This window comes from Amborella trichopoda, chromosome 7 (genome assembly GCF_054954075.1).
Source record: "Amborella trichopoda isolate Santa Cruz 75 chromosome 7, AtrichopodaSantaCruz75HAP2 v2.0, whole genome shotgun sequence".
NCBI classification, from domain to species: Eukaryota; Viridiplantae; Streptophyta; class Magnoliopsida; order Amborellales; family Amborellaceae; genus Amborella; species Amborella trichopoda.
Window position 1 is genome coordinate 42,833,729 of NC_142342.1, and position 134,765 is coordinate 42,968,493.

Below are 134,765 nucleotides of genomic sequence, written 5' to 3' on the forward strand. Positions count from 1 at the left end.
TCTCTTAAATTTCAAATTGAGCGCATTTATTAAATTCACTCAAAACAACTTCCCTCTAGAGCCCATTTGAACTCTCTTTATGCCATACATACCACTGTGAATGATGGATAACAGGGTTAAACATAATTCTTGGTATTTGTGACAATATAATTGAGGGTCCTTTGTATTTGTGACAATATAATTGAGGGTGTTGTTTGTATGGGATTGTCTACAAAGAGATTATTTATATTTGGGTGTGGTTTCTATAAGGTTGCAACCTTAAACAATCCAAATAAGGCGTACGTCCAAATTTTGTCATAACTTGTAATTTTGTTGTAAAAAAATCTTAAGATTATCTTAAAATCCATTTTCATATCTAATTAGAAAATTTTAAACTCCAAAAATCGTTAAAATCAAGTAGATCTATAAACATATGAAAGTCTTGAAAATGGACAATCTAGATAATGTGTTGCCAGATGCACTATTTTGGGACTCAAAAGCTTCTTTTTTTTTCCATATTTATATATCTCGATGTCGAAATGATCAATTAGAGGGTTTTTCAACATTAAAACAACCTTTCCGATGGATTTTTAAGGTGGTTGCGACCTTATATAAACTTTTGCCTTTATCTTTTGTACATTGAGGTCACAATTATTCTCACTCATTAGATGTCAAATTTGATAGCTTGGGGTGAGTCATGAAGTCCGAGAATTTTTTTTTTGGAACTGTGTGTGTGTTCAATGATACTCTTGCAACCACCCATTTTGAAACTTAAGGGACAAGAATTGTTGTAATCTCCATATACAAAAGATAAATGGTCTCTTTGTAAGGAATCCCGGTTTATATAAGGGGTCAAGATTAAACAATTAAAGTAGGATCCAATTTTGAACCTTGTTGAAAGATGCAATTTCAATATAGGAAACCGCTATAATGATTTGAAAATCTATTTCAACTCTTAATTATAAAAATTTAAAGATAAAAAATGTACATTGAGTGGATTTATAAATACTTAAAAATCTTGAAAATAGACGGCCCATATAATAGGTTACAAGATGCATTTCTTTTAGGACTTTAACTCTTTTTTTATCCATATCCATGCATCTCAAGATTGAAATGGTCAATTAGAGGATCTCCTAACAATGAAAGAACCTTTTCTCGTCAGGTTTCGAGGTGTTCTTGCTTTTACGACATAAGGTTAACACTTTATATAAATTTTTTTCTATACTTGATATTCACTCTCCATTTGCACGAGTGAGTTGTGGCTGAATGTGGTATATTTTTACACAGATTGTCTACTAGGATATTATATACTTTTGGTAGGGCATGGTCACAATCACTCGTAGCGGTCAAATGTTAAATATGTCAGCTTGAATACTTTATGCAGCCCGAGAAATTCTGTAAATAATTTAGCCCATTTAATTGTACATTTCCAGTTATACAATTGCAAAACATTGCACATCTCCATCCATTTGATTTACATCTACTAGCCGAAACTGGTTATGATCTCCTTATACTACAGATAAATTATGTCATTATATACCTTCCCCCCAAAAAAACATCTTCTTTAGTCAACCATGCTTGATCCATATAATACTGATTATTTTTATGGAAATATATACAATGAGACCATTTACTTTTGATATAAGGAGGTCACAATTATCATCGACTGTTACATTTGAGATCGGGCTGTTAAGTGTGTGTTATTGTTTGGGCACAAAGTCCGAAACAAAATCTCTTGAATGTTATCATACAATTTCATCTATTGGATTTCACATTCAATGGTCAAAAGTAATTGTGACCTCCTTGTACTAAAAATAAATGGTCTCGTAGTAACAATATTTATTTTTATTTCTACCATAGCTTTCTGGAAAGGATAGGTAATATAAGTAACATGGAGTAGCCAACACATGCAAGTACGTGCTTATAGTACTAGATTAAGCACAAATCAATCCCTTAAAATATAACTTTCACTGAGGTCCTTTTCGATTCCCATGAAGATTGGATGTCATATTTTCACCTATATACAGTCACTAAAGTTGAATCACTAAATATCAATCAGTTCTCCAAAATCCTATTAAAAATCCAAAAAACAAGTAAATCAATCCAGATAAAAAGACATGCAACTCAAAATTGTAAGAACTATAACTTGATGACATTAAATTAAACCAATATTTACAAGGCAGTTTACTAAGAACAAAATTTTACAACTGCCAATCAAACATAAACCTGGTGATTGATCCACCACACTTGGTCCTGGTCTAGATCCACCTCTATGCAACATATAATAGGAAACCCAAAATGGCTTCTCTCTGAACTTTGCAGACATGATACAACTTAGCAACATATTTTAACAAGAATTTCATAAGGAACAAAAACGTATCCAATGAACCCCTTTTTGCTCATGTCCTTATTTTCCACTTCATTCTTGGCTACATATTGTTGTCCTTCAGTTGATGACCATGATTCCTATCACTATCTCTTTGCCACAATTGTCACATATGGGCGATCCTTACAAATCTAACAGTGTCCTAGGATTATGCAGATAGTCGAGAATCATCATAGAAGAATGCTTTGCATGGCGTAGCGTATCAAACTGAAAATGGTTTTTTGCGCAAAAGGCAAAGAAGGCCTGTCGTGTATGAAAAATTTCATTGTCTATCTCTTCATCATCCTTAATTTCTGAAGGAACGTTCATCTTGACCTGTAAGGAGTTAATCTATAGTAAAAAATCATGCTGGCTGAAATGCTAAGTGATGAAGCAGAAAAAAATATTTTGGAAGCATACCTATAACTCAGTAGAAGGGAAAGTACAATATAACATATTTTGGAGAAACCATTTTCCATTTGATCATCACCATCCAATGTTATAATGGACATTGATGGATAGATGGGGTTTCCATGTCATGTTCAAGTGCATTTTACATTCTCTCCATCACTGCCCATCTTTTATATGGTCCACAATAACCCAATGGACTATGAATTTATACTTTCACATTTAAGAAACCTATAAATATTAGCAGTTGAAATGCATAGAAGACGGTCCATGCATGCTGAAATCAAATGAGATAGGCTGTGTATAATTGTTCTACTTACAGGAGTTACGTCACATGTTTCCATTTTGTTATTGGCATGCCAATCCTTGTCATGAAGTTTTTGTTCTTCGTCGTAGCAACTACAAGAGCAACATCAAATTAGCCAACATTTTCATCATTCAAAAGTTAGAAATAGTTTTGCTGGAAGTACATAATGCATCAATGTCATAATAATTGAATTTATAAGTAAAGTTATTGTAACTTCTTGAACATGACAGGTTAGGTTCAGTTTTGCGCTATCTGGAGTACAATATTAATTTCTATATAAATGCTAAAGAAATGAGGCAGAAGAAGGATTAATCCTACTTAATTATTGGCAATACTCCAACTCCCAATTACAAAAAATCTCCGTGTGACATGGGATGATAAAATTTCAATTTTTGCTGCATCCATATTTTGCTTGGTGCTTTGCTGCCACTTCCCCTTCAAAACTGGTTTTTAAATTCTAGTCATCTCGGAACCAACAATGTCTTAATAATCATTTCTAGAGAATACTAATAATCACCTTCTTCATTTTTGGTTCAAATTAAACTCCTGTGACACCATTCAGTTTAGGCCTCTACAGATGCTTTTCTTCCCACTGTAAACAAAATCATACATGATACTATTTTCAAGGATCACAAGTGTTCATCTTGATATTAACACTTGGAAGTATTGGTCAAAACATTCACTTAAATTGATAATTGTGAAAATACATTAATTAAATGAAGATCAGATGGAAATAAGCACTTACTTCTCACAAAGACAAAAATTTTCATCTGGCTTGCAATCCCGGGTCTTCCCAGTTAGTACAAACTGACCACAGTGGGTGCATGCATACTGCATGTGGAGCATGATGAACTCTTTTTTCTTTTCACTAATGGAATCTGCAAGCTGAAAAAAGTAAAAAAATGTAAATTAACACAAATATAATAAGATGAAAAAACAAAAAATGAATGAATTACATAAAATTATCAGCTCATAAAAAGACAGAAAAAAATGTTAAAAAATCCCCAAAAATCTGAAGCACAAGTAACTCATGATGATATGATATCTGTGTAGAAAACTGGCATCTAAGATCAATTTTTGGTAAGTTGTTCAACCATGTTTATGGTATAACAGTTCGATTGGAAAAAATGTTGAATTTAAAACATTATAGGTAGAAAAGAAAAAACAGTTCGTACTTTCTGCATCAATACTACTTCCTTTGAAGCATCATTTGCAACTACAACTCGGGTTGGATTTTCTCGAGCCACTTTAGAAGCTGGTCTTTGTCCACTTTTCCACCTTTTTTTGCCTTCTTCTATATGAATATTGGCAATAATATACTCTGCCTCTCTAGGAAAGTAGTCTCCATCAAAATATGGCACCCGACTGATGGTAATCTTCGCATTCTTTTCACATGAACGCATAAAGAGCTGCTCATACATATCCATCTGCTCCACTACAATATCTTCATTTTTGGCCTTCTCTATCATTTTAAGATACCTATGAAACAAATAAATACTTATTATACTCTGGTTCATTCTGTGCTCCATTACAAGACAACACTTTAATCTCTAGATACTGGCATTTCTAGATTGCAATCTAGCATTCATTGGAACGATTGAGAGAGAGAGAAAGCTAACCACTGACGTAGCATACCCAACTTTGGTGACTTTTGTGAATTTGGATGGCAATAGAAGATATAATCATCACCTTTCAAAGGAGGGCAGACCCATATATAGAAGCTTACAAAACCTCTTTTTTTGCAATACTCGAGATATCCAACCTGAGAAACAAAAATAATCATTTCCATTGATCACTCAAATAATTGCTCATTACAGAAGCATAACTATCTTAACTGAAATATTATAGCAAAGCCACAATATTCATCAAAGATTAAGAATATCAACCAGGAAGTAGAATTATATATAATTTTACATGTGGTGTAATGGTGATATTTTGAAAATATCTGATATAACTGAACCAATGACAAATAGCATCAGTGTGCTACAGCACTTCCTTAAATATTCACTGAAAAGATAACATATAAACATAGCAGCTATTTGGGCAATATTTTCTAAAAATATTGGATATAAAGGGATTTATACTGGACATGATGCAAATTTTTAAAGAGATTGAAACACAATACATTGGCCTTTACACTGATATAAATCAGCCGATACATTAAATAAAAATAAGCAATATATGATCATTTGCCTAGTGTTGACAAAATTGTCCCATATCTTGACAGGCATGGTCTAGAGTAGATATATCATCTGCTATATATGATTTGTTAATTTTTTAAAACTTTGAGATACAAGCACAATTCTCAATTGGAAAACATCATATTAGTAGCTCCTAAACTTATGCAGTATAGATACAGAGCATGACAATATGAAGAACGGAAATGGAATTAAAAGAAAAGCATGAAGAACTATGAGATTCTCACCAAAATTTCATGATACACAAAAGTACGAAGAGCCTCCCCCGTTGCAGCAACAATCGCAGGCTGGAAATACTTGACAGAATCAAGGTATGAAAGATATACACAGCGATTATTTGGATAGGGACAATCTGAACCATACTCTTGGACATGCATGCAAAAAAGGCAAACATCTACACCTTCAATTTTTTGGAACAACAATATGACCTGCCAAAAAAAATAAAAAATCAAGAAAGCCAAGTCAGGAATGTAATCCAGCTACTACCAAATTCAAGACATTTTTCAACATCAATGCTTCAAAATTGACAGCATGAACATCATAATGGGCTTGCTAATTTTTATTTTCTAAATTCATTACCTTTGACTTGTATGAGAACTCTGTTGGGTAATCTTTAACAATATCCAAAAAGTGTTGGTTCACTTGCAATTTCTTGCCAACAGAGGAGACAACTCTGATGACAAGATCTTCTGCTCCTGGCACCTGGAACCAATGTGGTTATCACTATATTTAGTATGCTTTACAAGTTGAACCCACCATTCATTGATGAAAAGAAGAGTCAACAATAGTATATTATGCCAAGCATTTAACAGTGCATGCACATGTTACCATTTACATCAACCCGACAATGGAAACACCATCAGTAAGAAACTAAGACTCATTAGAAGCAATGGGGTGATTCCAAAGAGGAAGAGAAATTGAACAACATGGTCTGCAAGGCTCAAACCCAGTCTCTAGCGCTCATCACTCGAATAGGAATTTTCATGCATACTATTGCTACTATAATTCTGAGCAGGGGAACCTCTTTAACTCTTTTCTATTCTCTGTACTCTTTGTTTTCATGTTAATGTATGTATCTCAGATCAGGACACGGAGTTGAGTCCGTGATGTGAAATATGATATGCAAGGTTTTAAAGAGAGTTAAAACACATCATGCATGTGTTCATTAAACTAAATGAAGATTATTTAAGATAAGCTAACATTCATTGAACTCATCCATTTATAAAGAAATTTCAGGCATTCTATTTTCTTCATATGGGGATACTATGCGAAAAGAGAAAAAAAGAGGGAAAAAATGTTCATATTGTAAAACTAAAATCAAGTACAAAATAACCCTTTGTTTCCTTGAAAACACAAAACCATTCAATGTGAAAAAAAAAAAAATCAAATAGCCCTAGTTTATTCAAAATTTTCCAGTACACACACATGCATGATTGCAAGAAGAAAAGCATATCTGAGTAGACTCGTTACCTCATTGACATTCTTCCCTGATCGTCTTGCTCTTTCTCCTCTCTCCTGCTTAAGCCCCTCAAACAACCTATGCTCCAAGTGATCACTAAGGAATGTTGTTGGCAAGTCTTTTGCACTGCGAAGAGCACTTTGAGGTAAGGGCTTTCGTTCTCCTCCTTCAACCCCCTTTAAGTAACACTTAGGACATATATATTCCGCTTCCTCGGAATAATTTTTTCGCTTATTGAAAAGAGAACATATCTGATGATTCCAAGATTGGCATCCATCGCATTGAACCCACTGCAAAAAAGCATCACACAACGACTAGGATAAAACATCCACAAAGATGAGAATTATGTCATATCTAGCTTACACGAGATTAGGACCCACCTCTTCATCAAGTGTACCAACATGCTTTTTCTCATCAAAACTAGACTTGAGAATCTTAGACCTCTCAACTTCAATTCTCTTGCATGATCCATGGAAGCATTTACGACAAAAATAATATTGTTTCTCCCTAGTGCTTGTGGTATAATATGTAGCATCTCTCTTGACAAGAAGACCACATTGATTACAATACACATCAGGTGGTGCAAAAGAGAGCTTCTCCATACCACACATCTGGCAAGAGCTTTGATTCACAGAACTCTCCATTGCTTGGCAATGTTCTGCCTTTGAATTAGTCTTGATGGACTGGAAACATGAAAAAGTTAGTGAATCTGAAACTTATCACTTGCACTAGGACATTTCAAGAAGTAACTACCATCTGGAAGAAAAAGGTAACATGTTTACACTTGAATATCAGAATGACTACAATGTTATGGAATGACAAACACCAAATAATTAATGGAGTAAGCTCTCCAACTATAAAAACATGATTATAAAGCCCGATATATAAATTCCTAGAAAAATGCCCATTTATCCCAGGACACCGTCATCTGCCTAAAGAACTGTCAACCTTGTGGCCTGGCATAATAAACACAATCATATCTTCCTCAGACCTTAATACCAAAACATGGCCGTCAATTACCTAGGCGTCTATGAAGGAAGAGTTCAAGGCCAACAGATCAAATAATACATTCCCCATTAAGTGTATTTTTATCAGTAAAGAAATATGCATGTTCTTCTACATGCGATGCAACATCACATGTAAATTATACACAGATAAGTGAAATTAAGTTACCAATAAAAAGAAGAGTACAATTATATCCTACATTGTAAAATATTAATGTGCTCATTTTGCCGAAATCTACTAAGAATTCTGCAAAAGACATCTCAATCTGACAAAAAAAACGAGGGCTAGTTGGCATAATTTTAACCAGGAGACTACTCACAGTTCCTTTGATCGCTTAATGGACTGGATCCATCTCAGGAATTGCGCAAATGAGATTATTGCCATAATTAGAAACCCATGTGCATTATCTACATGCATTTTTTCATGACACGTACATAACCACATCGAAGTCAGGCTTATGAAAAGAGAAACTGGTTTGGCACATGACCAAATTACATAGTGATCATAGCAATCCAAATGGTCTTGTGCAACCAAAACACAGCGCATTCTAGAAACTCAACGACTGCATATTAGAAGTCATAAGGAAGCCACAACACAGCTGGCCCTTATGACATCTTCGAAGAGAGGAATCAAACTACTTCCTCGAAAGGAAATCTGTAAAGTGGAGAATCATACTTTGACCCCATTCTAGAAACTCAATGGCTGCATATTAGCATCCCAAAGATGCATGTGTCCGATATCGAGCATGTTGATGAATGCAATTTAGACAATAGTATCGTATGGCTCTCATGAGGAATATGTATAATTAAACATGCTATTCAAACTTCAGAGAACTCACAGGAAGACCTCTGTATGGTGGAAAATTGGGGCCACAAGAGGATCCGACAATAATTTTATATACTGTGTTCAAATTGAATAATCCTAAATAGTGTATATTGCTTTGTAAAAGAAGAAGTACGATATCCTGGAATATTGATAATCAATTATCTTTAGATACTAAACTGAAAAGCCCCACAAATATCTAACTACCTTGAGAGTCTTATCTACTTATGCACCATAAAAACGTGGTAGAATACCTCATTCACAGATAAAAGAAAGTAGACTACTGGTGGCAAAATCTTTAGGACAAGGCAATAAACCTATCAAATTTTGCAATTCAAGAGAGAAACATGTAAAGCTTGCTTTGGCAATCAACCTAAACTATGACAATCTCATTTATTTACTCTTAAGGTTGAGATAGTTCAGAATGGCAGTCCTCAAAGAAACACAATGCATGGATTCCCTTCCATATCAATAATGTCAAGAAGCATGAAAAGTAGGTCACTATCCCTTGAGAAAGAATACTAACCAGACCAACGCACTGCCTGAGGGAGTTTATATGATCAGTAATTTGCTCTGGGGTGAAAAATTCAAGCAAAGAAGCACCTTGTATCTTTTGCTTCCCATGCATGGTTCCTGCTTCACAATCAACCCATAAGATAGCAGGCTCCTGGTTCATTTCCATCTTGCACATGTTGAGTTCAGTGCGATTTTCACTGGTGATTTGTGATGATAATTCACTTGAGGATATTAAAGGAATACCTTCTTTCACCTCAGTAGTGTGCTCCATACCATTGTCCATTTTGTTCCCTGGAATCTCATGACCAAAGGTTAGGGAACTTCCCATCTTTGTTGCTGTATCCTTAACTAAGACAAAACCAGGCGTAGTGTGCTCCATACCAATGTCCATTTTGGTCCCTGGAATCTCATGACAAAAGTTTGGGGAACTTCCCATCTTCATTGTTGTATCCTTAATTACGACAAAACCAGGCTCTTCGATGTCAGCAATTGCTTTTACTGGCACTTGATCACAAAACTGTGATGTTTGCGATAAAGGTTCTGGTGAAATACATTTTGTCGGTAAGTGCTCAAACTTCATTCTTTTTAATGGAGGCTGCAGATCTTCAGAAAGCACAGTGCTCAGAATCTTGGGACTGCAACATTTAGGCTCTTTCCTATTTTGCATTTTTGTCCCTGGATTTCCATGAGCAGATGTCAAGGAACAATAAAACAACCTTGGAGTATCTCTAATTTCAACAACAGCAGGACCTTCATTTTGAAAGCTCTCTTCTACTTGCTCAGGATCAGAAACCTCTGGTATTGAGGCCACAGGTTCTGGCAAGAATTGGATTGGTGAAGAATGTTCGGCCCTCATTCTTTTTGGTGGATATTGCACATCTCCCAAAGGCGCAGAGCTCAGAGCTTCTTTACTGTTCCTTGTCAAATCTACCTTCCAAAAATCCGACGGCTGGTGAAAAGATATCAATATGCAAACACAACTACAAACAAGACAATCTTGGTCGCTACAATTGCAATAGAGCCCCCACAATTTCCTCAGTTGACGACAATAAAGAAATGGGCACTGAATTTGTTCACAAATAGAAATGTGCATCCAAATCCTTTGGGCATATGCACATAGATAAAACGAGCACTGGCCTGCTGGAGCTGAACATGTGCTGCCATGGTCCAAAAAAACGAGCCATTCAACGCATTTCGAAGCTTCACTAGCGGGATTTTCAAGCATTCGGTTTTGAGGAGAGGAAGCCTTTGACAGGGGGCATTTCATTGAACCAGTAGATTGTGCATTCAAATCTTCTCCATGTGAAGGAACAGATTTTCTAAGAACTTCTTCACTGCCATGCTGCTTCATCAATGGAGAATGTGAATGGTAGGAGCCAGTGCATATACTGTCCAAATGCATATCCAATAGTCCCTGCTTTGGTTCTTCTCTCTGGAATCCAGAAGTTGAGTCACTGAGGTGATTTCTTGATTGGAATCTTCTTTTTTTCTGTGACAACATTGTTTTTTGAGGCATAAATCGGTGACCCACTATGTGACATTCATTCGTGGGATCATTCCCCCAATGATTTTGTTGATAGCTAGATGGGCTCTGATAAATCAAATGTTCCTGATGTTGATCTTGTTGACCAATATGTGGCTTGGCTTCTGATAAGCTGAAATACTGAAGAGCATTCAAATCACCATCGGGAATCCCACTGCTGTTTGCTGTCAATGAGTTGGGTTCTTGATTGATCTCTGATACAGTATGGGATCCTCCATAAAAGCCCCCTCCATTGAGAGCCTTCACAACATCGAGATCATCCAGCTGAAGCAGTTGTGTAAAAGTCATGTTTTCCAGTCCATTAAAGACTCCTCCATCGAAGGCCTCCCCATTATCAAGTGACCCTGCAATGAAGGTCCCTTAATTATATCAGACCGAAGCATACATTTGTGCCGTAATCATACACACCATCAATTCACCAACATAGCAGAGTTTTTAGAAGCCAAAAGTGTAAAACCGAAAGGAATGATGGAAAAGAGGAACTTACCATCCAATTGTTCTTGATCTTGTTGATGAATTGGTCGCTTCGCTTCCAATGAACTGACATACTGAGAAGCATTCAAATGCCCACAAGGAATCGCACAGCTGTTTTCTGTCAATGAGTTGCATTCTTGATTCATCTCCGATACAGTAGTAGCCCCTCCATTAAAGACTCCTCTATTGAAGGCCTCCACATTATCAACTGACCCTGCAGTGAAGGGTTTTGTAATTATCTCAGGTGGAAACAAATTCAAGAAAATAAAAAGAACCAACAGAACCATCCAAGAAAAACATCTGAAGCATGCTAATTTCGAGTAACTCTGCTACCAAGGGCACCTCAAAACACTCAGATGAAAGAAAATTGAAGAAAATGAAAAGACTCAAGGGAGACATCAAATAAATGTTTCTAAAAGATACTTCCAGATACTGCAATGAATGTTTATTTAGATCCATCAGATAAAAGCAAATTTAAAAGAAGATGCAAAGAAACAAGGGAGCTATACAAGAATTCAAAGAAATTTTGCCTCAGGGATTCCTTAAAAGACTCATGTTAAAGCAAATTATAGAAAATGAAAGAAACCAAGGAAACCATCTAATAATGTTTGCAAGTTACTCTGCAGTGAGGAATTATTTAAAAATATCACGTAAAAGTAAATTCGTAGAAACTGGGAATCAAGGGAGGAACCATCCACCGAAATATTTCTAAAAGCACAAGCAACTTTACAATGAGTGTTTTTTTAAGTCTTTGATAAAAGTAAATTTGAGAAAAATAAAATAACCAAAGTAACCAGGAACCGTGCTCAGGTTTGAGTTGTTTGTTGTTGATGATTGGAGCACTACATTCTAAGTTCGATTTCTATTACTGAACTCCCAAAAGAGAAAAATTAATAATAATAACCAAGTAACCATACGAGAAGTATTGCATCCACATGCTCATTCAAGCACCTGCGCAACAGAATGATCTCTAAATTCATCAGATAAAAGGAAATTCCAGAGTTAAAAGAACGAAGAGAACCATCCATGAATTATCTCTGATATGTGTTAAATTCAACTAACCATGCAATGGATGGTTCTTTGATAAGCTAGGTGGAACCTAATTCGAGAAAAAGAACTGAGGGAGCAATCCATGAAGTATTACAGAGACATGCAAATTTTAAGTAAACCCATAAATATATCAGCTCAAACAAGTAAATCCATTTATTATCTTCAAAGCATGTTAAATTCAACTAAAACTTGCAACAAATGCTTTTCTTTAAATAAGCTCAAATAAAACCAAATCCAAGAAACATTCAAGAGTATTCCTAAAATAATTAGAAATAAAAGCAAATTCAAGAATCAACAGAATAATTCATCTCTAATAAAAATATATAACCATCCATGACACCTTCTAGTTTGAAAAACTCATCTGATTTTACACACTAAGAATTCACCAATTTTCTTTCGGAGAATTCTCTCAATCTCTCTCTCTCTCTCTCTAGGTTTTCAAATACCCCAAAACTTCGTAACTTTCTAGGATATGTTCTCTGTAAATTTCTCTCCTCTCTAATTGCCCCAGCTTGATTTCAAATTTTCTCCTGGGAAAAACAGCGGGAGATGTATGTGATCCCTCAAGAGCAGCTGTACAGTTACACCCTCAGATACAAGACCTATGTTCGTTCTAAAAATTTTGGATATATTTGAATTTTTAGTTTTTAGTCACTATTACCTAATCATCAATATATTGTCCGGAGGCACATCCTAGCCATCCATTCTGGACACTAGACGGTCTATAGGGATGTTTCTATTTATGCAAAACATGAACAGGTCGTATGGTAACCCTAAAAAAGTGTAAATAAAAGAATGGGGCGGGAATAAGTATCCGTGAGTTTGATGTAGTGGCCAAGGACTTAGGAGAGAGAGAGCACCCAATAGTTGGGCAGAGAATAGGTACGATCGGGTCGGGATCCACTAGATCCAGGTTTGGATCTGAAAAGGATACATCGGATCTTGATTCGATTCTAATCGGATCTAGAATATTTGAATTCGAATTTTAAATCCAAAAAGTATACATGAGATTTAGATCTAGACCCGATCGGAACCAATAAAATTTTATATCTATAAAATAATATATAAAAAAATATTATATAAAAAAATATTATATAAAATAATATATAGTACTTTAATAAAAAAGTCGGATCCAGATCGAATCCACATGTACTACTATTCATGTATGAATTTTGGATCCGGATCTGACCCTTCAAATCCAAATCTTTGATCCACAATTGGATATAGATAAAGACCGAAATTTGAGTTTCGAATCCAAACAGGGTAAATTCTCAACCAATAGAGAGAAGCCTGTGTATATGGAGAAAGAGAACATCCACTAAAGATAGTAGAGCAGGCAACTGGCCGGCTAAGCCAAACCTGACCCTAGCCCCATAGGGCAGCACACCCTTATCGGCCCAAAGAGGCAAAAGAGGGGAGGACTAGGTTGGGCCGATCCGAACGGAACCGGCGCGGCCAAAAAAAAAAAGAGACCACTCAAGACATAGAGTTGATGATCACCTATAGCCGACGTACGATCGTTCCCCCTCCTCAACTTCAATCTCATTCCCACTCGCTTCTCCCCCGTTTCTTCTTTCTTCACTGCTTTTTGTCTCTCTTCCTGAACCACCACCTTTTCTCTCTCTTCAACTCCTTTTCCCTATCTTTCTCTCTCTTCTATCGCATCAAGTTTCAGACCAATTGTAACTTGGGTCTTGATGTATGAAAAACAAAGGAATTTGTGTTAAGGAAAAGAATTATAAAGAATGAAAAGAAGAAGTAATGAAACAAATTTGAAAAGATAAAGTTTCAAGAAGCACACACCCAACTCTTAAGAATTGTTGAAATCTGATAGGAATAGCAAGTCTACATTATCTTTGTTTAAATGTGAAGTTAGTTAGATATACAGATCTTATCTCAGTAGGATCTAGGATCGTACAATCACTATCTATTTAAATATTTGAGCCTTAGTCTCTCTCTTATCTCTTATCTCTCTCTCTCTCCCTCCCCCCAATCTAAAACGATATTTCTTGTCCTAATCCCCACATTTTTATATTAAATTACGGTATGTTTTAGCCCATAATATTAGGATATCTAATTTAGTCAAATATCATCTTAATATTTGTTTAAAAAGCTATAGTTATATACATACGGTAAAATTTCCTAATTATTATTATTGTTTAAGGAAAATATAATAAAATGGTTAACGATTTAAAACAAAGTATTTCACTTATTTGTAATATCTTAAGTGACAATTCTTTAGACAAAAATTCATTTTTATATTAAGCAAATATGTTGTAAGTAATTTTAATTTGCATTGACTCCCATATTATAATTTAAATCATAAATATTTAATATATAAAATATTTTCACTTTATGGGTAATTTTGAAAGATCAAAACTTAAAATCTTAATTAATAAACAAAATAAATTTAGATGCATAACAATATAACGAATTGGGGGTGCTCGGGCATGGTTCGTTGCTTATTGTTTATTTGAAAATACAAGAAGTCTTTATCATTTTGAAAAAAAAAATCTTTTTCCTACTTATAATTTTTTTAATTGAATTTCTCTAAAATAAATGGAGGTTTTATAATAAATTTCAATCCATACTAAGTAAATTATAATTTTTAATTAATTTTAAATATTTATTTTTGAAACTATAAATTTCATATAAAAATGATTTCAAATTTAATTAATACATAATTTAAAGTTATAAATATAAATTAAATTTCATAATTGGGCAATTGTTATATTTAATAAATAAAATTAAATTTAAATAATTATTATTCACAAATAAATTTATTTTTTATAAAAAATATAGTACAATCACCATTTTTTTTTATGAATTCAAACAATGTGCAAAAGATCACTCATTTTCTTTTATTTACTTTTTTTTGTGTCTTAATCTTATATTTTCTTTGTTCTAATGTGAAGTTCCTTATATATATAAATATCATATCTCCCTAGGATCTGGGATCGTACTGTCACTTTATTTTAAAATTTGAACCATAGTTTCTCTTGTATCTCATAGCCTTACTACAACTGATAAAGAAAGAAGATTAGATTTATCAAGAAAACAAAAGATATCAAAGAAGATAAGATTTATCATATTGCCTTACTACAACTGATAAAGAAAGAAGATTAGATTTATCAAGAAAACAAAAGATATCAAAGAAGATAAGATTTATCATATTGCCTTACTACAACTGATAAAGAAAGAAGATTAGATTTATCAAGAAAACAAAAGATATCAAAGATGATAATATTTGTCATATTGCCTTACTCAAGAAAATTAGATTTATCAAGAAAACAAAAGATATCAAAGAAGATAAGATTTATCAAGAAAAAGAAAAGGCATCAAAGAAGATCAGATTTATCCAGAAAACCAAAAGACACTTGTTAATGTTTGTTGATGGAGCATTAATGTAAGCAGAATATATTAAATTTTTATCCAAAATTTCTTACGCAGTTACTATAAGGCAAGGAAACTAGTACGTAAAATAAAAAGATAAAAATATGAATTGGGCCAATTTTCGGTGAAAATTATGCCGAAGGCCAGTCAACCATGTTTTTAATTTTTCAAAAATTACCATTTGGTGCATAACAATCCTCATACTACTTTTAAATTTTTTGATCTTTTTTGTTAGTAGGGCAGTGCCCTAGTGTTTTTTGTTCGAAAAAACTTAAAAAAAATAAAAAATAAAATGTGGGCCAAGGATCATCCTTGGACGAAGGGGAATTTTGAAAAAAATAAAACACCTCATGTTGACCGACCTTCTACATAATTTTAACCCAAAGTTAACTCATTTCAGATTTTAGGATTTGTGTCCATAAGTAATTTACTAAAAAAAAAAAGAAATAATAAAAAATAATAATAAAACACACAAACCAAAACTCAACATATTTTCACTTTCATCTATATCCAAGAATCAAATTACACAAAGAATTACACATACAACAAATATAGTTGTTGACATAATGGTGCAAAAACCAGTTTAAGGCAAACCAATAGCCAAAAAAACAAATTACACAACGAATCCAAGATTCGTGACTATGAAATAAATAATAAAAAGGCAGAAATACATGATACAAAGCAACAATAACAAAGAAGTAAACAAACATCTAGGATGAATTCAAGAAAAGGTATACAAAGAAACCGCTTTCAAACAAAAACAGGAGCAAACAGAATAACAAACATGATGGTGCAGCTAGGATTTAGATAAAGAGAGCACCAACTTAACCCACACAAACTTAAATGAAAATACGCCAAATTAAAATTGAGATTTATAAAATTGAGATTTATAAAACCTTTTTTTTTTTGGGGAAGAATTCTGTGATAAGAAATTCTTTTTAATCAAGAAACCAAACAACCCATACAAGAAAACAAAGAAAGAAATAATTCATAAAGAACACAAAAGAAATACACAAAAATAAATAAATAATCCAAAACAATGCAAAAGTTATTTTTAAACATGCAAAATTTCAATTAAAGAGGAATAAGTTATTCCTTCAAAAAAAAAAACTGAATGAAGTTTTCCTAGATGAACGTACCTTACAGAGAGGATCAGAGTAACGGAGATGGTCCTCGTCTCTCTAAGTATTGGATTTTCTTTCTCTAACCTGATGAGGATAGAGAGAAAATCAGGACAGTAATACATGGAGCTAAATTTCAATGGCCACTCTTTCTTCGTATTTTATACTCTCTCTCTAGAATCTCTCTATAAATATAAAGAATCTCTCTCTATCAAGAATATCTCTCTCTCTACCAATATACCGAGAATCACTCTTTCACGTTTTATACTTTCCCTAAATTTAATCATATTGAATTTAAGATTTGACCTGAGATAAAATCGGATTAGATTTTTAAATCGTACTAAATTCCTATCCCAAAATTAAGGAAGAATTAGAATCTTATTAGGAATAGTTAGGAAGAATCCAAATATAAATAGGATCAATATACTCCCACTTCTTTCTCTCTAAAAAACAGCAGTTATCAGGTTCTCTCTCCTCAAAACGCCTTCTTGGTTCTCGGGTTCTATTCAAAGGCAGGTAATCTTTATGAGCCAAGAACTATGTTATAATAATTTTAATTTCTTGTTATTTTATAAGTATTTTTAATTATAAATCGACTTCATCTTACTCCAAGCCTAACTGAGTATGAAACCTTCATCAAGTCCGTTTTCTTTTTGTTATTTTATTAGTGACTTTAATTTTGTCCTTGTATCATGACATTCCTAACAAGCAGAACATGTATATGACCTTGTAAAACACTGAATTACAGGTGGCAGTGGGTAGGGTCAGGCTGGACCATTGCCACCCCTATACCGAATGAATTCGATGTATCAAGACAAGACGATTCATTGGATAAAATTTGGAATTATAATGTAATGAACATGGAAAATATAAAATAATTTTAAGACTATCTACTCTAAATAAGCATCAATAGAAACCCATTGGAGGGAAAGTGCTAAAGCTTCTTGACCAATGCGTAGTTGCAAAATGATTAATCATCTATAGAAACCCATTGGAGGGAAAGTGCTAAAGCTTCTTGACCAATGCGTAGATGCAAAATGATGATATATCATGAGATAATATAATACTTCTTCCCAAAAAATAAAAAAATGAGAAATAACATGCACAAATTTTTTGTCAAAAAATATTATAACGCATTAGTATGAATTCTTTTTCTATGTCTAAATAATTCAAAAAATAAATGTTAAAAAGAAAAAATAAAAATAATGAGAAAATTATGTTAATATCCATTTTATTTAATGCTGCTTAAAACTATTGGTAAAATTATTGGTAATTTACTGTTAATGCATCTATTCCAAGATTTTTTGGTGGTTATGAAATATCCTTATTTCGGGTCTTCAATATCTGAAATCAATAAAAAAATTCGAGGCGATCTTTTATTTTCTTTTCTTTTTCCCTAAATAAAAATTTAGATTTTCAATATACAAATCTAAGAAAAAGTACATGATCCACCAAGAAAATGTAATTTTTGGATGCCGAAAATCTGAAAATCATACGTTAAAGTAAATTTCAGATTTTTGAAATCCGAATATGTTCAGTGATACTATCATATACTTTTCATATTTTGAAAATCTAAAAATTTAATTTAAAAATATATTTAAGATTTATATAAGAATAGGTTTACATGAGTCCTCCAGTAAACCATCTTAAACATGGATTTTAACAACGTTTTGAATTCTTTTACACTCACGGGATTTGAATTTAAGATTATATATATATATATATATAACCATCTTAAAAATGAATTTGAAAGGGAGTTAAATAGTTGTTAATAAGTTTTCTTTACACCTACAATCCCATCGTTATTCTTTCACTTCATTCTAAGGTTCTTGAATGTATTCTCTTTTAAATCCTCTTTTAACAAAATTTCGACCCCTCTTTTTTTATCTACAGTGTGCAGATTTTTAAACTCTTGCAATGGGATCCTACAACAACATCGGTCACGGACTTTCAATTAATGGGCGTTCTGTTCCATCTGTGCAATGCCACCGGAATGTGGATATCAAATTTTTTGACAGAAAGACGATGACATTCATGAACATTACGACGACTAGAGATGTCAATTTCCCGGATTCAGTTGATTTCTTTGCCAATCAGATGGCAACGTCCATCACCTTAGACCTGCGCATACCTCTACATTTTTCATGCATTGGAGGACTGCATACCTTCACAAATCGTCCATGGCCTCAGTTGGGAAATCGCCTGTCGTGCCCGTGTCGAGGCAATCTCCCGCAACGAGCCCAACATGTAAATGCAATTACGTTTCTTTAAAGATGTCAAACAAGAGAGAGAAATTGTAGAAGGTGAGCAACCTGAACCTAAAACCGAATTTGAGGCCCTCCAACAAGAGGATGAAATTCTTGAAGAGGAGATCGACGAAACAGCAACAGAGCTCGAGCTTCGCCACTTCATGGAATTCTCTTCGCAAAAGAGATACATTTTCAGAGGCGATTACCAACAAATGGAAACCAACGATCTAGAGCTTCTTAGAGGCGTCGAGGCATCCTCACAGATGGAATGTCCTCCGAGACCAGCTGCAAGATCAGCCGTCGAGTCCTTAGCAAAGGCGGATATCAGGGTGGAAGAAGAGGTTATTTGCACTGTGTGCCTCTGCAACATCAATGCTTCCGATGGGGACAGGAGGGTACTCCCGTGAGGATTACATCTTGCAGTGGTTGAAGTCGAGAAATTCATGTCCAATGTGCCGATTCGAGCTCCTTGCTAACCTGTCCTAGAATGCGTATCTTTAAAACGCTGTATTTACTGAAAATATTAATCTAATTTAAAGAATTTTTTTTTTCTTTTTTCTTTTTTTTTATCTCCCTTTTTCCTTTTTTTAGCTTTTTGTGCTCAAGTCTTCTAGTTTCTTTTAACTTTTTAATGCTACTTTTTGTGGTTGTCACCAATGTTAGAGAGAAAAGGAGCACCGCCATTTCAATGCAATTATATCCGGTATCTAAACTTGTTTTAAATAGAAAGAAAAATATAACTTGAAAACCAGATATGCATATCACCTTCTCAGGCATGAGAATATTAATAGAAAAAAATATACCCTAATCAAGGGTAGGATATTAAGAGTACAGGCAGCATTTGAGACCCGCTAGATAGAGAGAGAGAGAGTGTGTGCTTTTTCAAGGCATGAGCAGGGGCGGCAATGTACCAGACTTGATCCAGGACTTGTCTGTGAATAGGTCCAAGAATTGGACCCGGTGGGTTGGGTCTGGGTTCAAATAATGGACCTGAACACTATTCGGGCCTAGGTCCAAATCCATGTGGACCCGATCCAAACTCAACCCGAATACTGTTATTATATAAATAATATTTAGTATATAATATTGAGTTTAATAAAAGTGTGGTTCCTATAAGGTTGCACCTTTAAACAATTCAATTAAAAAACACCTCCAAATTTCACGATAGTAGCTGGAACATATGTGGTGCTACCACCAAAATCCCACCCCCATGCTCTAGACGTATTACGTCAGCAATAAACATTTCACATTTCTCTATGAATTCATTCTCTGATTTGCAAAACGCCAACTAGCTCGCTGCGAGCGCAAGTGCGAAATCAAATGCGGCCCCAGTTAGTATCTTGACTGATCTCTCTCTCTACAAAACTAGGGTTATTTTGTTACTTGTGCTTTGTATGTGCAGGTGCTCGTGGTTGATGAAGGCCTTTCAGATATCAATAATAATAACAATAATCATAAAAAAAAATTCATTTTTTTTCTTTGTATTTCAACTTTCTTTGGATGTGGAAATCGGTCTTGATTGCTAGTTAGGGTTTGTGTGTGTATGGAGTGTTGAAATTTTGGGGGAAGAGATGGACCCCTCTCCCAGGATTACTGGCAGTGTCGCAAGACTTGGGAATTGCAAAGATCAGGCCCTTTCCCAGAACAATGAGAACTCAAAATTGACTCCATGATCATGAAACCCTTCTTAAAGAGGGATGGAAGGAGGCCGTTCTCTAACGTTCGGCTTTCTTCCTGAAAAAATTGAGAAAGGTGCCCTTGTAATCTTAAGAGGTGGGTAGTTATTTTTTACTCGTTAGATAATGCACTATCTCTCTATAAGAAGCATCTATATTTTAGTGCTAAACATAAATTTTAAGCGACAGAAAGATGATACGTTTAAAGGCCCCAAGGCCACACACACGTACCAACATGAAAAAAGAATCACCTGTAAGAATAGATTTTGGTTATTTGTGTTAGTCGGAATTAGGACGTGTTTAAAGGATATTTTGAAATAACCAATAAGTGGTTAAAGGATGAGACTTTTCCTAACTATTTGAAATCCGCTAATAAGTTCAAAAATATTTTGACGAGATAGAAACTAGTACGTAGAATAAAAAGATAAAAATTACCATTTGGTGCGAGGATTTAGATAATGAAAGCACTAACTTAACCCACATAAACCTAAATTAAATTACGCCAATTAAAACACCGAATTAGGGGTGATAAAGAGTTGGGTCCGGCTGGACCCGGACCCGAATACGGACCCATCAAGTCCCAGGTCTACCCATCGAGTTTTGGGTATGGTAAGATCCATTGCCAACCTATGACGATGAGCTCTTTTTTTTTACCTGCTTTTTTTACATCATTTACCCAAAGATTATGAGCATTTTTTTGCCAACTTATACCCTATGACTACGGATATGGATCGGGAGAGGCTAGAACCCCAATAAAATTCGGGTCCAAAATTTGGGCTCGGATCCGTGGTCGGGTATACCCGTTGGATCCCAGGTCTAGTCAGGTCCATTGGCACCCCTAGACCAAATAAATTCGATGCATCAAGATAAGAAGAGTCATTCGGTAAAATTTGTAGTTAGAATGCACGGAACATGAAAAATATATAATAATTTTAAGACAAGCTACTCTAAATAATCATTAGTAGAAACCAATTAGAGGCAAAGAACATTTCTTTTTGACAAAGATTCAAAGATTTTATTGCTAAGTAGGGAGAGATATTACATCATTTGAAACAACAAGAGAAGATAAAAGAACCCCACCTTTCGCCAAAGAATCTGCCAGGGCATTAGCTTCCCTAAAAACATGGACAAATGAAACAAAGATTGTTTCAACTACATCCATGACTTGCAGCCAAAGGCCACAAACTTCCCAGGCTAAGCGTTGTTCCTTTTTACACCATTTAACAACATTTAAGGTGTCCCGTTCACAGATACAAGAACAACCTAGAAATTTATCAACTAATACTTTAACCCCACACAGCAAGGCACTAAGCTCAGCATAGTTGGCTATTCTAACTCCAATCGGGCCAACGAAGGAAAAAATAATATTGGCAGCAGAGTCATGCACCACCACACCAATACCTGCAACACCTGGATTCCCCAATAAATTCCGTAGAAATTTCACTTTAGGCAATCATCAGGAGCCGCCATCCAAGGCTTCTTAACCTTGTACATGGTCTCCCCAGCAGGAAAAGGCTACCAAGATTAGCCATTACATCTACCATGCAGATATTCTTTCCTTCCTTGTGTATAGAAATTGAATTCTAAATAGAGAGTTTGCTATTGTTTAATAAAATAGAAAAAGGCAAAGGATTCCTCTCAAAAGTCCGCCTATTTCTCTCTTTCCAAACTTCCCAAAGGATGTTTCACTTCACGATCTGCCAAATAATTTTCCCCAGCTTTGGCAGATGAGGAATGGAAAGTTGAGAAACAACGCCAGCCATAGGCGAAAGGAGTACCAATGACTAAGTTAAAGAGCCAAAACCAAATTCTCACTGTGAATGAGCAATGAATAAAGATATGAGCACCGGTTTTCTCATCCGCTTTACAGATGAGACAAACATTACGTAAAATTTTTCCCCTTTTGATGAGATTGTCAGTAGTGAGAACTTTATTCAAAACTGCCAACCAAGACCTGAACTTTATGAGAAACTGGCCACTTCCAGACTTTAGCAAGCGAGGGGCAGGAGGCTCTCCATCGGTCATGAAAGAGAAGTTTGTACCAGACATAATTGGTCTACAATTATACACAACCTTCCACATATGCGAGGCCTGAGAACCTCTACCACCCCCAATCCACATATTTTCTCTCTCAACCCCATATTTTGAAGCAAGCACTCTATACCACAGTTGGTCTTTAAAAATAAGGCTACGCCACCACCACTTACACAGCAGTGCCTTATTCACCAATTTTATTTTTCTTATGCCCAAACCATCTTCCGTCTTTGGAGAACAAATTCTATCCCACTTTAATAAATGAAACTTCATATTCACATCAGTTGATCACCACAGGAAATCCCGCATCATTTTTTCCAATCTTTTAGCAACAGAAGCAGGCATGTGGATTGGAGACATTTGGTACACCGGGGGGTTAGCAAGGCAAGATCTCAATAAGGTAACCCTATTGCTTAAAGACAAATACTTGCTCCTCCAGAGTGCCAATCTACCTTGTACTCTTTCAAGCACAATATCCCACACAGCAATGGTAAGTCTCAAGTCAGAAATAGGGAGGCCCAAATATAAAATAGAGAAGGTGCCAACCTTACATCCAAACAAAGTAGCCAAATCACCACCCACCCCTTCCAAACAGTTAATCGTAACCAGTGATGATTTTTTAAAGTTAACTTTCAGACCCAAAGTCACTTCACAAATCTCCAAAATTTGAGCAATATTAGAAACCTGAGCTGCCTCTGCATCACAAAATATCAAAGTACCATCCGCTTACTGAAAGTGGGAAATAACTATGTCAAAATTAGGAATCAAAAACCCCAAATAATACCTCAAATTTTCCATCCTGTTTAGTATAAGACTAAAGCACTTAGCATAAATTGTAAACGAAAAAGAGGACAAAGGATCACCCTTCTCAATCATCTAGAAGCACTAAAAAAACCTATCGGGCTTCCTTTAAATAACACTGAGAAGTACGCCGAGGACAAACAACCCTTGATCCATAATCGCCACTTATCACTAACGCCCATCACTCTCATGATTTCAAGTAAAATACCCCATGCGACCCTATCGTATGCTTTCTCCATATCTAGTTTTAATAGAATACCCGGCTTCTTGCTGAGAACTCTAGAGTAAATATATTCATGCGCGACCAACACATTTTCTGTGATTTGTCGATCTTGAATAAAGGCAGACAGAGTACATGAAATAAGAGAAGGGAGAACAACCTTTAGTCTTTCAGCCAAGACTTTTGCAATAAGTTTATAAAGACTAGTTAAAAGACTGATCGGTCTAATATCAGAGAGACCTGGAACTGTAGCCTTTTTTGGGATCAAGGCCAAAAAAGTGGAGTTTATCCTTTTAAAAATTTTTCCAGTTGCCATAAATTTTTTCACGAAAACCAATAAGTCTTTCTTAATAACTTTCCAAAAGCGGTGGAAAAAACAAAGGGAAAAACCATCAGGGCCAGGGGCCTTGTCTGCAAAAACAACCTTATGCAACTCTTCCATGGTCCATTTCCAACTGTAATTTTCCATCCACATAAAGAACTTTGAAGGGAACTCTATTCAACGAAGGTGTCACCTTAACCTCTTAATAAAAGGCCTTTCTGAAATTACCAATCACTGCCTCTTCCAATGCATTATAATTTTCAGAATCCACCACCGGAATGGAGAGGCCAGAAAGGTCATTCTATCTTCTACGAGCAGTGGCAATAGCAGGGAAATACTTTGCATTCAAATCACCCTCTTTAAGCTATTTAGATCTAGATCTTTGCCTCCAGTAGATCTCTTCCACCCTACGAAGCTCCCCTAACTCATTTTCGAAGTACGATCACTGATAACTTGTCGGGAAATACAACCACTCTCCTGAATAGAGCAATCAATCGCTTGTAAATCTCCCAAAACCTTATCAATTTTGGCCTTAACATCTGATTCTCATAATTTCCAGCACCTCATTTTCCTCCCACCACCAAGATCAAGGCATAATTATAATACTTCTTATCAAAAGGTAAAAAAAGGAGAAAATATCATGCAGAAATGTTTTGTCAAAAATATTGTAATGCATTACTAAGAACTCTTTCTATTTGTCTAAATAATTCAAAAAATAAAAATTAAAAAATAATAATTAGAAAAGTATGTTAATATCCATTTTATTTAATGCTACTTAAAATTTGTTATTGCATCTATTCCCAGATTTTTTGGTGGTTATAAAATAATACTTATTTCGGGTCTTCATTATCAAAAATCAATAAAAAAAATTGAGAGGATCTTTTCTTTTTTTATTTTTTCCTTCAAAAAAAATTTAGATTTCAATATAAAAATTTAAGAAAAAGTACATGATCCAGTGGGAAAATGTAATTTTTGGTTGCCGAAAATCTGAAAATTTAACTTTAAAGTAAATTTCAGATTTTTGAAATCCGAAAATATTTAGTGATGTTAATATACAATTTTAAAATTTTGAAAATCTAAAAAATTAATTTTAAAATAAATTTAAGATTTACATAAGGATGGGTTTATATGAGTCCCCAGTGAACATCTTAAACATGGATTTTAATAATATTTTGAATTATTTTATACTTATGGGATTTGAACTTAAGATATATACAGATAGATGCCTATAACCATCTTCAAAATGAATCTAAAATGGAGAAAATTAGTTTTTAACAAGATTTTTTTTCACCTATGGCCCCATTAAACCATCTTTATCCAAACCCCGTACGGACAAGCACTACTAGAGTTTGGTATAAGAGATGGACCTTTCTCACAACCGGTACCTCCACCAGCCAAAAAAGAAACTCTCTCAAAAAAAAAGAAATAGACCTTTCTCTCTCTTCGTTTTACCGTTCTTCAACATTTTCTCTCTCTTCATTCTGAAGTTCTTAATATATTCTCTCCCCCTTATGCATGCCTTTTAAATCCTCTTTCAACAAAATTTCGACTGAGCTCTTTTTTTCTCTGCATTCTGTTAAATCCTCTTTCAACAAAATTTCGACCGAGCTCTTTTTTTCTCTGCATTCTGTTAAATCCTCCGTCAACAAAATTTCAGCAGAAACTTTTGCAATGGGATCCTATAACAACATGGGTTGCAGACTTTCAATCCTTGCACGTTCAGGTCCATGTGTGCAATGCGACCGGAATGTGGGTATCAAATTTTTTGTCAGAAAGACGGTGACATTTACGAACGTTTAGACTACTAGAGATGTCCATTCCTCGGATTCAATTGAGTTTTTTGCCAATGAGATGGCAACCTCCATTAACCTAGACCTGCAAACTCAAGAAAGCGCATACCTCTACATTTTTCGTGAGTTGGAGTACTTCATACCCTCACAGATCGTCCATGGCCTCAGTTGGGAAATTGCCCATCATGCCCGTGTCGAAGCGATCTCCCGCCACGAGCCCAACATGCAAGTGCAATTGCGTTTCTTTATAGATATCAAATACGTCAGAGAAATTGTAGATGGTGAGCACCCCGAACCCGAAACCGAAGCCCTCCAACAAGAGGAGGAAATTATTGCAGATGAAATTCTGGAAGATGAGATTGAGGAAACGGCAACAGAGTTCGAGTTTCGCCAATTCATCGAACTCTCTTCGCAAGAGGGATACATTTTCGAAGGTGAATACCGACCAATGGAAACCGACAATCTCCAGCTACTTAGAGCCATTGAAGCATCCGCACAGGTGGATTTTCCTCTAAGACCGGCTGCAAGATCAGCAGTACAGTCCTTAGCCAGGCCTGATATCGAAGCGCAAGAAGAGGTTGTTTGCACTGTGTGCATGTGCAACATAAGTGCTGGGGATGGGAGGGTACTCCCGTGCTCTCACATCTATCATGCGGATTGCATCTTCAGGTGGTTGGAATTGAGAAATTCATGTCCAATATGCCGATTCCAGCTCCCTGTCCAAGAGTGACCATCTGTAAAACCCTATATTTACTTGAAAATTACAACTTTTGTGTTCGACATCTGATATCTTTTAAGTTTTGAATGCTATTTCTATGGTTGATGCCAATGTTAGAGGGATTCAATGCAATTATATCCGGTATATCTAAACTTGTTTTAAATAGAAAGGAAAATATAGCATGAAAACGAGATATGCGTATCCCCTCGTGAGGGATGAGAATATTAATAGAAAAGGAGATGCCCTACTCAGAGTAAGATATTACGAGTACAGGCGGCATTTGAGAGCCGCTAAAGAAAGAGTGTGTCCTTTTTCAAGGCATGAGCAGGGGCGGTAATGTACCCGGACCTGATCCAGGACCCGATAGGGCCGAGAATGAGTCCATGAATTGGACCCAGTGAGTTGGGTCTGGTTCCAAATAATGGACACCAATACTATTCGGGTCTAGGTCCAAGTCCATGTAGACCCGACCCGGACCCAACCTAAATATTGTTATTATGTAAACAATATTTAGTATATAATACTTAGTCGGTATTTAAATAAGGGTGTGGTTGCTATAAGGTTGCACCTTTAAACAATCCAATTAAGGCACAGCTCCAAATTTTATCATAACATGTAATTTTGGCGTAAAACTTTTTAGAACTATTTGAAAATCTACTTTCATATCTAATTATAAAATTTTAAACTCCAAAAATTTTTAAAATCAAATAGATCTATAAACATATGAAAATCTTGAAAACTGACCGTCTAGATAATGTGTTGGAAGACACACACATTTTGGAAATCAAAATCATTTAGATATATACATATATATATATATATATATATATATATATATATATATATATATATATATATATATATATATATATATATATATATATATATATATTCATACATCTTGATATCAAGATGATCAATTCAAAGGTTTTTCAACATTAAAGTACATTTTTTATATAGATTTTTGAGGTACATCTTTAATTCTATATTTTAAGGTTGCAACCTTATATAAACTTTTTTATTAATATAAATATAAAAATATAATTCATATTATAATATTTAAATAATACATGCATATATGTAACATAACATTTAAATATATTTAGATAAATATTTTTATTTTGAAAAATTATCACAAATATACTTTAAATTTCTGTCTTTTTAGAAAGAAAAAAAAAAAAAAAAAACCCTCAACTTTCATAAACCTTACCCACTCACCATTTTTTTTAATTTTTGGTATAGTATTACCGTGAAGCATCATTAGTGTACTTTAAGTACTGTACGGAGCTCCTTTTCTCCTTTAAGGTTCTATTTATATTTATATCTCTAATTCTTTTTATATTTATTTCTTCTTACTCTCTCTAATTCTTTTTAATACTTATCTATTCTTTTTTCTCTTTAAACGGTCAAAGAGAAAAAGATTTAGATAGTATTTATCTGTATTTTCTCTCTAATTATTTTTATATTTATCACATCTTCCTCTCTCTAATTCGTTTTACTATTTATCTCTTCTTTCTCAGTCTAAACTGCCAAAGAGATAAAGATTGAAAGATAAAAGATTTTAAGAGAGAAAGAAGAGATAGATATTAAAAAAAAAAGAGAGAGATAGAAGAGATAAATGTAAATAGAATTAAAGAGATAAATACAAATAAAACTGTAAAGAAGCAAGGGTTTCGGATAGGGTAGGGTTTATAGGGTGCGATACTATTACGAAATTTCAAGTGCCATAATAATGCTTCAACTCCTTGCCGTATTTATGTTTACAGTACTTTAACGGGTCTTCATGGTAATATGACTATCATGAAGATTATTTTGGTAAAAAAAAGAAAAAAGGTGTGCGCCAAGTTTATTTATGATAATTGCCCTTTTATTTTTCGGTAAGGTCTAAAGTCCCGTAAGGTCTAAAGTCCAATTGGGTCCGGATCCGACAATTTCAGGTGGTTGGCTCTGGGTCTATCCGTTGCCACCCCTAGGAAAAAATACCGTGGGTGTGTTTGTGTATATATAAAGGGAGAACATTTATGCCCTTTTAAGGCATAAGAGTAGAAGGAGGCACACACTATCACAGGAAAGAATTGAGAGAAGGGTAGCATTTGAAATCCTAATAAGAAAGAGAGCATATAGCCTTAGATTTGGACATGAAATTTTAGTGAGATATAGAAGGATTATTTATCAGAATTTACATCGTGGGAGGAGCATGTACATTTATAGCATTGGGCAAAATAGATACTTGGGAAGATTATTTCAATAATAACTTTCAACTATTTTACTTAGAAATTGTTGTTCGAGTACTTCAAAAATTAAAAAAAATTACAAAAAAAACAAACAAACAAAGTGATTGATTACCAACAAAATTGAAGGTATCTTCAACCTTATCTTTCTAAAGCACATGGGGCACATAGAGAGTGCCTTATAATAACAAATCATAATCTCTCCATGGAAAATAATTCCAATAAATCTTGGAAAGCAAAGTTCAAACAAGACTTTACCGTTTTTCACAACTTGTCCGTATAATTATCTAACGGGCAAGCTTTTTATGTTTCCTCTACTGCATAAAACTTATATCCTTCTCTTATCCAACAGTCCATTGTGAATAGATGACATAGATGGCCCCAATCACAATGTCACGTCTCTACACTATTTTACTTTTGAGTTTTTAATACAAATTATTTTGACACCAAATTTTGGGCATCCACCCCTCTCTTAAACTCGCACTTGTAAAAAATAGAAGCAAAATATTCCCAACAAAATAAAATGGCCAAAATACTCCTGAAATATCCAAGAGGTATTTTGGAAATTACTTTTAATATTCTTTTTAGATTCGCCCCATCGAGAATATGGAACCTACCAAATTTCATTTTCATATAATTTAAAAAAAAATCTAAAAATAAAGTGGTCTAAGGTGTCGGTCTCTAGATCAAATGACCAATGGCTCACTTGATCTAAATTAGATAGTTGGATGGGGGGAGTATGTATCTTCTATGTTGTAGGGGAAGTATAAAACCTTTCCATTATGTAATTACTGCATGATGTACAAAAATCTTTATGGTCGTCCTTTTTATCTCTGATTATATAATTTAAAAATTTTAAAAATAATGTAGATTAAGCAGATCTATAAACACAGAAAATTCCAAAAAAATAACGGTCAAGATAATACATGACACTTTCCATGATATGAAATCAATTGTTTCCCTTGTTCATACATCTTGATGTCGAGAAGATTGAATTGAAGGTTTTTCAATATCAAAACAAATCCTTTTGGCGAACTTTTGAGGCACGCCTTAATTTGATTGTTTAGAGCCTCACCTTTATATAAACTTTTTCCTAAAAGAAAACAACATATTTCTTCTTCCGACTTATATTTTAAGGAGAACTCAAAGTGCAGGTTCATGAAAATCTTATATATAAACCACCCATCCTCTACATTGACGGCTCTTGCAGATGTGATCGATTTTCTGATCCAAATCTTCGATCTACTAATCCAACATGATTTTTTGGGTGGCCAATCCAAGTTTTTTTTTAAACCTCGATTGGGATCTTTTAAATCAGGTTGTCGTTTTTATAAGGCTGAGGCCCTAAACAATCAAAATAACTCCTTCAAATATCGTCGAAATAAGTTGTTTCATCATCAAAAATCCTTTTGATGGCCTCAAAATTTATTTTCAACTCTAATTATGAAATTTAAATATTAAAAAATAGTGTGAATCAAACATATCTATGGCACTTGAAAATATTAAAAATTCGAGATCTAGATGATACATTAAAATATGTATTATCTCCCATATTTGAAATCTATTTTTTTTATGTCCATACATCTTGAAATCAAGATGATCGAACTAATGGTTTTTCAGTATCAAAATAACCTCTTCTAGTGAAATTTTTAAGTGCACCTTAATTTGATTATTTAGGGCCTCACACTTATATCAACTTTTTCCTTTAAACTGTAATGTTTGTGTAACGATTTTATACCAAAAGAGATTATATATAAGGCCATTTACTTATGGAATAGTTTGGGTCTGTCACAAGGTTTCAAAAAAAGTATTTTGAATTGAGCTTGATCAAATATATTAATGCAAATCGGGCGTTCATGATCGCAAGTGTCCAAACCACATTGACTATGTCAGAGCTTTATTAAACTTAGAGAGAGAGAGATAAACAGGCAGTCCCACCCATGGGGGAGAGAGAATGGAGACTGCAATTCAGCATAGAGATTCAAATCAGATGCTTTTCAAAGAGAGACGTATAGAGATGAAGAAAGTGGAGGTGTTCTTTTTGGTCGCTCTGTTAATACTGTCTGTGAAAACAGTTGGGAGAGCGGATGAGCCTATTTGGTGCAATGATGGCTGTACCACTGCCGGTGTTCAAAAGAATCGTAAGCCCTTATCTTCTATAAGCCTCCTTTGTTTTTTTTCACTTTTTAAATAATTTATTTCTCTATCCAGTTATTTTTTTTGTTGGAATTTAAATGATAAACTTTTCTGGTGATTCAGTGGGGATATCATGCTCTTACCCATTTTTTAAAATGTTTATGGTTTTTTAATACATTAAGTGAGAATGGAAGCCTGGACTTTTTCAATTCTCTATCTGAATTACATAACGCCTGCAAGCTCGCTGCGAGCGCAAGTGTGAAATCAAATGCAGCCCCGGTTAGTATCTTGACTGATCTCTCTCTACAAAACTAGGGTTTATTTAATTATTTTTGTTTTGTATGGATAGGTGCTCGTGGTTGATGAAGGCCTTTCACATATCAATAATAATAGCAATAATGACTAACTTTTTTTTCTTTTTAATCTCTTTGTATTTCAACTTTCTTTCGATGTGGAAATCAGTCTTGGTTTCCGGTTAGGGTGTATGGAGAAAGTAGCACCCGTAAGAATGGACTATGGTTCTATGTTAGTCGGATCGATTATGGTTCTTTGCGTTAGTCGGAATTAGGAAGTGTTTAAAGGACATTTTGAAAGAATCAATAAGTTGTTAAAGGGTCAGATTTTTCCCAACCATTTGAGATCGGTCAATAAGTTAAAAAATATTTTGAACAGATAGAAACCAAAGTATGAATAGGATTTGTATCTTTAACGGAAGAGGCAAAATGCCATTGCCTCCTTCAGGCCTTTGCTTCTCCATGTAGATATAGGTCTCCAAAAAGGAAAATTGTTCCATGCGGGTTGGACAGCACTTCGGCATATGCAGTCCATCGGCAAATAAATGTTCCATCCAAAAACCATAGAAACTAATGGTCCAAATATTTTTTTCCTTAAAATTATTATTTTTAGGTTTTAAAATTTGTTTATTTATTAATATTCATGATCTTTATCTTAGAGATTACCTAACTTTAAAAATTAACACTTAAAATCCATTGCAAAAATAAAATTGGGTTCCTCATAGAAAAACAAAATGGTGACCTTTGGGATGGAGTATCCTGTATATGAATGCCTCCTACAATAGATGCATTATTTTTATTGAATGTATAACCGATGGATTATTTAACATGTTATTGATTCAAATTCAAAATACGTGTTATATGATATGAGTTGGAATTGTCCCGAATGTGTAAAATGCTCAATAATGTCTCTCTCAAAAAAAATTAAAAAGTTTCCTCAAAAAACACAAAAGGAAAGCAAACGGTTCCTAGGTTTTCACTCTCTATCTTTTTTTGTGCATTCTCTATTCACTTTTCTTTTAGTTTTCCTCCTCATAATTTTGGATTGACTGCATTTCCCAATGGTAAACCAGCTGCCCATATAAAAAAAATACGGTGCAGTTTGTATAGAGCTGACGCTCTAAATGTGCTTATATTATTAGAAATCTTTGTGATAGCCTTAAAATATTTTTGATCTTTAATTATAAATTTTAAAGTTTCAAAAATAGTATAAATCAAGCAGATCATTTACATGCATCTTATGTTGAGATGATCAATTTGAGGATACTTGGGCATCAAAATAACATCTTTTAGTGAAATTTTTGAGACGGGCTCTAATTTAGTTGTTTATATGAGATTTTCATTGACCATGCTCAAATTCAAAACAAATAATATAGAACACCCAAGTTATCATAATACACACCGGATGTTCATATATAATTGTGATGCTCTTGTACCAAAGGCAAATGGTCACATTACATGTACGACTATATATAAATAGGATGCCACTCTACGATGCCTATAGGCGAAAATGAACAATCTTTTTACCCATAGTTTCAGCACCATCCGATTTTTTTTTATGGCGAAGATTGAAGACCACCACCGACCTAACATGTCCGTGGCGGTACTCCATCATAAACATAGCATGTCCATAACAATCAAAAAAACATGAGAAAACCACCCCAAACCACATGTCGTCTGTTGCAATTCCCCTCGACATACCGCCACAGACATAACATGTATGTAGTTGGGTAAAACACTGTTCAAAATCACTTATAAGCTTTTTTTAAATAGTTTTCTATATATATATATATATATATATATATATATATATATTTATGTATGTATGTGTGGGAGAGAGAAAGAGAGCATTTAGAATGAAATTTGAGATACATATCGACAATGTGGACAACTGTTATAATGAAAACTTCCACACACATATAAGCATACATATACAGGGAGAAGCATATGTGCCTTTAATCTCGACTGTCCCTCCAACACAAGAGCATGATCAAGCACCGTCGGATTATGTAGAGCCTCACCCTTTGCTCTTCCAAAACCCTAGCTCTGACCCTTTTCTTTCGAGCTGAATTTCAAAGCAAAGACACTGAAAACTCCATTGTTTGTGTAGGGAGTTACTTAAGAATTTGACACTAGTTATATGCTGCCTTATATAAGGACTCCAGCTTTTGAGGAGTAACTCCTCTTAAAAGGGGTCAGGAAATTTGCCGGAAATGGAAATGAGAGTTTTATCTACAATGAACCTCGAGAGAAGACGCCTAGTCGACATGATACAGTTCCTTGCCACGTGGCACTGTCTAAGTTTTAAGGATCCTAAATTAGGGAAAGGAAAATGGTTTGATAGGGCTGCAGACTTATCAAAATTAGTAAACCTCACTTAATAACCCATTAAATATTGGATATCAAGCAATAGAAATTCTTTATATGGATCATTTTGGCTGGAACATAGTAGTAAAAAAAAGATTTCAAACTCTAAAAATAGTTTGCACTATAATAAATTATTTAGACCGTCCATTTCACCCTAAAAAATAAATTTTTATAAATCCATGAAATTAATATTATTTTTTGAGTTTCGAATTCCATTATCAGGGTTGGAAATTGATATTAGAGCCATCACGAGGATTTATGTTACCAAAAGTAGTTTCCATACGAGAATTTGAAGCAATGTATTAATTTATTTTCATAAAGCCTAGGCCTTATAGACCTCATCCATTTTTAATAAAGTAATTAACGAGCAAATCTATCTAAAGTATTGCTATTTCATAATTCTCCTTTACAATATATACATTACTACACTCATACCCAACATGTTCACTATTCTCCTAAAAGGATAAAAAAACTTATAATTCGGATTTCGAGAGTCCAAAGTTCATCAAAGTCTGTTAAAATGTCATCGAGAGATAACAATACCTGGTAACATTGAGGACAAAAAACCTTGGATTTTCAAAATCCAAAGTTCTTCTAATTAAGGAATAACCTTGGATTTTCAAATTCTGAAGTTTTAGTTGAAAGACCGTATAGAAAACAAGTTCGACAAAATAGAAACAAGAGATGTCTAAATTCCGTGTTATAATTCTACCTAACCCCTGTTTAAATGGTCTACAATTATATTGGGTCTGAAAGCCCAATTTTTGAGATCAGCATTTTAAACAATATCAAGCACTGACCAAGATGTTCATGTTTATGTAACAAACAATGGCGTACAAAACTGTTGAAAAGCTAAGCCAAACACTAAGGATATATTACAGGAAAAAGTTAATATAAGGTCTTAACTTTATACTACACCGATAAGGTACACCTAAACAATCTACTAATGAAGGTTGTTCTTATTCTGAAAAATCCTCAAATGAATTATTTTAACTACAAAATTCATAAACATGAAAGAAAAAAAACCAAAAAAAAAAAAGGGGTTGTGGGGGGAGAGAGATTTCTAATCCTAAAAATAGTTTAGCTTCTAACATATTATATAGACCATTCATTTTTAAGATTTTCAAGTGTTTATAGATCCGCTTGATCGCTACTATTTTAAGAACTTTAAATTTCATATTTGGGTGAAAATAGATTTTTATATCATCGAAAGGCTATGCGGCACCAAAACTGCATTTTCAACATAGTTTTGAGGCACACCTTACTCCAATACTATAAGGTGGAAAAACCTTATACAAACCTCACTCTATATTATCAGGCATGCATGGTACAATATAGGGATCCTATTAATCTCAAGCAATAGATAGTGGAGAATAAATATTTCCTATTGAATGATATATTATCTTCAACTATTCAAAAAACGGATCAATGACACATATCGTCCATTTAGATTAGCAAATCAGCAATTTAGATAAGATAATTGACCGAATTCACTAGATCTGGCCTTAAAATTTTCAAAACAAATCATTAAAGATCATTATAAATAACATTTTTTTGGTTTTCAAGAAAAATAGAGGAAAGGCATTATGAATTTTTCTTATCTTGTAAAAATAAGTGAATATGAGACGTGGTTTCTTGTTTGAATGTCTATTCAACATTCAAGTGGAGTTTCCAACCATTATTTAATGGGACTTTTCTCTCTCTCTATCTAGAGTTGAGTAGGAAAAGAATATTAGTTTTTGACATGGGTCTTAGCGCTTTGCTCTTAGGTTACCAATTGTCATGTATTTGATGTTGTTTGTGATGTGATGAAAAATAAATTGATGTTTTGAAGTAGTTATCTACTATATGAATTTTGAAATCATGACATGGTGGCAAGAAAATCTACCTTCGTAATATTTTAATTTAAAAATACAAATAGAAAAATCTAGGTGATTGTCCATTTATTTTTTATATAAATAGAATGTTGGTTTTTTTGTCCAAACTAGATCGGCCCAAATAAGGGTGACAATGAACCCGACCAAACGCGAGACCCAACAAGGAAACTCAACCTCTAGTCTGAGTACGAGTCCAAAGTTTTGACCTGAATACTTTACAGAACTGAGTCCAACCATACCCAATTCGTACCTGTAGTCATACTGTTGGGTTATGTGACATTTAAAGACTTTATGAGTGCTTATAAAATAAAATAATAAAGTAGAACATAAACTCAGTGGGAGTGTAGTCCGTCGTTGACCATACTAAGCAAACGATGTTTTCTAATACCGGGCTGTACTTGACGATCTAGGGTAGTCGGTTGAAAAACTCAAAGTATATGGGTATAGTGAACAAATCAAGAAGAGTTATGAGTTATCTCTTGATGAAGTCGAAGCTTATGCCTACATGAATGAACTGAGAGACTGTATGACCCTTATATGTAATGGTAGGTATACAAAGACAAGGGTCAAAGCCTTATCTAAGATCTATTCCACGACATGCATATCGATAGAATGTTCGAAAAAGCTAATTATCCACCTTTTAAGATAACGCATATGCATATGCGACAAATACTCATATGCGCTATAGAGTTGTGATCGCATAAAGTCTTGGCGACCTTTACTCGTCTCTAAGAGATGACTTGAAGTTCGCAGACTAGAATTGTGACCCTTCCGCTCTTCAGCCAAACTTAAGTAACCCCCTAATGAGCTTCTGCATCGACTGTGGATCCATTTCTCACCATATTAATTTAAATATTTTTATTTTATGATAAAAAATATTTTAAAATTATTATTTGAATTTTTATGTGTTATGATATTTTATTTATGATTTTCGAACTTTTAAAAATAAAGTTATAGATATTACAAAAGTATAAAATTCAAATAATATTTTATACATTAATTTGATAAATATTATGAGGGTCCATAGTGCAAATGAGCCCACCATGTACCCTGTGGGTGGGGCTTGCACGTGCCACACATGGTTGGCACACCCCACCTTTTGGTTGTATGCTTTGTGGTCAAGCTATTCAAATTTAGAAAATGTATCTTGTGGCATGTGATCTAATATTAGATATGAAAAAGATTGACCACATCTTATCCTAAATATTGAAAGCATATCTTGACACATATCTTTAAATTGTATGAGCAATAATATGTTATTTTATGGAATGAATAATATTTAAATAAATTTGAATTTATTGAAATATATTAATGGGAAAATGGTTTAAAAAAAAACAGATAATGGTCCAAGCACATTCGATAATGTTGATGACACATCTATAGAATAGATGACTCAAATCTCTCACCCCACAAATCACATTGATCAAAAGTTCATATTTAATATCCAGAAAGAGGCAAACTATGAAAAACCTTAAGAAACACTAAATTTAAGTTTTTTCTATAAATAGGGATGCATACTCTCTCGATTCTCTACACTTTTCTCCTGCCCACAACTCTTTCTCTCCTCTCTCTCCCATAAAAGCACGACCCACTCTCTCTCAACTAGATCTCTCTCTCTCCAACTTTCTCTCTTTAACTTTCTCTCTCCTAAACCTTTAGAGAGGCACAGCCCAACCTCAAGTCTTCCACTCTTTCTCTTATGCTTTAAAAATACTAAGGGTTGGAAAATTAGTGACAAACCAAGAAAAATTTAGAGTTAGAGTTGGTAAAGATTAAAGAGTGAATACTCAATTTGGCCGAAATTTGTTTTTCCAGATAGAGTTTGAAGCCAAACCGTAAATCTCACGCTATCGGATATTGATGACTCGGTGTGGGGTGTATAAGCCTGATTGAGATAATCTCCGACACTCTCTTTTTTTTATTTCTTGCTATATTTTATTATATTGATTTTATATTCCCAAACCTAAAAATTGCGGATATTTTCTTTGTTTAAAGAAAATTCATTTTATAGGATCAAGGTTTTTAAGATCTTGAATTTGTTAATTTTATTTTCTTTGAAGCAAGAATTATTGTAATAAGACTACTTGTAGGTTATATTTGCCAAAAAAAATAGTGAAAAGAAAAAAAATAAAAGTATTATATTCCCCAACAAGATCGCATTAGTCTTTCTTTTATTGGTATCAAAGCTATTGACACTTGATGTCATTAGTTATATTTTTCTCTTTATTGAAAGTCTAGATCAAGCTTGGAAATGAGATATAAGAAAGCTAATTACATTTGTGATCAAGTAGTACACAGACAGTTAAGAATTATTGAAATATTCAAACATCGAAAAAACACACTGCTAAATGGGCATTCTAAACTATTTTGGTGCAATGATATAAAAAAGATAATGACGTATTTTTCTATTACATACTTCATTAATATTGTGTCTTTGAGAGTAAGATCTACCTACAAAATTTTGATGGGAAATCTTAAAGGAATTAAAAGTTATGACCTCATCAATGAACAATCAGTTCTGAATCAACCAAATCCAGAAACTATCTGTTCAATTCCGTGATTTTTCCCACCAATTATATGATTTTATTTCCTGCTAAAATTTTACTGTGACTTATAAAATTCAACTTACTTTCAAACAAAAAAAGTTTCATCAAAAAAATCATTGTGGTTTGAAAGATATGATCGATTTATTGAAAGGTACGCAAGTGCTGTTTTCTACAAAAAATTATTTCTATGATTTGGAAGTCAATATTTTATTTCTATTCTTAACCAAAAATTTTATAGCTCACACTTAGTTTTTAAACTACCATTCCGAATGTAGTTTTTAAAAAAATTTATTTGCAAGAAAAATATCTATGAGAAGAGAGGAATAAAAATTTTGGATTGAAAAGTCATCCAAAATTTTTTGCAATTTGGCAAGTTCTTTATTGAATACATGAATAGCAATATTTATTAAGCCAACTTAACAAAGTGATATAAAGCTTCTAGAAATATATGTATTATTATTATTTGTCTCTTTTCAAACAAAATTGGTTTGAAATAAAAACTCCATGATGGTAGAAAGAAAAGACAATTTTACTATAAGTGTTCATCCTGAAATTCTACAGTACGATTTATTTTGTGACGTAAATGTCACTTATTTATTTCTCTAAATAAAAGTATTATTTACGATTCCCACTATGATGTTATGATTTGGTTTTGAGTCTAGTTTTCAACACAATATTTCAAGAAGAAATTCTTTGAGTATTGATAAAAATAAATTTTTTATGGATTGATGTTTAACCTGATTTTCAACTGAAAAAAATGCATTGTAACGTAAATGTCACTAAAATGAATACTTACTAAATGAGATGATTTAGGGATGGAACTGAACACTATTTTATATTTTTTGAGTCTATTTCAATACTCAAAAAGATTCGAAGATTATCTTTTTATGATTTGAAAAATATCGTATTTTTATCATGAGATGCTCAAATTCTATTCTGCAGTAAATTAAAAAGACGTAGCATATTATGGCACATCTTTGGATTCCTAAATATGGAGAACGTTTTTAGGGGGCATTTAAAAACGTTTTATAGTATGGTATAAATATGGTTTATTACAAAAAAACTTCAAAGAGAGATAATATAAAATTGGCACGATATGACAGTATTCGATCAAAAAATATCAGAAAGACGAAAAAACACAATACCAATAAAGGCATCTTGGTTTCTTCCAAATAAAGGGACATATGGAGATATTTGGTTGTAGCTTATAAATGCTAAAGATCAGTGGGAGAATCAAAATTGTGATATTTAAAATAATATGATGAAAAGGATATTGTTTTCACAATGTAAGACAAGAAAATCCAAGTGTTGAAGAGATTAACACTTCGTGACTTATGAAATCGATAACCAATATATTCTCCGTCAATTACATACACTTCCAAAATCACAAAAGCTTATCGAACAAATAGAACGATAAATCAAGAAAGCCCAGATACCATACTACATGGTTTTGAGGTATAAAATCTATCTCACATTACATAGTAAAGTCATTTAGGGAAAGAAAATTCAACAACTTTATTTAATATGATTTGCTGATATTTTGGCTAATTGTTTTATGAATATGTATCGAATATATAGACATTAAGTGATAAGTGCTAACAAATTTGAAAAAACTGGTTTTGAATACCTTGTGTTTTTATGCCTCATTGTGCTTGAGTATGAACTAGTTAAAGTAGTGACACACACGGAGATGCGATTTTATCAAAAGCTTTGAGCCTTAAGGATGAAACAAGCAAAATATGTGTGACTCATTCAAATATATAAGCACAAAAGGAGTGCTTTGATAGAACTCGATCTAAGTGACCATTTTTTCAATAATGCCTATAATATGATGTGTTAAATGCGATGATGATCTCTTGATAAATTCTCCATAATTGCTATAAAAAAAATATTTTGTTAAGGCTTTAACAGATATTATTTAGTCATGCTTTATTTTAGTTAAAATTATAAAATGGTATATATTATTTATTTTTGTGACCATGAACTTGACTTAATAAAAAATTAAAGGTGAATATAGTAAAATAATTTATGAAAGTTAAACATGTATTTTAAAATTGAATTGGATGATTTGTAAAAAACCTAAATCTGTGAATATGTTTTTGAAAAAACCTCATAGTCTTGCAAAGTCCATTACGTCTATGAAAATCATTTTAAACTTTCATATTATTATATAATTATTGCTTGTGAATGCATATTTATATATACCAAGACAATTTAAAAAAAAAAAAACATTGTCTTTAAGGTATTTATAAAAATGGGAGAAAGACTATCATACTCTGTTTTTTTTAAAATACCTATATGCATTAACTTATGTTTCCAATTATTTAGAATCTTCGATTACCTAAGACTTTAAACTATAGGAAATGTCATAAGAATGTTATCATGCTAGGCTTCATTGACACATGTTGTGTTGATTAGATAACTTGATTTGTATGAATTTACTACCAATATGTCTAATGTGGTTGAACCTTTGTGATTCATGAAGGTTTTTGCATATTGTGAAACCAACAAGTATTGAATTACATATTACATGAGACGTGATATGCTACCTCATGATATATGCATAAGAATATTGAGAATGTATATGTTGGATTTGTTAGTTTTATTTTCTTTGAAGTAAGAATTATTGTAATAAAACTACTTGTAAGTGAATTTTGCCAAAAATAAAAGAAAAGAGTGGAAAAAAAAATAATTCCCCTACAATATCGTATTAGTCTTTCTTTCACATAGAGTATATAATGGCAATCATATACCTTTCGGCACACTCTAGGTGTTCAGATTGTCACAATATTGGGAACATTTACAGTATTTTTAGCCAAAAAAAATGAAATTGATACTCAAGTTATATGATGGTTAAAAAAAGAGCCAAAAAAAACTCAAAATTATAGAGTGGCAAAAGAACTAACTAGACCCGAGATGTGACAGGTCCGGGTATAGGTCCAAATTTTTTACCTAAATAGCTCCAGCCAGACCTTACCGTTGCCACCCCTAGACCCAAACCCAACCCACCTATTTGCAGCCCTACAAACCAAGGCAAGCACCATTAATAAAGTCCATCACTGTAGCTTTCTCAATCAAAGCCTCAATTGGAGTCTTTTGTTTCTAGTATAAACTATGGAGTTTCAAATTGGTAATTAGGGGTAGCAATGTACCTAAGCCCGACCAAGGACATGAGGGGTAGACCCGATCCAAGTCTTAGTATGGATTTAAAAATTGGACTCAACAAGTTGGGTCTAGGTCCAATAATATGTTTTGGGTCCCAATATATGATATATATTTATTATTATTAAATACATAGATATATAAAAATTTTGAGTCGAGCCCAATCTGGGTTCGAGACCCTCAGTATATTTTCATATCCACATTCAGGTCTTTGTCTCGTATCATTTTCTTCAAGTCCAAACACGGCTGAACCAGACCAATGGCCCCCCCTATTGGGAAAAAAACCAGGCCATCAATTCAATGAAAATGTTAAGAACCGTAAAGAAAAACATACATTAAAAACATAAGAAAATCGTCAAGAACAAGTATGAATCAGTCAAAAAAAGGTTCAACCAATCCAACTGGTTGAGCCCACCAGTTGAAACAAATTGACCAGTTCGCAACGTAACAAATTTACCTAAAAAGCATATATGCTACACGTCTTAGGGAGCATAGTTTACATCTACTCCGATGGTAAAAAAATTCATTTGGATAAATTTTTTAGTGCGAAATTTTTGAGAAAAAAAATTTAAATTTTGAAGTTTCCAACACTTAGATCTCAACCTCAAATAATTGGGCGTCCTCTGTCTATCTTAACACATAATTGTTTTCAAGCCTAAAGAGAGTGTAATTTGGAGACTTTTCTATTGAGATTAGTCTCACAACCCAAAAATTGAGATCCCTTTTTTTTTTTTTTTTTTTTTGAGGGGTGCGTCAGTGGAAAGAGAGTGTAATTTGGAAACTTTTGTATTGAGATTCGTCTTACATCAAATTGAGTTCCCTTTTTTTTCTTTTTTCTTTTTTTTGGGGGGTGAGTGTGCAGGGAGAGAGCTCCTACCCTTAATAAGAATTGAGCCTAAGACGTAGCATTGCAGATCATCAAGCGCTAACCAATTAAGCCCAAACTCTTTTCCTGAGTTCCTAAAATTAATCCTAGTTAATTTTGGATTGGGTTTTACACGAGCGAGTAAATGGACAGTATACTCTTGCAAGCGCATAATATCCAACAATTCAACTACGCTATCTAGTCAAGTCTTATTGACATTGCTACCTATAAAGTCACTTGTTTTAAGGAAAATTCATCAAAATACAACTAAGAAATGAAGTACTTATTAGTTGACTCATATCATGTCATCTAAATTCAAAATATCATGAGTCAGAATAATTGAAAATACGTAAAATATTAAATAGCTGATAAGTTAAATGTATTTTGATAAAACCTCCCTCAATTAATTTCCCTTCTTTTAATTTGAGCCACAAAAGTAATATCATCTAAAACAAGCAATAGAAAAGTATGATTTGTATAGGATATAGTGCAATTTTTTAATACAAGCAAAAATTATTATGCTTAGTATGAGAAAATACACAAGCCACTTTCTTAATATTCACTAATTAAAATTTTAAAAAGAAAAAAAAATTGGGAAGCCTAACCGTTCTTGATCAGTTGGGAGGCAAATTTGCAGAATCAACTTACTCCCTTTGTGACAGGCTCTGCATGAAAAAAAAAACAAATCAAGACTAACCATTAATGTTATAGACAAATGTTATTAATTAGAAAATTGTGTGGTCTGTATATGGTTGAGGCCCTAAACAATCTAAGTAAAACACGTGTTTAAATAATGTTGAAAGGTGTTGTTTTAGTACTAGAAATCTTTGTGATAGCCTGAAAACTTATTTTCATCTCTAATTATAAAATTTAAAGCTTTTAAAATAGTGTAGATTGAGCATACCTATAAACACTTGCAAATCTTAAAAACTAAGGGTCCAGAAAATGTATTAAAAGATGCAATATTTTCAAGACTTAAAATCTTTTTTTTTTTATCATGCACATATATCATAAGGTCAAGATGATTGATTTGAGAACTTTTGAGAATCTAAACAACCCCTTCCAGCAATTAATTTGATTATTTAGGGCCTCGCCCTTAGGCAAATTGCAATATCTCTCTCTATATAGAAAATACAGTAGGTGCTTACTAGAAATTAAAGCTTTGGGGCGAGTCTTGAAAAGAATTCGATGGCGGATTATTCCAATTATATCCAAGGTAGGCTGTGAATTTGGAGAAGCATCTTCATTGATGGAACCCTTTCTTAATACCAACAATGGCTTCTTCAAAATCACTTTCTTCCCTGATAATTCATGATACCGAACCGTGAAGGTGTAGTTCCCCTGAAAATAACACAGTTTCACTTCTTTTTTTTGTAATTTGTAACCTTTGAGTGAGAGAGAGAGAGAGAGAGAGAGAGAGAGAGAGAGAGAGAGAGAGAGAGAGATATATATATATATATATATATATATATATATATATATATATATATATATATATATATATATATATATATATATATATATATATATACCAAAAGCATTAGCAGAGAGATACTAAAAGCATTAGCAGAGAGAGAAACTAGAAACATTAGTGCAGAGAGAGAGGGACTAAACATTAGCACCCAGAGAGAGAGAGTGACTAAACATTAGAGCAGAGAGAGAAGGCGAGAGCAAACCTTCTCTGTAATGTGTAACTTTCAAGAGAGAGAGTGAGAGACATATACTAAAAGCATTATTAGCAGAGAGAGACTAGAAGCATTAGTGCAGAAAGACACTAAGACCATTAACACACACAAAGACTGGAAGCACTAGCAGAGAGACAAGAAGCAATAGAGATAGGAGAGAGAGAGAGAGCATTAGCAGCAATCAATTATTTTTCCTGGAATCTCTCCATTAGCGGCAATCAGTTCTTTCCTTTTTGGAACATGAATCCCCAAAAAAAAAATCAAGCCAACAAAAAAAATGAGAAATTGGTTTAGCAATGCTGGCTTTTGTAATTGAACATTTCTCTGTTTTTTCTTTTTTTTGTATTAATTTTCATAATCCAGTCTCTCTCTACCATTTTAACAAACACTTTCTGAACACCAAAAAAAAGAAAAACTCATTATTAATGAATATGGAATTATTTTTAATCAAAGATAATAAAAGTGCATGGCAGCTAAATGCATAAATCAATAACGAAGGAAATTCCATTCTTCCTCCATTGGAAATATCTCTAGTTAGAGAGAGATAAATTAGACAGATACAAGTAACTCACCTCTGAGGGAGAATGGCAAAGTCTTCCGATTTCGAGATTTTGCAGATGATTTTGGAAGGCGGGTTGAGCTTCGACCACGCCCTGCAACTCAACTATCGCCCACTCTTCACAATCTCCATTGCCACAGCTGCATCTTACTTGAATCTGCATTCTCTCTCTCTCTCTCTCTCTCTCTCTCTCTCTCTCTCTCTCTCTCTCTCTCTCTCTCTAAGCTACTAGTAACAAAATATAATAGGTTTGCTCTCTCTCTCTCTCTCTCAAGCTATTAGTCAAAACATAATAGGGTTTGCTCTCTCTCTCTCTCTCTAACCAGATTGGTTTCTCTCTTTAAAGTGTGAAGCGTAAAGAAGATTGGAGAGCCTCTCTCTAATCCCGGGAATTTTGAATTCTATTTTCCCGCCAAATATCGGGAAATCTAAATGAGGTTTCCCGCCAAGTTCTTGGAAGACGGAGATTTCTCGCTGCCGATCGCTTAATCCTTGCCGTCGATCTGGAAGCACTTTCCTTAGTATTGTGGAGTGGAAACTTCTTCCAAAAGTGACCCACAATTTTCCAAAATAATCCTGAGCAGCATAAGGCAATGAGCTCCATCCACTATTACGCGGACACAACCCGGGACCAAGGAGTAGACCCGATCAAGGGCCTAGTATGGGTCCAAAAATTGGGTCCGGTAGGTCGGGTCCGGATCCAATTCTTAGACCCAAACACTATTTGGGTTCGGGTTCGGGTTCGGGTCTGATAATATTTTCGGGTCCTAATATATGAAATATATTTAAATATAACTAAATATATAGATATTTTAAAAATTTTGGATGGGATCCGACCAAGTCCAAGTTCCACACTATATTTTCGTGTCTAGGTCGAAGTCCAGTGAATTCAGGTCTAAATCCAGTACCCATATCATTTTTTTGGGTTGGAGTTCGGGTTTCAAATTTTAGATTTTCTTTTTTTCAAATATATGAAAAGCTCAAGTTTAATTTTCTTTTATTGGGTTAGTCTATAAGTTTAACATGTTGTCTCCCCATAGATTTTGGTTTGTCTAAGGCATAGGGCTGTGTAAAAACAAAGTAAATATCACTAGGAATTTTTGTTTGAAAAGCATTTTGGGCATTGCGAAATCTCCATGTTGGCTCTAAAATCAATTTTCATCAATAAAATCTGAAAAACACTTATTTTTTCGGTAAAACGAATGGTTAAAATAATGTATTACAATATACATTAATTTTAAAAATTTAAATCCTACTTTTTTTCATAAACAAAATGGACAAGCCTGAGGTGATCAATTTGAATGTTGTTTGTTGTCATAACTAAAATTTTCGATAAGTTTTGAGGTGAGGCTTTATTTACTTTGATAAAGCAGCAGCCCTATAAAACATTTTATTTTGAAAGTGCCATGTCACCAAATACCAAAAGTCATAGCGTGGCAATGGTCCCACCTAAAATTTAAGGGATTATCTATAAAGAAATCAATTTTTTTTGTACATAAAAGGTCATAATCATTATTATCTCTTAAAATTCAAAATTGTAAGAATGGCATTGAATATTTAAAAGTTAAATATATATATATATATATATATTCCTTTTTTTGTTTATATTAAGATCACTTTGAACTCGTAATTGTTGAAATTTAATTTCAATATTACCATCAGGATGTTCTATGATTTGATTAGGAATATGGTGTTGAGGAACCTCTTAAGGTTGATTGGCATGTTGTAATGCCCATGACTGTGGTAGTCTGATATCTGACCATTTTATTGTTTTGGGAACAATCATATATGATTTTTCCATATTTGTTTAGAATAAAATAGTTTGATCTTTTTGATCAATTTGTATAATATTTGGACATAAGGTGTTCATGACTTTGTAATATATTCTATATACTATTGCCAAGTTTTGAGATCCTTGGGTCATATGGAACCCATGTGTTTTTAAATTAATTGTTAATATATCTAATATATTTGGGTCTGTCAAAGAAACAGAAAAATTTGAAAAACAGTTAAAATATATAGGACCACTACAAAGGCTGGATTCGACCATGCCAACTAGCGAGTCGGTGAATATATTGTGTCTTGTATCTCTTAAGCATACAAGCACAGAAGTGTTAAACCCTAGTCGGGTTAAAGGTTTTACGGCTATTTGAATTAATCCAATATGTAAATATTTGTAATTATGTTCTTTATGTTTTTCAATGATTTTTTTTATGTTTTTTCAATGTTTTTCAATGTATCTCTTATGTTTTTCAATGTTTCTCTTATGTGCTTGTATTCTCTTATGATTTTCAAGAAGACTTTCACCTACTGTCAAAGAAAATCATTGAAAAACATAAAGAACATAATTACAAATATTTACATATTGGATTAATTCAAATAGCCGTAAAACCTTTGACCCGACTAGGGTTGAACACTTCTGTGCTTGTATGCCTAAGAGATACAAGACACAATATATTCACCGACTCCCTACTTGGCATGGTCGAATTCAGCCTTTGTAGTGGTCCTATATATTTTAACTGTTTTTTAAATTTTTCTGTTTCTTTAACAGACCCAAATATATTAGATATATTAACAATTAATTTAAAAACACATGGGTTCCATATGACCCAAGGATCTCAAAACTTGGCAATAGTATATAGAATATATTATAAAGTCATGAACACCTTATGTCCAAATATTATGCAAATTGATCAAAAAGATCAAACTATTTTATTCCAAACAAATATGGAAAAATCAAATATGATTGTTCCCAAAACAATAAAATGGTCAGATATCAGACTACCACAGTCATGGGCATTACAACATGCCAATCAACCTCAAGAGGTTCCTCAACACCATGTTCCTAATCAAATCATAAAACATCCTGATGGTAATATTGAAATTAAATTTCAACAATTACAAGTTCAAGATGATCTTAATATAAACAAAAAAAGGAATATTAAAAATAAAATATCAAGCAGAAAATCTTACTCTGCTGACCCAAATGTTATAATACTACCACCTCCTACTCAGTCTTCTTCAATACCTAGTTCAGACCTACAATTTCAAGGAATACGGAGAACAACTGATCATGTTGTTATTCCCACATATACTCATGAATCTAATACTACAAATACTATTGAACCCAGTATAGAAGAATTACAAGACTTTCAAATATTAACTTTACAAATAGAAGAATACGACAATTCACATGATAAATATTTAGATGAATATATAGCAGCTTACTTAGCCGCTAAATTAGAAAGAAAAAAGAAAAAAATTGATCACATTTATATTAAGCAAGACTTTATGTCACAAGAAAATAAACATATCAGAGAATGGTATTGTACAAATATACCATTACAATTAAGAGAAAAATTACAAACTAAATATAATCACTTCCTTAAAAAGGAAAGGGAAACAGAATGATATTTTGAATGGTTAATAAGAAATTACCAACAAAAACTTCATATTCCTTCCTCCTTTGATGAGATTCAAACAATAGAATCAAAAACCTATATAAGCACTGATGGTACTACCACCGCTAGTACACATCCACCTGAAAAAAGTATTATACTTAAAACAAAAGTCCCTATGAAGGATGAGCCTACTCAACCTCCATCCTTATATGATATAATAGCTACTCCCTATAAAATCTTACCTAAAGAGCTTGGTAAGAAACAAGAGTTAATACCTCATATTGTGGAACAAAATAACTATACTAATTTGTATATGCAATCTTTAGGAAAACAAGCAGAAAGGATTGAAAGACTCGTTTCCAAATAACAACCTTCTGCTACAACTATACCTAAATCAGTTTTGTTCAAACCACCTCCAGAACTGAATAAGAATAAATTTCATATTGGAGACAATAATAAATCCCTTATGGATCAATTGATATCAAAATTATCCCAACTAGATATCAAGGGAATTCTTTCTCCAACAATAACTATTCCTTCTTCACTTATTGCCAATATACCACCTGAATCCTCCGATAAAGGTAAAGCAAAAATACCTGAACATGAAACAATGATGCTTCAAGAGGAAGAACCAATCATAGAAGATACAATTCAAAATCAGGAAAAAGCATTTATGGATACTACTCCCATTACAGAAACCATAAATAGAATAGCCTATGGCAAATACTGGAAACCAGTAACAGCCTTACCATATCATAAGAGACCTACACCTGTTGATGTACAAATGGAAGAAGATGCCATACAACAGGTAGTATCATATTCAGGCAGATCCATAGTAAATTGGCAAATAGATGGATTATCAGAATTAAAAATATTGGATGTTATGAGACATATGACTATGTATGCTTCTGCAAATAAAATGGCAGGCAACCCTGATCAAGAGGTTGCAAAAGCAATAGTAAATGGATTTACTGGCTGGTTACGAGGATGGTGGGATTTTTATGTAGATGATGAAACCAAACACCGAATCCTCAATAATACTAGGCAATGGACAGCCAGAAATGAACAAAACCAATAAATATTATATACAGAAAGTGATGCTGTCAATACCCTAATATAGACCATCACACTTCACTTTGTAGGAAGTACAGCCTTACTTGCAGCAAGATCGGAAGATCTGCTATCCAATTTACGTTGTCCTACCTTATCACATTATAAATGGTATAAAGATGTATTTTTCTCAAGATTATTAATACGAGAAGATTGTCAGTTAGACCACTGGAAAGAAAAGTTTATAGCTGGTCTACCATATTTATTTGCTGAAAAAGTCAAGGAAAGACTAAGGAAAAAACATAATGGAATAATTGTCTATTCATTTTATACACTCGGAGAACTCTCTGCAGAAATATGTGCTGAAGGTCTAGCTTTGTGCACAGATATGAAATTAAAAAGACAATTAGATAAACAAAAGATCACTAAGCGAAAAGAGCTTGGTGACTTCTGTGAACAATTCGGATATTACCTTGACAAAAACAATATGCCTAACAAGCTCTATAAAAAGAATAAAAAATACAAAAAAGAAAAATATAAATCCAAAAATAAGGATAAAGACCAAAAGTATTATAAAAAATCTAAAAGAAAACTAATCAAAAAATTTTCTCCCAATACAAAGAAAAAGAGAAAATTACCAGTCTGTTACAAGTGTGGTAAAATAGGGCATTATAAACACCAGTGTAAATTAAAAAAGAAAATAGAATCATTAAATTTAGATGAATCAATAAAATCTCAATTATATAATATATTTAATTATGATTCTACATCTTCCACTTCTTCTGATTCTTATATTGATCAAATACAAGACGTAGATCTCATGTGGACAGACTCCTCTGACTCCACTGATGCTTCAGAAACACAATCATCTAGCTCAAAAGATGGTGATTGTAGTTGTCCAATACCAACACATAATGTTCACACATTTACGCAAGAAGATAATTTCATTTTAGATATAATTGATAAAATAGTTGATCCAGATGAAAAAAGATCTATTATTACTCAATTCATTAATATTACAAAAAATAAAGCAAAATCAATTCCTCTTAATAAAACTCCTGATGAATATAACTTTGCTCCAATAATGAAAAGAGTAAGTGATCAACACACTTCTCAACAAAAAGAGCCGACCGTTTCAGATCTTAAACAAGAAATCAAAGAAATAAAAACTGAAATAGTCCAATTAAAAACCAGAATTAAATCATTAGAATTACAACAAATGTCTCAACAAGAGTCAGACACAGATGAAATAGATTTTGATGAATTAATGAAAGTTAATCCATCATCAGACATCCCTGAATCATCAGAGGCCAGAATAATACCTCTTCCTTCCGTAAATCTAATAGACAAAATAATAGTCCAAAAATGGTTTGTCTATGTTAAAATAATTGTTGCTCCAGATTATAGTTTTGAAACAACAGCTTTAATAGATTCCGGGGCTGATTTAAACTGTATTAATGAAAGACTAGTACCTTCAAAATATTTTGACAAAAGTACTCAAATACTAAATACAGCAGATGGAAGTAGATTATTTATTAAATATAAATTATCAAATGCCTCTGTTTGTAACAATCACCAATGTTTAGACACGCCATTCATAAATGGTAAAATGACTCAGCCAAGCAGTAATACTTGGAGTTCCATTTCTCACACTTTTATATCCTTTAACTATAAATGAAACAGAAATATCCTCAATTATCCAAAATATTCCAGTACAATTTAATTTTATACATAAACCAAAATTAAAAGAACTTAATAGTGTCAAAAGTCAATTAAATAATAAGGAAAAATTTCTTTGTACCCTCAAACAGGAAATTAAATACAAAGTTATTGAAGAACAACTACATACTACTTCAATACAACAAAAAATTCAATCATTACAACAACATATAGAAAATTCTATATGTAGTGAACACCCTAATGCTTTCTGGGAAAGGAAAAAGCATAGTATAAGTTTACCTTATGAACCAGGGTTTGATGAAAAACAAATCCCTACAAAAGCAAGACAAATACAAATGAATACTATCTTTTTAGATATGTGTCGAAAAGAAATTGAAGATCTTCAAAACAAAAAGCTTATAAGACCAAGCTCCTCACCTTGGAGCTGTGCAGCTTTTTATGTCAATAAAAATGCTGAAAAGGAACGAGGAGTTCCTAGACTTGTTATTAATTATAAACCTTTGAATAAAGTCTTACAATGGATAAGATATCCAATTCCTAATAAGAAAGATTTATTGGATAGAGTTGCTCAAGCATGTATCTTTTTCAAATTTGATATGAAATCTGGTTACTGGCAAATCCAAATCCAAGAACAAGATAAATACAAAACTGCATTCAATGTTCCATTTGGACAATACGAATGGAATGTTATGCCATTTGGTTTGAAAAATGCTCCATCAGAATTTCAGAAAATAATGAATAAAGTATTCAATGCTTATCATCATTTTATGATAGTATATATTGATGATGTATTAATCTTTTCGGAATCCATAGATCAACATATCAAACATATTCACACATTTATACATGCAGTAAAGAATGCTGGATTAGTTGTTTCAGCTAAAAAGATTACACTCTTTAAAACCAATATCAGATTTCTAGGACATATGATTCATCATGGAACTATTATTCCCATAGACAGATCAATAGAATTTGCTGATAAATTCCCTGATCAGATCCTTGATAAAGGGAACTTCAAAGATTCTTAAGTTGTTTAAATTATGTTAGTGATTTTTATCCTAACCTTGCATTAGATTCTAAGCCTTTTTATGATAGACTAAAAAAGAATCCTCTACCATGGACAAATATCCATACCCGAGCAGTACAGGTAATCAAACGAAAGGTAAAAACCCTAGAACGTCTTTCCCTTCCACATCCAACTGCTTTCAAAATTATTGAGTGTGATGCATCTGATAAAGGTCTTGGTGGTATTCTAAAACAACAAATCGATTCGAAAGAACAACTTCTTCGATATACCTCCAAAGCCTGGAATACTACTCAACTTAATTATTCCATGGTAAAAAAGGAACTATTAGCAATAGTCCACTGTGTGACTAAATTTCAAAGTGATATTTTAAATCAACATTTCTTAATACGTACGGACTGCAAAGCAGCCAAAGATATATTGCAAAAAGATGTTCAAAATTTGGTTTCTAAACAAATATTTGCTCGATGGCAGGCTATTTTATCAGCCTTTGATTTTTCCATCGAACACCTTCCCGGGTCTTCTAATTCCTTGCCTGATTTTTTAACCCGTGAATTTTTGCAGGGGGGCCTACACTGACGCCAACGACGAATCCCCATTATCTCTTGCTCTTCAATATATATATATATATATATATATATATATATATATATATATATATATATATATATATATATATATATATATATATATATATATATATATATATACACTTTGCGACTCACTCCAAACCATCCAATTTGACATATAATAAGTGGCAATGATTCTAACCTTCATGTACCAAAGATAAATTGTATTTTTTTTTATAGACAATCCCAAAAATGAACTACGTTAAATGCAGCTTTCAAATGCATCGTGTAAATTCAGCTTTCAAAGGCATCGTTTATAAGCTGAAAATCCCAAAAATGAACTACGTTAAATGCACCTATCAAAGGCATCGTGTATAAGCTGAAAATCCCAAAAATTAACTATGTTAAATGCGCTTTTAAAATACATTGTGTATATAGGCTTGAGTCGTGGTGATAGCAAAGGGGCTTGAGTCATGATGGTAGCACCCAAACTCTAGTTATCACGTTGTGGTTTTCATTCCCACCTCCCCATTAATACATCCAAAAACTCACTCCTATTTACTTGAAAAAAGGGGCAGCTCACTCTTAATCTTCTTGAAAAAATGGGTTGCCCATTAATACTTTTAAAAAACTCACTCCTAATCTACTTGAAAAAGTATACAGGGCTCGTCTTACCCACTAAATTACCCAAAAAAAAAAAAAAAAAAGATAGGGGCTTGTGTATTTATTTTTCCTTTTTCTTTTGAAAGTTGACATCAAAAGTAACCTTTGCATAAATTTAACGTAGAATGCAACATTGCAAACTCATATGAGAACCCACAACACAATATATGAACTCGGCTTGGGCTTATCCTAATCAACCGACATCATCGACGAAGATTAGTTTTTCAGGCCAAGAGGTTAAAAACAAAAACAAAAAATATCACACGGTGAATGCATAGTTCATTGAGCCCGACTCCCAAATTTCATCTTAAACTTGAATTATGGGCATGGTCTAGGTGTGCCAGGGATTCAACTTGAAACTATAATTAACCGGTTGGTAAAATAACAATATATCGTCGAATCAAACATTAGGTAATAAATTGGTTTTGCTCTAAAAGGTCAAAGCTGAAGAATCGGGTCAAATATATGAATCACCAAAAATCAAAGTTAGAGGAGTATGAATTTTTGGAATTTGATTAAAATAACATACTTAAAAAGCCAAAATTTTCATCCAATATTGTCATATTCACTTCGGAGTCTTATTCGGTTTGGTGAGAAAAATTAAGCAATCCGGTGCTTTGACCGATTTAAGGGAAGAATTCAATTTTTTTTTTAAAAAATAAATAAATTAGATATTTATATATGTAAATATATAAAAATAACGAAAAATCAAAAATTAAAATTACAAAAAAATACTTCTATCTATATAAATATTTTTTTGCTTGGGCCGAAGAGGACAAAGCTTCGGCCAAATCTACCTGAAGCATATCCGAATCTGACTAAAGCGCTCAGAATCTAACCAAAGCCGCATCATCAATATATAAAAATAATAACAAAATTAAAATTACTTTTACATAGATATTTTTTTGCTTAGGTCGAAGAGGCCAAATCTATCCAAAGCATACCCGAATATGATCGAAACGACAACACTACGCTTCGCTTCGGTCCGAGCATAAAATCCAAAGGCTTCAACCTAAGCTAAGCAAATTTGACAGCATGTTTTGAACTCCTCTCTCCCTCTCTCCGGCACATTCACAGGCACGTGATGCATGTTCTTCAAATCTTACAACCAAGTCAAAAAAAGTTCTTCAAACTTCCAATCAGCGTTTTAAAAATCGCCGAGTCGAACCGGACTCGCCCGGTTCGACTCGGAATTCCCGAAAAGGGACCGGATCGTTTTAAAAATAAAAAATCGTCCTGTTCTAGAGAGAACCGGACGATTCCGCACAGTGACTCGCCAATTCACTGTGCGGAATCGGCGAGTCCGTGAAGAACACGGGTTGCACAGTGTTATTCACGGATTTTTTGAAATTTGTCATTTTTTGATCATTTTTCTTGTTTTTTTTGGCATGTGATCTGCTTTACAGACTGTAAACAGTTTTATTCAGCTTTTTCAAGGATTAAATGGTGGAAAAATTGGTTGTTTTTGGATCACGAAAAATTCGGTGTTTAGGGTTTCCGCCTTTTCTGAAATTTCATGCCAAATAGGGCATGAATCTTTCAAAATTTGTAGGCATTTTGATCTTAAAGCTGTGAATCAAAACCTTTTGTTACTAATTTGTGATAATCATTGAGAAAAACAGAGTTTTTTGGAGATTGAAGGCTTCGGTTCACAAAAACAGATAAGAACTTTGGTTTTTTTTTTTTTTTCTGCCATTTGATTTATTTCAAGGCATATTTTGAACATAATGAGTTCAATAATTAGGGTTTTTAATCTTTATTGTGTCTAGTATGATTTAAAATTTTCAATTTTACGTAATCTGGTCAATTACAGCAAGAAATTTGATATGAACAGTGAGATGTCTGCGGAACCAAATTCCACTGTTTTTTTTTTTTTTTTCCGCCTTTTGATTTTGTTTTCATGATATATTAGAAATAATGTGTTAAAAGTTTAGGGTTTTGATTCCTTATATTGTTGTTTATCAGAAAGTATACTCAATTGGATGTAATTTATTCACTTAGAGGTGAATTTTTGAGTTAAAATCGCTTATGTAAAACGACTCTGTGAAGAACAAATTTTTTTTTTATTTTTTTTTTTATTTTTTATTTTTTTTTATTTTTTGTAGCCCATGATAGAATTTTTTGTAATCCATGATCGAATTTTTTGTAATCCATGATCGAAATGTTTGTTTTTTTTTCTTGTAATCCATGATCGAATTTTATTTTTTATTTTTTATTTTTGTAACCCATGATAGAATTTTTTGTAATCCATGATCGAATGTTTTGTAATCCATGATCGAAATGTTTGTTTTTTTTTGTAATCTATGATCGAATTTTTTGTTTTTTGTTTTTTATGTAACCCATGATAGAGTTTTTTGTAATCTATGATTGAATTTTTTGTTATCCATGATGTAATTGTTTTTTTCTTTTTTTGTAATCCACGATCGAATTTTTTGTTTTTTTTTGTTTTTTTTTTTTGTAATCCATGATCGAATTTTATGTAATCCATGATCGAATTTTTTGTAATCCATGATAGAATTTTCTGTAATCCATGATCGACTTTTTTGTAATCCATGATCGAAATGTTTGTTTTTTTTACTTGTAATCCATGATCGAATTTTTTGTTTTTTTGTTTTTTTTGTAACCCATGATTGAATTTTTTGTAATCCATGATCGAATTGTTTTTTTCTGTTCTTGTAATCCACGATCGAATTTTTTGTTTTTTTATGTTTTTTTTTTTTTTTTGTAATCCATGATCGAATTTTATGTAATCCATGATCGAATTTTATGTAATCCATGATCGAATTTTTTGTAATCCATGATCGAATTTTTTGTAATCCATGATCGAATTTTTAGAAAATTTGTGATTTTTTTTTTAATCCATGATCGAACTTTTTGAAAATTTGTTAATTTTTTTTTTTAATCCATGATCGAATTTTTTGAAAATTTGCTGTACTTTTTTTTTTTTATTTCTTTTTATCCATGATCGAATTTTTTGAAAAATGATGATTTTTCGAAAAGATGTGAAAATCGTGATAAAGTTTTGATTATCATGATGTATTAAACCCAATTTTTAATTTTTATTGTTTGAATTTGCTGTAATTTTTTTTTTTTTTTCCATGATCGAATTTTTTGAAAAATGATGATTTTCCGAAAATATGTGAAAATCGTGACAAGGTTTTAATTATCATGAGGTATTAAACCATATTTTAAATTTTTATTGTTAAAGTTTTTGTAGTCCATGTATGTTGATATACTTATTCCATGATAATTCTATGTTTATCCTTTTGTGTGATGTAAATTAAATGTTGAATGGCGGTTCATGCAAGGAAAGAACATATCAATATTCGCATATTCATTCAAAAACATGAAAATTCTTAATGGAGTACCCTCATTTTTTATTGAATTCCTAAAAAACAATATTTATAATGAATTTTAATAATTTTTTCGGATTTTTTTGAAGCTTTATTCTGATCGATTCACCCGATTCCCGATCCGAATCGTCGATTCGCCGATCCGGATCGGTTTTTTAAAAGCCCGATCTAGGTCACCAATCCGGTTTTTAAACCATTGCTTCCAATAAATAAACCTATTCGGTCTCTATATTAAGACTTATTTGGGGGAGGCTAATCTCCTCCATAGATGGAAAAGGTCCCATCGCTCGTGGGAATAAAAAAAGGTGCAATTTGTATAGCTTCGAGGCTCCAAACCAATGGTTTAAAAAACGGATCGGTGACCCGGATCGAGTTTCCAAAAAACCGATTCGGATCGACGAATTGGCAATCCGGATCGGAAATCGGGTGAATCGGTCAGAATAGAGCTTAAAAAAAATTCGAAAAAATTATTAAAATTCATTATAAATAATGTTTTTTAGGAATTCAATAAAAAATGAGGGTACTCCATTAAGAATTTTCATGTTTTTGAATGAATATACGAATATTGATATGTTCTTTCCCTGCATGAACCGCCATTCAGCATTTAATTTACAGTATTTCGTGCTCATCCCTACACTGTTGCTGTTGGGACTCGATATGTGAATAATATGGCTGAGATAGGGTGGCCTCAGAATCATCATCTCTCTCATTTTCTCTTTGAATAATATGGATTAAAAAAAAAAAATAACAAATTTTCCAAAAAATCGATCATGGATTAAAAAAAAAATCACAAATTTTCAAAAAATTCTATCATGGATCACAAAAAAAAATTCGATCATGGATTAAAAAAAAAAAATCACAAATTTTCAAAAAATTCAATCATGGATTACATAAAATTCGATCATGGATTACATAAAATTCGATCATGGATTACATAAAATTCGATTGTGGATTACAAAAAAAAACAAACAAAAAAAAAACAAAAAATTCAATCGTGGATTACAAAAAAAGAAAAAAACAGTTCGATCGTGGATTACAAAAAATTCAATCATGGATTACAAAAAACTCTATCATGGGTTACAAAAAAAGCAAAAAACAAAAAATTCAATCATGGATTACAAAAAAAAAAACAAACATTTCGATCATGGATTAGCAAAAAAAAACAAACATTTCGATCATGTATTACAAAACATTCGATCATGGATTACAAAAAATTCCATCATGGGTTACAAAAAAAAAAAAAATCGATCATGGATTACAAGAAAAGAAAACAAACATTTCGATCATGGATTACAAAAAATTCTATTATGGGTTACAAAAAACCAAAAAAATTCGATCATGGATTACAAAAAAACAAAAACAATTCGATCATGGATTACAAAAAAATCAATCAAGTATTACAAAAAAATCTATCATGGATTACAAAAAAAAAAAAAAAAAATTCCGTACGGACTGGCCGATTCACTGTTCGGACTCGCCGATTCCGTACAGTGAATCCGGCGATTCCCTGTACAAAATCGTCCGGTTCTAGAGAGAACCGGACGATTTCCGATTTTTTAGGCGATCCGGTCCCCTTTTCACGATTTTCGAGAAGAACCGGGCGAGTCCGGTTCGACTCGGCGTTTTTTAAAACACTGCTCCAAACAATCAAAAGTAAAGTACACCTTCAAATAGTTTCGAGAGATATGATTTTAATATTGTGATAGTTTTAAAATATATTTTATTATTTAATTATAAAATTTAAAACTTAAAAAATATTGTAGATTAAGCAAATCTATGAAAACTTGAAAATTGTCGGTCAAAAAATATGTTACAATACGCACTATTTTCAAAACTTGAAATCCATTTTTTCTCATGTCCATGCATCTTGATGTCGAGATGATCAATTTGAGGATATTTCAGAATCGAAATAACCTCTTCTAATGAATTTTTTAAGGCGATCTAATATGATTGTTTAGAGCCTCGACTCTATATAAACTTTTTTCATAAATAAAAAGATGGGTGAAATAGTGCTTTGGCTTTTGCAGTTGAAACTTTGGAAGTCTTAACATCTTTGCCCCCCAACTTGGACAATACTTTGGTCTTTTAAAAGGCAGAGTACATTGGACAATCATGAAAAGCCACGCCAGTTGCATGATTAAAAAATTGCAACCTTTGTCATCTTGATCTCGAAAATTAAGATCAGTAAACAATTAAACTATGTAGCAATATATTTGATAAAAATCGGAATTAATATATTTGATAAAATCCTCTGCATATGACATTGGTAAATCATGCAGAGTTGGCTGCACTACTACAACGTCTAAAGCTTTTTAAATCCCACATGATTGGGGATCTTTGTTTGATAGAAGGGGCTTTGATGAATATGATTAAATAGTGTAAGAAGGAGTAAATAATTATTTGGGAACTAAGGTCTATGGGGGGGCAAATCTAAGATTTGACTAATTCATTGAGACTATCTTTCCATCATGTACAAAGAGGCTAACTCTTGGGCTGACTCCCTTGCGAAAAAGGGTGTCAATTTATCTTCTCTTTTGATTTTAGATGATGTAAGTCTTTTGTAATTTCCTTTTAGAATAATAAAGCTTTAATTTTTGTAAAATATATATATATTAAAAAAAAGTTAAGAGTGGCTCCAATACACAATAAAATAAAGTAAATTAGACTTAGGTAGTATAGTCATGTTCAGCCTCTACCTAAAACAACACCGACTAATAATGTAGAAAAGTAATAAAAATAACAACTTTATTGAAGTTGGTAGAAAGATAATATATATATATATATATAGGAAGATGCTAAGGTGAGCTAGTCACAGGAAAAAATGAGTCCAGCGGGTCAGATTGATTTGGCAATCACAGATGTCCGGTAGTATTTGAATTTTAATTGTTTTTCTACAAATCCAAATCACTTGAAATTTGGAGTGTGTGTACATAAAAAATAGGTAAATCTTAAAAAATTATATAAAAAAATATTTTACATAAAATAATTGACCAAAATACTCTTGAAAAGTTTTAGAGGTATTTTGATCGACTTTTTTATATTTTTATTAGGTGCGGCTTGATGAAAATAACACACGCTTAAAATTTCAAGTAATTTGAATTTGTAGAAATGAATTAAAATTCAAACACTACCAGACATCAGTATACTGTTATAGAAAATAAATAATATTATTAAATATATTTAAAATAAAATAAAAGAGATGGCTCATAAATTAAATAGTAGTCATGAGCCATTTGTGGCCATACTCTAACAATGAGGGACAATTTGGCTCAAACATAGAGCTCTAAAGGGGCTAGGAGAAGGTATGGAATAATATAGGTGGAAGACGTATAGTATGGATGAAAGTTTGACTTTTAATAAAGTAGAATAACAGAACAAGATTTATGTAACCGACTCCAAATAGGTGTGATAAGTTTGACGACGATAATATAATAATATGGTTCATAAACCCTACATTTCAAGTACCTATGGATTTGCCAAATTTGTACTTCGAAAACTTCAAGTTCCATATTGAGTTGTGAGGAGTGAACAAAAATAGTTAACATCTACCTGCGCACCTCAGCCTGACTTGACCCTATTAGCATGGCTTAGGCCAAACTGGAGCTAGCAATAGGTAGTTTCTTTAAGGCCAGCACTATATGAAAACAAAGTAAAGCTTCCCTTAGAATCTTTGTTTGGAAAATGTTTTATGCATCGAAAATCTTATGATGGCTTTAAGATAAATTCTCATTTTTCAATATTGAAAATGAAAGAGCTTGCAGATATGTAAATATTTGGTTTTAGGACGAAATTGACTATCCAAACAACATGTTGCAATATATATTATTTTTAGAACTTGAAATCTTAATTATTTCACAAATATAATAGCCAAAGTGGTGATGATTGTTCAACATCAAAATTGCCATCTTTAGTGAGTTTGTTAGGTGAGGCGTTACTTACTGCAGCTCCCCTAAACCATTTTCCAAACTAGATTTTACCTCTACTTCATATGCCAAATCTGCAGTTTTTCTTCGACGTTCAGATGTGTGGCTTTACTTTTGTTGTGAGGCAGCCACCTCATGCGAATTGCATTTCAAAAGCACTAACATTAAAGCTTTTTTCCAACTAATTGAGGCTGGCTACACAAATTTTGATCCACCATTATGCTTTATCAAGGGCCAATACCCTCGAAGAGGTTACAAATTCCTATATTTGATCACTACTAACAATAGTGTCATTTTAGCTTTACTTATGGTCTCTTTTAAGTCTTTCACTTGAACTAACTTATACCTCTTAATATGCTATGGATTGTGTTTGCTCTACGCATGGTTAGGGGTGGCGATGGGTTAGATCCGGACTTAAAAAAATATTATGGGACCCTGGACATAGACTTAGACCCAGACCAAACCCAAAAATTAAAATATTTATATATAAGTATATTTTAATATATTTCTTAATCTAGGACTTAAAAATATAACGTGGGACTCAAACCCAGATCCAAGACTCGAATATTGTTTGGGTCCAAGATTTGGACCTAGACCCAACCCGCTGGGTCCAAATTTTTATGTCATGCCCAAACCCTAGTCAGATCTGCTCGGGTCTTAGGTCACGTTTGGGTTTGTGCCAAACACTTAAGTATATTTATTCTCATTTTATTACATCTTGGACCTCTAAAAACATAAATCAAGAGTTTTTTTTACTAGGGATATTTTTTAGTTATTGGGAGGGGTATGACGTGATCTACAGTGTAACATTACCTAAAATGTCACTAGTGTACTGTCTGGGGGTTATGTCATATTTGATGTGTACTTATTATAATTACTAAAAATATTATTATTAAAAAAATTTAATGCAAAAATTAAAAGTAAAAATATCCAAATTTATTGAGAGAAATGAGAGATTACTCCGTTATGAGGTAACCCTTTTAAGCAGCGTTTTAAAAATCGCCGAGTCGAACCGGACTCGCCCGGTTCGACTCGGAATTCAAGAAAAAGGGACCGGATCGGTTCAAAAACCGGGAATCGTCCGGTTCTAGAGAGAACCGGACGATTCCGCACAGTGACTCGCCGATTCACTGTGCGGAATCGGCGAGTCCGTGAAGAACACGGGTTGCACAGTGTTCTTCACGGATTTTTTTCAAATTTGTCATTTTTTGATCATTTTTTTTGTTTTTTTCGGCACGTGATCTGTTTTTCAGGCTGTAAACAGCTTTATTCAGCTTTTTTAACGATTTAATGGTGGAAAAATTGGTTGTTTTTGGATCAAGAAAAATTCGGGGTTTAGGGTTTCCGCCATTTTTGAAATTTCATGCCAAATAGGGCATGAATCTTTCAAAATTTGTTGGCATATTGATCTTAAAGCTGCGAATCAAAAGATTTTGTTACTAATTTGTGAAAATCGTTGAGAAAAACAGACTTTTTTGGAGATTGAAGGCTTCGGTTCACAAAAACAGGTAAGAACTTTGGGTTTTTTTGTTTTTCCGCCATTTGATTTATTTCATGGCATATTTTGAACAAAATGAGTTCAATAATTAGGGTTTTTAATCTTTATTGTGTCTAGTATGATTTAAAATTTTTAATTTTACGTAATCTGGTCAATTACAGCAAGAAATTTGATATGAACAGTGAGATGTCAGGGGAAAAAAATTCCGCTGTTTTTTTTTTTTTTTTCCGCCTTTTGATTTTGTTTTCATGATATATTAGAAATAATGTGTTAAAAATTTAGGTTTTTGATTCCTTATATTGTTGTTTATCAGAAAATATAGTCAATTGGATGTAATTTATTCACTTGGAGGTGAATTTTTGAGTTAAAATCGCTTATGTAAAACGACTCTGTGAAGAACAAATTTTTTTTTTTTTTTTTTTTTTTTTTTGTAGCCCATGATAGAATTTTTTGTAATCTATGATCGAATTTTTTGTAATCCATGATCAAAATGTTTGTTTTTTTTTCTTGTAATCCATGATCGAATTTTATTTTTTATTTTTTATTTTTGTAACCCATGATAGAATTTTTTGTAATCCATGATCGAATGTTTTGTAATCCATGATCGAAATGTTTGTTTTTTTTTGTAATCCATGATCGAATTTTTTGTTTTTTGTTTTTTATGTAACCCATGATAGAGTTTTTTGTAATCTATGATTGAATTTTTTGTTATCCATGATGTAATTGTTTTTTTCTTTTTTAGTAATCCACGATCGAATTTTTTGTTTTTTTTTGTTTTTTGTTTTTGTAATGCATGATCGAATTTTATGTAATCCATGAACGAATTTCTTGTAATCCATGATAGAATTTTCTGTAATCCATGATCGACTTTTTTGTAATCCATGATCGAATTTTATGTAATCCATGATCGAATTTTTTGTAATCCATGATCGAATTTTCTGTAATCCATGATCAACTTTTTTGTAATCCATGATCAAAATGTTTGTTTTTTTTACTTGTAATCCTTGATCGAATTTTTTGTGTTTTTTTTTTTTTTGTAACCCATGATTGAATTTTTTGTAATCCATGATGGAATTGTTTTTTTTTGTTCTTGTAATCCACGATCGAATTTTTTGTTTTTTTATGTTTTTTTTTTTTTTTGTAATCCATGATCGAATTTTATGTAATCCATGATCGAATTTTATGTAATCCGTGATCGAATTTTTTGTAATCCATGATCGAATTTTTAGAAAATTTATGAATTTTTTTTTTTAATCCATGATCGAACTTTTTGAAAATTTGTTAATTTTTTTTTTAATCCATGATCGAATTTTTTGAAAATTTGCTGTACTTTTTTTTTTTATTTCTTTTTATCCATGATCGAATTTTTTGAAAAATGATGATTTTTCGAAAAGATGTGAAAATCGTGATAAAGTTTTGATTATCATGATGTATTAAACATTTAAACCTAATTTTTAATTTTTATTGTTTGAGTTTGCTGTAATTTTTTTTTTTTTTTTTTTCATGATCGAATTTTTTGAAAATTGATGATTTTCCGAAAAGATGTGAAAATCGTGACAAGGTTTTAATTATCATGAGGTATTAAACCATATTTTAAATTTTTATTGTTAAAGTTTTTGTTGAAAAAATTGTATGTTGATGGATTATTTATGCAAAAAAATGCATGTTATTATATTTTCAATACAAAACTGTATTTTTTTTATTTGTTGTTCATGGATTTTTAAGTTGGAATGACTGATGTTAGCCGGCTCTTTGAAGAATTGTTTTTATTATTAATTTTTTAATGCAAAAAATGTATGTTCTTGATAATTGAGTTGTAGCCATGTTTGGAGCTTGCATTTTGTATTATTCTAAATGTTTGTAATTGATATGTACGAAATATTATTGTCAAAAAAGGTATTTTGCAATAACAAATAACAACGAATATGACTACATGAACTACCGCAACATATTATCACTACATATTGTGATTATTTTTCTTTTTGAACTGTCAGGTTAATTTAAACTTTTTACATCTTAAAACAGTTGAATCATGTCAAGATCTATAGAAGACCCTGGATGGCAACATGGGGTCAGACTTGATCTCAACAAGAAAGACAAAATTATTTGTAATTACTGTCAAAGAGTGATAAGTAGTGGGGTACATAGGTTCAAGCAACACTTGGCAGGGGTTAAGGGAGAAGTTTCTGCATGCACTAGTGTCCCTAGTAATGTAAAAAAACAGATGGTGACAATTCTTAATGCTAACAAAGGTAAAAAAATTGCCAAACATAGGACATATCAATATTCGCATTTTCATCCAAAAACATGAAAATTCTTAATGGAGTACCCTCATTTTTTATTGAATTCCTAAAAAACAATATTTATAATGAATTTTAATAATTTTTTCGGATTTTTTTGAAACTTTATTCTGACCGATTCACCCGATTCCGATCCGGACCGCCGATTCGCCGATCCGGATCGCCGATTCGCCGATCCGGATCGGTTTTTGAAAAACCCGATCCGGGTCACCGATCCGGTTTTTAAACCATTGCTTTTAAGTATAAAACCGTGCTCGAAACGGCTCAACTGAAGCAAACTTCCTCATCTTTCCTCGGCATGCCCCTGAAAAAAATGAAGAGAGAGAGGGGAAAATACTTGGTGAGACGACGGGGAGGTTGATGTAGAGAGAGAAAGTGGAGAGAGAAAGGAAAAAGCTTAGAGAGAGAAAGACGGGGAGATTGACTTTGAGAGAGAGGCGGAAAAAAGCTCCATAAATAGCTTTTAGAGAGGCGTTCTGAACGAGAGAGAGTGCTAACATATTTTTCTCTCTTTGTTCTGCAAGATGCCGAGGGGAACGTTGGAAGTGTTGCTCGTCAGTGCCAAAGGCCTCGAGAGCAATGATATATTGTGTAAGTATTTGCCCAAAAAAATTGGCAACATTGAAAGAAAAATTGAATCTTTTCCATTGCTGATCCATTGTTTTTATCTCCAGATCATGTTTATGGTTTCTAGAGAGAGAAATCTCTCTCTCGCTCTCTATGACCTCTATTTCTCTAGATTTAATTCATTTTAACCTTGTTTAATTCTGATCAACGTGTTTAAGTTAATCTTCTTTGTTTTTTTTCAAATTTAGACATTATTATTATTATTATTATTATTATTATTGCTATATCTACCTCTGTTCTGGTAAAGTCTCTCCTTACATAAATAAATTTTATTTTTATCCTTATTTAATATTACAAACTTATTCTGGATATTGTATATATTCTATATGTACAATACTGAACTTTGGGGATTTATTTATCCCCCTTTTTTCAATCATAGAAAATATCCCTTTTCTTTCAGGGAAATTTAGTCATTTGATGCATCTGTTGAATGGGCTCTAATACATGGAAATCCTTCAATTTCTATTATTTGCTAATTTATTGCTGCTATATTGTCATTGCCATTATTATTATTATTGTTATAATTATTATTGTTGTTGTTGTTATTTTTATATCTTTATTATTGTTCTCGTTCTTGTTATATTATTATTATTATCATTGTTGTTGTTGTTATTAGTATTTGGGGTCTTTTATTTTCTGTATTTAACATAGGCTTATGTATTATGACCCATTTATTGTTTTCAGTGGAATTTCTTGCATCATAGGATCATTACTCTTTATTTATTTATTGTTGGAAGTTAGAGAAAATTCTTTTAGAACACACAAACACTTACTCTGTTAATTTCATGCACCATTTATTTATTTTTTTAAATTGTTATTTACTTGCTTACTGCTAGATCAGTTCCAGTTATTATTAGCGTGTGTATTGTTTTTTCATTAAACGTTGTATTTTTTGATTTATAATTGATTGTCCACCATTGTGTTGGTAAGCTGGGATATAACCTTGAATACAAGTGATGCACCGTCGAGTCCAAGTGACTCGTGGGAATCTGCATGTCTTGGTCAGTTGCCATGATTTTTTCAGACTTGGCAGAGTGCTGTGTCTAAGTAACTTAGGCGAATCCGAGTCGGACCCGATAAGTTATCAAACACTGGTTTTTCCTTTCCTCTTGGAAGCGAATACTGATTTTCCTGATCACTTTCCCCAAACCAGTAGTGTTTTATTATGGTGTTCACAGTGATTTGTTTGGATGGCATGTCTAAATGCTTTACCCACCAAATATTTTCCATCTTTATCTTTGTGTTAGTTTTGGTATTTCGGCATGGCTAAACAAAATGAGTCCTTCGTATTGATGTTAAAAACAGACGGTGAAGCCATTGAGTTACTTCTGATATCATCTGGATTACTAAATGGAAAATGATTAGTGGCAGCTGATTTATTAAAAAATTGTTGGCCAATTGGGACTTCCCTGAGTCCTGAGTAGACCTGGATCATGATTCAGGAGGAAAATCCTTGGAATCCCCTCCAGTCTTACTTTTGCCTCTTTTTTTCTTTTTTTAAAATGGTGCCAGTCTGACTTGGGGGTGGCCTTAATCTGACCAAGTGACTCGGGATTGGTCCCAAGAGTCTTGAACTGTTCCCGATTCTTAATCACTGGGAAGTGTTGTCAGATTCCCATCCTCTTCCATCAATGATTGAGCGCCATTTTTACTTAGTGATAATGGGGTCACTGTTATCTTGCAAACAATTGTTGGAATTTCTGCAAGCAAAATCCTTAGAATCCCTGTCTTTTAGTCATGGCAACCAGTGTAAATCATAATAACATTTACTATCAGCCAGGTCATTGACATGGTTTTGATGCGATATGATATGATTAAATCACATTGAATTTGGCCTTCATTAGAAATAAAATTATATCGGAATTCTTTTAGTATCATGAAAATTGCTCTGCTAATCTTCAAATGTCATTTTCTTTTTGCCTTCACTTTTGTTGAACTGATAAAACCTTTTGCCAGTTATTTGCAAAGATATCTTGTTATTGCACATGTTGGGTTTAACATCTGCAAATAGAACTTACTTCATTGAATGGTTCATATTTTGGTTTCCTTGCATATATTCTTCAGGTCATTTGCTCATTTGGTTCTGTTATTCTTGGATATTTATTGAGAAATCTATCTGGTTAGTTATACATGAGCACTTCTTCTGAGAAAGTCCATCCTAAATTTTGTGACTTAAACTTCTCTCTTTTTTTTTTTCGTAGAAAGAAAGAGCTTTCTTATATGTAAAAGGCACACTACTTTTTGGTTAATTGAAAACTTATTTTTGATTGAAAGTTCTCACATTTTTTTGGGTTGAAAATGCTTCTCATATTTAAAATCAGTTGTACTATTACGATTGGTCAATTTGCATTTCATTACTGCTTGGTGTAAAAAGACAGTTTAATTTTAATTACTAATTTGCAAACACCAATAAGTTTGCATTTGAAAGCAGCTAGATCGTATGATGCTATTTCAGTTTCTTCCTCATCCTGGTGTTTATATTTATGATTTTGGTAAAATTTGAATGAGTTTCTGTTGGAGCAGTGCAAATTCTTTTCAGCTTAGCTATTAAATATTTGTTCCCATAACTCATTAGGGACAATGCGATTCTAATCTTTTCATACCATTCACTTGTTGTGTCTATGAGCTATTAATTTTGCTTTCATTAATTGTATCAGCTAACATGGATCCTTATGTTATCATCACATGCCGAACTCAGGAGCAAAAAAGCAGTGTTGCATCAGGTAATTGAAATTTTTCAAACAGTTCCCTCCTGAAATTTTTATTTATTTGTATATCATTGTGAGATGATCATCATCATCATCCGAGATTTATCCCAACTATTGGGAGCCGGCTACATTAATCCTATTCTATCATTTTACTCTATTAAGGGTCATAACCTCAATCATCCTAGAAGTCACTATATCTGTTCTCAAAACTTCCATCCATGTCCTTTGGGCCTTCTCCATGTCTTTTTAGAGCCTTCCACTTGAACCAATTCGCACATCTTTTTTAGAATACAAGACACATTACTGCAAGAAAACTGACCAATGCTCTCTCTCTCTCTCTGTAATATAGTAATGGTGAGAATGGAGGGTGGGAAGTTACGTTGAGGCATCCTCTCCCAAACCACCGATTCCCCAACCCCATTCCCAACTCTCTCTCTTTCTCTCTCTGAAGTGTCATTGAAGATCCGAGTGCTTTTTTTATTTTCTTCTGCCACAAATGATACTCTCTCTCTCTCTCTCTCTCTAGTGTCATTGAAGATCTAAGTATTTAAATTATTTTCTTCTTCCATAAATGATAAGTTTGACCATGCTGATGATAGATCACAAATTGATGATGCAGGCCAAGGGACTGAACCCAATTGGAACGAGAACTTTGTGTTCAGTATCTCCGATGGTGTTTCTGAACTGAATATCAAGATCATGGACAAAGATACCTTCACTTCAGATGACTTTGTTGGAGAAGCAAGGTAACCTTCATCCCTCTCTCCCTCTCTCTCAAGATTATTGCAAATGGATATTTTACTCTCTTTTTTTTTTTTAACCTTGGGCTCTCTCTCTTTTATTTACTGAAGTTTCATTAGAAATAAATGCTTATTTTATTACTAGTCACTTTAGCGTGAGAAAATCAATAGATTAGTGTTGTCTTATGACCATGATTTTGAGATGATCCTGGAAATGTAATGGATAATTCATCTTTCTTATGAATTGTCTAGGCAAGTAAAAATGCAAGCCTTGTTATGGCACAGACATATTATTTGATTTGTTTTCCTTTTCCAGCTCTGTAGTTATTATTGAAAAGCAGCTTTCATCTCTTAATTATCCTTGATGGAATAACTGTAAAAAAGATCCATGGATTATATCTAGACCCTTCAATCTCTCTCTCCCTCTCTGAAATCCATATTTCATCTCTCTAGCATTTGAAGTGCACCTCCCTCAATTCGGAATTCATCTCCCTAGCACCTCTATTAAATGCATTTCCTCTATAGATACCAATTTCTGAAGTTTCATGTTATGTAATTATTTATAAATTATTTGTTTTATTTTTTACTTTTTATTTGCAGCATTCCTTTGGAGCCTCTGTTTATGGAAGGGAGCATCCCTCCAACAGCTTATAATGTTGTATCCTCGGATCAAACCTATTGTGGGGAGATCAGAGTTGGCCTCACCTTCACTCCTGAGGTATCTATGATAAACTTAGAGGGTCTTTACCTCTCTCTCTCTCTCTCTCTCTCTCTCTCTCCCCTGGGGGGAGGGGGCGCCCCTGCACCCCTGGTCTCTGCAGCAGCGGAGACAAGTTGCTGGTTATTTGTGCCTCTCTATTTCTTCATCTTTTAGTGTACAGACACAACTCAGTGTCGAGTAGAGATGACGTGTACCTTGAGAGAGGTATCAGACTAAAGTAGAGAAAGAACGAAGAAGACAAATTATGACGACTGTGACTAAATTCTTTTTCTTCAATTTTTATTTTTTATTTTCACTAGACTACCAGAGGTTTTACAGAATCTGTCCATCATAGTCTCAAATACTATGTACTACGTACAATATGCCCATGACCAGTATTTTTAAAAAAGGCGAGTCGAACCGGACCCGCCCAATTCGACTCGGGAACCGGTACAGCCCGTGCCGGTTCCAGCACAAAACCGAGAACCGCCCGGTTCTAGAGTAGAACCGCCGGTTCCCATTCGGTTCTATCCGGTTCAGCCCGGTTGTTCACCCACGCAACGTATGACACGCACGTGCGAGCGTGCCCCACGCACACTCACACGGGCACGCTCGCACGTGCACAAGTGTGTCCAAGCGCACGTGCGAGCATGCCCCACGCACACTCACGCGTGCACACGTGTGTTCTAGCACGCCCCATGCACACTCACACGTGCACACGTGTGTTCGAGCGCGTCCCACGCACACTCACCCGCACATGCACATGCACACGTGTGTCCGAGCGCGTCCCACGCACACTCACCCGCACATGCACACGTGTGTCCAAGCTCATGTGCGAGAATGGCCCATGCACACGCACGCGTGCACACGTGTGTTCGAGCGCGCCCCACGCACACTCACACGTGTATCCAAGCGCACGTGTGAGCGTGCCCCACGCACACTCACGCGTGTACACGTGTATCCAAGCGTACGTGTGAAGTTGCCCTAATATTTTTGCACAACTATTATAGTTCATATTACATAGGTATTTATATACCAAAGTTGAATACCCATCTTTCGATGTGGGATAATTCCCAAACATCATTAAATGAAAACGAAATGTAAATATAATCCATTAATCAGCAATTTATAATCACATGTAGTTAGATGGCTTGGTGGTTATAACTTTTGTTTTTTTACTTGATGTCCCAAGGTCGAATCCCCTTGGGTATGTGTTGCATTCGAATCCCCTTGGGCATGTGTTGCATTTTTGTTGTGTATATAGTGGTTGGTATACATATAAATATTTTTGTTGTGTATATAGTGGTTGGTATAAATATAAATATTTTTGTAAATAATATAAAAGGCATAAAAAAATGAAAAATAAAAAAATTAATTTTTTATATATCAGTTAATTTTTGTTGTATATAGTGGTATAATTATTTTTGTAAATAATATGAAAGGTATAAAAAAAATAAAAATAAAAATTTTGTTCTATTTGAAATCTCCATCTTTCTACTAACAATCTCTTTTACTAAATTTATTATAGAAACCTAAAAAAATAAATTTTTGAAAAATTGAAGTGTTATTTCTAAAATTTGTACGCATTTTATTAATTTTTACATTGATAACCAAATCATTTATTTTATTTATGAATTTTTACATTATAAATCATGTAATGTACTATTTTTCTTACAGTTGTCAATAATACATTTTAAATTAGATAATATTATAAAATATTTTTAATTTGTTATTATTTATCTAATAAAATAATTATAAAATGTAAACTAATAATTATAATTTCAGTATATAATATTATAATTAGTGAGGTTGTAATAATTTTGGATTATAGTTAGTTAGGCTGTAATAGTTGGGGTTTTTTTAGCGGATTAGGGTTTTTCGCCAAAACGAGATTTTAATGGCCATTCTTTTATTGATTAGTCTACTCTTTAGAATAGTCCATTTATAATTATATATTTTATCCATGATAATTCTATGAATTTTTTTTTATGTGATGCAAATTTAATAGTTAAAATAAGTTTATACAGGAAAAGAGCATCTCAATATTCACAAATTGATAAAAAAAATGAAAATTATTAATGTAGTACCTTCATTTTTTATTGGATTCATAAAAAACAATATTTATAATGAATTTTAATAATTTTTTCGGATTTTTTTGACGTTTTAATCCGACCAATTCAGCCGATTCCCGATCCAAATCGCTGATTCGTCGATCCGAATCAGTTTTTGAGGTGCTCGATTTGGGTCACCGATCCGTTTTTTAAACCATTGCCCATGACTATAAACTCTTTGGTCAAGAGAATACACTCTGATAATCTGATTTTAGTCCAGTTGCATGTACGAGTACAAGAGATCTTATCATGATCGTCTAACTATAATGCCATCGTGATGCTTATTAAAATTCTCTTGAAACTGTAATTATAAAAGAGAAAAACTGAATAGTTGTTGACTTTGTTGGTGTGTGTGTATGTGTTCTTTGGCAGGAGACAAGTTATGCCGATCGTGACTTTGAGGCTGAGAACTTCGGCGGATGGAAGGAATCTGGTTAAAGGGCCACGGTTTGACTGTTAGAAATCGAAAATAACTGTTCAGAAACTTGTCGCATGCTTTTCCATGAATTTCTCATGTCTTCCCCTTGTCTATGAAAAATGAAACATGAGACATCAACAACACTTAATTGCAGCATTTTGATACCCTTCCAATGCAGTCTGGTTCCTTAATTTTGGATAGAGTTGGAGATTTAATTATGGGATTGTAAACAATGCAATCATTTGTCTTTGGTACAAGGAGTTCACTATTACTTACAATCATCCAATCTGAAGTCTGATAGCTTAAGTGTGCTACAAAGTTCGAGAAAATTTATTTTGAACTTTGAGTTTGGTCAATGGAATAAATGCAGCCACCCAATTTCACATTCAATGGTCAAAATTAATTGTGACCATTTTGCATTAAAAGTAAATAGTCTCATTAATAATAGCACCAAGAATAATAATCTTGGTGAATAGCACAAATATAATGAAAATGGATGAAAATTCAGAAACTTGTAGGGTGAAATTAGGCAATGAGAGAATGGATATTGAAGTAATCAGTAATGGGTTAGACAGGGCTTGAGGTTTAACTGATTTTGAACTTTTGATGGAAACTTGGTCTTATTTCTCCATGAGTTTGTTCTAATTTTGTCTCTGTTGAAGGTTGTAATAGGATTCCAGTTTGACATGACTCATAAGTGATGCGCTTTTGTTCATTTGATATCTTGCTACAAAACAATGACTCTCTCTCTGAGAGAGAGAGAGCCGAGAGAGAAAGAGAGATATAAAGTGGAATTTAGGAGAGATACGTAGAGAGAGATCTAAAGGATAGGCTCTGTGCATAGCACATCTCTAACCACGCTACTTCATATCTAAAAGTCAAAAATAACTCTAACCTCCTCATACCAAAAATAAATAATTTTATTATACATATTTGAGTGATTTACATACGGATCTTAAAATTTTTTCTAAAATACAAAATGCTCATACGTGGAAATTACAAAGAAAATAGATCAACCCACTTTTTTTATTTTTTTTCAAACTAGCTCCTCAGCTAGGACATCTTCGGATCGTTCTTTTTTTTTTCTTTTTTTTAAGTACGGCACTACTCTAAAACTTGGGGCTGCCCTATAAACAAAAAAAACTAAAAAAAAAAAAATTGAAAAAAAAAAAAAATGCAGGCTGACCATCTGAAAAAAAAAGGGTATATATATAAATTACTCTATATATATTTCCATCTATTATTCTTGTCTAGAAAACTTATTGTTGTCCCTCTCATGTAGCACTTTGTCTCTAAATTCTTGCCAGAAAGTCTCTCTCTCTATTATCTGCCTGAAAGGCTGTGGTCCCTCAATTCTGTCTGAAAGGCCGTTGTCTCTAAATTATTGCCTGAGAGTGATCACTCTCACCCTTTTTCCTTTACGAAAAGCATGTGGACACTTGGTGGTTGGTGAAAATCTCTCTTTTTCTATCTAAAATCATGGTTTCCACCTCCTCACTCTCTCTTTATGCAGCACATGCCCCAGCAAGTGATGCATGTTTTTCAAACCTTACAAACCAAGTCAAAATAAAGGGCTTCAAACTTCCAATAAAGGAACGGTTTTGTGTCAAATGAAGGCTTCTATATCTTTGTTTTTAGGCTTACTGTCAACCATTTATTTCGGCAAAAAGAAGTTTTAATCTTTTGTATCCGAGGCAAGATAAATCATTTTCTCTAGAAAATATTTGTCCCAGAAATGAGATAGTTTGTCCTCAAGAAATATGATAGTAGAGGATTGTGAAAACTATATCCCTGATACAAATGCATAGACAAGATCTATATTACCAGGGACAGGGAAATGGAAAATTTTTATATAAGTGTGAGGCCCTAAACAATCAAAGATGCAGCTATGGAAAAAGTTTATATAAGTGTGAGGCCCTAAACAATCAAAGATACAGCTCAAAAATTCATTATAAGGGTTATTTCCATGTTGAAAACTTGAAATTCATTATCAGGGTTGTTTTCATGTTGAAAAATTTTGAATCGTTCATCTCGACCTCAAGATGTATGAATATGAAAAAAAAGAGATTTTAATCTTGAAAACAATGCATCATGCAATATATCATCTAGAATGTCAATTTTCAAGATTTTCAAGTGTTCATGGATATGCTCAATCTACACTATTTTTTAATCTTTAAAATTTTATAATCCAAGATGAAAATAAACCACAAAGATATAGGATACCTAAACATTATATTTTGGTACTATTTGAAGGTACGCCTTACTTTGATTGTTTACGGCCTCGGAGAATTACTTAGGGAGGGAGCTTGGAGAGGCACGGAGAATTACATAGAGATAAAAAGTGAAAGAGAGAGAGGGAAATAGCTCCATAAATAGCCCCCCGTTGATCTCTTTCTCTTTCTTGTTTCATTTGTTTTGAAAGATGCCTAGGGGGACGTTGGAAGTGTTGCTGGTCAGTGCCAAAGGCCTCGAGAACACGGATTTCTTGTGTGAGTCTCCACCCAAAAAAAATTGGCAAAATTTAAAGAAAAATTGAATCTTTGCCATGCTGTTTTCTCCGTATCATGTTTATGGTTTCTCTCTCTAGAAATCTCTCTCTCTAGACCCCTCTCTCTCTCTAGAATTAGTACAATTTTACAGTATCTTGCATTAGTCTCATTAAGTTATTCAAATTTAGTGTTTTTAGATTGAATTTAGGCTTTTTTTTTTTCTATATCTACCTCTGTTCTCGTAAAAAAAAATCCATATTATTTTATATTTCAAACTCGTTCTGGATATTGGATCCATTTTATTTGTACAATGCTGAATTTTCGAGATTTATGTATCCCTCTTTTTTTAGTTATAAAAAATGCCCCTTTTCTTTAAGGATTTGCTGGTCATTTTGATGCATCTGTTTGAATGGGCCCTAATACATGGAAATCCTTTAATTTTTATTATTTTGCTAATTTATTGCTGCTTATTATCATTACCATTATTATTATTATTATTATCTGGGGTCTTTTATTTTCAGTATTTGACATAGGATTATGTGTTATGACCCATTTAATTGTTTTTAATGGATTTTCTTTCATGTATCTTTATTTTTTAGTTGGTAGTTAGAGAAAAAAAATTTATAGCATACAAAAAGTTCATCTATTAACTTCATGCGCCATTTGTTTATTTTTCACATTGTTTTTTTGCTTACTTACTGCTAGATCTGTTCCAGTTATTATTAGCATGTGATTGTTTTTTCATTTAGAGATTGTATTTGTTTTTTTTTTTTTGCATTTTTCTGGGGAAGATTATTTATTTTTTGATTTCTAATTGATTGTCAGGCTTTGTTTTGGTAAGCTCAGATATCAAGCTTGAACATTAGTGATGCATTGTCGAGTCCAAAAGACTCATGGGAATCCACAGACCCAGTCAGTTCCCATGGTTTTTTTTTGGACTCGGCAGTGTGCCATGTCGAAGTAACTCGGGCAAGTTTGAGTTGGACTCAATGAGTTATCGAACACTGGTTCTTTCTTTCTTCTTGGAAGCGAATACTGATTTTCCATGGTCTCTTCCTCAAATCAGTAGTGTTTTATTCCGAATTTCATGAAATTGAATCATTATACATGGTGATTTATTTGGATGGCCTGTCTAAATGCTTTACCCAACAAATATTTTCATCTTTACCTTTGTGTTAGTTTTGGTTTTTGGGCATGGCTAGATTGGTTAGATAATAAAATGATGCTTCCTAATTGATGTAAAAAATAGATGGTGAAGCCATTGATTAAGTTCTGATATCATCTGGAGTACTAAATGGAAAATGGTTAGTGTTAGCCTATTGATTAAAGAATTGCTGGAGAATCGGGACTTGCTTGAGTCCGGAGTAGACCTGAATTGCGATTCAGGAAGAAAATCCTTGGAAGCACCCCCCAGTCTTGCATTTTCTTTTTACTTTTTGTTAAAATGATTCCCATATGATTTGGGGATGGCCTAAATCTGACCAGGAGACTCGGGACTGGGTCCCAAGTGTGTCCTGAACCGGCTCCCGACTCTTAATCACTGGGAAGTATTGTCAGATTCCCATGTTCTTCCATCAATGATTGAGCACTATTTTTCTAGAGATACCGGGGCTGCCGATACCTTGCAAACAATTATTGGAATTTCTATAAGCAAAAGCAGCAGAATCATTGTCTTTTAGTCATGGCAACTGATGTATCATGGCAACAATTTACTATCAGCCAGGTCATTGACATGCTTTTGATACGGATACAATATGATACAATTAGATCACATCGAATTTGTCCTTCATTAGAACTAAAATTACCTTGGAATTATTTTAGGGTGATAAAAATTGTTCTGCTAATCTTCAAATGTCATTTTCTTTTTACCCTCACTTTTTTTGAACTGAAAAAACTTTTGTCAGTTATTTGCAAAGATATGTTGTTATCTTGTTATTGCACATGTTGGATTCACCATCTGCAAATGGAACTCACCTTATTGGGTGGTTCATATGTTGGTTTTCTTGCATGTAATGTTCAGTTCATTTACTCATTTGTTTTTGTAATTCTTGGTTATTTATTGAGAAATCAATCTGCCAAAGTTATACATCAGAACTTCTTCTGGGAAAGTCAATACTAAATTTTGTGAGTTAGACTTCTTTATTTTTCTTCCTAGAAAGAAAGAGTTTTCTCATATGTAGATGGCACACAATCTTTTGATCAACTGAAAACTTATTGGTGACTGAAAGTCCTCTCAATTTTTTTGGTTGAAAATGCTCGTCAAATTTCAAATCAGCTGTAGTATTAAATAAATTTGCATGTCATTACTGTTTAGTGGAAAACAGTGTGCCGGGACTTGCCTCGGCCAAGGGACTCATCCCTTGGTTGAGGGAGTTACTCGGCCCAATCCTGCACAGGGCGCCCTAAGAAAAAAGGAAAAAATGTGAAAACATAGAAAAAATATAATGAAAGTGAAATGAAACCTACAAAAAACAGATTTGAAAAAAAAAAACCTATTTACAGTTTAGGACATTCTAAAACATCCAAAAAAAGAAAAACATAAAAATAGTGACTATGGGAAAAGCACTCACCAAACTTTTCCAAATACATGTAAATCCTATAAAAATAAATTTGTAAAATATTTCCACGTCTTTTACTTTTTTTTTTAGGGAAAATTACAAATAACCCCTAACACTTCTTATGCAACTTACCCCCAACCTAACTTTTTCTCTCATTTTTTTCCCAAAATAGACTTTCTTAGCAAATACCCCCCAAGTACAAAAAGACACATTTTGTGACGAAAATACCCCTTTTCATACTAAAAAAATTAACATTGGCCAGACATTCACGTGGGCATACGTACAGTACCAAAAGCCACATGGGCTGCCGGACTGCCATGAACCCATTGCCGGACCCCATTAAATTTAAAAACATGCCGGATTGCGTTCATTCTCTGTCGGACCGCATTGTGTCCAGGAAACATGTGCCGCACACTGCTTGTTCAATTTGCGAGACCGCACTTTTGTCCAGAAAAAAAAGTGTTGGAGTGCGACTGTTTTGTCGGACCGCACTTTTGTCTAGAAATAGCAGTATCGGACTGCTTATTCAATTTGCCGGACCGCAGTTTTGACCAGAACGAAAGTGCTAGACCGCATGTCGATTTTGCCGGATCGCAGTTTTGACTGGAACGAAAAGTGTCAGACCGCTTGTTTTGATTGCCTGACCGTAATTTTGAGCAGAACGAAAAGTGTCAGACCGCTTGTTTTGATTACCGGACTGCACTTTTGACTAGAACGAAAAGTGTCGGATCGCAGTTTTGACCGCATGAGGGAAAGACGAGGGAAAGAGGAGTGGGTAAAAGTTTTAGGGTGGTTTAGTCTTTTTTTGTTTTTTTTTTTGGGTTGGGGGGTTATTTGCTATAAAGTACGTTTTGGGGTAAAAAATGAGAGAAAAAGTTAGGTTGGGGGTAAGTTGCATAGGAAGTGTATACTTGGGGTTTTTTTGTAATTTTCCCTTTTTTTTATATGCCCCAAGTTGTACACACAACTCGGGGGTACTCGGATGAGTCCCATCACACTTGTGAAAAAAGACAGTTTTCATGTGATTACCAATTTGCTGAAACCAATATATTTTCATATGTGATCATCATATGCAATCGCTTTTTGGGTTTCTTCTGTAATTTTAAGATTTTGGTAAGCTTTGGCTGAGTTTCAATTGGAGCAGTGCAAGTTCTTTTCAGTTTAAGTATCAAATATGTACTCTAGTTCTTTTTCTACCTAATCAAGTAGTTGTTCCCATATGTCAGTAGGGGCAATGTAGTTCTGATCTTTTCATGTTATTATTTCCTTCCATTCATTTGTTGTGTCGATAGCCGTTAATTTTGCTTTCATAAATTTTATCAGGTAACATGGATCCTTATGCAATCATCACATGCCGAACTCAGGAGCAAAAGAGCAGTGTTGCATCAGGTAATTCTTTTTCAAACAGCAGAGGCATTTTTCCCTCCTGAAAAATTTATTTATTTCTTTCATTATATGGTCATTCAATCAAATCCACTTTTTTTCATATTTATTTTTCTTTTTTTCTTTTTTTTTTTTGAATTTTTATGGGCATATTGATTTGGTTGAAATTTGTAAGAGTTTAGACTCAAACCTATAGCCAAGATACAAAATTCTAGAGAGAAGCAAAGATTTAAATTAAGCCCAAATGAGTCGAAAAAATCCAACTCGATCACTTTCCCGAGAGCGCATTACTGCAAGAAAATGGACCCGTGCTCTCTCTCCCTCTCTATCTGAAGTGGCATTTTGAAGATCCGAGTACTTTCTTTTATTTTCTTCTGTAATAAATAATAAAAGTTTGAACATGCTGATGATAGATCATGGGTTGATGATGCAGGCAAAGGGACAGAACCCGAATGGAATGAGAACTTTGTGTTCAGTATTTCCGATGGTGTTTCTGAACTGAATATCAAGATTATGGACAGTGATGGCGCCACTGCAGATGACTTTGTTGGAGAAGTAAGGTAACCTTCACTGCATATGACTTTGTTGGAGAAGCAAATGGACACTTTACCTTTTTTTATCTCCGCATCTCTCTGCCTCACTCACTAAATTTTTATTAGAAAGATAATTTGTAATGCTGAATACTCATATTGGTGTGAGAAAATCGATTGAGTTTTTGTAATGATGGTTGCGTTATGACCGAGTTTTTGTGACGATCCTGTAATTGTAGTTGATAATTCATCTCACTTAAGAAGTGCATAGGCAAGTAATAATGCAAGCCTTCTTATGCCACAGGCATTTTCATTGATTCGTTATCCTATTTCCAGCTTTGTAATTACTATTGAAAAGCAACTCTCAACCCTATTTCCAGCTTTGTAATTATCTTCTTTGATGGAATGTTGCAGGTTTTACTTGTTAAAACAGATCCATGGGTTACATAACAAAACTTTTTAATCTCTCTCTCTCTCTCTCTCACCGTTATCATCGTCAAAGCCTTTTTTCAACTAATTGGGGTAGACTACACGAATCCTGGTCCGCCGTCATACCCTCAGTGAGGCCGTAAGTCCCTATATTTTTTCTCACTAATTCCAACCATATCTTTTTGGGCTTACCCCTTGTCTCTTGTCCCTTTGAGCCTTCCACTTAAAGTAACTCGTACCTCCTAATAGATGTATTGGATTTGCGCACTTAAATTTTCCCCAATGTATTCATTTCAAATTCTATAATTTCTTGTCTTGCCACCCATCCATCTCAACGTCCTCATCTTCGCTACACTCATTTCATCTTAACATCCTCTCTCTCTCTCGCATATATTTCATCTCTCTAGAATTTGAAGTGTACCTCCATCATCTCCAGAATTCATCTCACTAGCACCTCTATTGAATTCAATTCCATTATAGATACTAATTTCTGAAGTTTCATTGTGTAGTTCTGTATTCATTTTTTGCTTTTATTTTATTTTATTTGCAGCATTCCTTTGGAGCCTCTGTTTATGGAAGGGAACCTCCCTCCAACAGCTTATAATGTTGTTTCCTCGGATCAAACCTATTGTGGGGAGATCAGGGTTGGCCTCACCTTCACTCCTGAGGTACCTATGATAAACTTAAATGGACTTTACTCCTCTTTTTGTGTGCGCGTACTTCACTGGACATAGCTCTCTCTCTCTCTTTGATCATGACATCCCTCTCTCTAAGATAAACTTCAATGGATCTGTCTCTCTCTCTCTTTGATCATGACATCCCTCTCTCTAAGATAAACTTCAATGGATCTCTCTCTCTCTTTTTGATCATGACATCCCTCTCTCTAAGATAAACTTCAATGGATCTCTCTCTCTCTCTCTATCTCTCTCTTTCTCTCTCAATGAGCTGGAACCAACAAGTGGACAAACATCTGTTTCTCTTTCTCTGATCAGCTTCAATGGACATCTCTCTCTCTCTCATCTTTTAGTGTACAGACACAACTCAGTGTGAAGTAGAGAGTGAAGTGTATCTCGAAGCACTAAAGTAGAGAGAGAGTAGAAGACAAGTTATGGCTATTGTTAGTTAAAATTTTCATTTTTTCTTTTATTTTTTATTTATTTTTCACTGGACTAGCTGAGGTTTGTATAGAGCCCATCCATTATAGTCTCAAATACTGTTATGTACAATAGGCCTGAGACTATAAAGTCTTTGGTCAAGACTATAAACTCTGGTTTTAGTCCGAATACGAGTACAAGAGATCTTATCGTGATTTCCTAGCTATATACCACCATGATGCTTGTTGAAATACTCTTGAAAACTGTATTTATAAAAAAGAAAAACATGATAAATACTGACCTTGTGTGTGTGTGTGTGTTTTTCCTTCAAAAGGAGACAAGTTATGCCGATCGTGACTTCGAGGCTGAGAATTTCGGCGGATGGAAGGAATCTGGTTAAAAGGTCACTCTTTGACTGTGAAAAATTGAAGTTTGAAACCTATCTCATGCTTCTACGTATTTCTGATGTGTGCCTCTTGTTTCTGAAAAATGAAAATATGAGACATGTATAACACTTAATTGGAGCATTTTGATCCCCTTCCAATCCAGACTGGTTCCTTAATTTTTGATAGAGTTGGAAATCTGTATTTATTTAGTTTTATGATGCCCACCCTATCGTATTCGGCTTGGCAAGGTTTCTTTCATTCGTCAATAGGCTTGGCTTCACTGTCGCTCATGACTGGTATTGTAGTTGCAGTAGCCTGCCTGCCTCCTCCTTTCTAGAAGTAGTAGCATCCGTACTGCCTACGGACTAGAAGCTTTGCTTACCCCCTACCTTTGAAAACAAATCGCTACTGGCCTGCTAACCAGGATCATCCAGCAGCAGGCTCACTTTTCAAGGTAGGGAGGTCTGAGACAGGGCCTGAACTTGTCGTTCGTGTGTTCGTGTTGTATTAGCGAAAAAAGTGCCATAATATCAATAAGACTAATTATGTTGTTGAGTAGGAGAAATATGAATATGGATGAAAATTCAGAAACTTTTAGGGTGAAATTAGGTGATGATGGCATAGAAATCGAAGTAGTCAGTGATGGGTTCGACCGGGCTTGTGGTTTGGCTGATTTTGAACTTTGGATGGAGACTTGCACTTTGTTTTTCCCCGAGTCTGGTCTAAAACTTTTCTCTGTTGAATATAGTATTCTGGATTCCATTTTGAGATTACTTGTAAGTGATCCGCTTTTGTTCATTTGACATCCTGCTGCAAATCAAGAACCGCATGTGCCTCTCTCTCACACAATTTATCTGAATGTAATGTAGGGAGGAGAGAGAAATTATCTAAATGGAATACAAGGAGAGAGAGATTCATCTAAGCGGAATTTAGGGGGGAGAGAGTTCATTTAAGTGGAATGTAGGGGGAGAGAGAGTAAATCTAAGTGGAACGTAGGGGTGAGAGAGAGAGAGTTCATCTAAGTGGAATGCAGAAGGGAGAGAGAGAGATTTAAGTGGAATGTAAGAAGGACACTGTCAGGTCCTGCTCTCTAAAGAGGGCCTAGGCCCAAGCCTGAAATCCCCCCTTAAGTTTTCTTCAACAATTTTTTTTTAAATATAGCAGACCCGAGACCATCATCTTAACCTTGCGCAAGAGTAGGGTCCCCATTAGCCCTCTTCGGGCCAGGCTTAAGTTACTTCTCAGGCCAATCCTAACCCGGACCGTTGTCACTCTCACCTCTAAAGCCTCTCTCTCTCGAGTATTTGCAAGGAACGAAGAGGCTAAGTTCAGCAGGCACATCTTGTTCATCTGATCTTAACCCAACTGAACTTTTCACCTCAAGAATGAGAGAGAGTCCAAATTTAATTGCTGGAGGCCTATAGCATCGTAGCTTTAAAACCAGTTGTTCATCATCATCATAAACTTTTTTCAATCAATTGGAGTTAATTACGATCAGCTTTTTTTTTCCAATTAATTAGGGTTAATTAGGATCAACTTTAAAACCAATTGTTCCTCATCATCATATACTTTTTCCAATTAATTAGGATTAGTTAGGACCAGCTACATAAATCATGGTCCGAACCTTAAAACCAGTTAAGGCATCAAATAGCAACCCCTATGTGACCTCCCATTAGTTTTGGGAATGGTATTTCAAAAAAAAGGCAGCACCCGGTGGATTGATCATGATTAAGTGAATTGATAGGAAGAAAAAATAATAATAAAGAATGAACATCCATGGGAATCAGGGAATTCTAGGTCACCCAAGAATCGAGTCACCCACTCATGGATCCAGGTAAAACACGACGGCTCAGGTCGACTTATAAACACACTTCGGATTTAAAGCTCAAACCAGACTTAAACTCGAGACCCACACCGATTTGGTCAAAATCTGAAGAGAACTTAGGGGTTTCTCTCTCTCTACCCCCTGAGTGTTTTTGAAACACTGCATGTATTATAGTTTATCCCTCAAGACTTATTGAAAATAAAGAAACACACACCCAAATCACTGATAGCCTATTTAGTCAACATTCACATTAATTAGGAAGACACCAACATTCCCTAAAAATATCCACAGCATGATAAAAACTACAGGGAGGACCCTTCTTTTACACAGTACAAAATGAGATAGTCCATGAGGAGCTCCAAGAAGAAACCTTAGAAAACCAGTTTTTGACGTTTTTAAAAGTGTCATATTTTTTCCAGCTATCTTTCCAGCCAAATTACATTTTTCTAGCAGCCTAAAGTGGCTAGAAAGACCTATTTACTAAAGGAAAAAGTCTCCATCCGCCGGATTTTCTTGTAAGACAACCGGAATCTCTCCAGTGAGAGTCTTCACTGCAAAATCCAAGCAAGGGTCATTCCAACTATCACCAAAAGGAGAAGCACAAATTGGGTTATTAATTTCTGAATTTTCCGGTGGTTTATCATCCGGAATTTTATTTTCCGGCGACTTCTCCGGCAAATTCTCAGTTGGGTTCTCCTTAGAAAGCTTACCTTGAAAATCTTTTATGGAACTTTCCTGTGGTTTATCAGCTGGAGTTGGATTTTCCAGCAAGATTTCTGGCCAGTTCTCGGTTGAATTCCCCATCGAGAGATCCCCTGGGAAATTTTCTTCAGACTTTTTAGGCAATTTTTCGACCAAATTAGTAGACAGAACATTCTCCAGCAAGGGTTCTGTTGGCTTTTCCATAAAGTTTTCTGGCACTATTGGGGCCAAATTGTTAAGAGATATGTTTTGAGAAGATTTCCCATTGAGATCATCATTTTGAAGCTTGTCAGTTTCTTGTTGTTCGAGGGAGTCCTCAGACAATGTAGACCTCAAAGAATGGCGTGAGGGCCTCTCTATATTTGGTTTCTTTCGCGAGTTTTTTGGCGATTTAGGTATCAAATTAGGCTTCACATATGAATTTTCCAAGCATTGTTCGGTGAAATCAATGGGTGGGCACTCCTCAGCTCCTGATTTTCCTGGGGAGTTCTCCTGCAATGTAGCTGCCAAATTATCTGGTTTCTCCAACAAATGTTCTGACCACTTTCCAGGTAAATCATTGGGTCGGAGCTCATTTGTTCTCGAACTTCCCGGCAAGTTTCCAGGCAATGTAGGTGTTAAATTACCAGGCATACTCTTCCCCATTGAATTTTCATCAGAGCATTTGCCAGCAAAATCATTGGGTGGGCGCTCCTCTTTTCCTGATTTCTCAGGAAAATTTTTAGGCAGGTTGTGCTTTAAATGATCAGGCAATATCTTTTCTAGCAAATTGTCCAACAATTCTCCAATGGATTCATTTGACAAAGGGCATTCTTGTCTCTCCTTTGCCTGATTCCTCTTTTTGGAATCACCTAATAAGAACTTTTCTGAAGAATTTCCAAGCTCATAGTCCGGGGGATTCATTGTCAGTGTACTTCCAGCTGATATTTCTGGCAAATATTTGGCTGATGTCTCTGTTGAGGCAATTTCAGGGAGATGGGGTGACCTGTTTTTTGGCAAATCTTGAACTGGTTTTGATGAATAATCAATTTCCATTCGAGTACTGGACCTCAAAACTCGTTTAAACTTTGAGTCATTGTTCTGGGCTTTGACCTTTCTCCCAGGCCTTTGCTTACTTTGGCTTTCTTTGACCTTTCTCACAGGCTTTTGCTTACTCTTGGTTGCCTTAAGTTTTCTCATAGGCTCTTGTTTTTTCTTGGTTTGACTTGAGGGACACCTATCTGTGATGGTCTTGGCATTGGCTTCATTGCTACTGGACTGATTTTCACCACAAGCTGCTAAACAATAAAAGAAAATGAAAAATCAAAACATGATATTCTTTACACATTTTATAGATTAGTCATTAAGGAGTGAGTTTTATGTAACTATAATGAATTTATTATTGAGAATGGGGAGTACTAGAACTAGTAGACAATGAACAATCACGATGATTGTTGAATTCTCACTGCGACATGAACTGTTGAACACAGGATGATTGGGACAACAAATGTTAGGTCACTCGATTTACAATCAACTACAACAAAAACTACCCTATCAACCGCTTTTATATGAGGGCATGATAAAAAGTTTGAAACTGTGCACACGACCACAACAATACTGCTGTTGCTACTGCTACTACTAGTGCCAGGTTTGGGTTACCTAAGCCAGTGCCCCACCCGACTAGGTCCAAGTTAGACCAGACCCAACCCAGACCAGGGTATCTACATCCAGATATATAGATATATATAAAGTAGATTACAGGATAAAATTAATATATGGTCATGTATATATATTATATGTACATATATTCGCTTAGAAAAGGCTGAGGTTGATGTATATATTTTGGTTTAGGACGGCCCCGACCAGAAGACCTACCCAATATGGTCAGAATGGACCCAGATCCAGGTCAACCCATTTACCCGCCTAACTACTACTACTACCTCCACCAAAAACAATTTTAAAGGATATAGCATTTGAAAAACAGTAGGATTAGCATAAGGCCCTCGGCCCCATGCAAAGACCCGAAAACCATTCCAAATCCCTGCAAATATGTTTCCACCAAGAACAAAAAAATGCATTTTGAGCTCCTAAACTATGGAAATCTAACTGATCCAGGGACAACTGAAATGGACGGTCCAGATCACATGTCGACATGGCATTCAAGATGTAGCATGTTCAAGCCTCCAAATCCATTTTTCTTTTTCGGATCTTGATCTTGAGGTTTTGGTTCCTCGATGATCCCAAATATGGCAACATGAGGGGGTGCTACAGTTTTTTTGGCTGACACCTCCCCACCAAGGTCTAAAACTACAAGGTGGCTTGATTGTCCAAACAATCAAATACAGCAGACCACACCATAAGCATTTCTTAATTAATCAGTGGCAGATGTTAAAGTTTGTGACCAACTCACACATACAATTCATAATCTTGTAATAATAGTGGCAACAATTTCAACAGCAAAATCAATTTAGTGTGGTCATTGTTTTTTGCTATATTAAAATAATTTTCAGTTACTTGACATGTTTTGATGATATTAGGCAGGTATTTAGCAAATTGACACCATAACTAGAAGTTGCTTACAAATATTCTACAGTAGGTTGTATTAACCATATCTACTAAGGAAAAGGGCCAAAACAAGGGACCAAACACTTTGCAAGCTCAGAAATTCCAACTCCACAAATTTCTCATGTCTTATAGAATTGAAAACCAAATTCCAGAAATTCAGGCTGGATTTCAATGGAAATATGGCAGTGGATCTTACATCTTGGTCAAGCCCTATTATAAATTTTAGCCAAGCTTTGACTTTCTCTGATACAATACATAGGCATTACAGCCATCCTCTGGTTTCAAGATGGACAATGGAGATGAAACTCAGTTCCTAGTCCATGTCCATTATCAGATCTATGGCTCATCTCCACCATCCAGGGTTGGAAGGGGACGGTGGATTGTATTCCACTGTATGGTAGACTTCCCCAAAATTATTTGTACGTAAAAGATCACTAGGTACATAAAAAGTAATACCAATAAACTAATACTCACAACTTGCTTTCAAAATGACATGCTCCTCGATGGAAGAACCAGAGATTCCCTTATTGAATGGTGCCTGCTTCTCATTGGATTCGTTCTTCTTATGCTTTTTCCAGGATGGGAGATTCGATCCCTCGATCAATGAAAGTTGGCGACGTGCAGCTGGGGCTCGCCGTGTTTCCACCTCTGAAATAACTTTGGATGGCTATAACATAAATCATAAATTAAGATTAGAAGATTTATAAATAAAATAGCCTTAAATCAAGGTTGAAATTTTTCATTAGAGAAATCATTCACAAAATATAGTTACAAATGTTGGAGTCCATCATGTTAAGAAAGTAAGGACAACTTTCAATTAAAAGAAGCATGTTATATTATTCTCAAAGTAAGAAATAAAGATAAAAGGTAGGTTTAAGGATGTCATTCAATTGCAAAACAGGGTACCCAAACCATGCAAACTCATTTCCCAAACAAACTTGGAGCAAGGGGAAAAATGCAAATCTATAATCATTTGGCCTATTGACGAATACATGTGCATATCAAAATAAGGAGTACAGATTCAAAAAGACAGAGAGAGAGAGAGAGAGTTGGGGACTTACTGTAGAATCTATTTCAGTCAAGCTGGTGATTCTAACATCATGTGTCTTGCTCTCAAGTTGTTTGGGATCATCAAGTTTTCCAGCTTCAATATAACGAACAATTGCAATCCTAGACCGGAAGCTTCGACCAGTTGCCGGATCAATATAGTACTACACGTTTCAAATACCATATGAATACTTCAAAATAGAGGAAAAACCCATAACTACAGACACACACGCACACACAAAGAAGAATCATATTTTAAATTTGGGGACTCTCTTTTATTCAAATTTAATATTATTTAGAAGAAAAATGAATATCAACCAAATTTTGAGAGCCCCAATTCAGACTTCTACAAAGTTTTGGTTCAGATGCACATTTAAATTTTCATGAAAAGTTTAGAAACTTTTCAAATAAAAATGAAGAATCAAATTCCAAATCAACAATGATTTCAAAAAATTGGCCTATGTAACAACCAATGTTCTAAAAGGTGGACTAGACAGGACACACTACACCTCCTAACCAAGCAATTAAAGAAACAAAAAGTTTTTTGAACCAAACCTTTTGAATGGGATGATTAAGTAACTGAATTATCCAGTCCCAGGTTAGTCTACTGAAAACAACACATAGAGCACGTTTGTTTCGCAAAACTTTCTGAGAAAATTCTTCACCACCGAACCAACAAACATGCTCTATTGAGTTACTTTTCCACTCATTTTTTTTTATCAATTTGTGTGGCATCAATAAGCGATAAGATGAGATAAAGTAGACTTACATGGGCAGTGCGGACTCAATACAGCACACGTTAGGAGGTGCGGGTTAATTCAAGTGGAAAGCTCAAAAAGGTAAAAGGTAGGCCCAAAAGGACATGATTGGAAATAATGGTAAAAGATATGCGGACTTATGGAGCCACCGAGGTGCTCAAGGGGCTGATTTTTGAAATAATAGCTTAGGGTTTTTGAGATTTAGGGTTTTAGAGTACTTTACTTATCTTCACCTTTAAAAGTCTTAAAATTTACTAGTCTTCTTTTTTCCACCCTCATCTTGTTTCCAAATTAGGCATTTGTTTATTTCCCTTTACCAAATAGAACATAACAGAAACAAAAAAGAAAATGAAAAAGATGAATGGAAGTGAAAAATTTATAGGAGCACACAACATGCTCACCTTTTCTCGCAGTCCAGCAGATTTGCCACTTTTTCTTTCTTTGATCTCCATGGTCCATCCTGGAGGCAACCATTCTGGAGGTTGTTCTTTAGCATCTGGCGTAGTAGCCATAACATTCCCTGAGGATTTTGGTGACAAAGTTTTGGGCTTCTTTTGTTTAGTAGCGGATGGTTTTTTGGTCTTGACATAACGAAGAATCGCCACCCGAGACCGAAAGCTACATCCAGTTGCCGGATCAATATAATACTGCATCAAGTTTAGAAGACCATGTGGACAGTTAAAATGAAAAGATTACATCCACATTTTGATTATTAAAAAAATTTCTTTTAACACTTCTGTTCAAATTTAATATGTTCTTGAAGAAACTTGACTTCAATCAATTTTTGACAGCTCACCTTTAAAACTAAATTTTTCTGCAAATTTTGATTCAGATGTTCAGCTTCTCAAATACTTAAAAAGAAATGAATAATGAAACTTCAGCTAACTCAGGATTTCAAAATTTTGGGATAAGTTTAACCAATGTCCTTGATATGCTAGACCTAAAAAGTAGCACTGGCGGACAGTAGCAGAAGGAATTGCCACACCATTAAAAAGAAATTTCTTATTGAACCAGTCGACTTGGATGGTTCAAACAATTCAAACATCAAGGACCAGGATTGTTTGTTGGAAACAACATTTTTTCTCCATTTACTGGACCAATACGGCAGAAACAAAATGAAACTAAAATCACCATTAAATAAACACTAGAAATATGCTTTCATATTTTTCTGTACATTCCTTTTAAGATTTTAATGTGAAAATAATTAGGCTACGGTTTTGGAAATTTAAAGTTTTGATGGACAAGAAAATAACCTTTATTTTCAGCTTTGCAATTTTTAAATTTTTATTCATCTTTTTTGCAATTTTTTACTCCCCTACTTTGTGCTCATTCCTTTAAACAGAAAGAAAATAAATAAATAAACTAAAAAAAAAATGCTTGAATAGAAGTTTAGCACAGGCACAACTGCAAAAAAAGCCTATATAAAATTGAATAGCAACTGAGCTACAATTATGAAAAAGATGAATGAGGTTGAAACTTCATGAGCTCGCACAATTATGTGCGCACCTTTTCTCGCATTCCTGCAGTTTTGCCGCTTTTTCTAACTTTGATCTGCATAGTCCATCCTGGTGGTAACCATTCTGGCCGCAGCTCCTCAGCACCCGACGTAACCACCGTGGCATTCCCTGAGGAATTAGTTGGACAAATTTCAGGCAAAGGATCCTTCTTTTCTTTAGTCTTGATCACCTAAACACCCACATAAAAAGATCAATTAAAATACAAAAGCAAACACTTTTTCATAATTGGCTGAAATATTTATCTTATGCAATTTTTAAATTTGTGAAACTTTGAATGGAACGAATGCAATAAGTCTCTCTCTCTCTCTCTCTCTCTCTCTCTCTCTCTCAACAATAATTAATGGAGAGAGGAAGTAGTTGCAGGCATACAGTTGACTCCTTCCTTTTTTGGAATGGTGAATTAGACTCTTCCGCTATAAAATCAATTTTTGAGGCACCGTGCTCCTGGGATTTAAGCCTCTCAAGGGAAGCATTCCCGTTCTCGAGGTAGCGTACAACTGCCAACCTTGAAGCAAATCTCTGTCCGGTAGCCAGTTCGATATAGAACTGCACAAAATTCAGAAGACCCAACCCATAGTTTAAACATTCCACATTTGTGCTGAATCCCAAGGGGCTTAAATTTGGAGATCATTATGTTGGGCACTACAGATCAAACTTCTACAAAGACCAGAACGAATAAGGAATTTAACTACTGATACTTCCTTAAAACTTGCCTTTGCTCTGAATGTTACTGACTCTGTTTTTCCCCATGCAACTCATCTTTTGGGATTCATATGTCTGTTTGGGCCCAAAACCTATCCAAGCCTCTTTTTATTTTTCCTTTTTTTATCTGTTTTTGGGGGGACACTAAAAACTATCCAAGCATTACAAAGAACATTGCTTACTGAACCATTGGAGCTGGATGTTCAGCCCATGAACCATCCAGGCCCAGACTTATTTATTGGGAGCAAGAATTCTTTCTTCATTTACTTGACAAATATGGCTGAAACTAAAATGTCGTAGAAAATTTAATAAGAACTTAAAAACTCTAATTTGATATTTCTGTACTTTCATTTGAAACTTTAACTATAAAAATTTAGGGTTTTGGTTTTGGAAACTTGAAGTTTTGAAGGACCACAGCCCTTATATACACCTTTTATAGTTTTACAATGCTAAAAGATTTCATATTCCCGAGGGAGTATACTGTGAGTTTACTTCGCCGGGTAAAAGCCATACTAAGAGTTCTTTTATGAACCAAATTATGTGATGTAACATCTTCAACCCATCAACTAAACTCAATAAAAGAAATTTCCATACTGGGCTCTCTATGCACTTGAAAAAATAATGTCTCAGAATTGAGCAAACTGTCAATTTTTGGAGGGTGAGATCTAAGTGTTAGAAAACTCAAAATTCAAAAAAAAATTATTTTCAAGATAATCATCTAGTGATGATTAGATGTTCCCCAAAATTTCAGATTGAAAAAAGTCCTCCTAAGCAAGTCTTCTACCCAAGGGGGTAGATCTACAGTATGCTCCTGCAGGAGTATAGTACGCGTCCTCTTTTATAATTTTATTCATTTTTCCCCATTTTCTTTCTCCCATGCTTTGTAAATGTTTTGTTCCTTTCAACATGAGTATAGAAAAAGATGAATGAAATTGAAATGACCAGAACCAAAACCATGAAAACGACTAGATGACAAGCAATATTACGTGAGCCACAAGCATGAAAAAGATGAATAAGATCAAAATTGTATGGAAGCACACAATTATGTGTACCTTTTCTCGCCGTCCTGCCGTTTTGCCTGCTTTCCTAACTGTTACCACCATAGTCCATCCTGGTGGCAACCACTCTGGCGTCAACTCCCCGGCACATACTGTACTGACCCCAACGTTCCCAGAGGATTTCGATGGAGAAAATTCAGGCAAGGATCCCTTCTTTTGTGTGGTCTTCATTACCTAAAAGCCCAAATAAAAAATTGATCAAACAGGAAGTGTTTTCCTATTGGCTGAAATTTGTTTCATGAGCTTAACAGCATAATGCATCCTTGAAAGCTTTCGACAAAGTCATAAACAAATAGCAAAATTAAACATAACCGGGTATGATTAACTAACAAATCGAATGGAACAAAACATAATATACTATCTTGATCAAAATGAGACAAGGAAATCTCTCTCTCTCTCACACACACATACACACCACGCCCATGCAAGCACACATGCACACACACACACGCATGCACACACAACCATAGCTAACGAGGAGAGAAAGTAGATGCAGGCTTACAGTGGACTCCTTTAGATTTTCAATTAGTGCATCAGACTCTTCCATGTTCAAATCAATATTTGGCACACCAAGCTCCTTCGATTTAAGCCCGCTAGGGGAAGCATTGCCATTTGTAAGGTAGCGTAGAACTGCCAACCTTGAACCAAATCTCTGCCCGGTTGCCAGTTCGATATAGAACTGCACAAAGTTCAGAAGACCCAATCCATAGTTCAAACATTCCATATTTGTGCTGAGCCTCAGATCATTATGTTAGGCAGCACAAATCATGCTTCTACAAAGATCAGCATAAAAAAGGAAGTTAACTAGTGATGTTTCTTCATAACGTGCATTTGATTTGGAACTTTGGATGTTGTTGACAATGCTCATTTTCAAACCACTCACTTAAAATACATAGTTCTGTATGACACTAGAACCTATCCAAGCATTAAAAAGAACTTTCCTTGCTCAACCATCAGAGCTGGATGGTTCAACAATCATACCAACCATGACCAGGCTTATTTATTGGGAACAACAATTCTTTCTTCACTTACACGACCAATATGGCAGAAACAAATTGAAATTAAAATGTTGCAGAAAATTAAATAAAAGCTAAAAAGCCCTAGTTTGATATTTTTCTGGACTAAAACATTTATGGTTTTGGGTTTTGGAAATTTAGGGTTTTGAAGGGCCACAAATCTTATTTTCACCTTTTAAAGATTCAAAATTTGTATGCCTTTTTTCCCAATTTCTTGCTGCCCTAATCTGTATCCATTTTGTTCCTTTGAACAAAAATAATATACAAAAAGATGAACAAAATCGGAACTAAACAGAGCCACAACCATGAAAGAGACTTAATGAAACTAAATATTAAGTAAGCTACAAGTATGAAAAAGATGAATGGGATCAAAAATTTATGGAAGCACACAATTATGTGACCTTTTCTCGCCTTCCTGCCGTTTTACCACTTTTTCTGACTGAGATCTCTGTAGCCCATCCTGGTGGCAACCATTCTGGTATCAGCTCCTTGGTACATGTACTGACCATGACATTCCCGGAGGATTTGCATGGAGAAATTTCAGGCAAGGGTCCCTTCCTTTCTGTAAGCATCATTACCTGAAACTCCACATAAGAGATTGATTAAAATAGATAGCAAGCGCTATTCTTGTAATTGGCTGAACTTTGTGTTTCCATGTGTAAATTTTAAATTTCATGAGATTTAACAGCATAATGCGGCCTTACAAGCCTCCTGACAAAGTCATAAACAAATAATGGCTAATAACAAATCACATGATAAACATAATACCAGTCATGACTCTCTCTCTCTCTCTCTCTCTCTCTCTCTCTCTCTCTCTCTCTCTCTCTCTCACTCGCTCACACGCACACACACACACACACACAAAATCAATTCACCATAGTTAATGTGGAGAAAAAGTACTTGCAAGCTTACATTGGACACATTCTGATTTTCAATTGGTGCATCAGACCCTTCCATGTTCAAATCGATATTTGTCGCATCATGCTTCTTACGTTTAAGCCTGCTAAGGGAAGCATTCCCATTCTCGAGGTAGCGTAGAACTGCTAACCTTGAAGTAAATCTCTGTCCGGTAGCCAGTTCAATATAGAACTGCACAAAGTTTAGAAGAATCAGTCCGTAGTTTAATTATTTCACACATTTGCATTTCAACGCTGAAGTAAGGGACCAATATATGTGGCATTTCAGATCTAATTTCTACAAAGACCAGCACAAATAAGGACTAAGGACCTTAGCTTGTGATACTGCTTTATAACTTGCATTTGCCATGAAGATTACAGACACTGTTTTTTTATATTTATCATCAATTATTTTCTAATACTACTCAGTTAATATATATATTACAGGTTGAAAAAGCTTGACTCCAAGATTCAGTTTCATTCGAAATTGATAAGGTAACTTACTAACTTTAAGAAAGAGCTCTTATTCCTGTAATAGGCCTTAAATGTCATACCACCTTCTGTTGGCCTAATAACATGAACTAGTTTGGTGCTCAAATTAAGAGAACAACCACCACAGAAATAAAAAAAATCCAAATTAACTTTTCTCCTACATGGAAAACCAAGAATACATTCTCTTTAACTTGAATCTGTTACTAGCCTTTAAGTTTTTTCACGACTTCCAAATTTTTGGTCATTATTGAATTCCAATTTTCTTAGTCCTCTATTTGGCAAATGTTCACTTTAAGAAAAGGAATAAAACAGCAAGTCAGGAAAATGAAAAAAAAGAATGAAATTGAATTTTACAGATCCACTACCACCTAACCCAAAAAAAAAAAAATCAAATTAAGTGAACCAGAATGAAGAACTAGATGAATGAAACTGAATTTTATAGGAGCATTCAATTACGCATGCCTTAGATTGCGCTCCAGATGATTTGCCTCTCTTTCTAACTTTGGTCTCCATCATCCATCCTGTTGGCAACCAATCTGGAGGCAGCTCTTCAGCACCCATTGTGCTTACAGGGACAATCCCCGTGGAATTCAGTGAAGAATTTTCAGGCAAAGGTCCCTTCTCTTCTGCAGCCTTCATCCCCTAAAAATCGTTTAAAAAATTGATTAAAAAACCCTCCCTCCAAGAATGGTTAAAAGACCAACACTCCCTAAATACACTCCCTAAATAAACCCACCTCTCTCTCTCTCTCTCTCTCTCTCTCTCTCTCTCTCTCACACACACACACACACACACACATACACACTATATGCACATGCACACAAAAAAAAGAAAAAAAGGCCCATGAGGAAAGAACAAGTTATAGACTCACCTCATATTCTTTTGCAGTCAAATGAACATTTCCAGTGTCAAGCATATTTGTTCTAGGCGTGCTAACAGATGCATTTCCATCTGTGAGGTAGCGTAGAACTGCCAACCTTGAAGCAAATTTCTTTCCAGTTGCAAGTTCTATATAAAACTGCACAAAGTTCACAAGGCATGATCCTTAGTTCAAAACATTTCACATATCCAAAATTTGAAACGCTTCATATATTTTTGCCGAGTCTCAATGGGGCTACAGGAAGAGATCAATATGTTAAGCATCAGAGATCTGATTTCTACAAAGATTGAAATAAATAGGAAGATCTCACTTTTTTTCCAAAAAATGTAGCATTTGCTTTAGAATATCGAAGATGTCTTTATTGATCTCCACAAGTCTTTTTTTACTCATTTAGCTAAATGCATAATTCAGTTTCATATAAATTTTGTTCCAGAATTCAGTTTCATTGGAAACTGATAAGAATAAGATATACCCAGGTTGTGTAGCCCCAAAAAAGGCAAAGGAAAAAGGAGGATGAAAGTAAAGTTTAAAGGAGCAATATTAGATTCATAAGGAAGAGATCTTATTTTCCTCATACTACATCCATTTGAGCTCTAAATATGTAAGTATAATTTAATACTACATTCATTTGAGCTCTAAATATGTCATACTACATTCATTTAAGCTCTAAATGAATGTACTCAAATCAAGAGGAGGATCACAAGAGAAGATGAAGAAAAACCACATTGAGTTTTCATCCTATATTGGGAAACAAGTATACCTTCTCTCCACTTTGTCAGTGAGTAGAATTGTTTCCTTAAAACATCACACTGAATGTGAAAAGGCAAGCAAATTGACTAAACGAATACTGCTTGGAGCTGGGATTCAAACCTTAGATATTACAGTTGCAGCCCTCATGGACCGCCATTGAGCCATGAGGCGAAACCCCTGTAACTTCTCATTCTGAAGTAATCTAAGTTTTAACTCTAACATGCCCAGCCACTGCCAAAGCCTGAACGTTTGGGGTCAAATCCAGTCTTTTGGTAATCCAAATAAGCAACTGATGAAGCCTAGCCAAAACAGCTGACTTTTCAACTTTTGACCCAATGTCCAAAGATCATTTCATGAGAGCTGTAGTTAACTTTAACCACAACTCAAATCTGAAAATCCTAAGAATGAAGAGAGATTGAAATCAATCCAACACATTGAAGGTCGCATCGAAGGTAACATGAAGAGGGAAAACTTTTTTGTTTTAATAATTAAAGAAAGCAAAAATGGAAAAACAACATATTTGATGGAAATTCATATGTTATTTTTTTGTGTACCTTTTCCCGCATTCCAGCTGACACTCCATTTTTTCTGGTTTTGATCTCTATTGTCCAACCTGGAGGCAACCAATCTGATGACTGCCCACTTTCAGATGGGCTTAAAGTTCTCTGTACCTTTTCCTGCAATATCTTGGCACTAGAAGTCTCTTTCTCCTAAAACCCAACAAATTGGCTTCGTAAGTGAACCTGTAAATGATTTAGGCGAGAGAGAGAGAGAGAGAGAGAGCACTTGATAAAGGGTTAAAAATTCGAAAAAGAAGTTATTGACAAACCATGGACTCTCCATTTGTCAGCTCCTTGTTGTTAGAAACAAGCTTAACCGGCCAAAGCTTGCCAGTGTACTTTTCAGTCTTGAGGTAGCGTAGGACCTGCAACTTGGATCGAAAAAATCGCCCAGTTGCTGCTTCAATGAAATACTGCACCACATTTAGAAGAACAATACTTAGTCTTAAAATTTTGGTAAATGGTGATAAAATACCAACAAATTTACAAGTCCAAATTTTAATTGCCATTTCAGCTGAAAGAGCAGGTTTCCAAATTTAAGAGCAAATACGTAAGTTAGTGGCACCAAGAAGTTTTAAGTTTTAACCCATGGGTTTCAAATTATTAGAGGTTTCAATATTTGGTGTTTTTCTAATTCCACTAAAAACTCTGATAATTTGTAAGAAATGAAGCCTTCCCTTTCTAAGTATGATGCCAAGAAGCTTCATAAATTAATGATCTAACTTCTTAAAATGCATTCAGAATTGGAAAGCGACAAACTCAATACCTATCCTTGCCTTTAAAATTGAAAAAATGTAATATAATTAATGGACGAGAAGAAATTAATGGAATAGAAAATATGGAAGTTTCATCCAGTTTTAAATAAAATTTTATATCCTCCAACTTCAATAAAGAGACCAATTATATAAAGTACAGGATATGCAGGAGGAATAGTTGGATGAAAAGGCCTTGAGAAGTTCGGGTAACTGGTTGACAATGGTTTTTGGATAAAATATCTCTCACAAGAAAAAATTACACAAACAGGTAACTAAATCAAAGACTTGTATGGATATTTAAATGCTACTTGTACCCACACACAAATGTAGAACAACCAATTGAGAAATTTTAAATTCTAAAGAAAAGGAGATAATTAAATCTAAGCAACAAGTAGCTTATAAAAAAAACCATTCCTTTATAGCCTTGTCAAGTTAACTATGAAATCGAAGATCCAAAGTGCAAGTTCGGCTTTTCTTCTCCTTCATTTTAACTATCTCTATCAACAGTATGTGTAAACTCCAATAAGCATATTGGGTATTGCAAAAATATTATAGCTTCCATGAATTATAGGCTACAGCTAAGGCTCGCTAAAGAGATAATGAAAGTCGGCAAAAAATTACCATATAATATTGGTTTTTTTAGAAAAGTGGGATCAACTTCTGCCTGGGCGCCATGCCAAACACCGAAAACATTTTCAAAAAAAAAAAAAAAAGTAGGATGAACTGAGTGTGTTGTTAACACTAGGTATATTAATTTGGCTTTTACTAGAATCATTTTTCATTGATAATTGGATTCACACCCAGTGACAACAAAGTTTCCATAATTTTGACAAACAAAAAAGGCCTAGACATTGAGAGCGAATGTTATAGGAACCAGGTCTATTTGGTATAAATGTTTGACATGCATCAGTCAAAGCTCTTCAAAAGCCCTTCTAATAATGCATGGGCATTGCAAAAGTCATATATAATAATTCAAAGTTTTAGTGTCCAATGAGATAGGCAAATTCAAGTTTAGAGTTTTAATTTGGACCTACAGTAATTTGGAACACAGTTGAGAAAATCTTTATGACAACCTTTCCCTCAAAAAAATCATAGAAATCCTCACAACTTTCAATTTAATTTCGATTGAAGTTTAAAATTAGTCATAAATTTGAAATTATGCTCTTTGGTTTCATTCCGCACAAAAAATAAATAAATAAATACAACATTGTAATAGCTAATAGTTAAAACATAATCTCGGAGCTTGTGGAATGTCCACCATTGTTGTGGACTAAAAGTATGAAAACATGGTGATTTGAAACAAAATTTAAAAGATGATTCCCCATGAGAAATCCCAATATATAAAATCCTGATAAGTATAAAAAGTAAATTGATGATGTCCACCCAAAAATTTCCAAAATTGAAATATACTTGCCTAATATTTCATGAACACTCTCACACTTATATTCCAAGATACCCATTGGGCGCCCTAAAGCTAATTTCAATAGAATTTCTCTGATAGCCGAAAGAAACACCAAAGAATTGTACCATGCAGAAAAATACAGTTCAAAATGAACCCATAATTCTACAGAGATACAATAAAAATAAAAAAGAAACAACTTTCAATAAATTTGCAAAATAAACAATATTTCACTGATTTCAGCTGAAAATGGGGGTGTAACTGAAATCAACTACCATTTCAAGCTTTAAGATTTAAACTAGACACCGGTGCCTAATATCATTTAACTTCTGCAAAAATTTAAAGAAAAAAATTAAAAATAAATTTAACTTAGTATTTTTACTTGGTTTTTCAGATTTTCTCCTTGCTGTTTATCTCTAAATTACCAATAAAATAAAATAATAATAATATCAAGCTTGTAATTATGCTTCAGATTAAAAAACTTGCTATAAAAAACTCATGAATACTTCATAATTTTATATAAGAAATTCAACGATAATCACTGAGCATTTCAGTCAAAATATGAGATCAAATCTGATTCTTATTCATGACACTAGATCCAAATTTCAGCTGAAATTTACTGTAATTTCCACTATTGAAGTGAGCTTCAACTAAAAAAAATTAAATAAATTCCATGAGGAAAAATAAATAAATAAGACATCCAAGCCACAAAAAATCAATACCAAATCCCTTTTGATCTGAACAAACAAATCACAAATCATATCAACAAAAAAGTAAAAAAAATAAAAAAATAAAGAAAGGGAAATTAATTATCATGCATGTGATATTTTAAGAGCTTTTTATTTGCCTTATCTGCCAATCCTTTCGTAGCGCCGGATTTTCTCCGTTTTTGCTCCATGATCCAGCCGTCCGGTAGCCAGTTCGTCGAATTTACGCCGTCCATTTTTGCCGGGAATTATTCTTCGGTGAATTGCCCGGCGAGTTTTTCAGCTAAATTACAGAGTACCTTTATAAGCAGTGGCTTGACTACTATATATCTATACGAGTGTCAGTGGACTGATAAAGATAAGTGAGTGTACTACCAAAATTGCCCTTAACTTTAGTCAAAATACTTTTTTTTTCCTATTTTGCTAGGTTCTTTTTGGGAAATTTATCACACTCAAATTTTAAAGTATTACATATTTTCCAATTTAATCAAAATACACCTAAAAATATCCACTATTTCCAATTTAAACTTTGACCCATTTTTTTAATGAAATAATATGTAAGTTGTGGAATAGTTCTTTTAGGCATTGCTAATAAATTTTCTCTTTTTCTGGTTAAATGGATAATAAAAAAAAAAAAAGCTAGGAGAAGAAGAGAATATGGCAAAAAATTCACAATTGTGCACTCAAATACTTAAATATGCCAAATGAGCACATAATTGATTAACAAGGAAGGTCATTTACTTTTGCTAGAAATAGGTAATAGAGAGTCACTTGTGGCATAAGCCAAGTGTGAAAATGTTGTGGTGCTATTGGCTTACCTTAGTGGCTTTTTTGGACTGTGTTGTACACCATCAGCCGTCTGATTTCACATCTGATGGTTGGGGGGATTGTGACTTTTTTATACCAAATGTTTGCAATCTGGTAGTATACATTCCCCGATAGTAATTAATGAATAGGATAATGAATGTGACAATATAGTTTTACGACAGTGAGAGTATATGATAAACCAATTCACTTTTTAATAATTACTAAGTATATGATGCTTGTAGCCAAGGATGGCAACGAGCAACAGGTTGGCTCGGCCAAGCCCAGCCCTAAAAAACTAATACTTGGGCCACAAAAAGTGGCTTAAAGGCTAACCCTAGTTAGGTCACGATAGTGCTAACCTACCCTGGCATTTTTCTTTAATTGTGTTTGGTCTAGCCTTATCTGGCCCTAGTCCAAACGATTTTATTTTATTTTTATTTATTTGTATTTGGTATGGTCTTGGTAGGGCTAGGGCCAAACCTATTCAGCCTAACCCGAGTTAGGCCAAGCTAGCCTTGAGCTAGCCCTATGGGGACTAGTGCCAAGGCTGACCCACTCTAAGTTGGGCTTGTTAGCAACCTACACTTGGTCGTCAAATGTGAAAACAAGCATGGGGGTGTCTAATCAAGAATGACAAAATAATCTCATTATTAATTTTAGCCATTATATGCGAAATCAATGGGCTAGACTGGTATTACTAGCCCCAAGTGAGATCTCCTTAATTTTTTATTAGATTTTGTATAGAGTAATAGCACACTCCGATTAGGAGTCACAACGGGCCGAGCCAACAGAGCCATAGGGTTTTACCAAGGGAGAGTGAATGGACATTATCCTCTTTAGGAACATATAATGTAGAAATCGGAAAAACATATAATGTAGAAATCGGAAAAACTTATATAAGGTTGCACCCTTGAAATAGTGTGCATTGATGCATGTAACATCTATCTCGAGACGCACAACAGCATTCCCTAGATGGATGTTAGGAAACGGCGGCGTTTAAAATCAACGGTGTTAAACTATGTAAAAAAAAAGCTATTATATACATCTATATTTTTAAGGTTCCTACTTATTATGACAGAGATTTTCATTATATAAAATTTTGAATCTAGAAATCCATTTCTAAAATAGGTTTTAAAAATATGACTCATTAAATAGTCGAGTAATATAATCTTTTGGAAAGAGTGGATGGAGATATGTTGGTAAAATTGTTATATTTTTGGAAAATATAGTAATGCACTTAATAAGGGAATCTTAAAAAGGAGCATGTATAGTTATGGGCATTTTTATCTTTGTTTGGGACAGCGTAGTAGAATTGTCCTTTAACTGAAAGTTATGGGCAATCGAGCACTCGTGCGAGTAAAAAAGACAATGAACAGAATAGAGGAGTGGACCATGTTATCTAGGACAGATTCCTAGGGCGCATGTAGGAGAGGATAAAATGACAGAATTACCCTTACGCATGCCAAATTGTGTCTCCGCATTGTCAAGTCGAAAAAACGAGGGCCAATAACTAGTGAAACGGAGATGGTTACTCCCACGCCTGTACATGCTGATATCGTTAATTTCATCATCACGGATTTATATTAACTATTTTGAATCGAATCTTGATATGTCGTCATCCTATATATTTGGATATTATTAACATCATCCTCTAAGTTTTTTTTCAAATATTTTGGGTTGCTACACAAATCTTGATAAGTTAGTATGATCTATCAAAGGCTAATTTATCAATAATGCTATTAGTCCCTGTATATTTTTGCGATCACTTTAAACTACATCATTTTAGATCTACCAAAGGTAAAGAATTTCATATTTTTATATAGTTTGATTCGATTTCAAACCATCTGATAAAAATATATAACAGTGTTTCAAAATCAGGACAAGTAGGGTGGATCATTAAACCAATTGATTTGTCTCGGATCGTTGGACCGACGATCCAAACCATTTCGGCCGGCTTGAATTGATGATCTATAAAAATATTATAATTGATTTAAAAATTAAAATAGTAGCCTATGGGATGGAAATTTGTGGTATGTAAGAAAAACATAGATGAGCTTAAAAAAAAAAAGTACATAAATAAGGGGGTTTTTTTTACTAGTTCCTCGTGCAAATCGAGGTTCAAGAACATCATTGAGTTTTAGAGCACTGGTTGAAAATGAGTAAAGTATTGAATAATTAATCCTATTTATATACTTTTTCTTTTACTAATTCCCCACACAAATCGAGGTTCAAGAACCTTATCGAGTTTTAGAGCACTGGTTGAAAATGAGCAAAATATTGAGTTTTAGAGCACCGGTTGAAAATGAGTATTTCGATAAACTTTCCATTGAAAAAAATAAATATTTTGAGCGGCTTATTTCGAAAATGTGTTTTTTAGGCTAAAAACAAATAATAATGAAGGACATTTAAATCAATTTAATGTAATATTTTGGAATTTTTATATTGTAAGCATATATTTTGTTTACTTTTTTCCCCAAAAGACACCCTTTGTACGTAACTAGAACAGTTCTTTATAACTAATTCGAACTTCTACTATTAAATCGATATTTTCTGTACGTAACTAGTACAGTTCTTTATAACTAATTCGAACTTCTACTATTAAATTGATACTTTTATCATTGTTTGTAAATCCATATCAATGGTTTGGATTATATAGATCTATATCATCTTATAACTAATTTGATCTTGACTGATTCCCATCTAAATAGATAATTAGGATAAAAAATCACAAGTTTAAAAATACCAATTTTTATCATAGTTTTAGAGCAAACGGGCGCTTTAATACCGGTTCGAAACTGGGAGTATGTTGTAAAACAAAAAAGGAAAAATAAATGACATATATATAAAATATAAAATATATTATTTTAAGGGTGCAGTTTGTATAGATTTGAGGCTCTAAATAATCAAAATAGAAAGCACCTTCAAATAGTGTCAAGAAGTGTTGGAAATCTTTGTGATAACCTTAAAATACATTTTCATCTTCAATTACAAAATTTAAAGCTTAAAAAATAATGTAAGTCTAGCAGATCTATAAAGACTTTAAAATTGACGGTTAAAAAATTTGTTACAAGATGCACTATTTTCGAAACTCAAAATCAATTTTTTTCTCATGTCCATGCATCTTGATGTCGAGATGACCAATATTATTTAATACTAGAATTTCAATCGCATAATGAACCAATTTTTGGCATGGCTTATTTTGGCATTGCTATAAATGACAAGGGTACTTTTAGGCATTTCATATGGACTCTAATGTCCGTTTCTCGGTTTTAGTTGAATAGCGATGGGTGCCTGACACGTGTCCTCAACATTGGACGGTTGTCCTCTCCTGTTTGGTTTCAACTTTTTTGCGCCTTTTCCCAACGGACGGCTCAGATTTAGTTGTTGCAGTCAAAGGAGATGGTTAAGTTTGAAAGTGTTATTTCGCCTCTTCATCCACTCACCCTTCATCGATATCCCGAATCGACCGTTGGGATTCAACATCCAAACGCTTCATGAGGGCGGCCCTCGTGATCGAACCAGTGAACTTATTCGTCTGGTCTGGTCCAACCGGTGCGATCGGTCAGCTGGTTGGACCCTGGCCAATTGTCAACCCACCACCATTGTGTATACTACATTTTTGTAGGAGCATGTTGTCTCTCTTAAGCTAAAGAGGTACTTTGAGGCGGTGTCGTCGATATATGATTAGCTGCCAAACTGGTGAGGGCTGGTTTTGTGAAACCCGAGCCTAACTATAGGTCGACTCAATTGTGTTAGATTTTAAATAGATTAAAAAAATGATATATAATAATTTTAACAAATAAAATGTAATTAAAAATTATAGAAGTATACAAAAATACCATTTATACAATGATGCAACAATCGCTCTTGTACCTTATATTTAAAAATAGGTGGTGGTAAGAGTGCCATCAGATAGGTTCGAAGTTTCAATAAAAAATTTCGAGCTTTGTGACTCACCCAAAATTATTCAATTTGACATCTAATGAGTAGGAATGATTGTGACATTCTTATAACAAAAGTAAATAATATTTTTATATACAATCCCTTAAAAACGTTGCCCAACTTCATTTAATTGGTCAAAATGGTCAATATCGGCTCGACTATTGGCTAAAACTGGTCGACCATTAATTTTGACAAATTTTTTTAACAAATCTTATTTTTATCTTAAGACCAAACCTACTGAAGTACCAGTCGATGGTCTAACCAATCGGACCATCAATTCATTCCCGTCTTGATAACTATGCTTTAAGAGGAATTTTCCAATTTAAAACCATGGGATCCAACAAATATCAAATGACTATTACGTAAATAATAAAATTTTGAGGTTTAGAACACTTACATCTAATTGTCCCATAACTTAAAGGTCCAAGACATTAATTTTTGCATACAATTACAAATAACCCCTAAGAATATATTTCCTATGCAATTTACTCCCAAGTAAACTTTTTTTTTCATTTTTTACTCAAAAAATAGCTTTCATAACAAATACCCCCCAAGTTATATAAAAAGTAAAATGAATACCAAAATACCCTCTGGAAAGCATGTGATCCAGTACAAAATGGTGCCGGTCTGGCTCAAAATAAGGGCAGTCCAACACTTTGAGCATGCAGTCAGACACAAAATGGGGGCTGTCCGACACTTTGGGCATGTGGTCCGGCACAAAATGGAGGCCGTCCGGCACTTTGAGCATGTGGTCTGGCACAAAATGAGGGCGGTCCGCCACTATGAACATTTTTTCGGGGGGATATTTACTAGACAAGCTCAATTTAGGGGAAAAGTTGCTAAAAAAACCTTTTTGGTGGTAGGTTCCCTATGAAACCTCCTTTTAGGGGTTTTTTTGCAGTTTTTCCTAATTTTTACTCCTACACTATGTGAGTCTAATCGAGGTTTGGTCGTTAGATTCCGTAGGTTACATACCCAATATTTACTAGAAAAGCTCAATTTAGGGTAAAAGTTACTAAAAAAACCTTTTTGGGGTAGTATATAAGTTTTATGCTTTAGGGGATGCATTGAATTCTTGCCCATCTTTTTACAAAGATCCAAGGGCCACTTAGTAACAAGCCAACATCGCACAATAAGATATCCCCACACATGAGAAAAAAATGGGACAAAAACTATCTCCCTCTTGTTTTGAGTTTTTAGTGTCCAATTAGGGGTTGGGGCCACTTGACCTTGATCCAACCGGGTCTGAGTCTGAGTCTAGCTTGGATCCTATCAGGTTGGGTCCGGTACAGATGGAGGCCAATCCAACCCGACCCGAATATATTAATATAAGTTGTCTATTAATAATATTAATTATATAACCGCACAAGACTGGACTGGGCCAACTGCCATCTTGGGAGGAGCTGTATGAGGCGAAAGCTCCATGTATGGTTTGGAAGCCGAGTCTTTCCTGCCTAGGGACCGATATTTAAAATAATTTATATGTATTTGGTTATAGACCCGGATCCCATCGGGTTGGATATAGGTTAATTTGTCTCGACTCAAACTACGTCCGGTCGGATCCAGGTCTAACTTTCATCGATACGTACAACATGCTCCTAAGGATCTCGGGTGTAATATGGATAATTATGATTTCTTCATATCCATGGGTGATTCCAACCCTTTTGTACAAAAAGCAAATGGTCATGTTGCCTGCCTCCTAAAGGGTGAGGCTTTGGTGCATTAAGGCAACACATAGATACATTTTGGATCCAAAATTTCAAAGGATCCATCTTGACCAAAATGACCATGTATATGAAAAAGTAAGGAAATATTTAAATTAAAAAATAATTTATTTCATTTTTTCACAATTCTTTTAATATTTTCACATGGCATCGGATCTAAACCATTTATTGGAACTGCAAATAGTTATTCGGTGACTCGAAGCTTTCCATTGTAAGGGAAAGAGCTCAGGTTTAATCGGTTAGCGTTTGACAATTTATGACACTACATCGTAGGCTCAATTCCTATCAAGGGTGGAGGCTCTCTCTCCACTAACTCACCCAAAAATAACAATTCTATACAAAATTAAAAAATATACTAAAAACCTAGGTAGAATGGGGAGATTTCTAAATCTATCATGTTTCTATGAAAAACATCGAAATTGGAACCCATAAGAATTTCGTAAAAGACATCAAAATCACATATTGCAACCGATACCCTTCTAAGAATCGGTATCGGGCACAAGTGGTTTGCAAAACATTAGAAGGATCAGGCAAACTATTGAACTGGTCAAGGGTTTGGCCCCATTAAAAATGGCCCAATCACTGATAGAACTGGTTGGACGTGATTTTAGAAAAAATTAAAAATAGAATAGTTTAAAGAGAAATGATCCTATATGACCTTCTCCTACCTATGTATTCAAAAAAATATAATAGTTTAAAGATAAAACGATCCTATAGGACTTTCTCCCATCCATGTGTGTAAGACCCTAAATGATCATCATTAAATTTAGTACGGATCTATAGAAAAGTCAAGTCCCACACGTATTTGATAATTTTTTTAGATATTTATACCAACTTTAATAATGATATTTTGAGATCCTACACACATGAATACGAGAGGGTCCTATAGGATCGTTACTCTAATTTAAAATACACAATATAGTAATAATTATAACAAATTTATTGATCTGGTCAAATTGGCTAAAAATTAACTAGTTTGACTGACCATAGCTAGTCGAACATTAGTTCAATTTTAACATGGTTAACAAACGGTGTTAGTGCTACGGCTACGCCTCAATTCAATTCCCAGGGTTGACCTAAAATATCCATCCCCCTCTTAGAATCACAAAAACAAGGGTTCAAAAGGAGGCTTCATTTGCTATTATACAAAGGATGAAGTACCTACAAGCCCTAGGCTTTACGAAAACGAAATAAAGCTGTATCTCAAATCGTTATCTAAGAAGCACTTTCGGCAACGAAAATGTATATAATGGCTCTATAATCAATTTCCAAAGCTGACAAATAAAATTGAAACTCAAAAAATGTTTTAGATCTTGTGGTTATGCAAACACTTATTTTTAGGCACAAAATAAATGGCCTAGATATTTTGTTATACACTATTTTTGGATCTTAAAATCCTATTTTTTTCTCACAACCATGATGTTCAAGCATGGATTATGGATATAAAGTTTTCCAATACTTTATTTGCAAATTTCAATGAATTACGAGTTTCCAATACTTAATTGCAATTTTCAATGAAGGGTAAAGTTTATATAAGGTGTCAACCTTCTATTGTACGAGTAAGGTTTATCTACTAGAGAAAGTTTTCTATGCTAGAAAACTCTCAAATCGATCGTTTCGACCTCGAGATTCATAAACGTGAAAGAAACAAAATTTTTAATATTAAAAATTGTTTATTTTTATAAATATATTATCTGGACTGTCAATTTTTAAGAGTTTACAGTATTTATAGATCTGCTTGATCGTTGCTATTTTTGAAAATTTAAATTTCATAATTGGGGGCAACAATAGATTTTCATATCATCGTAAGGCTTTGCCGCACCAAAATTGCATGTTTGGGATGGTTTTGAGGTGAACCTTACTTCAATAGTAGAAGGTTCGCCTTACCTCACCCTACAAAGAATTATGAGGCGAGGATTTATTTGTTTTGATAGGGCTGCAGCCCTATCAAACCATTTTCCTTATATAAAATATTTGAGGGTATTGTCGTCATATTCAACCATTTACCGCGCTCTTTTTTCCCGCTAATTTATTTCATGTTTTTTTTATTTCAAAGCCCCCTGTCCAATAATTTTTTTTAAAAATTTCAAAATTTCCCCTTTGTCTCCCTTTTTTTATCTGTTTCTCATTTACTTCATTTTTATTTGTTATTTATCCAGGGCTTTAATGGAGGATGAAGCCCTAATTTGCGGGGGGAGTAGCTTCTGCAACTCAATCACAAAATGCTATTCCCTAAATATTCACAACCCCTAATCTCGGGTCACTCCCAAACGCTTGTTTCTTGCCACATTATCAAATCTAGGGGGTTTAAATTCCAAAATATTACCCTTCGAATTCGAGAAAGAAAGACCATTCTCAGAAATAAACCAGGTAATTTTGCGTGCTTTCTTCATTGTTCTTGCTCTTTCGAGGTTAAATCTATGTAATCCATTTATTGATCATTTTTTCAGTATTTCATGAAAATTTCCAGGGATTAATGGCGAGGGTGCTTCACTGCCAAAGATTTGCAATAAAAAATTAGTTAGGGCTACAAATGGTCGAATTCCAGCCCTAGAACCTGATACAAATGGCGGATTATCCAGAAAAAGGTGCCCTTCATTTGCTAGTTTGAAATTTGAATCACGCCAGCTTACTTACATATGTCATTATATGTTTTTGGATTCCATAATTCTGGACTTTGGCCTGAATATCAGCTTAAATTGGAATTTTGTGAAGGAAAAAGTTAAGACTAAATGATAAAATGGCAGTTTTATTTATTTATTTATTATTATTATTATTTTTAAAATTTTATTTGTTTTATGACGGGTTAAATTTAAGCTTATTTGAGTATAATTTGCATTTCTTTGTTTTTTATTTATATTTTTCCTTTAAGGGGCTATTGAGGTCAATTTAATCATACCACATTTAAATTTTAATCAAATTGCGGGCTTACATGTACAGAGGACATGCAGAGTTAGTCCTGAAGTAACAGATTTTATCTCTTCAATAATATTTGAGAATATGGAATATACTGATATGTATTCCTTAATTGGTGGGTTATGAATGACATTATAAACCAGTCAATGTTGTCAGGACAATATTGTGATAACATAAGTCTTTTTTCTGGGCACGGTAATTAAAATCCCATAGACCTTTTCAGTCTGTATTTCTTGCCCTTAGTTTCTCCCAGCTTAGCAAGTCTGAACTTGGACGAGTCCGACTTACTCAGATTCGCCACAGTTACTTGACTCAGCATGCTGTGGAGTCCATATGTCTCACTGGTTTCCAAGATTCATTGTTAATTATTTAAGACTCAACTAAGTCTCTGACAGACTCAGCCAAGTCGAGGTGACTGACTCAGTCTTAAGATCCTCGCGAGTCATGACCCGGGCACTTGCTTTAAAACACTAGTTTTTCTTGGCTAGTTTATTTCTTGGTTGTAGTTTATAGAACATTATCATTAACTTGGTACTCTTTATTTTGGTACAGTGTGCCTCTTTCCTCGAATAACGTTCTCTTGCCATTTTTGTATAATTCTAGAAAGGTTGTAGAACACATTTTCCTCCTCAAAGCTAAAAGGGATTTATCTGAGGAGAAAGAGAAGGATATGCTTGATTTTCTATATACATCCCAATATCACATGAATGGCATTGTGGCTATATCACTAGGTAATGTTCTTTTTCTCATTCTTTGTTAGAACTTTAAAATTCCAAAGTTTCTTTTGTGTTGGGACTGTTTTAAGATCGATTCTCAGGATAAAGTTTAGAACAAGAATGTATATATCTGTACGCATTTACAAATCTCTCTCTCTCTCTCTCTCGCCTTCTTGATCTTCATAGTGAGTGGTGGGGTTTCTTTATCATGTAGGCTCCATTTAAAACACCTTTGGTCGAGGGTACTTACACCAATAGAATATTTGTGATTTTGATCTATCTACTAACCGCTACTATCAACATATTTCAATAACGACAATGTAATAATATCAGGGCACATTCTCATATTATAATGACACTTTTTCTTAAATACATAAATTATTCAGTTCTCGGTACATTATAATACAAATAATTTTACGTTTTATGTGTATTTAACAAAAGATATATGTGATCTATGTTGTATATTCATTGTTCATTATTGTGCATCCCTTGTTCTATTGAAAAATTTATGGTCTTCCCACAGGACACATAAATATGTTGTACATAAAGATATTACATTATAATGCATATTCGGGCACAGGCATGTATATGTGTACTCTCTTAAGTATTACTTTTGATGGAGTATGTCATAACTATAATATATGTTCTTTATTACTTATGTAATAATTATTGTACAGATGCTCCCATGGTATTGGCATTTCCTGGACATCTACAGACCTATTTTTTTCCATTTGGTGAAATTTCCATGTTTCCGATGATTCTTTAGTTCATGCATTGCTGCACTCTTGAGGTGGTTGTCCAAGATTTGATATGATTATTCTCCTTATATTAAAATCTGTGATGCATACATGCTCTTTCTTTTACATGAATCTCATATAAGTAGCTTGCATATGTATTGTCCCTTTTTGATCCCCTTCCTATTTTTTAAAGTTTTTGATATGGAATTTGGAATTGTATCTCCCCTTTCACAGGTCGTATTATCAATCCCAATGCTGATAACTGCACACATGCGGTGTTCATGCGTTTCCAAAGAAGGGAAGGCCTTGAAGAGTATTATGAAAATCCTTTCCATTTAAGAGTTCTTGCAGAATATGTTATGCCTTACTGCCATGTAAGAAGTGTTCATAATTACTTTTAACCCTTAGAAACTAAAACTAAGTTTTTATTTTTGATAAAGTCATTCAGGCTTATGCATTACTGATATTTTTTTGTAGGGATATATAAATTTGGATTATGAATTTGAGGTGGAAGATGATATCCTACCAATATTCCGCAAGGGAGAGGTCTGTTTATTTTAAATTATTCACTTTAATTTTTTGAGTGTTTATTCAGTTCCCTAGTTATTGTGATTTTCAATGCAGTGATAGTCACTTGCTGCTAGTTGGGTAATCAAATGATCACTGGGCACTAAAAGTCTTAAATTGAATTAATTACCAATTATTAAACAGATCTTAAATAGGTGGAAAAAAGCCTGAGATGCCAAATTTGCATCATCAGGACATGTTAATAAATTCTTCAGATGTTCCACAATCTGGAAACAAATTGTGTCTAGCAGGTAATGAGTGTTAAATAAACTTGAGAAAAGAGTTTCTTTTTCCTCTATGACATCGGTGTCCATTGAACATCTCTCCTCTCTACCTGCTATTGACAAGTTTCATAACAGCTATGTGTTCTTGCTGTCATTCTGCTAAATCTCATTATAGTCTTGATTTGTTTGTATCCATGTTTAATATTTGTCTTGATTTGTTTGTATCCATGTTTAATATCTGTCTCAATTCTTTGTATCCATGTTTAATATTTATCCTTCCCTTTTTTTTTACTAGGACTTCGAATCTGGGGTTGAATTTCTGCTTATGATATCAGTCCTTGGCACTGCAGTAGGTCAAGCTGTGGAAGAGGCGTTGGCTGCGCTTCTCAGCCTGACGAATAACTTTGGTTCCTTGATTATACAGGCTACCCTAGGTGAGCTCTAGATAAAATATCCATGGTTTCAGGCAAAATATCTGCATCCATGATAATGTTATTAATGGCTGTGTATGAAACTTTGGTCAATTTGTCATCTGCAAGATTGCAATTCATTCATATTTATTTACCTGCATAGATACATTTTGTGCATACATTTGTTATCAGCTTAAATCTTTCTTTTTCATCAGGTTAATTCTTTCTTAAGGTGGTCTATATAGCGTCCTGTATTAATGGCCGTAAATGAAACTTTGGTCAATTTGCCATCTGCAAGATTGCAATTCTTTCATATTTATATACCTGCACAGATACATTTTGTGCATACATTTGTCATCAGCTTAAATCTTTCTTTTTCATCCGCTTAATTCTTTCTTAGGGTGGTCTATATAATGTCCTGTATTAGGTGTGTAGGTTTGAAGCTTCCATATTTTCCTTATATCTCTCTGTCTTATCCAATTACCCACCTAAAAAATGTATCCATAAGGTTTAGGTTCTGTTAGGGGTTTGACTGAGGAAACATAAAAATATAGTGAGGTTTGACACTTTGGCTGAATTCGATCTTGGAAGACACTGTGCCTTCTATTTTTATGCACACTGGTAGCCAAAACAAAGGACAGAGTAAACTATGTTATATGGGTTCTTCTGTTTGGGTACCATAGCTGTGTTGGACACAACCTACCAGTTCATATTCTTTTGGATTCTTCTTATTTATTAGCCATTGATAAGATTAATTTAGAGACTTGATTTCTTTTTTTGAGTGAACACGTTAACTTTGAAAGTGACTTTCAAAATATCTACGAATTCAGCCAATTAAGATATAATTGATTATCTCTTGTTCATCATCATGAAATAGAATACTAGTAAATTGTGGTTAGATTTGGTTGTCTCTTCATAAGATGGTCATCGTGTTGAATCATCTTGCATGAGGAATCTGACACCCCATGCTTGTATCAGATATTACTCTCATCCCATCTCGATGCAAATAGCAAGTAAACATAGTGAACTTGCTAGTAATTGGCCCTTGATTGCCCATTGACAATGACATGCTCTCAGTTCTGAATCCTTTGCCATCATGAGTTTTTTTAGTCTTGGTTAGTTTCAAAATTTAGATCTGGTGTTTTTTTTTTGTGGTAGTTTAGTGCTAGGAATTGAACTTGAGATGTAGTGGTGCTGACATCAATTGCTAACTACTTAACCCCAAGCCTGATACCTAAAAGGAAATTGTGGATCTGCTTATTAAATTAAGGGAAGGTATGCCATTCACTTAGTGTAGGAAAAATCGAACCAGAACAGTTAACCGGACATGGGGCCAGAAGTAGTTCAACCGGCTTAAGCGGTAAATTAGTTACTTCAACCGGCCTAACTGCGCAAGTCCCGGGAGGTCAAAAAAGTGTTAAAAAAATAAAAAAAATACAAAAAAAATCTAATAAAATATGGAAGTATGTTTAAAGCATGCTTAAACAAAGCACATCCAAATGAAGTTGAAGTTAATAAAAAAATAGACTTTAAAGAATCAATTTGTGCCCAGAGGTATTTTGAAATTTTTCAAAAAAGATGGAAAAAAATGTAAAAGTCAGCATTAATGGCCAATAAAACCTATGCCAAAATGATGAAAAACGTTAAAAAATGCTTTACAAACAAAATCCCTTATTTTTTGAGATTTTATATAATTTTTTTCAATTTTTTTAAAAATATCTGGCAGGTTCGCCAAAACCGGCTGAAACCGGAACAGGCCAGTGGTTTCAAATTAACTGGGCTAACCGGGCCGTTAGAATTTGAACTGCCTGATTTTTCCTACACTGCATACATTCCTTGTGTATGGTGTATTTTACACAACCAAGCATCCACCATCCGTTCTCAGCAATGGATGGGGGAGATTAACAGTCTCTAGTGAATGCCCATCATCAAGAACTTTTGACGCTTAGAATGGATCTCCTGTCTGTGTACCTATTGGCATATATCATATATGAGTTGTATACGAGTATCTTCTGACTTGTGCATTCAAGAAAATCCTTCCAAGTAAAATTTAGTAGCTACTCGGAATTGAAAAGAAAAATATTTTAAGTCGTAAGGAAAATCCAGGAATTGTATGTGGGTCTTTCTATTTACCTTTACATGGGAATATGGGTAATAGTCATTTCTTCATTGATATATACATATGTAACGCTACGCACTTTGATATTGTGAATGTATATGCCTGTTTTACTCTTTGTTCTTATCATGTACCTCTGAACGTAAGGGTATAACATTTTGATTCTTAACTTCTCAATTCAGGCTCAAACTTCAACCTTAATGATAGGGACTACACTCATGGTGCAGTCATGCGGTTCCCATCATGTAAGTTATGTTTCCGTTTTATGCAATAAAAGTTTTCTAAGTTTTCATTGGGCAATAATTCCTTAAGTTCTTTCTACAGTGGATGCTTTGGAGAAGTTTACAAGTAGCTTTGAGTACAAAGATGTGAGTAACCTCTTCGTACTTCAGTTCTGCTTTCCTATTAGCATTGAAGTTTTTAATGTTCCAGAATATATGAGTTCCTTATTAAAATAATTAAAAATATCATTTAAGGGGCCATAACCCTTTATGAAATCATTAAGGGGTTAAAAAGATCCCAATTATTGTTAGATGGTTTACTCTTTAATTTTCATTTCACTCAAATACCACTTAAGAAATTATATTCACAAATGCCTATTAGGAAGGGTATTTAGTAATTTGACCTTACCCCTAAACAAGCTGAGATATTTTTGCTATTTGGTTGGGGCATCTCAGGTGGATCAAATTACTAAAACACTTCTGCTTGTTTAGGGTCTCAAGTCAAAACTTTCAATACGGGCAACTTGGGCATATTTTGGAAGATATTTTTTAAGGAGATACCTGAATGAATTTGAAACTAAAAGGCAAACGCTTTAATGTTAACCCCTTAATGATTTTGTTAAGAGATTATGGCCCCTTAAATAATATGTTCCCTATTTTATAAATAAACCGTCTTCTTTTAATCTTGGAAAACATGTTTTGGCTTCTTGGCCTTATGTTAAGGCTATAAAGGCCGAAGCGTTATGTTTTTTAACGATGAAGTTTCTACAAGGCATAGGCTTTATGAAAACCAAATAAAATCTCACCTCAAATCCTTGTCTTGAAAGCACTGTAAGCAACATAACATAATGGCTCTGAAATCAGTTTCCAACACCGAAAATAAAATTTGAAACTAAAAAAATGTACAGACCTTGCTGATCTTTGAGCATTGAATTTAGGATGAAATGGATGGTCTAGACAATTTGTTAAAATATATACTATTTTTGAAATCCCAAATTTTTTTACAACCATAATATTGAAGCCGAGATGATTGATGTAAAGGTTTTCTAATGCTTGAATTGCAATTTTTAATGAGTTATGAGGTCAGGCTTTACTTACTTTGATAGGGCTGCAGCCCTATCAAACTATTTTATGTTTTTTAATTGAGAACACACATTGACACATGAGAACGAGAGATTTTCCTCTCACATTTTCACCATGATTGGTATTGTATTTGTCTGGTTCAATTACAATTTGAGTATACAGGTTATGATTTAGTCAAATGGCTTGCAAGGTCGCATCATGCTATTACAATTCATGAATCTAAAAAATTTCAGATATGGAGGCAAAAATTTCAACCAATTACAGGAAAAGCCCTCGTTGTGTATTATGCTGTTGATCCAATTGGTACCCAAATCATGTAAGCTCTCTCAGCCTTGGTGTGGCTCCTTCCCCATCTACTTAAGGTAATTCAAAGCCTTGTATGCATAAATATACATGCACACATGTATGAAACTTTGTACACACATTCACACAGTGCAGTCATGAATTCATGTAAATATGCTAGTTACTAATAGGTGCATTAGGGGCGGATTAATACCTCCTAATGTCTATATCTCTCTCTCTCTTTCTCATATGGTCACACACCTAAGCTTATTACAATATAATGGAGACCATCAAACAACATACAACTCATTATCATTATCAGTGGATTATCATTGATACCAAGCACATCCAATACACCCTTAATGGCTTCACGAAATGATATTAGTTTTTCATTTTCAACTGCAATGTATTTGGATTCATATAATCATTATGCCACTCGGGTGCACAAGATTTTCTAGTAGAGCGCTTAGGGAAAAAATGCACAACTATATGTTAATGGACATTTGGTTATTCATCTTCATTTCCTTGTTTGTCATGCTCTTCACCAAGATTAATGACTGTATCCTTAAAGGCATGGTTGCACTTAGAGGTATTTCAAGGTGGCTTTATAACTCTTGACTCTTGTCTCACACTTCTTGATCATTGTCTTCTCCCTTCATACCTTTTGGCAATATGATAAATTCATTCAATGAACATTTTGGCTTGTTATTATTTTTTGATTACTTGGATCCCATAATCGGTATTCCTTTGTACCCTGACTATACCCCACAATGACGCACCTCTTTGACCTTGGATCCAACATATTTCTTTGATAACTTGGAATAAATGCATAAATAGTATAAGAAGTTTTTTTTTTTTTTAAAACCAGAGTAATAACTGGGAGTTCTATACCATACTTCATTAGGAGTTTTATTCCCCAATGCTCTCGAATGTGACGACTTGATGAGATAGCAAGCCATTGATACAACTATTGCCCCTAACTCTTGTTCTAGACTGGCATTGCTCGACATGCACCATGTGTACTCAATCAAAGTATGATTCATCATCCTCTTGACAATACAATTGTGCTGAGGATTGGAGGTACTTGTATAATTCCCAGTAATTCCCTTGGCACATGTGTAGCATCTTTAATCATCCAAATCATCCCATCAAATATTCTTAGACAAACCAAACCCATTCCAACCAATTTGCCTGTTCATATGGCTCATATGAGACAAAGCATGTTATATGTGGGCACACATGATGGGTGATTCTAGTGTTAAGGATCCAATTTTTATACAACATAGGATTCTAAGCTATTATCAATACTTCATTTTTGATGAATTCAGATTTCGACTCTTCAATTTGATTAGCTTCATTCTTAGATTCTCTTTGCCTTTCACCTCCTGCATTAGAATATTTTGAGAAATCTACTTCTTTCCCTTCAAAATAGTTTTTCCTTATATGACTTGGCTTCTCACAAAATTGACATACATTCTTGTCATTAGGCACCCTTGACTTTCACCCAAATTTTGACTTGCTTCTTGAATAATTTCTTGATAGGCCACTTTGTTCATTCGATCCACCCTTTGCCACAAATGTTTCTGTCGTTAATTATGCCAAACTATGCAAAGATAATTTCTTTCAAAGTTCATCAACAAGGAGAGCTCTACAAGCCAAGCATAAATCGATGGTATTATATTTTACTATAACTCAATATAGTGACAAGATTATCAAGTAACATGACTACATTATCCTTGTCCTTTTTTCACTTCAATACCTTCAAGTTTACAAATGATATCCTTAAACTCATTCAAGTGTTTTGACAATTTTGCATGCTCTTTCATCAAGGAATACGAAAAGAAAGTTAAGTATGCGAGAGATTTTGTTTGATACATTTTTTTTGAGTTTCCCTATAATTCTTTTACCCTTGTTCCCAACCAACAATGCTAAACTATATTTTATTTGTTAAACACAAGAGAGTAGTTTCAAACACTTATATATCAAGTTCATCCTAATCATCTTCGGTCATAGTTGCCATTTATCTTTTCCAAGTAATGCATTGTATTGCTCTTGTTGTATCAATAAATCTTGTCCTTTTTGGTTTCTAACTCAAAAATCTTTTTCTCATCAAACATTTTGACATTATGACTTGCGATTTTCCCGAAATTGTAACACAATCCTTGAGTTTTGATACCAATTGTTGGCAGACATGAACAACTTAGATTCCTACTTGATGAGGTGAGTTTCCCAAAATAACAAAACGTACACTTCTAAAGCAACTACCAGTCAATAGCATTTTAATTTAAAAAAACAAGATGCCCACGAACAATAATATATGCTATAGATTGGAAAAATATTATAAAAACAAAAAGCAAATGAAATGGGAATCCTAAAACCACTACACAATACAAAACCAAAAAAGTGCACACCAAATTTACATGGTTCACCGAAAATTGGCTATATTTATGTACAATAAACAAGGTTGAATTCAGTATTAGAGTGAGAAATTACAAGTTTTGTGGGTCTTATGGAGATTTTTTTTTTTGGGTAGATCAGTGGGGAATACAGGCTTCTACCCGATTTTAGAAATAATTAGCGGTTTTCGAATGCGCTAGTGAGAATAGAAAACTAAACCAGCTGAGGCTCAAGTGGTATTACCACCATGACCTCAACCCCATTTTCGGGTCTTATAGAGATTACTTCACAATGGGAAAGAAAGCTTAAATTGATTTTCCTTGCGACATTAACATCATAAATGGACTCATTTCCTTGACAACATTGACCAGTTCCGTTGCCTCAAGGGAACACCGATAAATTCAGCCCAATACTTTTTTTTGAGAAACTAATTGTGACATTTTTAAATTCAGCCCAATATAATGGCATAACAATGCCTATGATTTGCCCATACATGAGTAGAGCGCCCAATCTCTCTTTATTATAAAACTCCACCTCTTCAATATATTTTCTCTACAAAATAGCTTTTAAAAGCCCCAACTGAAAGTAATTTTATTTTGATAAAAAATGCCCCCAAGCGCCATTGAGGTAGGGGTGGCAATGGATCCGACCCGAGACCTGAGATTGGAGGGGGTCCAAAAATTGGACCCGGCGGGTTGGGTCTGGGTCTAAATCTTGGACCTGAACACTATTTAGGTCTCAGTCTGATCCGGGTCTAAGTCTGCTAATATTTTTTGGGTCTTAATTTGATATGAAATATATTTAAATATAACTAAATACAAAGATATTTTAATTTTTGGGTTGGGTCCAATTGGGCTCGAGTCCCACATTATATTTAGGTTCTAGGTCCAATGAATTCGAGTTTGGGTCCCATATCATTTTTTTCGAGCCTGGTCGTATCGGACCGACCTGCCTGCATTGAGGGTGAATTTGGATCATAGACCCAACAACTTCTGCCTTAAAAGCTAATGCGGTAAGACATGTCGGCACGCTTATTATATTATAAAAAATAAGAGATGTTAATGTATTTAACAAGAAAAAAGTTATATATGGTTGCAACCTTAAAATGTAGAATTACAGATCCACTTCAAAAATCAATTGAAGAATGTTGTTTTAATGTTGAAAAACCCTCTAATTGATCATCTCGACATCGAGATGTATGAATATGAAAAAAAAGAAAAAAGAATATTTAGACTGTCTATTTTCAAAATTTTCATATATTTATAGATCTACTTGATTTTGACCATTTTTTAAGTTTAAACTTTTATAATTACATATGAAAATAAATTTTGAGATAATCCTAAGAATTTTTTACACCAAAATTACATGTTACAATAAAATTTGGAGGTGCGCCTTAATTGGATTGTTTAAGGTTGCAACCTTATAGAAACCGCACCGGTGCAGTTTGCATAGAGCCAAGGCTCTAAACAATCAAAGTAGAGCTTACCTTTAAATAGTATCAAGAAATGTGGTTTGAACATTGAAACTCTTTGTAATAGCCCTACAATATATTTTTATCTCTAATTATAAAATTTAAAGCTTGAAAAATAGTGTACATCAAGCATATCTATAAAAGCTTGAAAATCTTGAAATTTGACAGTCCAAAATTGTAATGCAGGATGCGCTATTTCCAAAACTTGAAATCCATTTTTTTCTTATGTACATATATCTTGATGTCGAGATGATCAATTTGAAGATATTTGGATATCAAAACAACTTTTTCTAGTGAAAATTTTAATGTAGGCTCTAATTTGATTGTTTAGAGCCTTGGCTCTATATAAGCTTTTCTCTTTAACAAACAGTTCATATTTATTAGACATAAATATGATTGGCATACGAGATGAAATTAGCATTTGGGATGGGTTACTTTTTGTCTTTTGTCTAGGGCGATCACAAAAATGACGAAGTTATATGTGCTAACATTGTGCACAGCACTGTTTAGGATATTATATGTTATTTAGTGCTTTGAGGAGAAGTATTTGGTGGTTGTTTTTGAAGGATTTAGCACTTAAAACACATTCTATGTCACAGTAAATTTATTTTCACTATTTCTATTAATCCATGAATTTTGAGTTCGAAAAAACCAATAGAGGTTTGATGGCTTTTAAAAAAGGGAAAAAGTTTATACAAAGCATGAACATTATACTATACAAGCAAGCTGCACTTCAAAAACCTATTACTAAAAGTTTGGATGCTCAAAAACCCTCGACTCGATCATCTCGACCTCGAGATGTATGGATATGAAAAAACAATTTTGCAGTCTTAAAAATATATAATAATATATTATTTAGACTGTCCATTTACAAGCTTTTTATATAGTTATGAGTTTGCTCGAGCTACAATATTTTTAGAGTTTTGAATTTTATAATTAGCTTAAAAAATAGATTTTGGACCATCATAAGAGCTTCCGAAATATAAAATTGTATCTTTCGTTTTAAAAATCAAATGAATTATTAAAAAAGTTCAAAATAGATTACTTCTAATACACAATATATTTCTCTTTTCAAATTCAAAACTCATGATTGTGATAGATTAACAAAATTTTGCCTCTAGCCCAAGATCGATATTAGAAACGTTGGTTCACTTCTAACTTGGATATTAGGAGGGTGGATTCACTCGGAACAATTGCATTATAGAATGCATCTAAACCATAACTTATAATTTATGGAAAACGTTTATACAAGGAAAGGCCCTAAACAGTAATTAAGATGCACTTCAAAATTTCACTAAAAGAGGTTGAGGTTGTTTTGATGCTCACAAACCCTTAATTAGATATGTTGAATTCGGTACTATCCAAAATCACTTATATAAGTAAATTCCATATTGTGTGGGATTGAAACTGATATTGAAAAGTTTACTAAAGAAATAAAAATTCAAAAAGATTAGGACTCTTGGATATATCTCTTGATTCGTGAGATATATGTAACCCTTATGAAGTTTCCTATTTAGTGTGGACTCTTAATCTTATATATATTGGATAAAAGATGAAAGACTAGGTGTACTTTATTTGGGTTACCATATGGGAAATATGACTTCATCTAGAGAGAGAGGGGGAAAGGACTTCCTGTGCATGCCTCCCTTTAAAGAGAAAAGAATCTCTCCTCCTCATAAAGAGAAAAAAGTCTCTCCATGGATGTGCCTCTTGTAGATTGAGAGGCTGGTTTCTTGTAGAGAAGCGGTTCTGATGAAGATTTTGGGTAGTTTTCCCTTTTAATGAGAGGTTGTGCGATGCCGGTTTCTTGTAAAAGAGCAGTTCCTATGAAGATTTTGGATGGTTTCCCCTTTTAGTGAGAGAAGAGAAAGTCTTGGTTGCTTTTAAGGGTCTCTTCCTGGATAGCTGTTTAGCTGTGGAATAGAGATGGGTCTTTTCCTGAACAATGGCTTACCTATCAAATAGCGATGAGAGTGGATAGCTATTTAGCTATGGAATAGAGATTGATCTTCTTGAACAATGACTTAGCTGTGGAATAGAGATAAGACATTGACGGGTCGTGCTGATTAGGAATGCGGGTCTAAAAGGATTTGCTCGACTAGTTTTTGTCGAGAGTTAAAAGGTAACTCTATGTCCCAAAATATGTGATGTAACTTTCATTGGCATAATGGATTTAGTTTGCCGTGCCCCGTAGATGTAGCCATCTTGGGGTGAACCACGTAAATCTTTGTGTTCTTGTGGTGGGTGTGTTTCATGTTATATTTATTGTATTATGGTTAGTGCTCTCTTCTATTTTGTTTCTATTTGGATAAGTACACGATCATGGTGGAATCCAACTTTAGAATTCGTGTTTCCGCATCTAAGAGGGTTCTTAAATTCTAACAAGATCAACTCGACTTCAAGATGTGTGGATATAAGAAAAAATAGATTTCAAGCATTTTGTGATGTATCATCTAGATTGTCAATTTTCAAGATTTTCAAGTTTTTATAGATCAGTTTGATTCACACTATTTTTTAATCTTTAAATTTCATAACACACCTTACTTTGGTTGTTTGCTTCAGCCTTATAAAACCACCCTCTATATGTCACTAAAATGTTAGTATTTTTTACGTTATACTATGCATATAAGATGCTCTTAAAAAATATATACAAAAGGTTGTTTCGATGTCAAAAAAAATCTTACAATGGATCATCTCAAACTCAAGATGTATGTTTATTTTAAAAAAAAATTTTAATTTCTAAAATAATACATCTTGTAACATATTATCCAAACTGTCAATTTTCATAAAAAGTTATGTCATCATAACTACATTTTTTTGCTAAGATTAAGAGGTGCACCTTACTTTGATTAATGTTGACCCCTTCCACCAACCGCTTTCATGTTTTTCCATATTGTGGTTGTTGCCCTTGACCTCGGGAATAACAGACTATGCCAACCTATAAATGATTTACATGGCTAGAGCGTAGGGGTCTTTTCTGCTATAAATGATTTACAAGGCTACAGCGTAGGGGTCTTTTCTACACCACAATAAATGATCCACAAAATCACCCTATTAGTCTTTGTCCAGCATTTATTTGAGAAACTTTTAGGAACTCTCTTTGGAATCATGTGGTCATTGAAATTGCAGATTTTATTGCAGTAGGATAAACATGAAAGTATATTAAGAAATAAATTAAAGGAATAGGTTTCTATGTTTCTCCAACTGTATAGAAGTTCTATACTTCTCCCCAATCCAGCCGTTCAATTTAGAGAACTTCTCTCTAATCCAGCCGTTCAATTTAGATCAATAAGTCATTGAATGTTTGATCCATATCTGACGCCTTAGAGTATTTTATTTTTAGTTTTTATTTCACAAATTATATGAATATGAAATTTGGTATGTGGCATTATCTCAACAGGGTGCACATAAAAAATATAAAAAAAATACTTTCAAAAAAATAAAATGAGCAAATGCTTTCATGGGTATTTTGATCATTTTATTTTATGATATATATTTTATATTATTTGCAGGTTCGAGTTTAAAAGAGGAGTGGATGCTCAAAATTTGGTGTTAAAATGTTTTTGTAGAAAAATAAAATAAAAGTAAAATAGTGTAGAGGCGTGACATTGTAATGAATCATTCTTAGCTTTTCATTTACATCTCATGGATAGATAAAGGAAAGTATAAGAAGTATAGCAAGCTTGCCCTAAATTAAAAACATTGTGTCTATTTTTTTTGTTAATGAGTTGGTTTGGAATTTGAAGTTCAAAACTAGGGATATTTTGAGAAAAAAAAAACAAAAAATGTAAAATATAAGGAATAGGATTTTCGGCATGATTTTCAACATGGACATGAAACTTGATCTCAAGAATATCGTGTTTGATAAGAACAAGATGAAAGTCACCTCCTTCACCTTCATTACCTTGATCTCCAACATTGTTATCCAAATTTCATTCACACTGAAGCTGAGCAAACTTCTGCGTAAGCTTTTCTACTCTATCAGCTAAAGGCATGAGTTTTTCTACTTTCTCCACTAGGGCTTGAACTTTTTGAGTCAACAATCACAACTCTACTCAGATCGGTTCAAATATTTGATGTTCAAGAGCCAACTCTACTCAGATCGGACGATTGAAAGTGGGCCACATATAAAGATTTTCCCTTCTTTAATACTTCTATAGATTGTTAAACCGAACACTTCCTTCTTTTAATTCTTCCTTAGATGGTTAAGGAATTGTATACAATGCGAGTATTTACTTTTGATATAAAGAGATGAATTGTATACAATGTGAGTATTTACTTTTGATATAAAGAGATAATAATTATTATTGACTGTTAAATTTAAAATTGGGTAGTTGAGGATGTGTCATCAGCCACAAATCTAAAATAAAAATTTTCAAATAGTATGGCATATTTTCATCTATTGGATTTCACACCTAATAGCTAAAAGTGACTGTAATCTTTTTGTTAAAAATAAATTATCTCACAATATATAATCCCGATAGTTGAATCCAACACTTTTTTTTTTTTTTTTTAATACTTCCATAGATGGTTCAACCCAACATGGGGGCAGGGGTGGCAATGGACTTGGGACCCGAGGGGTAGACCCGATCTAGGTTCGGGTATGGTTCCCAGAATTGGATCCAACGGGTTGGGTCTAGGTCCAAATCCTGGACTTGAATACTCTTTGGGTTTGGATCCAATTGTGTCCAGGTCTCGATTTGGGTCCCCCACTATATTTTTGGCCAAGTCCTGATCCTATGAATTTAGGTTTAGGTCCCATATCATTTTTTAAGTCTGGGTTTGGTCGCACCCAGACCTGACCCGACCCATTGCGGATCATGAATATGAGAGAGAAGAAACCAAGATCGGGGATGCGAGGCAAAATGACTATTTTATCAACATTTTGTTGTACCTTTCCTTTTGTATCTTTTGTCGGACACAACAAAACCAACCTCTCATTTCATTCTCTATTTTTCCACACAAAACAAACTATTTGCCTCCCAAAACATGCACATGAATACAAACGCATGCGCAAATGCATGTAAGAAGGTGAAGTGGTTGGGTGTTTGGGAAATTTTGGCTACGTGTTTTGACCTACTTTTAGCATTCAATGATGAGGTGATTTACTATTATTAATAATTAAAAAATTATCAAAATTTGCCTATTAATATTTTATTTGTGTCAAGCATTCCAATTCATAATCATACATTTCTTGATATTTTTATTAATTAAAAATAATAATAAAATGTCCAATAATTCATCTCTTAAGTATAATTTAATATTTTTTTAATTACAAGAAATTGTATATTGGAAGAAGGTCATGATCATCCCTAACTATCGAAATCAGTTAGCTTGGCGTGTGTTATTGAGTTCGGGAAACTTATTTTGAGACTTTGAGCTCAATCAATAACTAAGCCCTAACCCCTTGATTTCAGAATTGGGGATGCCTACAAACTCTTTGTACCAAGATAATTAGTTTAATTTTATATTCCCTTTATTAAGGCTTTTTTTTGTAATTCAAAGTTTTTTACTCTTAAATGAAAATACATCATACGACTATTTATCTTTGGTATAAAGAAATTAGAATCGCTCTTAATCATTAAGTATCTAATCAAGTGGTTGGAGGTTTTAAAAGCCCTCTCTCTCTGGCCGCTCTCTCTATCATTCCAGGCCGCCGGATGGGATTATCATGGCTTTTTCCCAATCAATTGGGGTTGGCTAGACAGCTCTCTCTAATATTTTAAAAACCTAACATAAAATGAAATGGTGGACCTCTCTCTCTCTCTAGAACTCAATATTGGTTATAAACTTATTATAAGCATCTCTCTCTAGATGCATTTAAAAACTATGCAAATGGAATGGCATGCATCTCTCTCTCTCCAAAGTGAGCACCGGTTAGACCTCTCTCTCTAGATGCATTTTGAAAAGGATGAGGTTTCTATATGGCCGTGGCTTTTATGAAAACAAAAATAAAGTCTCACATCAAATTCTCGTTGGGGAAGCACTTTCAGCAACAAAAATCTCCATGTGGCTCTAAAGTTAATTTTCAACACCAACAACGAAATTCGAAATTCAAAAAGTAGTATAGATCTTACAAATCTATGAACACTTATTTTTAAGGTGAAATAGACGATCTAGGTAATTTGTTAATACACTATTTTTAGAGTTTGAAATCTTTTTTTATTTATTTTTACAACTATAATGTTTAAATTAAAGTGATCGATGTAAAGGTTTTTTTAGTGCTTGAATTACAAATTTCGATGAGTTATGAGCTGATGTTTTACTTATTTTAATAGAACTACAGGCCGGTCAAATCATTTTCCTTTTGAAAGCCATGTAATAGTATGTTAGGTATCGTTCTTGAGAAGTCCCAGTATTTATAGGTATCTCTCTCTCTAGATACATTTTGAAAATACAACATGCTGTAGAATGATGGGCTTCTCTTTCTAGAATTCAACGCTGATGGACCTCTCTCTCTCTCTAGGAACATTTTTTAAACCTAACACGCAATATAATATAGACATTGTCTCTCTAGATAGGTATTCTCTCTCTAGAATTCTACATGGGGCTTTGATAGACATCTCTCTCAAGGAGCATTTGAGAGCGTAACTTGCCAAAGAATGATGTGCATCTTTCTCTCTCTAGATTTAAACACCCGTTTGGCATCTTTCTCCCTCTACAATTAAACACCGGTTTGGTAGAAATCTCTTTAGGAGCCTTTTGAAAACCTTAAAATGCATTAGAATGATAGGAATCTCACTCTACATTGGAGCATTTTGAAAGCATAATGTGCAATAGAATGATAGGCATCTCTCTTTCTCTTACGCGTAATAGAATGAGAGGCCTCTTTCTCTCTCTAAGAAAGCTGGACATTCAAGTAATAAAATGGCGATTCAGTCAGCCAAGTCATTGATGTAGATTAGTTTTTGGGTATTTGATCTGGGTCATCAATCTGTTTTTTAAATCGATTTCGATGGAAGAAATAGATAACGACTTTCTACTTGTTTTTTTAATTGAGTGAGCACTAATCCCATTTTCAACCCCGGATACTAAGATTCTAAAATGTAAAAAATTCTTAAAATAAAAAACTTAGTTACTGTCTTGTTAGAAGTTGAATTTGTGTAATCAACCCCAATTGGTTGAAAAAAAGGCTGATAATAACGATGATGACTTGTGTATAGCTGATAATAACGATGATGTTGTGTGTATTGGGAAAGAAAGTGAGACCAGAAAATGAGAGAGAGAGGCCCTTTTTTTAGTTGGTTCAGGAGCCCGGCATAGTGTACTCCCGCGGGAGGACAATATATAGTTCGTGTGGTAAGACATCAGTGTCCTGTTGAAAAACACTGCGCATGGTCCCTCGGGCTAAAAGCCAGCTTAGGAAAACTTTTTTTAATGTGAAGCTTTGGGATGCACTTTAATATCTAGGTGACAGCTTTCTTAAAGGGATTATCTAGAAAGAGACGTCTTTGTATGTATAAGAGGGAGGATTTAATGGGATAAGGGACTCATACCATCTTATAATTGATTTAATTTTGTTTGATTTTCATCAAAATCAATTGTTTATATTATAAATCGCCAGATTTTAAGATACTTTTTTATTCCATAAGTTCTAGCCTTGTATAAACCGCATCCAATACTCTTCGATATATATAGTGTTTATGAAGGACTTGATGTACATTATGCTCCTGCAGGACCATCTAATTCTTAGCTATCCCAATTTATCCTAAATAAAGACTTAAAGTCACATCATCACCCGTTTGCGTGATTTGATACACAGATGGCATTTTGTGTGATAATTAATAAAAAAAAACCAATAACAGTGACTCATTTTTTTTTCTTAGTTGAAAATTAAAATAACTAAATAATACTAAATTATTTGTAAAATTCTGTGATTATTTTTAAATCCTTCTCAACTCCAGAAAAGCTGCATGAGGACAATGGCAATGCATCATGCATTTGACTTTTCGCTACTATTTTAAATTATTTCATAATTCAAACAATTTTATTGTTCATTGATTGTTATATGTTTTAATAGTTTTTTGTTGGGTTAGTGGAGTTTAATAATTCCAACATTTAATTCAAATAATTTTTTTTAATTCACCGCCCTTTTTATTCAAACCAAAATAGACATCTTAATTGAATTTTACACCAATGATTCTTCTCCTATGTTATTTTTATGAAATTAATATCTTAGCATTTGGTCATGGTCTTGTCCGATAAAACAATAAACCTATAAGTAGTAAAATTTATTTGAATATTGGAGACATCTATTTATTACCAATGGAGAATAAATTGGAGTGTGACTTTAAAGTTTCTTTCTCATGTCTGCTTTCGTCTTCCTTCTTTTTTTAATAATCTTGTAAATTGACATTATAGAGAAAAATGGGCAAGCATTCTATATTTTCCCTAGTGTATAAAACTTATATACTTCTCCCCATTTAACCGTCTTTTCTGAATGGATGGTTGAGTTGGTCCCAATTACATTGTTACACCTCTACACTATTTTATTTTTAATTTTTTTTCTACAAAACATTTTGACACCAAAATTTGGACATGCACTCCTCTCTTAAACTTGCACTTGCAAAAAATATAGAAACAGTATTCACAATAAAATAAGATGACAAAAATACCACTTAAAGTTTTAAGGGTATTTTGATCATTGTATTTTATCCAAAATATTTTTTAAATATATTTTTCAAGTGCGCTCCATTGATATGATGACACATACCAACTTTCATATTTATATTAATTGTAGAAAAATTTAAAAATAAAATACTCTGATGTGTCAGATCTAGATCAAACAGTCAGTGGCTCACTTGATCTAAATTGGATGGCTGGATGGAAAAGAAGTATATATTTTCTATAAAGTAGGGAAAATATAGAAACATTTCCCTAGAAAAGTTATGTATAAATTTTTTTATCGTGAGATTACCTCTCTCTAACTTTGAAACATAGATTCGGTATATATTTTTTTATCTTTACATGAAGAATAAATAGGGGAGTGATTTTCAAAATTTCTCTTCAATATCATTTTCCATCCAATTGTTTCAAAACACTAATGTTCATTAAGTCATTTGTGAGATATGTACTGAGCAATAGTATATTGTGTAGTGTTTATACTGAGATATTGGTGTTAAAAAAACTACCTCGCATGGATGGTTTTCTTGATAAAAAAGAAGTCCATAGCGTCTCATATACATATTTTTCTTAAAAACCACTTATTGAGTAATAATATCTTGTGTAGTGTTAGGGTGAGATATTGGTGTTAAAAAAATTATCTTTTTTTTTTGAAAAAAAAGAGGTCCATAGCGACTCATATATATACTTTTCTTAAAAACCCTTTGGTTTTAATCTCGAGGCAAAACTGAAAGGGGTCACATCCATCAATGTGTGCCATAGTGTGAGTTTTGAAAGTAGGGCAATGTTTAAATGTTAAATAGTGAATTTCTTGAGCATGAATGGATAAATTTGCCCTAAAAGAAAGACACATTGCACCTTTATAAGAGTGGTTCATTTGACCATTTTGTGTAATGATGAATGTTATTAAAAATTAACGACTCGCCCTTGGACTCAACCAAGCTAGACAAAAGATTTGCGGGCCCCAATTTTTTTTTGGGACACTTGAATCTCAGACAAAACCGATCCGGTGGCTCGAAACCCCGGCAAGTAGAAGTTTATGTCCTGGTTTTGAAACAAAACAAACAAACCTTGACTCATTTTAGTTTCTATTACATAAATTTCTACATAATCTTTTAACATTTACGTGACTAAGTCTTCATTCTCATTTTTTTTTCTGTTACACATATTTCTACATAATCTTTTAATATTTATATGACTTAGTCTTCATTCTCTGTTATTTTTAGTCTTCATTCTATGTTATTTTTCTAAGTTAATTTCTTGACATTTGATTAGAGGCTTGCAAACAACACATAGACCTTATAATGTTTAAAAATCATTTGAAAACCCGGGAATATATTTACTAGGAACTGGGATGATTGATTTAATCATATTTTAACATGGTAAATTACTTTTCACCAAATCCCAATAGAACAAGTCCAAATCACCCACAATATTAAAGAAATCATTTAAAATATCTGAGTTTTCAGTTTAAAGTTTATGCTCTCAGCATAACTCCTAAAAGTCGTAGAATTTAGTTGCAAATCAAAAAAGTCTATAGACTGACTTGAAATCGCCTGAGTTGAACTCAAAACAGGAGAATCCTCAGCCTTGGATGGTTTGGAATACATGAATTGCACTGGTTTTGTCAAACTACTTGGGAATTAATGGTATTTTTTATGTAAATTTCTCTTTCTATTAGACTCCATATCCTAACAAAAAAAAAAGGTGTCTTTCTCGAATTTTAGAATTAATGAAATGAGAAAAAAAAATGGAGATATGCTGAAATTTGGACTAAATGTTGACCATTTGAATTTCCCTTATAGTGGAAATTTATCAAAACGCCTGTTAGACAAGAATTATTTAACATTTTGCTAATTTGTAAATTGCAACTATTCTAACTCAAAACCATGTACTTTTCATAGGTACTTTAAAGTTAAATCAAAATAAAGTTAAATCAAAAGATACCGATAAAGTATTAAATTCTTCATATCTTATTGATGATTTGATAAAGTTCCCAGTGATTAGTGACTGAATTGCTGATTTCAATGTTTCCAAAACCTCGATCTACAAAATACACTTCACAAATCAAACTCAATACTATTCCATTAACACGCTTTTTTTTTTTTTCTTTTTTCTCTTTATCTTTTTACAAAACTGTACTACATGAAAATTACAATATTTCTCACAAATACATCCTACTTTAACAAAAAATACAAAAATAAAAATCTAAAATAAATCTACAAAAATACAAGGTCTATTTTGCCAATAAAAAAAAAAATCTAAAAAAAACTACAAAAACACAAGCTCTTTTTGGCATTCACATATACAAAAAAAAAATAAAAAATTAAAATAAATGGAGGCAATCTCGGATAATTTATGGGTTTTAAATTAAACCCCAATTTCACCGAAAATTATCCGCAATTTCGGCGCCGAAATCTCTGTCAATTATGAAGTGGGTTTGGGCCAGTAGGTACCTGTCTTTTGGACACGCCGTATCGTTCGTCGATTTCGTCTTCGTCGGAGTTGGGCGAAAATGACGCCGGAAAATGGTTTGATGTGAAAAAATGGGTGGTTTCTGGTTTTCCCGGCGACAATTTCCGGCTAGAGACGCTGAGGACTAGGATGAAGATCCAAGAGAGGATTAGGAGTCTCATGGCTTGGACACTGAATTGCAAAAAAAAACATAGAAATTAGAGAGAGAGAGTAGACAATTAGATTTTGATTTTGTTCTCTCTCTCATAGAATGAATTTAATTGAAAAGCTTGCTTCTTTCTTTCTCATTAAATCTTTATTTGCCTGCTCTCTCTCTCTCTCTCTCAAATGCAAAGTTCATCTGAAAAGCTAGCCCCCCCTTCCTCTCTCCCCCTCTCTCTCTCTCTCTCTGAACATCTCTCTCTCAAATGCAAAGTTCAGCTGAAAGCTAGAGCCCCCTTCCTCTCTCTCTCTCTCTCTCTAATCTGCAAAATTCGACTGGAAAGATGGCTCACTCCTCTCGGCAAAATCATTGTGAAAATGTGTATTCTCTCTCTAGTGCACAAACACTCCCTCAACTCTCTAATCTGCCTTCTCTCCCTCTAATCTGCAAAATTCGACTGGAAAAGATGGATTTTCTCACCCTCTCTCCAAAATTATTCTGAAAATGTGTATTCTCTCTCTCTCATTCACCAACGTAGCTTCTCTATGGAGTACGCCAAATCTCTCTTGAACATGTTTAAGAAATCTTTCTCTCTCTAAAATTCAAAGACCGACAACATACCTGGCGTCTCTGCAACTGTATGGCGTCTCTCTTTCTCTCTCTACAATCTGCAAATTTGAACAGGCAAAATGTTTTCTCTCTCTAAAATGAAAGTGTGAGGTTGAGGAGAGAGAAAGGAATCAACACTGAAAATTTTGAGAGCAGAGCGAGAATTGGTGGCAGTGGAGATGGAAACGGACGCTTCATTTAATTTTGTTAAAATGTCTTAAATGCCCTTCACCAGTCGCCATGGTATTTAATGATTTGCCCTCATAAACGTTAAAATAGCGAAAACACCCTTTTTCGATTGGCCGGTTGGCTATGACATCAGCCATCATTTTTTTTTTTTTTTAAATATTTGGAGTCGGCAACACCTTAGCTAATTCTTGCTCATTTTTAACTGTACCGTTTACGGGGAATGCTTTAGCTTAAGCGGAAATTGCAACCCATAAAAATCGTGTCATTCTAGCTAAATAGATTTTATATTTAGTTTAAAAAATCAGAATTGGGCCTTGAAAGATCAAGGTCCAATTCTGAACCTCTAAGAGCTTGATACATTATGGATCTGACCCAAGCCATTTCCGAGTAGTGATCTATATTTCTTGAAATCAAAAGTGCCATTTTTGTCCGAGTTGAGTGATCACCGATTTTTAAAACAATGCATCCACCCATAGGTTGTGTGGGAATAAATAAACACCGGTTCGGATATCAACACAACTATTTTTCAAACTAAATAAATCTATTGTTTGAGATGGGTTCAATATAATTTTCAAAGGACTTGCTCCCATAGGTAAAGCCTTATATCTATTTGATATGAAATTCTGCATTCACCTTTGAATCACAATGAGCAATTTCAAAAGGAAAAAGTGGAATTTTTTGATATGAAATTTTGCAAACATGTTAGGATCACAATGAGCAATTTTAAAATAAGTGAATGAAATAAAATTCAAAGTTTTTCATAGATCTGACTATCCAAAAACTGAATGGTTTCTCCCCAGGAGACATAGTTTTTCAATAAGTTTTTTAGCATGTATCTTTTTGTTTTGGGATTGTATACTATAATGCTATTTATCTTTGTTACAAAGAGGTTACAATTCGTACTAGCCATTAGATGTCAAAATAGATGGTTTGGAATGTGTCACAAAATATGAATTTTTTTCTTTGTAATCAATGACATACTCAAACCACCCGATTTGAAATCTGATAGACAAGAGTGATTATGGACCCTGACCAAGAATTTGGCTCGAGGGAGCAAGTGATCAGTTTTTTCTTGTAGGAGCATACAATCTTGTTTTAAATTCAAACCATAAATTTTAGGCGAAAATGGCCTTGTTGAAAGTTTTCATTAATCGATCAAGTGCATGAACTATAAATACCGTTGAAAAGGCCAGAAACACACGAAGCCATCTAATATCAATCCGACGGTTGGGATGTATCAATTCTCTATAAAGAAGGAATATTTTCTTGGGCTTCCATTATAATAACTCCATCGTGGTCGGTCTTAAACTGGAGAAAGGATGAGGATTATGTTAAGTTGGCAACCAATGTAAATTTTGTGCTGCATCTATTTCATAATTGTTAATCAAATAATGATGATTATGGTCATTGGTACACCCTTAGCCACCCAATTTCACATATATAACCATTCGTCTACAGTGTAAAATGGTCATCTCTGCCATTCACTATTGAGAATGGAAGTTGGAGATTGCAACAATTTTTTCTACTGTAGAGGCAAAAATAATTAAGACATTGTTTGTGCAACACTATTTTTTGGAATTGCAATAAAACTGCCCTAGAATTGCACTAGAATGGGGAGGTTGCCAGTTCGGCATGCCATTATTTACCGGTGTAATTATCGACAAAACGCTACCAGTAGTGGGGTAAATTACTGCCAATGGAGGAGTTCTGGCATTGGCTGTAAAAAAAAAAAAAAAAAATGAAAGAAAGAAAAAGAAAAAAAAAAAGCATTTTACCACTAAATCCAAGAAATGGGTTTAGAGTTACAGTCAGTAGCAAGATGGCTATTTACAAATGGGACCCAAGAGATGATAAGGCTCTTTTATTGCTGCCAAAGACATCCAAATGGGCCCTAACTTTAAAAATTAATGTCACTGGTAATGGTGAGCAGGAAGAAAGGGGAAGATAAGGACCAGGGACTCCACATACTCCATGTGTGCTATGTTATTGTATATATACATTAATTTTGTCTTAAAAATCATGATTTGGCCCGAGTGTTATTGATGTTAGCAATGTTATATCTCAAGTTCGTTTTCTAATGTTGAACTATCCAAAAAAAAAATATTTATTTTTCTTGTCTTCCCTTGAAATGAAAAACACACAATAGGGTTTAGGTGCGTCTGGTGATGCACGTAGTGTCACATTTGTAAAATTCATGTGAATATAGATTTTGATTCAAAATTCTATATTTTTTTAGCCACGACCACTATTATCATGAATTTGACTCGAAAAACTAAATATTAAAATGATTTATTTTGTATTTTTTAAACTACTCATGAACTATTAAAAAATCATTATTTTTCAAGCTCTAAATTCTCGAGTCAAGCGGGCAAACCAAAAAACTAGTAGCTGCGAAAAAAACTACGTGCTCTTTCGAGTCAACGAAGACAATTCAGAAATCGGATGTGCAGGAATTTGGTCTTACTCAAGAAAATCAAAACAAAATTTTTTTTTTAAAAAAAAACTTTTAAACCTATAGGAGTGGTTGTTTTGGTCATTTTCAATCCGTTCACTCTCATTCAACGGGTAAGGGTGTAGTCGATATTTTCTCTGCAACGCCAAGGGTATGATAGCTTGTGAGCTATGACGTTATTTGTTTTAATAATTTGCACCACGCGGCTGGGCGGCCATCTTCAACAGGTTTGACAATTAGTGTCGCGTGGCATTTTAAGCCATAGTTTACTTTAGGTAAATTTACATAAGAATTTTGATTATTTATTTATTTAAAAACAACCTTCTACATAGTCCAGTCTTGTTTTTCTAGAATATGAAGTATATTTTGGTTTTATTTCTTTTGTTATCCATTAGATTGGGTTTAAATAAAGGTTTGACTAAGTATTCTGTCGCCCTGTTCTGATTCCGAATATGTATATCGGAAAATAGAAAAAAAAAGGGAATCGGCAGTTTTGCATAGTAAAACAACAATTCTCTACAATAAAACAACAATCTTCTACAATAAAACAACATCCAGACTGACGACTTACCTATTTGAATTGGTTTTTTTTGGAGTGCCCAATCGTGGTCATCAATCTGTTTTTTTAAATCACTGTTCTATATATTTAAAAAATAATTAAAAATAAATAAACTTATCAAACTATCCCCATACCATTCAGGAAAAGTCTCATAAATTATTTAATTTAAATTATTGTTTTGATATTATAAATATATAATGGTAAAAAATATGAACATATCAAATTTAAGCTTAATTTGATATATAAAAAAGTAAAACTAAAATATATTTTATGTTGGATTTAATTATAAAATATATAATATATAATATATAATATATAATATATAATATATAATATATAATATATGTAACTCTTTTTAGATTTCAGAAAATTATAAATTTCCCTTTACTTTTGTCGATTTAAGGTGTTGGAGATAAACTATCCATTTAAAAAGGAAAAAGGTCCGGTTTTTATGAGTATGCCGACTCATACTATTTTCATGCGGGTTCGTTTGAATGCCCATTATTTGTATCGATCTTAGATCCAAATTTGTAGTGATCCATGATCTACACTATATCATGAATATAAGTAAATATATAATACAAATGTTTTTATTAGAATATTTTTCTATTTATTGGATATGAATATTTTGTTGTGAATGTTCATCGATGGACGTTTGTGATTGTGCGGGCTAGTGAATACACAGACTCGCAAAACGTTTTCTCAAAGAAAAATTGCATTAACAAAATAGGAAGTACCTCTGTTGCCAATAAATTTGATTGGACAAAAAAAAAATTGTTGCGTCATTGTTTGGTGTTTTTTGGGACAAATTTCGAGAGGTTGGAGTTGGAAAAAGTTTATATAAGGATACTACTACGGATGCCTCTCAAAAATACATAGGAAAAGGTAGTTTTAATTTGATTGATCATCTCGACATCGAGATGTATGACTATGATAAATAAAAAGATTTTAAGTCTCAAAAATAGTGTATTTTACAACATATTATCTACACCATCCATTTTCAATATTTTCATATGTTTATGGATCTACTTGATTTTAACCATTTTTTAATTTTAAATTTTTATAATTAGGTATAAAAATAGATTGTGAGATAATCCTAATAACATTTTACATCAAAATTATATACCATGATAACATTTGAAGGGCACTATAACTCTACACCTACGAGGCGTCCGTATGCCAACTGCACCCGTTGGAGTTTAGCCTTGTCGATTTCAAAAAATCAGACCTATGATGTTCTCAAGGTTTTGAACCTTTGACCTTCCTCACCCAAGTCAATGTATCCATACTAATGCCTAGGGGTGGCAATGGGTCGGGTCGGGTCTAGGTCTGTACGGACCTGAAAAATGATATGAGACCCAGACTCGGACTCGGACTCGGACCCAGACCCAAAAATATAGTGTAGGATGCGATCTTGACCCAAAAATTAAAATATCTATATATTTAATTATATTTAAATATGTTTTATATATTGGAACTCAAAAAGTATTACTGGACCCTGACCTGGACCTGAATAGTATTCGACTCCAAAATTTGGACCCTGACGCATCGGGTCCAATTTTTGCACTCATACCGGGACCCAGATCGGGTCTACCTATTGGGTCCATGGTCAGATCTGGGTCCATTGCCACCCATACTTATGCAAGTGGTGAATTTGATTGATAGATAAGCAAGGAAACCATGGCAGCAAGGTTACATCCCATAAGATGCTTATAGGGATACATCTACTACATTGAGTCCATCCTTCTAAAATTCATGGTGGAGATGGGTATCATCTTGGAGACGGATTCTGGATTCAACATTTGACGATTCAATTGTAGCCACCATGATCAATTTTTTAGCCTTATTAACAATTCATTTTGTACTTTTTAACTATATTTAAAATATTTAATGATCATCCAATCAAAAATAGTTTTGGAGCTCCAAATCATGAATACGAGACATAGCTAAATCCCTTGAAAAGCAGGAATGATGCATGAGTAAGCTAAGTCACCAAATATTTTCCCCCTTTTAGTTATGTTTATGCTAGATGATTATTCTTGGACTTCTACTGAATCTTTGCTAGACCTCCTTCTCATTGATTTCTCTTTTTGTCCGAGCAAATGTATAATTTGCTCTAACAGTTGCAGAAATTATGCTCTCTTCATGATCGCCAAAGTTACTAGTGGAATTATATGAGGGTTATAGCACATTTGATGACCATCAAAGTTACTAGTGGAATTATATAGCACATTTGATGTGCCTGGAAGATCCCACGTCTTTGAGATAGAGAGAGATTTGATGAGAGAGAGAGTCCATTAGGTTGGAGGTCGTTCTCATGAGAGAGGTACCGGAATGGAGGGATGACAAAATTTGAGTAGCAGGTAGAGATGGTGGGGGAAAGCTCACGATGGAGGCGTTACGAGATGGGGTTGCTATACCTAGAGTTTAGTTTGAGTTGGAGAGTTTTATTGACATTAGTTGGAGGGCTCGGCAGATCTTGGTAGGTTCTTTCTGCCCACCTTTAGATGATACTTTTGGTTTGAGTGATTGGGCAAAAAGAAGGTTGGGCCTGTCGTATTTGCTAGAAGTTTATTCCATGGGTAAAGGTAGGTTAGCTTTTGTTATGCAATTTGATGGGGACGTTTCTAGGGCTTGGAGTGAAAGATTTTACAGAGTTCGTGGTAAGTTTATGACTTTGATTGAATGGAA

At 33.8% G+C, this 134,765-nt stretch overlaps 5 protein-coding genes and 3 long non-coding RNA genes across 33 annotated transcripts; 4 read left to right on the plus strand and 4 right to left on the minus strand.

Annotated features, from left to right (window-relative positions):
* Nucleotides 1–2,109: 2,109 nt before the first annotated feature.
* LOC18422917 (histone acetyltransferase HAC12) lies at nt 2,110–12,705 on the minus strand. The gene is made up of 12 exons (XM_088871077.1): nt 11,090–12,705; nt 9,070–10,946; nt 8,798–8,860; nt 7,097–7,399; nt 6,728–7,006; nt 5,837–5,959; nt 5,485–5,685; nt 4,679–4,821; nt 4,235–4,538; nt 3,805–3,944; nt 3,073–3,151; nt 2,110–2,680 (listed from the first exon to the last, which is right to left on the minus strand). Exons 1-12 carry the CDS (start codon nt 11,361–11,363, stop codon nt 2,489–2,491), a joined length of 3,978 nt encoding a protein of 1,325 aa, XP_088727203.1. The 5' UTR covers nt 11,364–12,705; the 3' UTR covers nt 2,110–2,488.
* Nucleotides 12,706–24,822: 12,117 nt separating this feature from the next.
* On the minus strand, nt 24,823–44,588 carry LOC148781443 (uncharacterized). Of its 4 annotated transcripts, none has more exons than XM_088871490.1 (4): nt 44,185–44,588; nt 43,076–43,268; nt 42,533–42,592; nt 24,823–26,448 (listed from the first exon to the last, which is right to left on the minus strand). In XM_088871490.1, exons 1-3 carry the CDS (start codon nt 44,332–44,334, stop codon nt 42,567–42,569), a joined length of 369 nt encoding a protein of 122 aa, XP_088727616.1. In that variant the 5' UTR covers nt 44,335–44,588; the 3' UTR covers nt 24,823–26,448; nt 42,533–42,566. The 4 variants fall into 4 exon arrangements, with proteins under 4 accessions (XP_088727616.1, XP_088727615.1, XP_088727614.1 ...); XM_088871489.1 differs by lacking the exon at nt 24,823–26,448 and adding an exon at nt 32,964–33,175; XM_088871488.1 differs by lacking the exon at nt 24,823–26,448 and adding an exon at nt 33,196–33,407.
* On the plus strand, nt 30,570–31,105 carry LOC148781444 (uncharacterized). The gene is made up of 2 exons (XR_016058737.1): nt 30,570–30,822; nt 30,941–31,105. It is a non-coding gene; the product is annotated as an uncharacterized LOC148781444 (long non-coding RNA).
* On the plus strand, nt 42,911–44,387 carry LOC148781445 (uncharacterized). The gene is made up of 2 exons (XR_016059002.1): nt 42,911–43,318; nt 43,667–44,387. It is a non-coding gene; the product is annotated as an uncharacterized LOC148781445 (long non-coding RNA).
* A 19,319-nt stretch (nt 44,589–63,907) lies between the features above and the next one.
* Nucleotides 63,908–79,981, plus strand: LOC18423077 (synaptotagmin-4). Its single transcript, XM_006827665.4, has 10 exons — nt 63,908–64,223; nt 66,917–66,982; nt 67,587–67,713; nt 68,308–68,580; nt 72,219–72,381; nt 73,359–73,425; nt 77,307–77,372; nt 77,800–77,926; nt 78,876–78,993; nt 79,754–79,981. The coding sequence occupies exons 1-10, from the start codon at nt 64,157–64,159 to the stop codon at nt 79,817–79,819; spliced, it is 1,140 nt and encodes a 379-aa protein (XP_006827728.2). The 5' UTR covers nt 63,908–64,156; the 3' UTR covers nt 79,820–79,981.
* Nucleotides 79,982–81,863: 1,882 nt separating this feature from the next.
* Nucleotides 81,864–97,713, minus strand: LOC18423079 (uncharacterized). 15 transcript variants are annotated; one of them, XM_088871491.1, is made up of 16 exons: nt 97,554–97,713; nt 94,822–94,965; nt 94,547–94,702; nt 93,234–93,380; nt 92,825–93,004; nt 91,887–92,063; nt 91,376–91,552; nt 90,461–90,637; nt 89,953–90,132; nt 88,568–88,744; nt 88,188–88,367; nt 87,083–87,328; nt 85,938–86,087; nt 85,351–85,543; nt 82,341–83,606; nt 81,864–82,181 (listed from the first exon to the last, which is right to left on the minus strand). In XM_088871491.1, exons 1-16 carry the CDS (start codon nt 97,647–97,649, stop codon nt 82,111–82,113), a joined length of 3,717 nt encoding a protein of 1,238 aa, XP_088727617.1. In that variant the 5' UTR covers nt 97,650–97,713; the 3' UTR covers nt 81,864–82,110. The 15 variants fall into 15 exon arrangements, with proteins under 15 accessions (XP_088727617.1, XP_006827729.1, XP_088727622.1 ...); XM_006827666.4 differs by having other exon boundaries at nt 82,341–83,609; XM_088871496.1 differs by lacking the exon at nt 90,461–90,637.
* An 8,150-nt stretch (nt 97,714–105,863) lies between these two features.
* On the plus strand, nt 105,864–121,345 carry LOC18422918 (Stress responsive alpha-beta barrel domain protein). 9 transcript variants are annotated; one of them, XM_088871501.1, is made up of 10 exons: nt 105,864–106,256; nt 106,357–106,474; nt 107,355–107,533; nt 108,490–108,629; nt 108,733–108,801; nt 109,342–109,480; nt 111,755–111,817; nt 111,897–111,940; nt 113,110–113,238; nt 120,539–121,345. In XM_088871501.1, the coding sequence occupies exons 1-9, from the start codon at nt 106,109–106,111 to the stop codon at nt 113,194–113,196; spliced, it is 987 nt and encodes a 328-aa protein (XP_088727627.1). In that variant the 5' UTR covers nt 105,864–106,108; the 3' UTR covers nt 113,197–113,238; nt 120,539–121,345. The 9 variants fall into 9 exon arrangements, with proteins under 9 accessions (XP_088727627.1, XP_020527703.1, XP_020527700.1 ...); XM_020672044.2 differs by having other exon boundaries at nt 121,046–121,345; XM_020672041.2 differs by having other exon boundaries at nt 113,110–113,192; nt 121,046–121,345.
* Nucleotides 121,346–127,710: 6,365 nt separating this feature from the next.
* Nucleotides 127,711–129,070, minus strand: LOC148781446 (uncharacterized). The gene is made up of 2 exons (XR_016059003.1): nt 128,887–129,070; nt 127,711–128,294 (listed from the first exon to the last, which is right to left on the minus strand). It is a non-coding gene; the product is annotated as an uncharacterized LOC148781446 (long non-coding RNA).
* Between the last annotated feature and the right edge of the window lie 5,695 nt (nt 129,071–134,765).

Bases quoted from the DNA above. Each gene is read 5' to 3' on its own strand.
- LOC18423079 (XM_020669685.2), bottom strand. From the start codon at position 97,649: ATGGACGGCGTAAATTCGACGAACTGGCTACCGGACGGCTGGATCATG. The intron at 90,133-90,460 runs GTAAGCCTGCAT...TTGGGCTTTTAG, and splicing joins AAAATCTAAAGGAGTCCACT to GTAATGAAGACCACACAAAA. The intron at 88,745-89,952 runs GTACACATAATT...AATTTTGTGCAG, and splicing joins CGGCAGGACGGCGAGAAAAG to TTCTATATCGAACTGGCTAC.
- LOC18422918 (XM_020672019.2), top strand. From the start codon at position 106,109: ATGCTATTCCCTAAATATTCACAACCCCTAATCTCGGGTCACTCCCAA. The intron at 106,257-106,356 runs GTAATTTTGCGT...GAAAATTTCCAG, and splicing joins CATTCTCAGAAATAAACCAG to GGATTAATGGCGAGGGTGCT. The intron at 108,802-109,341 runs GTCTGTTTATTT...TTTTTTTACTAG, and splicing joins CAATATTCCGCAAGGGAGAG to GACTTCGAATCTGGGGTTGA.
- LOC148781443 (XM_088871490.1), bottom strand. From the start codon at position 44,334: ATGCAGATTCAAGTAAGATGCAGCTGTGGCAATGGAGATTGTGAAGAG. The intron at 43,269-44,184 runs GTGAGTTACTTG...TGTTATTTTCAG, and splicing joins TTTGCCATTCTCCCTCAGAG to GGGAACTACACCTTCACGGT. The intron at 42,593-43,075 runs GTAAGCACCTAC...TTTTTCATGCAG, and splicing joins CCCCAAAGCTTTAATTTCTA to AGCCTGTCACAAAGGGAGTA.
- LOC18423077 (XM_006827665.4), top strand. From the start codon at position 64,157: ATGCCGAGGGGAACGTTGGAAGTGTTGCTCGTCAGTGCCAAAGGCCTC. The intron at 64,224-66,916 runs GTAAGTATTTGC...TAATTGTATCAG, and splicing joins CGAGAGCAATGATATATTGT to CTAACATGGATCCTTATGTT. The intron at 78,994-79,753 runs GTACCTATGATA...TTCCTTCAAAAG, and splicing joins GCCTCACCTTCACTCCTGAG to GAGACAAGTTATGCCGATCG.
- LOC18422917 (XM_088871077.1), bottom strand. From the start codon at position 11,363: ATGGTTCTGTTGGTTCTTTTTATTTTCTTGAATTTGTTTCCACCTGAG. The intron at 8,861-9,069 runs GTTAGTATTCTT...AAAATTTGATAG, and splicing joins TCAGGCAGTGCGTTGGTCTG to GTTTATTGCCTTGTCCTAAA. The intron at 5,960-6,727 runs GTAACGAGTCTA...CATTGGTTCCAG, and splicing joins CAGGGAAGAATGTCAATGAG to GTGCCAGGAGCAGAAGATCT.